General features: G+C 40.4%; 6 protein-coding genes across 13 annotated transcripts in view; 3 read left to right on the top strand and 3 right to left on the bottom strand.

Moving 5' to 3' along the window:
- Positions 1 to 1,791: 1,791 nt before the first annotated feature.
- LOC137290325 (uncharacterized) lies at positions 1,792 to 26,137 on the bottom strand. Of its 5 annotated transcripts, none has more exons than XM_067821174.1 (10): positions 26,008 to 26,137; positions 22,709 to 22,798; positions 21,851 to 22,234; positions 21,120 to 21,470; positions 12,555 to 12,602; positions 12,162 to 12,200; positions 11,258 to 11,395; positions 2,969 to 3,011; positions 2,780 to 2,832; positions 1,792 to 2,474 (listed from the first exon to the last, which is right to left on the bottom strand). In XM_067821174.1, the coding sequence occupies exons 1-10, from the start codon at positions 26,024 to 26,026 to the stop codon at positions 2,365 to 2,367; spliced, it is 1,275 nt and encodes a 424-aa protein (XP_067677275.1). In that variant the 5' UTR covers positions 26,027 to 26,137; the 3' UTR covers positions 1,792 to 2,364. The 5 variants fall into 5 exon arrangements, with proteins under 5 accessions (XP_067677275.1, XP_067677292.1, XP_067677266.1 ...); XM_067821191.1 differs by having other exon boundaries at positions 22,987 to 26,121; XM_067821165.1 differs by lacking the exon at positions 26,008 to 26,137 and adding an exon at positions 25,821 to 25,878.
- A 25,008-nt stretch (positions 26,138 to 51,145) lies between these two features.
- On the bottom strand, positions 51,146 to 87,160 carry LOC137271841 (uncharacterized). Its single transcript, XM_067804237.1, has 19 exons — positions 87,123 to 87,160; positions 86,049 to 86,419; positions 85,424 to 85,774; positions 85,237 to 85,284; positions 83,886 to 84,008; positions 83,372 to 83,411; positions 83,026 to 83,078; positions 82,671 to 82,784; positions 73,783 to 73,897; positions 69,837 to 69,895; positions 68,542 to 68,925; positions 67,768 to 68,118; positions 67,553 to 67,600; positions 67,059 to 67,409; positions 56,088 to 56,135; positions 54,892 to 55,014; positions 54,363 to 54,405; positions 54,032 to 54,084; positions 51,146 to 53,797 (listed from the first exon to the last, which is right to left on the bottom strand). The coding sequence occupies exons 1-19, from the start codon at positions 87,158 to 87,160 to the stop codon at positions 53,682 to 53,684; spliced, it is 2,829 nt and encodes a 942-aa protein (XP_067660338.1). The 3' UTR covers positions 51,146 to 53,681.
- A 16,651-nt stretch (positions 87,161 to 103,811) lies between these two features.
- On the top strand, positions 103,812 to 114,509 carry LOC137278437 (cylicin-1-like). Of its 3 annotated transcripts, none has more exons than XM_067810767.1 (10): positions 103,812 to 103,948; positions 105,404 to 105,488; positions 106,344 to 106,388; positions 106,973 to 107,095; positions 108,460 to 108,513; positions 109,779 to 109,809; positions 111,224 to 111,237; positions 111,684 to 111,782; positions 113,093 to 113,191; positions 113,934 to 114,509. In XM_067810767.1, the coding sequence occupies exons 2-10, from the start codon at positions 105,434 to 105,436 to the stop codon at positions 113,987 to 113,989; spliced, it is 576 nt and encodes a 191-aa protein (XP_067666868.1). In that variant the 5' UTR covers positions 103,812 to 103,948; positions 105,404 to 105,433; the 3' UTR covers positions 113,990 to 114,509. The 3 variants fall into 3 exon arrangements, with proteins under 3 accessions (XP_067666868.1, XP_067666876.1, XP_067666882.1); XM_067810775.1 differs by having other exon boundaries at positions 103,812 to 103,942; XM_067810781.1 differs by lacking the exon at positions 103,812 to 103,948 and adding an exon at positions 104,060 to 104,131.
- Positions 114,510 to 119,510: 5,001 nt separating this feature from the next.
- Positions 119,511 to 134,794, top strand: LOC137278465 (uncharacterized). 2 transcript variants are annotated; one of them, XM_067810815.1, is made up of 11 exons: positions 119,511 to 119,590; positions 123,574 to 123,682; positions 124,743 to 124,805; positions 125,896 to 125,934; positions 127,759 to 127,869; positions 129,090 to 129,111; positions 129,871 to 129,914; positions 130,639 to 130,728; positions 131,443 to 131,562; positions 131,958 to 132,062; positions 132,292 to 134,247. In XM_067810815.1, the coding sequence occupies exons 3-11, from the start codon at positions 124,754 to 124,756 to the stop codon at positions 132,303 to 132,305; spliced, it is 597 nt and encodes a 198-aa protein (XP_067666916.1). In that variant the 5' UTR covers positions 119,511 to 119,590; positions 123,574 to 123,682; positions 124,743 to 124,753; the 3' UTR covers positions 132,306 to 134,247. The 2 variants fall into 2 exon arrangements, with proteins under 2 accessions (XP_067666916.1, XP_067666908.1); XM_067810807.1 differs by having other exon boundaries at positions 119,514 to 119,590; positions 129,084 to 129,111; positions 132,292 to 134,794.
- LOC137278458 (uncharacterized) lies at positions 134,579 to 141,282 on the bottom strand. The gene is made up of 5 exons (XM_067810792.1): positions 141,189 to 141,282; positions 137,530 to 137,847; positions 136,978 to 137,322; positions 136,197 to 136,319; positions 134,579 to 135,239 (listed from the first exon to the last, which is right to left on the bottom strand). Exons 1-5 carry the CDS (start codon positions 141,280 to 141,282, stop codon positions 135,157 to 135,159), a joined length of 963 nt encoding a protein of 320 aa, XP_067666893.1. The 3' UTR covers positions 134,579 to 135,156.
- Positions 141,283 to 143,298: 2,016 nt separating this feature from the next.
- The window catches only part of LOC137271852 (uncharacterized), a 3,951-nt gene continuing 3,070 nt past the window's right edge, over positions 143,299 to 144,179 (top strand). The window contains exons 1-2 of the mRNA XM_067804247.1: positions 143,299 to 143,350; positions 143,813 to 144,148. Coding sequence (XP_067660348.1) covers positions 143,299 to 143,350; positions 143,813 to 144,148 — 388 coding nt within the window. The remainder of the gene's footprint in view (positions 143,351 to 143,812; positions 144,149 to 144,179) is intronic.

Below are 144,179 nucleotides of genomic sequence, written 5' to 3' on the forward strand. Positions count from 1 at the left end.
ACCGACTCACTCGGTTCCATCACACAACCACACAACATGCATTCCACATTTCGTCCAGACCTCATTCACATTATAGTAATTCAAACCGACTGACTCAAACGCTTAAAAAATATCACTTTCATATGGATTCCCAGTCACTCAAGCATCCCAGGAAAAGACATCGCAGACACAGCAGCTAAACTCGCAACATATCAACAACGTGAACTTTCACACATCCAAAACAGAAATCAAACAAGTCATTAAAACAACATACTAAATACAAACTTTCAACACAAGATCACCACACATAAATCAACATGCATGGTCACTTCTGTTAAAAAAGCACCAAGAAAAATGCCCACATGCTCAGACATTAAAAGCATTGACACGACCATAAATAGACTAATTACCAGCACTGCTAACCAAATTCACATACTTAACAAACAAACTAGACACCCAGGTGGATTATAATGCACACACTGCAATCCACAGGAAGACAATAACTACATATTCACACATTGCCACCCACAACGAGCAACTATTAAGCAATGACACAACAGCGTACCTACTACATATCACAATAATATCCATTACCTCTTAAACTCACACAATCCGCCCAATATCTGCAAAACCCTAGTGGCCTTTCTACAAAACACCAACCTACTGCAAAAAAAATAGAACTTCCCAAACAAATCTGTGCTACTCGTCTCACAATATGCTTATACATTTAGACCAGGCGATCAAATCTCAGTTATACATATACAATCTGTTTCCCACCAACACAAGCCTATACATTTAGAACTGCAACTCAGTTGCACTGGACCATGTCCGCGCACCCGTCTGTCACTAATGTAAACAAACAGTGGCAAGCTCCCTGGGTCACGGTCAAGGTCATTCACTTCAACCAGTTTGCTGCCAGCGCTATACTCACAGCCACGGTCCCTGAGGTTACACAACACCAAATGTTTTCCCACAGACTTCTATATTAACCTTATATTTGCACACAAAAATTATCAAGGATATCAACAGCCATTCCACGTACAGGTACAGTCTGGCCTTTAAACTACAATAAAACACAAATTCTGTCCAATTTGTGTGCCGATTTTTCACAGCACAGGAAGCGGAACACATGAACCTTCCATTCCGCAAAAAATGTCACCTACTTGAAAATTTCACTGCACACATATGCATAAGTCATGGTGATAAAAAATGACAGCACTGAATACTTAAAATTGTGGTCAGTTTTAATTACTGCATGGGTGTGCTTTTGAAACACATAAACTTCTTATACTATTACATCCAATCACAGCTGTCACAGGCCTCTGTCCCTTTGAGTTGTTGAGTCTTTGATTGGGGAGCATGTGATTCTGATTCAGTGTAGTAGAACCCTGACTCACTGCCTTCTTGTTCCCCACTCCTATCCGCCTGAATCCAACTTAACCCCATTTTCGTTCTTTATAAGTACCCTTATTCTATGCCCCACTATATTCTATACCTTTTTGGTTATATATCCCCAGTAGATGAGGTTGTGGGGTCGGATTCATATACATATAGTGGGATGTAAATAAATTGTTGTTTTCTGTAATCCTTCTTCTGTCGTTCTGTTTATTCGTTCCAAATACATTGTCATGGAGTGGTATGCCGATTGTACAGCTTTTCATGCTGTTGATCCCTTAATTGTCTGTTCTAAGTTTGATTGATTTGTGTGATGAAGTCTGAGTATTATATGCTTGTATTTAAAGATTTGTACATAATTTTGGTGAACGTGTGTAAAGTAATGTATATGAGATGAATAAAGGGAACCATTCTGACTTCGTTTTTATTGTTTATTTGTATTGTTAAAGCAGCATCAACTCTATTATTATGATAGTATATGGATGAACAACTTCTTTATTTGTCGTACGTATACCGAAGATACCAACACTGTTAGCAGTTGATGTACAAGGTAATGTAGAGATATAACGATAAGAAGTAGTGTTTCAACAACAGAACAGAGACGCCTTTTCAGCCATGAGGAAAATCGAAGGTGCATTAGTTCCTTACAAATGACGCCAGTCGTGTGTAGGATTATATCTGATTGGAGTCTTTGATCAGTTGATGGCAGATAAGCTGGTGATGTGCAGTACTCTCACTCACGGTTGAAGGATGTTTGAATGTCTTTTCGGATAATTCCTGATGTCTTTGGGTCTTGAATGAAAGAATTTTATCCTACTAGAATCTGTGTTCGGAGTTGTGACGGGTGTGCTCACGATTCAAATGGAGATAAGTTAGACGCTTAGCTATGAAGTTCTTCTGTTCGCTTTTGAGATGTTTGGAGGCTAGCATGTGATGTCTGAGCAAACGCGTAAAGGTTCGTTATTAGTTAGTGGTTACAGTCTCCTCGTTTCACACATTCTGGTATGTTCGTATCTTCTCATAAGTGTCGGGGACATCAGCAACGTCGCTCTGCAGGGCATCGTAGTCATTCCTGTCATCAGGTACTTCGTACTCATCGCCTGCACGTACAAGAAATGTGTGTATGAAGTGCGTTGACAATGTCCTTCAGACACACACTTCAGACCTGCCACAATCAATTACCATGGTATTGTGTAGTCATACAATCCTATTTGAATGATGTGAGGCTTAGAAATTGATAAACCTATGACTGGAAGAGGAAGCATGGTTTCGTGCCAACGGGAAACATTGACAAAATGTCAACAGAGTATTCAACAGTTAGTATTCGTCAGCCTAGCACCTAGCAGGGAGAACGAGGGAGAACGAGAAGCATTTATAGTGATAATGTACATTGACAAAATCTGACCTTGTGTTTGGATTCCAACAGGTGAGATCACAGTGGCATCGGCCTGTAAACGTCTGTGATGGAGAAAGGAGAACAATATCGTGGTGACTTTATGCTTAGGAACACGAGATAGTTTCAATTTACAATCTGAATATTTGTTACATGGTGATGAATGTTTGGAACTATTAAATCTTGAAAAGGTGAACCTACTTTGAGAATACTGGCATCTCTGCGCTACTGGTGTTCTTTGGTCCTGAAACAACCCAATATCAGATTAATGACAGAACAAATGAAATGACATACAGGGGCTGTTACACATGAAATGTCCCTACTTACTCCAAGCAACCAGCATTCCTTTCCTTCTTCCACCTCATTAAGTAGTTTATTGACTCGACTCTCTTGTCTGGACAGAGCTCATCACTTGTGGATTCTATACTCTTCCAAAAACGTAAGGGAACATGAACTTTGAAGTCTGGTAGAAAGAAAATCCATTGTGGAACGTTACAATGACATTCATCTTGTGTATGCAGCAGCATTTCACGTTATCACCGCACGCAAACACAATGCATGAGAAGCATGTGCACAACGTGGAAGCCTCCTACACGTGCATGGGATGTCATTATGAGTGAGTGAGTGAGTGAGTGAGTTAATATTTATCGTCACATCGGCAATATCTCAGCCATATCGTGACGAGAACATTTAATACTGAAATGAAATATATATATCTGTTATAAAACCTGTCAACAAGAGACAGTAAAACAACTAGAATATCACAGATGAGAATATAAAACTAGTAACTATACCTAAAACAATGTATCTATACAGGACAATACAAGATAAAAATGGGCTATAGATTGCTAACAACTGAAGGTAGATCACCATACTAGGGACCATGGGGACTTACAATACCTTTGCTACCTGCATGGACCCTAGTTGGATTTACATCATCCCCTCAGCTGGCAGCAATTTGGGAAATCTAGCCATGCAAATAAAAACACACTTATGCTACGATTAAAAACATGAAAGTTTGAATTTACTTTGAATGTTTGTGGACTTACGTACCCTCTCAGGGGACAATAGTTTTACAGTACTTCAACCCCCTTTGAGGATACAGCCACTAACAAGCACAGTTCTGAATTTAAACTTCCAATAATAAAATATCTATCTATTTACAATTCAGACAATAAATCTAATTCTTTTAAAAATGCAATGATTAAATGAGAGCTTGTGTTATTAAAAAGATCCTTCAGAGTTCGTGAATTAAAATACTGATCCCTTGTGATGGAATACTCGACACAGTCAAGCAGGATATGCTTGACTGTGATTCTTCCATCACAAGGGATACAAAACGGAGGATCCTCACCTTTAAGCAAATATTTATGTGTATATCTTGTGTGGCCAATACGACATCGTCGCATGATGACCTCCTCAAATCTGGACTGACAACCCAAGTAGGTGTAGCCAATATACGGTTTTATTTCATGTAATTTATTGATACCTACTTGAGTGTCCCACTTCTTCTGCATCAGATCACGGATATACGTTCTAATGCAAGCTTTGTAATCTGAATATGGAAGAAAAAGTGGTGTCACAGATTTGTTGAGTGCCGCCTTGGCAGCAAGATCGGCCATCACATTTCCAGAAATACCTACGTGACTGGGTAACCAACAAAAGACGATGTCGTATTGGCCAGTAGCAAGAGTATTATGCAATTCAAAAATTTCAATTAAAAGCGGATGTTTACAAGAAATGTTTTTAATAGCCTGAAGACAAGAAAGAGAGTCGGAATATATTATATACTGTTTACGTTTAGGGTGTCTTTGAATATATTTAAGAGCTGTTAATATGGCGTTAGCTTCTGCTGTAAAAATAGAACTATTATTTGGTAATCTAAAAGATATTGTTCTGGATCCAATGACAGTAGCACAAGCAACTGCTCCACCGTCCTTGGACCCATCTGTAAATAAGGATTTGTAATTGTTATATGTATGTTTCAATTGATTATATTCTTGTTTATACTGTAATTCATTAGTTTCTGATTTTTTAAATGTAGTTAATGTTAGGTCAACCTGTGGCCTAACCAACTGCCATGGGGGAGAGGAAAGAAGACGGGAAGGAGCTATATTGTTCAGCTCAATACCATCAGCAGCAATAAACGGCTTTATTCTGAGCCCAAGAGGTGGAACAAGAGAAGACTGTTTGCTATACAAATCCTCATAAAGGGGATTGAACACACAGTTATATGCATGGTTAGATTCGTTAGAGTATAGTTTTATGATATATTGTAAAGATAATTTGATACGGCGTTGTGCAAGAGATGGTTCATCGGCCTCAACGTAAAGACTGTCAATAGGTGAAGTTCTGAAGGACCCAAGACAAAGTCTTAGACCTTGGTGATGGACAGGATCAAGAAGTTTAAGATTGCTTTTGCAGGCTCCACCATAGACGATGGAGCCATAATCAAGTTTAGAACGAACGAGTGATCGATATAAATGGAGAAGGGTAGCTTGATCCCCTCCCCATTTTGAATTTGAAACCACTTTCAACAAGTCAAGAGCTTTCAGGCATTTACTTTTAAGTGATTTAATATGTGGTAAAAACGTTAAGTGTGAATCAAAGATTAGACCCAAGAACTTGGCTTCCTTCACAACTTTAATGGGCGTCCCATCTAGAGACAGTTCAGGGTCTTTATGTGGTTTGTATTTTCGACAAAAATGTATTCAGTTAGTTTTCGATTTAGAAAATTTAAAGCCGTTTTCAAGACACCATTTATTAATCCTGTTTAAACACAACTGCAATTGCCGTTCAATGGTATGCATATTTTTACCACGACAAGAAATATTAAAATCATCCACAAATAACGATCCATCAATTGAATCATTTAAAACTTTAGATAAACTGTTGATCTTGATGCTAAAAAGAGTGACTGACAAAATACTGCCTTGTGGAACACCCTGATCCTGATTGTAATGATCAGACAGGGTAGAGCCCACGCGGACCTGGAATTGTCTGTTATTTAAAAACTTGGCTATAAATTGAGGCAAACGACCTCGCAACCCGAAGTCATGTAAATCTCGTAAAATGCCATATTTCCAAGTAGTGTCATATGCTTTTTCAAGATCAAAAAAGATAGACACAGAGTGTTGTTTGTTAATCAGTGCGTTTTTTACAAATGATTCTAAACGCACTAAGTGATCGACAGTAGTTCTGTTTTTCCGGAAACCACATTGTATATCTGTGATAAGATTATTAGTTTCCAAGTACCAAACAAGTCGATTATTTATCATGCGTTCCATGGTCTTGTAAACACAGCTTGTTAATGAAATCGGACGATAATTGGATGGATCCGTATGATCACGTCCAGGTTTAGGTATTGGTACTACTATGGCGTCACGCCATGAGGGAGGAAAGTTACCCGATGTCCAAATATCATCAAAAATATTTAGGAGAGTTTCTAGGCAGGATTCTGGTAAGTGCTTCAGGAGTTGATAATGTATGTTATCAGCTCCAGTAGCAGTGTCATGAGCCTGATCAAGAGCAGTATGGAGTTCATGAATAGAAAACGTTTCATTATAATCTCCCCCATTATCAGAATTGAAATTAATAGTTTTCTTTTCTTGTTCTTTTTGATACTGCTGGAATATAGGTAAATAATTTGAAGAGGAAGAGTGTTTAGCAAGTGTTTCGCCCAGTTTATTTGCGATATCTGATTTATCAGTAAGTAATTGATCTCCATCTTTAAGATGATGGACAGTAGATTTAGTACCTTTACCTTTGATTTTCTGGACCATGTTCCATACCTTGGACATGGGTGTCCGAGAATTTATTTTAGATACATAATTTTGCCAAGATTGGCGTTTATTTTGTTTAAAAGTACGCCTTGCATTAGCATTTAAAATTTTAAATTTATTTAAATTATGCACCATAGGATGGCGACGGAAATAATGTTCTGCTTTTTTCCTTGCCTTCCTAGCTTGTTTGCACTCATCGTTGAACCATGGTTTTCTTATGTGTGGAACTACAGAGGACTTTGGTATACACTCATCAGCTATGGAATTCAGTTCATCCGAAAAGCATTTAATAGCATCGGGAGCGTCAATAAAACGTTCAGGTTTAAGTTTTTCAGCACACAGTGTTTCATATAAAGCCCAGTTAGTCTTTTTAAAATTTCGTCTTGATGATGGAGGAACATTGGATGGAGTTACAGCTTTTAACATAGTAGGAAAATGGTCACTTCCACAGAGGTCATCGTGGACTGACCATTCGAATTCATTTAGTAGTTCGGAAGTTGTCAGAGACAAGTCAAGAGCAGAATAGGTCCCTGTACCAGGATGTAAATACGTGCTGGAACCATCATTATAAATACACAAATCATTGTCAGAACAAAAGTCCTCCAACAATTTCCCTTTAGTGTTTGTAGTTACACTACCCCAGTGTGGGTTGTGCCCATTTAAATCTCCCATTATTATACAGGATTTCGGGAGCTGATCATATAGAGCTTGAAGATCAGTTTTAGCAAACGTCGAAGACGGAGAAATATAAAGAGAGCATAGCGTAAACGCTACATGTAACGTAATTCTCACTGCAACAGCCTGCATATTAGTATTAAGTGAAACAGGGCTTTGAATAACGTTTTGTTTGACTAGAATGGATGATCCGCCAGTGGCCCGATCACCCGGAGGTGCATAATAATGATATGTATTAAACTGACGAAAATTAAATGTATCTGTTTGTTTTAAATATGTCTCTTTGAGACATATCGCTGAAGGTGTAAAATCTTGGACTAATAGCTGTAATTCATGTAAATTAGTCCTCAATCCTCTGCAGTTCCACTGTACAATATTATTGGAATAAACTATCTTTTAGGGGGATTTATTGGGGATCTACCCCGCACTCTTTTGGAGGGCGACAATCTATGTGCCCTAGAATGGACATTTTCAGAAAAGTCCATTTCTTCAAGAGACCCATATTTATTGTACAATTGAATTTTATTTTGTGATCCTTTAGGAGCTCTGCCACTTTGTTGTTTTGAAGCATCAGGCTTTGGCTTCGGTTTACTTTTCACCGTTTGTTGACTCCCAGCTGTAGATTGAGACTTTGAGTGTGACTGAGATGCTGATTTGTGATCAGAAGACGTCTTTGAGGTATTAGGAAGTGATTCCTCAGTCTGTGATGATATAGCAGTGCACAAATGCTGTGGAGAGTCGCAATTGACCCAAGTCAAGGTAGTTTGACAGCCTGTGGTTGATGTTGTTTTAGAACTAGACCCCGATGATGTTTTTGCTACTGCAGCATAACTTTCTGTAAGTTCAGATCTCTTTACCAGTTTTTTGGCCTCAGAAAAGGGGATATTTTGTGTAAATTTTATTTTATTGATCTCCATTTGCTCTTTCCAAATTGGACACTGTTTAGAAAATGAAGAATGGTCGCCTGAGCAATTGGTGCATTTTTTATAATCCCTGTCACAATCTTCCGTTGTGTGTGTCTTCTCACCACAGTGAGCACACACAGCAGACAATGTGCACGTATTTACACCGTGTCCATATTTCTGGCATTTAAAACACCTGAGCGGGTTGGGGATGTAGGTGTCAACTTGTATGTTACAATAGCCTGCCTTCACTGATTTGGGAGCATTTGGGCATGAGAAAGTGAACAGATATGTATTTGTTTGGAACGTTTCATTGTTTCTTCGAGTAGAAAAGCGCTTGACATACAGCACACCTTGATCTTTCATTTCCGATCCTATGTCAATTTCGGACATATCAGCAAACAATCGATCTCGATCTCTGATGATACCTTTACTAGTGTTTAAGGTCTTGTGAGCAGAGACCGTGACCGGCATACCCACGAAAGATGTCATGTTCATCAAGTTGGTTGCTTGCTGCTTTTTCCCGCACTCAACTAGCAAAGCACCCGAACGTAAACGTCTTATATTTTTCACATCCCCAGCAATACCTTGAATACCCTTCGATACTGCAAAGGGGTTCAACTTTAAAGGTGTCTTGTCAGGAGTCTCAATGACAACGAAACGCGGCCAATACTCAATCGATACAGCCGGTCTATGGTCAACATCAACAGGGTCAATATCAAGTGGACGTTTGGTTTTTTTTGTTGGGGTTTCATACGCCATAGTTAGTATAATATGGTTCATCATCCGAGCTCCCCACCCACCACGGAGTATCACAAGGACAATGCTAGAGCAAGCGGGCCTCCAGCTTACAGCACCAAGGATACCCGGATGATATACTCCAGTAGAAGAATTATAAATAATTAATCCACCGGATTGGTCCATGAGCCACCGCCTTCTGGGCATAAGACTCTAGGCAAAATTCAGAACATAAAGATACATTTCAAAACCAGGAAAGTCGATGATTAATTTGGCCAAGACCAAAATTAAATATCCAAATCAAAATTGTGCAATGACATATATATATATATATATATATATATATATATATATATATATATATATATATATATATATATATATATAGTTCATGCACAGGGCTTGGCATGGCCAGCCGATTGGTTGAATCGGGCCAATTCAACCACCCGTCTAGGTGAAGTAAGGGCCGAAGTGGTGTGTTGGGCAAATGGAACGCAGTTAAAAGCCCAGCTGCCCTCAACCACCAGGATCCCGTCCTCCACCGACACGGGACGCAACCCACGGCAAACAGGTTGCCCAATTTAGTCGCCTCTTACGACAAGCAATGGGGTGCTGTGGACACATTCTGTCCCGGGTCCACACGGGAGAAGAGCACTTAGCGTTACCCAGCACCCTTCACGAAGAGGTGGCTCTTCATAGGTGCCAATGTCATTATGAATATTGACGTTTTTCAGGCAGGTGGATAAATCACTGTAGACCATTTTTCCGATAATTTTCTTACATCTGTGCATCACAGTTGTTAGTGTATGCTTCTAGTCGTTTACATTATTTGAATTTGCAATGCGGTATATGCAACATTGTTTGCACGTTTACGTACAGTTGGAATGTTGCAAACTGTCACTACTCAGCAAGCAATGGCCAACACCTTCAATGTTTCTAAGTCATTAGCAGACTTTGGAACAGATACCAGCAAATGCAAAATGTTGATGATCGACTCCGTTCAGGTCGTCCAACGTCATTAAAGAGTACAGGATCGTTTCATTTGTAACCAGGTTTTAAGGAATCGAACTCAAACGGAAAATCAAATTGCAACCAATCTGAATCAGGCTACTGGTGTTCGGGTTCCTGGTCACAAGATTACGAATCTCCTCCATGCAGCTCATTTGCATGCTCGACTGCCCTGTGTTGTACCCCCCTTGACTGATCGTCACATGGCTCAAAGACGACAGTGGTGTAGGACATTTAGATACTGCAGAAATCGTCGTTGGTCAACTGTCAAGTGTTCAGACGAGTCAAGATTTACCTTGAACTTCCTTGACAGGCGTGGTCGGGTCTTGCGAAGAAGAAATGAACGTCATGCTAACATCAACGTGAGACCACACGATCGCTTTGGAGGTGGGTCAGTAGTGGTACGAGGTGGTATCACTATGACGGACCGAACACCTCTTCATGTTGTGCAAGGAAGGGTCACAATACTACCGAGAGAACATATTGACACCCTCCGTTGGCCCCTTTGAGAGGCAGGTCGGTTCATCTTTCATGTTGATAATGCCCGTGCACACAGTGCACGCATCGCCAATTATCACCTCCAGCAACATAACAGCTATCGTTTGCTATGGCCAGCATTGAACCCTGACCTTTCTCACATCGTCTGGGACTTGATAGCGAGATGTGAACGTCAACGTTAGAGGAAACCGACTACGTTTGGTGAGCTCGGCCTTGTACTGCAGGATGACTCCCACAAAGGATTATCTGTAGACTCAAACGCAGTATGCGGCGTCGTCTGGATGAATGTCTGACTCTTCTGGGTCAAATCACACACTACTGACTGAAAATTGTAAATAGGAAATTTCATGTCATACTCCAATCACATAACAAGGGGGATAACTGAACGAACAGCTTTGCTTTGAATGAAATCCATGTGGTGATGCATTCTCATCCATTATTATTCTATCAACATTGATTCAATCCCATGTATCTCCCAATTTCGACAATCGTACATTGAAAGTACAGTTCCCCTACTTTTTTTTAAGAGTATGTAACTGTGGTCACAAGAACGCGTCACTGACGAATAACGCAGTTTATCGATAGTCAGGTTTTGAACGGACCAACTGTGATTGAAGTCAATGACCCAGGAGCCATCTCACAGACAAGAATGCAGGGCTTCAGTGAACTTCAGTAGTCAAAGCCTTTGATCAACAACTTGCTGTGGTCCTCATCACATGGACGACATTACTTATGCAGTGTTCCTTACCAACACTGCCATTCTCAACCAGACGTTCCCATAGTTTCAAAAGCATAAAGTTAAGATTCATGATAAACTTCGTTGTTGGATCGTCACATGTTATGTGAATTCACAGAGAGATTACGAATGTACCTCTTAAAGTACTTACCTGATATGCAGCCTACTAGTTTGTCCCTGAAGACGAAGGCCAAACCCAGACAGATGGCATCGACGACCAGCATCACACACACGCCTATAGCCAGTCCAACACCAAGAGAGGATTGCTGGTTCTCCTGAACACACGTCGCTGGCATTTGAAATATAAAATATATTTCTATTGCTACATGGTAGATTGTGTTTTGACAATACCTGGTTGTCAGCAATGAGATATTGTCTTATGTTTGCAAAGACAGATCCAGTTTTGCACTGTAGTTTCAGAAATTAAGTATTTAAACCAAGGGCAAGTGCCTGAAGACCTTCGCTTGCGTTTATTCAAGCTAAATATATTTCACCCTGGCCATGTCCGATCCCTTGTATACACTGTACGCTCCTTCTCTTATGATATTTGGAAATGTTTTTGTAGTATATTACTCAATCCCTTCCTGTTTCTATTATGAGGTCCTAGAATGAGTGATCGGTTCCTGTATCCCATTTGTATTATTCTGTCATGAGACTATCTAACACTGATCTTTGTCAGTGCTTCAGTCACTAGACTCCTACATGTCGGATTCATGTGCAATGTGTCCTTGTTAGGTATCCTGAAAGCGCACCAACCAAAGAAGTTTTGGTCGTTGAAGTGAATGCTGTCAAACGCAAACGAAACAAGATAGTCGATGATAGTCGAAGGTAAAGGTGACCTTATGCCTAGAGAATATCGGTAACGAGTACTAGCCACCGTTTGCAGAATAATTGCCCCTACCGCGGAGTGTCGATGTGAATGTGAAGACAATTAGGCCAGAATTAACTGTGTTTCTTTAGTACCATAGTACATCATTAAGAGGCCAGACATTTCTGAAATTTACCCTCGTAAAAGTAAATTAATTGATGCTTCCTTTCACCTATACCAAACTCACCACTTGCAGGCGGAGTTGTTGGTCGTGATGGTTGTTGACCTGAAGAAAATATGTAGCGGTTAGCAAGTTGTCCGGATTCTTTCCTTCTGTTGCTGTCCTACTAACATGAAAGCTCATGTGTATGGGTCTATTCCCGTTGTAATCATATCCTTCTTCTTTGACTGTTTGCCATCCTGATATTGAAAGTGGAAGTGTATTCAATCATGAATAACAAAAACATCACTATCTTTTGGGTCCACTAAGAAATGCTTGAATGCCACCAAAGAATGACAATGTGGTTTTTAGTCTGTAACGTGTAAGGTCGTGAACATGAAATATGTGCTAGTTTCTGTGTGACTCTGCCAGAGTGTTCACATACCTGCTGTTGCTTTCTTCCTATCATACAAAACTCACCACTTGTAAGCGTAGCTGAAGTAGACATTTTCCATGTTGGTTGTTGACCTGAAACAAAATAGATCAGATAGTGTGTGGACCTGATTTTTTCCTTAAGTTAATGCAGAATATCTAACTGGTCTAAATGACAATGTCGCAATAAATAAAAATCCTGACTATATACTTTAGCTTTTACCGGTCACATGTTTGAGTCAAGTACAATATACACTCACGTGCAAAAGAAACGTACCCACAACAAAAAACATTTTCATTTTTGTCCATGTGTCCATATATGGTTGGTATGAGGTGTTGTTGGGAGTACATCTCCGGAAGACATTAGCATTATTGGTTAAGGGCTTTCAGCGCCAAATTTCTGCTCGTGCACAAAAGTACCCATAATGAATCTGTATAATAAAACACGATCTGAACTGCTCTCTGTCATCACTTGTACCCGTCTCACAACAAAACATGACTCGATCAACACCAGAGTAAAGTATATGAGCACTTGGTATGCTGGGGAAAGGAGCCACGCTGCGCAAAACAAACAAATGGACGACTGCTTGAGTCAGCTTGGTAGGCTGGCGGTGATTTACAAGTACATGTTTGACGATGTATGACCTGATAAATTATGGCAAAATAAGAGCCTGCAGCATTTTCTGCTTGCATTCAAAGCAGCATGAATCCATCTGCACTTGGGTTCACAACATTTGCAAAGCTAAGCAAGATATTCTTCTGGAGAATTACTCCTAGAGACCATGAACAAACTTAACGAGCAATGTTCTTTAGATGGACAGTTACGCCTATACATTGATACACATTGTAGAACTATATGCGTACATATAATCTATAGTGCTGCTTACAGGATTGTAATATATTATTTGTTTATTGACATGAAACCTTGGACATACTTCATATGATTGCCGTTGGAGAGGGAACAAAATATATGGGGACATTTCTTTTAATGATTTAAACAGTGAAATGTCACCAACAACATAAACAATCTTGTTTCCATTGTAGTCTTCATCTGTGACAGAAAAACTCATCACCTGTATTCTGTCCAGGTGTACCTGTAGCTGGTCCTGTTTGTCCTAAGAAAAGACATAAAGCATATAGGAGGTAGTCGTGATCCTTTGTTTCTGTCGTTCTCTTGCTGACATGCATGGCCCATCCGGCTGACACATAGGTTCATGTGCACGTTACTAATAAGATAGAGGCCTAATTAAAAATAGGTCGACAAACGATGTATTTGACTAAGACATGAAGCTCTTCATGGGATAAGAATAGCTAAGGCTAAATAAAACAAGTAAAATGTTCTCGTGCATCCGCTCGTCACATTTGTGAAGACCACATTTTTTAAATAAAATAATTTTGACTTTACAGCGTCCCAATCATCAATTTGTCCACTGTAAGAATGTGTGTCTGTAACAACAAGTATGACTGAATCTACAGCTCATAAACGTGCTAAATTTTCCAAGCTGTATTTCTGAGAGAGAAAATAAAAATGTGCTCTTTTTTTCTATCAAGAATTGTTTAAAAAGTCCTAGCGCCCTCCTCACTTCTGAAACAAATGTGCCCGGGAAACATTTACATTTACTTTTATGCAGCCTAACAGGTTTTAATGACATTTTAATGATAAATTAGAGTGAGTGAGTGAGTGAGTGAGTTAATATTTAACGTCACGTCGGCAATATCTTAGCCGTATCGTGACGAACACTTGAATGAACACTTAAATGAAATATATGCATATTGTAAAAATCTGTCAACGAAGGACAGTTAAAATTAAAACTAGCATGAAAAGTTAAAAGTAAAATCACTAATATACTATTTAGACAATACAATATAAAAACAGGCTATAGATCGCCAACAACTGAAGGTAGATCACCATACTAAGGACCATGGGGACTTACAGTACCTTTGCTACCTGCATGGACCCTAGGTGGATTTACATCATCCCTTCAGCTGCTGGCGAGTGTACAAAATGCTAGCCAAAATTAAAACAACAAGAATACTACAATTAAAAACCTGGTAGATTAAAATTTACTGTGAATGTTTTTGGACTTACGTACCCTCTCAGGAGGACAATAATTTTACAATACTTCAACCTCCCTTGAGGGTACAGCCACTAACAATTCAAGTTACTAATATAAACTACCAATCATTAAAATACATCTATTTACAGCACATACTACTCATAATTCAACCAAAAAATCAATTTCCTTTAAAAAACCAATGATTAAAGGAGAATTAACAGTGTTAAAAAGATCCTTGACAGTTTTGACATTGAAATATTTATCCCTTGTGATGGAGAATTCAATACAGTCAAGCAGGATATGCTTGACCGTGATTCTCTCATCACAAGGGATACAAAACGGAGGATCCTCACATTTTAACAAGTATACATGAGTATATCTAGTATGGCCAATACGACATCGTCTTAAAATAACCTCTTCAAATCTGGACTGACAACCCAACTAGGTGTAACCAATATACGGTTTGATTTCATGCAATTTATTTATACCTACTTGGGTGTCCCACTTCTTCTGCATCAGATCACGGATGTAAGTTCTAACGCTAGCTTTGTAATCAATGTAAGGAATAAGCAGTGGTGTCACCGATTTGTTGAGTGCTGCCTTGGCAGCAAGATCGGCCATTGTGTTACCAGAAATGCCTACGTGGCTGGGTAACCAACAAAAGACGATGTCGTATTGGCCAGTCGCAAGATTATTATACAATTCAATTATTTCAATTAGTGGATGTTTTTCAAAAAGTGGATGTTTACAAGAAATATTTCGGAATAGATTATATACTGTTTATGTTTCGGGTGTCTTTTAATATATTTAACAGTTGTCAGTATGGCGTTAGCTTCAACTATAAAAATGGAGCTGTTACCTAGAATTCTAGAAGATATTGTTCTGGATCCAATGACCGTGGTACAAGCTACTGCACCACCGTCCTTGGAACCATCTGTAAATAAGGGTTTGTAATTGCTATATTTATGTTTTAATTGATTATATTCTTGCTTATATTGTAATTCATTAAAGGCCGGGCGGGACAACTTAGGAATGGCTAGCGAGTCCTAACTTGACATACAGAAGGGAGCAAGCTACAAAGACATATTTTATATCATTGGAAAGATCTCGAGGAGATGAACACGAAAAGTTCATTTGCCAGTGTGTTCACGTGTTAATAAGCTCACAAATTGGCTCTGAAAATGCATTTCTGCAGAAATTTCTGGCAGAACTGATGCATTGTTTATCATATCATCTGGTACGCTGGTCTTTACGGGCATGTTGATGAATTCAAATTATGGCTCACACGTCTTACATTGTTATTATATTGTATGTATGTAGTATATGTCCGGTTTCGTCTCTATTCGCCTTCAACCCATGTCGCATACAAAAACAATGTAGGCTTATTGGGATTAGAAAATGCAACCCGATACTGTTATATTAATCTTGCACGACGTGAATCCACTAAGAAGTTACAACTGAGTTATGATGAAACGGATGGGAACAATGCATAAGCCTTTTAAATTGTAAAAGCTATAATGAAATACGGTTAAATTCACACTGTAAAATTCTCGGTTGTCTGGTACTAATAGGCTTTAAACAGGGAAAACGACACCATTTAAAGAAAGTCTATATTAAATTATTTAACGATTGTGTTTAATCTTATTCAACTAAGATAATTCTAGTATCGAAACAAAAATATCAGATCCGTTGATCACGCTAAGTGCTTATTACTTGGAATAAACATGAAACTACCACTCATGCAGCAGTGTCATTACTTATACTCTCTAATTTTGTTAAATTAAGATAATTCTGGTAGTGAAATAAAAAATTTCTGCCAGAAATTTCTGCGGGAAAAAAATTTCTGCCAGAAATTTCTGCGGAAAAAAAATTCTGCCAGAAAGTTCTGCAGAAATGCATTTTCAGAGCCAATTTGTGAGCTTATTAACACGTGAACACACTGGCAAATGAACTTTTCGTGTTCATCTCCTCGAGATCTTTCCAACGATATAAAATATGTCTTTGTAGCTTGCTCCCTTCTGTATGTCAAGTCAGGACTCGCTAGCCATTCCTAAGTTGTCCCGCCCGGCCTTATTAGCTTCTGATTTTTTAAATGAAGTTAATGTTAGATCAACTTGTGGCCTAACCAACTGCCAAGGTGGAGAAGAAAGAAGACGGGAGGGAGCTATATTTTCCAGCTCAATGTCGGCCGAAGAAAGAAAGGGTTTAATTCTGTGCCCAAGAGAAGACCTCTTGTCGTATAAATTTTAATACAGTGGATTGAATACACAATTATATGCAGGATTAGATTCATTAGAATATAATTTAGTAATGTACTGTAAAGACAATTTTATGCGACGTTGAGTAAGAGATGGTTCATCGGCCTCAACGTAGAGATAGGTCAATAGGTGAAGTTCTGAACGACCCAAGACAAAGTCTTAGGCCTTGATGGTGGACAGAATCAAGAAGTTTAAGGTTGCTCTTGCAGGCTCCACAATATATGATGGAGCCATAATCGAGTTTCGAACGGACCAGTGATCGATATAGGTATAAGAGGGTAGTTTGATCCCCTCCCCACTTTCAACAAATCTAGTGCCTTCAGGCATTTAGCTTTAAGGGATTTAATGTGCGGTAAGAAGGTTAAATGAGAATCGAAAATTAAACCCAAGAACTTGGCCTCCTTTACAACTTTGATGGAAGCGCCATTTAAAGATAGTTAAGGGTCTTTATGCGGTTTATATTTTCTACAAAAGTGTATACAATTAGTTTTGGACTTAGAAAATTAAAAACCGTTTTCAAGACACCATGTATTTATCTTATTTAAACACAACTGTAATTGCCGTTCAATAGTATGCATATTTTTACCACGACAGGAAATATTAAAATCATCCACTTAAAGTGATCCATCAATTGAATCATTTAAAACCTTGGATAAACCGTTGATCTTAATACTAAATAAAGTGACGGACAAAATACTACCTTGAGGGACACCCTGATCCTGACTGTAATGATCAGACAAGGTTGAACCCACTCGGACTTGAAATTGCCTGTCTTTTAAAAACTCTGATATAAAAAGAGGCAAACGACCTCTTAACCCAAAGTCATGTAAATCCTTTAAAATGCCATGCTTCCAGGTGGTATCGTAAGCTTTCTCAAGATCAAAGAAGATCGATACAGCATGTTGTTTATTTACTATAGCATTTTTAACGAAGGATTCTAAACATACCAAATGATCAATGGTACTACGTTTTTTCCTAAAACTACACTGTATATTTGTGATCAGGTTATTGGTTTCAAGATACCAAGTTAATCTGTTATTCACCATATGTTCCATGGTTTTACAGACACAACTTGTTAAAGAGATTGGTCTGTAATTATACGGATCGCTATGATCCCGGCCAGGTTTTGGAATGGGGACTACAATGGCATTTCGCCAGGAAGCTGGGAAATTTCCCGATGTCCATATTGTATCAAAAATATTTAGCAACGTTTCGAGACATGATTCGGGCAAATGCTTCAATAGCTGATAGTGGATATCATCAGCCCCTGTTGCTGTATTATGAGCTTGCTCAAGGGCGCACTGTAGCTCATATAGTGAAAATAATTAATTGTAATCTTTACCGTTGTCTGAGTTAAAATTTAATCTTTTCTTCTCCTGCTGTTTCTGAAACTTTTGAAACTTTTGAGAGTTTCGCCAAATTTATTAGCAATGTAAGATTTATTAGTTAATAAATTATCACCATCCTTCAGATGGTGGACAGTAGATCTAGAACCCTTGCTGTATAGGATCTTCGCTATTCACGAAAACATCAGGTTTTAATTGTTCAGAACAAAGTGTGTTATATAATGACCAATCAGCCCCAGAGAAGTTACGCCTGGATAAGGCTGGATCATCCCCTGGGATAATGCCTTTAAGAATGGTGGGGAAATGATCACTACCGCATAGGTCATCATGGACCTCCCATTCAAATTCATTATATAAATTAGAATCAGCTAGAGATATATCCAGGGAAGAGTATGTTCCCGTAGTTGGACGTAAATAAGTGGCTGAATCATCATTAAAAATACATAAGTTATTATCGGATATGAATTCCTCGATGATTTTACCTTTAGTATTTGTGTTGACACTTCCCCAAAGTGGGTTGTGTCCGTTAAGATCACCCATGACGAGACATGGCTTCGGAAGTTGATCATATAGATTTTGAAGATCTGATTGTTGAATATTTGAAGAGAGAGGTATATACAAGCTGCACAGTGTCAGGGCCATATGTAAAGTGAGACGAACAGTAACAGTTTGTAAATTTGTATTTAGAGTGACAGGGCTATGAATGAACCAAATTAGAAGCGCCTCCAGTAGCTTTATCTCCCACGGGAGAAAAAGAATGATAATTACTATATTGTCTCAAATTAAAGTTCTCTGTATTTTTTTAGATATGTCTCTTGGAGACATAATGCTGACGGTTTAAGATCTTGTATGAGTAACTGTATTTCGTTTAAGTTACTATTTAGTCCTCTGCAATTCCACTGAATCAAGGGCTGAGGACTTTTCATCTCTTAGGCGGATTAATTGGAGATCTCGCTCGCCCATTACGTTTAGGCGACAAACTTGTTGTTCTCTGAGGGATGCTCTCTGAAACATCCATCCCTTCATTTGATCCAAATTTATTGTAAAGTTTGATGGGATCATCAGAACCTTTTGATGCTCTACTCGTTTCATTGTTTCGAGATGAGTCACTTTTATATCTGGATAAAGCATTTTTGCCTTTCTTGGAATGTGAATTTGGTGCTGAGCCATTCTGTACCCCTGTTTGTTGATTTGGGGTTACAGAAGCAGGAGACGATACAGGAATCTGTACAGCTGAAGAAGGCTCAGCAGTAGTTTGTGTGCATGAATCGGACATGCAGGAGGGTTCTGGATTAATGGAATGTATCCACATCAAATCTGTTTGGCAGCCAATAGAAGATGTTATCAATGCTGGTCTTGTAGTTACGGAGGCATAGGAACCATTAGGATCACAGGAAGGTACAAGTTTTCTAGCCTCATTGTAGGTAATGTTCTGAACAGTTTTGATTTTATTAATCTGCATCTCTCTTTTCCATATGGACACTCTTTTGACGAGGACGAATGCTCACCAGAACAGTTAACACATTTTTGAAGTTGCTATCGCAGTCCTCAGTAACATATGATTTCTCACCACAGTGGGCACAAGTAATAGTACGTTTGCATGAATTTACCCCATGACCAAACTTTTGGCACTTAAAACACCTCAGTGGGTTGGGTATATATTGTTCAACTGTAAGGCTACAATAACCTGCCTTGATAGTTTTGGGTGGAGATGGAGAGACGAAAGAAAACAGGTATGTGTTTGTGTTAAGTACGTCTGAATTTTGGCGCCGAGTGAAACGTTTCACATTTGTCACACCTTGAGCTTTTGACAAACTATGTCAAGCTCCGACATATAATCACGGTCCTTTACAGTGCCTTTGCTTGAATTAAGTGACCTGTGAACAGATACAGAAACAGGGAGACCAGCTAAGGAATCAGCAGACAGCAACTTGGTAGCTTGTTGTCTTTTGGCACATTCAGTGAAAAGTGATCCAGACCTCATACGTTTGATAGTCTTAACATCTCCTGCTATACCATACACTCCTTTCGAAATCGCAAACGGATTTAGTTTGATAGGTTGCTTGTCCGGAGATTCTAGAACCAGAAATCTCGGCTAGTACTCAACTTGTGTAAGAGGTATGCAACCTTCATTCGCACCATGATCATTGTCAAGTTGACGCTTTTTTTCAAGGGGGTTTCAAGAGCCATGTCGAAATATTAAAGATTCATCACCCCAGCTCCCCACCCACCACGGAGTATCATAAAGACAATGCTATATACAAGTGGATCTCCAACTTGCAGCACCAAGGATACTGGGATGATATACTCCAGCAGAAGGATTAAATAGATAATCAGTCTACCAGATTGGCCCATGAGCCACCGCCTTCTGGGCATACGACTCCAGGCAAAAACATACATAACATGATACATTTGAAATTATGGAATCCAAATAGTTTGGCCAAGCATGAAAAATCAAATCAGCATTTTCATAAAGTTTTGAGCATATCATAATTTCAGCTCAGGGCTTGGCGTGACCATCCGATTGATAGAACTGGGCCAGTTCTACCACCCGCCTAGGTGAAGTAAGGGCCGAAGTGGTGTGTTGAGCAAAAGGAGATAAAATGTACAGTCTCCTACTGCCCTCAACCACCAGACTACAGTCCTCCACCGACACGGGACGCAACCCACGGCAAACAGGTTGCCCAATTTGGCAATGGGGTGCTGTGGACACATTCTGCCCGGGTCCACACGGGAGAAGAGCACTTAGCGTTACCCAGCACCCACCACGAGGAGGTGGCTCTTCATGGGTGCCAACGATAAATTAGAGACATGTGTCCCCGTTATGCGTAAACCTTAATTTGTACCAGTTAAATGCAGTGTATAATCGAACAATCCCAACTGTGAAATCTTACCAATAACATAAACCTAACACATATCAACGGCGAAAAAGTAACAACTATTACATCTTACCAACAATGTAAACAGTCTTGTTTGCACCGTAGTTTGCACTGATGACAGAACACCTGAACTGTCTTCCATTGTCTAGTTTCGAGATTGAATGCACCAGTGTGGACGCCCCTGCATACTGACATTCTGTCGATGAAATAGGAGTGTCGTAGGTGATGTTTTGGTTATCGGGGTACCGTGTCCAGGAGCTGAACTCGTTGTCTGTCGATCGCCACTCCCATGTCCACAGCTTCTGGAGGCTGTCTTCATCAAACTGGTTCCCAATCCTACCTGTACATCTGAATGAGATGAGTTGACCATCGTCATACTTTACCCTGTCAGGACTGGGGAACATCTCTATCTGCTCTGGGTAAGCTGCAAGTAAGCATAGAGACATTGTATGTCAACACTCAGGTCAGTCAGCGTAGAAAAAACGCAATATTTCCAGTACGATTACAGTATTTAATTGGTCTGCATGAATGGCACCTGATAAGATTGTGTAAATGTTACACAGAACATTTACTCATACAAGCACATGCAACACGTGTGCAGAGAAGAACGGAGAAACACAAAAAACATAATGTAAATAAACAATTGAAACAGTTCAAATTTTGTGTGTGTTTGTGTTTTTGTGCGCGCACGTGCGTGTGTGCATGTGTGCGTGCGTGCGTGCGTGTGTGTATGTGTGTGTTTTATCTCAAGGTCACAAATCGTTTTAAAGTTTTAAAGTTTTAGTTAACATTATCATTACGCACTTCTGGCTGTGATGTTGGTAGTTGACTCATCACTTCCAGATGTGTCAGTCAAGTATAACGTTGTGCAGTAGTATGTAGAAGCAGCATCAGCACATCTCAGATCTGTCAGGAAGAACTGTATACTTCTTGCTGCTCCACTGATAGAACCTGAGGCTGTCATCCTCTGTTGTAGACTTGTGTCCACTACTTGTACTGACGAATCAGTGTTGGTCATTTCGAGTATTGCCTGCTTAGTGCCAGAAGCAGACTTCTTGCCAATCTGAATGTTAAACACTTGTGTTATCCCAGGTGCATCTGGCCTGCAGGTTACAATCAACTGAGGTGTTGGATTACTACCCCCGATTTTTATTTGGCTTGGTGATGTGGTCAGGCTTGCCCCAGTGGCTGGAAAATATTTTTTTACATCAGTTCAGTTTGAAATCCATGAAAATATGTCAGGGTAGAGGAACACTCCAATGTCACAGGTATCAAATATTCATGGCTCCTGTTCTCTAAACTACAGAGAAATGTACAGAATATAGAGTTAACTCGCGTATTTCAGTTACAGACCACACAAATGGAACATCTGACATTGGAGAGGCAGGATGTACAGGAATGAATATGTGAACAGAGGCAAAATATTTCATGATGCAAGTATGCCTTTTCTTTGTTCATGAAGGAGTTTAGAAACTGGACTCCATACTGGACCCTCATGATGCCAGTTCCAAACTTCCATGTTTGTTAGCCATATCTCATAAATGCATGTGTATATTCATTATACGTGGACGTTGATTCACAGGAATACAATCACAGTTCTACAATAAAAGGCTGTTATGTTTGAAAACTAAGTTTGTCTGGCAGCACAGGGTCTGTACTTACTTCCCGGAAGAAAGGTCATGAAGATCAGAAGACAAAAAAGATGACACGGGTTCATTGTTTCTGGTTTCTGAGAGATGGGACTTTCTGTTCCTGAAACATGTTAGGTACCTCTCTGTAGTACAAGATTCAGCTCAGATCAACCTTTAATTGTAGTTTATCATACGTACAAGTAGGCAATGTGTCTGTCCAGTCGCTGGTTGCATGCTAGAAGAATGTGTTGCAGTTATTACATATTGATGTACACATCTTTGGTTTCTAAGATATGCTCAATGACTTACGAAATGTAAAACGCCCGTTCTTCCAGTTTCCCCCGTATGACGTTGACAAACCATGTCAAAATAGAAAACATTTCCATTAAATATAAAATATTTCATGTGAAAGGTTTGAACTGGCGATAGGAGTATATAGCATATAACTAACCAAATCTTTAATTAAATGAATGAGTGATTTACAGGTTTAGTTTGAAGATTGGTACGGTGTATGAACTGACACAACAAAAATAAAATAAATTCTGGTAAACAACAAATTTCTGTTTTCAGTGAAAGCGGCTATGGTACATGGTTCCATCTGTACATAATATTTAGGTGTTGTGAAATTTTCATTTATGCTAAACTGATGCCAGACAGGTGCGCGTGTTGCTCACAATAAGATAATAGTACAACCGCGTAACTGTTGATATATTCACGACGCCATTTCAGTGGTAAAGCCATTCATTTTATGTTTTGCCTAAAAAGTGTTGAATTCTGACACAGAAGCCGAGATCTTGAGTGGAAATTAGGTTAGCTATATACTAATCAGCAAACCAGCGTCGTCTTTTTCCGACGTCACAAAATGCACAAAACATGCCATGACGTCAACTAAAATGTCGCATTATTTTATAAGTTATTGCATTACATTTGAAGATGTGCCTGTTACTCTCTTAATAATGATGCAAAAGTAATCAAAATACATCCACACAAACAAGAGAATATGGGAATCTAAGAACTACATTATGTGTCGGATAGGGACGTCCAAATCGCTATTACCTGCTTCTGATGTAGTACACTGGCATATTTTCTTACAAATTGTGAAACTACCAAAAGGTATCCTCTCACATTGGGGAAGTTTGTATTGGAATAGTTTGGTTCACTCTGAACAAAACATAACGAAAATATACTGTCCGAATCCACAGCAAAATCTCTCCATGTGATCGTAGTTACATTGACCTAGTGTAAAGCACAGCGGAGTTATGCCCCCTTATCTTTATACGCGCATGATCTCTCTATTGACGTTTGACGTCATAGACGAAAATTGATTTTTGACATTTATTTCAGGTCATTTTTGATGTTCTGCTTATGACGTTATGCATTAACACATATATTTCAATTTCTTATACACTTATGTCTATCAGATATCAAGCTGTATTTTCTTCGCTCACACATTCCTTAAAGATGACAAATTAAAAAAAAAACATCGTGCTGTTATTGGTGCACGAGAAAAAACGGAGACATTTGCCGTTTTTTAACGCACACAAAAGTTTTGGACAACATTTAGCAGCGTCTGTTTCTCAAACTCTCGAGGCAGTCACAGTTGTATTTATACCAAGGGACAGGAAATTAGATATTCTACATTTCTTTGTAATTTTATAGCCGTACGCAAATCCAGGACCGCGCGAGCGCAATTCTAGCACAACGTTCACTTTTCAAACCTTACGAAAATATTGGCTTGAAAAAAATCTCGGCATCCAGGGGGTTAAGCACGAAATTCATCTGGAGAGTTATTCTTAGAGGCCATGAACAAACTAAACGAGCAGTGTTCATTACATGGTACAGTTACAGTAATGAACCCAATACTTTCAAAGAAAGCAAATGTCGTTTCAGTTAGCGTCAAGACTGTAACGATATGTGATTAAATTTCGTTTCGTTACCAGTGACAGTTTTGGATATTAGGGAGCTGTCTTTTTTTCGTTCGTAAATTACGCGCAAAAACATAAAAAATTAACTTGAGTTATGAATATTAAAAACTTGATTTTACTGGACATTCAAGGACCAAGGATTTAGACATTAGCTACTGGCGTACAGGTATCACACAGAGGACAAGAGCAATTGCATTTATACACTGATACACACTGTAAAGTATATACACCGCCTACTGGACTAAAGTGAACATTTAGTGCTGATTATTGGATTGCAGTTAGCATCAGTGGACAAGATCAGTTACGTCTATTCGTAAAACCACACCGTGGAACTGTATACTTCAGCAACTGGCACTCAGGTAACACGTAGTGTTGATTACAGGAGAACTGTAGTTAGTGTCAGTGGACAAGACCGATTACGTCTATACATTGATACACACTGCAGAAATGTATAGTTCAGCCAGTGGCATTTAGGTAACACGCACTGTTGATTACAGTAGAACTGTAGTAGAACTGTCAGTGGACAAGAATAGCTACGTCTATACATTGACACTCAGTGTAGAACTGTTTACATCAGACACTGGTGTACATGTTGCAGGGCGTGGAGTCATCCCACAGATGACATCCTTACCTTGTCAGTTTGCTAGCGGGGTTGACCTCTTTTTCCACGGGACTCGGAAATTTTGTGGCCGTAACACGCAGTGCTGATTACAGCAGAACTGCAGTTAGTGTCAGTGGACAAGGATAGCTACGTTTATACATAGGTACACACTGTAGAACTGCATACCTCAGCCAATGGTGTACAGGCAACACGCAACAAAGGTAGAGGCCATCAAACAGCTTCTAACTGTCACTGATCTTCACAATTGTAGAAAACAATCGGTGGATAAACACTACCTTTATGTTCCTGAAGGTCCAATTTTGTACAGACACAGTGACGTGTCATTTCATCTATAAATACATATAAGTACAAAAGAAGTCATCTTTTCACTAGAACTGAGGATACTCACGTCACAACTGTTTACTCACAACTGTACGTGTCACCTTACCCAACATTAATCCTATCCTCCTAAATATACTTACTTGATGACTACATTCCCTGCTTGACATCAGTACACGGGTCTCTCACGAAATATAAAAAAAGTTGTTATCTATAAAGTTTGTTCAAAAATGCCATTCCACTACCTATAATGTCTACAATGTTTGAGAAAAACATACCCAAGGTAATGGTGTCACACATTCAGTGGGATGAATGTCTGCGAGTATCACAAAGTATATCATCCAACTGTGGAACGATGGTAAAGGTGTGTGTGGTGTTGATGCCAGTGATAATATAGATACTAATGCAAAGCATTGCCTCATTGTCTATCGCTACAATGACTGTTCAAAATGCACACACACATACCTGTGAACTCAACCGCCATTAGAAACCCGACCTGTATAGTGTACTTCCTTGTTGAATCACAGGTTATGAGACTGTGTGCATGAGAGGTGTATTCAACATAGGTCTGCAGTTCACTGTTAGGGTTTGACTGAAGTGACACCCTGGATCATACTGGGTCAGATAGATAAAGGAGAAGTAGGTCATGATTACATATAGGCGAACCTACTCATTGGAGCGGAAAAGGTTGCCATGACATTGCTGATTCGGTGTTAGGTATTGGACAATTAGGAACAGACAGTTGTACCTCTTGATTTACAAACAATATTAGTAGTAGCGCCGCACCACTGTCGCCAATACGTTTTATCAAGACGTAAGCAATGAGCAACCTTGCGACAACATGGAGAAAACGTTGTGTTTCAGCTGGGTAGCTTGCATCTGACTGGAGTGTGTGAGGGAATGCTGAGTAACAGTCAACGTCAGCAACATTTAATCTTTTCACAACAGCTTGCAAATCACTCAGCCTAAACAATGATCAAACAGTGACTAAAAGCAGAGAATAGAATCTGACACACGGACACATCGACATCTAACTAGTCAATCTTGTTTAGTCATCTCTTACATCCAGCATGGTTAATAGGGAGCATTTTCCGATCTTAAATCACCAGTTGGATTTTATCAAACGGAATCATGTACAGTAATCATATACGTTGTCCAACGCTGACATTGTGTTGGGATTTCGACAGGTGCGATTACTGCGGCCGAATGAGACAGGAAGTGTGTTAAGGCTACACATAAAGACATGGTGTAATTCTCTTAACAAAAAATAGTTATAATTTGTACATCGTCATAAATCTTTCACATTTCCGTGTGGCAATTCAAAAGCATAAACCGAAGAACGACAGACCTACTTGGATATTACTGTCACATTTGTATTTTTTGGCTCTTTAAAAAGTGACACATTTGAATACTATGAGCGATGTCGGGACTGTAAAAACTAAGCAGAAGGATGCCTACGGTGTAGCATACTCATTAGACCGGTGGCAAGGCGTATATGAAGTTGCCGCCATACACACACTACACGAAAGATTCCTCATTAGTGGCAATATGCAGGGTTAAAGAAATTACGTTTCAAGATGTCCTTGTCACGCAAATGTTGACCCTTGCCTGACCCGTCCCATCACCGCCCACTGAGTTACGTTCCACAGCCATGGAACAGCCTGGGAAGGCTGAAACTGCAGCTCGAATATGTTTCAGAATTCTTACATTATCATGGGATAGGTGGCCGGATTCAAGATGCCCAAACTGGTCTGAATGACAGTGGTAAACATCTGGAATGCCTCCTTGTCATGTGCCGTCAAGGTCACGTGGTTCACGACTGTTAGAATGTTGTCCTTCGGACCTTGGGGACTTCACATATGAATGAATGCATGAATGAATGCATGAATGAATGAATTTCCTCCAGAATTTACATTCGAAGATTTACAGTATCTCTGATGTTACTCAGAGCAAACACAGAATGTTAATGTATACAGGAATAGAAACATGAATGCTAATGTCACAAGCTGTGTAAGTAACTATTCCATAATATATCTACACAAACTGCCGGCTATTGCTGCTGCTGCACAGAAAAGAGAGGATTGTTCACGAGTGTTAGAATGTTGTTCTTGGTGACTCCATATATATTTTTAAACTTATCCTATCTCACGATTTGCACTTCTCTCTCTTGCTTCGACGCTGAGTGGAACGAATTAGAACTTTCCTGTAGGCCTCTCTTGTCCATATGCCCGTGTTCCCTAGGCTGCTCTCCTTACAGCACGGGTCCCTTAGCCCATGCAGAGCATGCAGCATGCTCCCCTATCTACCCACGTGACTACCTCAGAGAGATCATTCTTCTTCTTGTCGCACGACAGAGTGGACGTATCTTAGTTCTTGTATAGAGTTTGAGTTGTTTTGTATTATGAGGAAAACAGATCCTCCGAACAAGAAGCGTAAGTTTTGCGCTCAGTGTAAAACTATTTTTTCTACTTTGGACCCACACATGTCGTGTGTTGATTGTGTGGGTCAGTGTTCTTGGGAGAAATGTTGTGAGAAGTGTGCAGGTTTATCAACTGAAGATTTCAAGGCTTATAAGCGGGTTTGTGCTCGTAGGATTGCAGATAGAGCTAGGAATGCATCTGCTGACCAAGGCCCCATTCCTACCAAGAAACCACGCCTGGATCGTCCTACCCTCACCCCTCGTTGTTTGAAATCCCCGCTCTCCGAGGCGGTGGATGTTTTGGACGCTTCTTCAGATTCTTATCTTTCAGAAGATGTTCGGAAGCTTTTGGGGACGCATTCTTCACCTTGCTCAACGTCTCAGGCCGGCTCTAGGGTAGTTGTTATGGATAAACCTTTAGTATCTACTGTCTCCCCTGATCTGCGGTCTACTCTCTTGGTTTCTAGGGCCTCTGGTTCGTCTCAAAACGTGACAACAGTCGCTTCGGTTCACCGATCTGCATCACCTGCATTACCAAATAATTCCGTTTCTCCAAGTCATTCAAGGCGATCACGTTCGATTCATCGATCTGTTTCGTCGGAACGTTCAAGTTCTAGTAGGTCTAGATCGCCTGACAGATTTGTCTCGAATCCATCTCGTAGATCGACTGAGCGGTCATGTTCACCCCAGCAGAGTGGCGTTGGTCGTCACTGTGTTTCTATTGATCATATTAAAACACGTATTGATTCAAATGGTGGTATCGGCACTTCCTCCCGTTTGGATTCACGTCGCCAAACTGATTCACCAGGCCGAATCAATTCACCAGATCGAATCAATTCACCAGGCCGAATCAATTCACCACATCGAATCAGTTAACATGGTCGAATCAATTCACCAGGCCGAATCAATTCACCACATCGAATCAGTTCACATGGTCGAATCAATTCACCAGATAGAATCAATTCACATGGCCGTTTCAATTCACCATGTACAGGTTTGGGTGAACGGGTTGGTTCACCTTTCCGTGATGTTTCATATCGCCGAACCAGTTCAGTACACCGTTCGGCTTCACTTAATCATACTGAGGCAGTTTCTCGAACCACTTCTTCTAGACAAAGTGAGTCATGGAATCGAATTGATTCAAGTACACGAACTGGTTTGCTTCATCAATTTGATTTGTCAGCTCATCCCGATTCACTGGTGTATCTCATAAACCCTCATCCCGCTCTCCAAATAATTCGGATATTTCTACCCCAGAGGGTAGTTTTCATTTAGTAGAACCTTCGCATATACTTGCCTGGATTGTTGAAAAGCTTCAGCTGTCGGTGAGCAGATCTCCGGATGACCTTAATGTGTCTTGTGCTCTGAAGAATAGAGACCTATCGACCATTACCTTGCCACCACGACCGTGCATTCTGCAAATGAAAAGTTCATTAGATGATGCGTTTAAGAAATTGAAACGCGTGAATGATGGTTTGTCTTCACCCAAGTTTATGCCATCCATTGCTCACGGCCATGGGTTTTCTGTGTTGGCTTCGTCTCCATCAGTTGACGAGGATATTTCTACCCTATGTGGCAAACGCGCTGCTTCACCTTTCTTTGTGGAAGATAGGGAATTGGCACATATGGATATGACTATTCGTCGCACACTACCCTTTATCAATTGTGCTATTTCGGCAGTGGATGCTGTTGCTGTAGCTGTTGATCACGCATATACTGACCAAGATGCTTTTATCAGGGGGGCACCCGTGAAGAGCCACCTCCTCGTGGTGGGTGCTGGGTAACGCTAAGTGCTCTTCTCCCGTGTGGACCCGGGACAGAATGTGTCCACAGCACCCCATTGCTGGTCGTAAGAGGCGACCAAATTGGGCAACCTGTTGGCCGTGGGTTGCGCCCCTGTGTCGGTGGAGGAGGGGATCCTGGTGGTTGAGGGCACTGGAACAAGAACTAGGTGATCCTGTTGCCCAACACACCACTTCGGCCCCAACTTCACCTAGACGGGTGGTTGAATAGGCCCAATTCAATCAATCGGCTGGTCACGCCAAGCCCTGTGCTACATATTGTACTGTTGCACCAAAGTTTGAAATGTTTTAAAGTCTTTGCGAACTTTTGGACTCCGAATTTCAATACCTAAGTTAATGTCTGTTTTTGCCTAGAGTTGTATGCCAGAAGGCGGTGGCTCATGGGCCAATCTGGTGGAATCATTAATCTTTTAATTTTTCTACTGGAGTATATCATCCGGGTATCCTTGGTGCTGCAAGCTGGAGACCCGCTTGTTTTTAGCATTGTCCTTGTGATACTCCGTGGTGGGTGGGGAGCTCGGATGATGAAACTTATACACTTACTATGGAATACAAACCCCCCCTAAAACGAAACAAGCGTCAACTGGACAGTGATGATGATGATCGACGACCTTCAAACTCAAATGAATACTGGCCACGATTTCTCGTGATCGAGACACTTGACAAATCAGCTCTAAAACCCAATCCTTTTGCGATATCAAAAGGTGTGCATGGTATTGCTGGTGAAGTTTCTAACATAAAAAGGTTACGTACAGGCTCTCTACTCGTAGAATGTAGTAGAAAACAGCAGGCAACAAATTTGATGTCCACTGAGTTATTCGTTGGAATACCAGTATCAGTTACTCCGCATAGAACTTTGAACTCAAGTAAAGGCATCGTACGAGACCGGGACCAACTGTTTGCCGATATGAACGAACTGGACATTGCCTCGGAAATGAAGGACCAAGGAGTAACTTTTGTGAAACGATTTATGACCCGGAAAAATTCTGAAAGTAGACCAACAAATACCTACTTATTCCATTTTTCTTCGCCAATTGCTCCAACATCAATTAAAGCAGGATATTGCAATATCAACGTTGACATTTATATTCCAAACCCTCTGAGCTGTTTTAAATGTCAAAAGTATGGACATGGTGTCAATAGCTGCACAAATTCCATAACATGCGCTCACTGCGGTGAAAAAACTCACGTGAATGAAGATTGTGATAGTAACTTTAAAAAATGTACAAACTGCTCTGGCACTCATTCATCTATTTCTAAAGACTGTCCATTATGGAAACAACAGATGGAAATAAACAAAATTAAATTCACCAGAAATATTAGTTATACTGATGCTAAAAAGCTTGCTGTTCAGACCCCAGAACCAAATCAGTCACATGCCTCAGTTACTCGAGTATCCGCTGGAACGAGTCAAAAAGCAACTGCACCTATGTCCACCTTCTCCACATCATGCCAAACTGATTTGACATGGGGTGACACTGATACACCTGAGGTATACTCACCTCACCAGTCAACACAAACCATCGAATCACAATCAAAAACACCAGTCACAGTTGAAGTTCAATCTCGGTCAGTGTCAAAGGATAAATCATCATCACAGTCTACCCCAACACTCTCTATTGGAATTAATGGGAAACAGGTTTCAAAAACCAAAGTGAAACCAAACAATGATACTTGTAAGAAAGATCAGAGTGGCAGAGCCTCTAAAGGTGCAGAAGATAAGATCCAGATATACAATAGGTTTGGATCCCTTGAAGCCATGGACGTGTCCGAAAACATCCAGCACAGGGCACATAGTCTGTGACCCTCTCGAAAGTCAAGGGGTAGATCCCCAATAACCCCCCCAAAAAAATAGTTTCTTCGAACATTTTACAATGGAACTGCAGAGGCCTTAAAAATAATTTGCATGAGCTACATCTGTTAGACCAAGACTTTGAGCCGTCAGCAATCTGCTTACAAGAAACGCATCTGAAGCAGACAGATTCTTTAAACGTTCGTCAGTTCAGCGCATATCATTATTATTCTCCTGCTGATAATAGGGCCACTGGAGGGTCATCCATTCTTGTCAGAAATGGCGTTATACACAGTCATGTGAAACTCACAACAAACCTTCAGCCAGTTGCAGTACAACTTACGTTGAACATTACACTTACTCTGTGTTCATTGTACATTCCGCCATCATCAACTCTTATTCTGGCTGATCTCCAATCTCTCTATGATGAACTTCCCAAACCATGAGTACTCATGGGCGATCTGAATGGCCACAACCCGCTCTGGGGGAGTGCGACCACAAACACTAAAGGTAAAAATATTGAAGATTTTATTTCAAATAATAATATATGTATCTATAATGATGGTGCAGATACATATTTACTTCCTGGAACAGGAACATATTTAGCCCTTGACCTGTCAATAACTGACTCCAGCTTACTTAATGAATTTGAATGGTCAGTCCACGATGACCTTGAGGAAGTGACCATTTTCCTACTATACTTAAACGTGTGACCCCATCTGATACTTCTCCATTATCCAGATGGAATTTTAAAAAGGCTAACTGGCCTTTATATACCATACAATGTGCTGACAAACTTAAACCTGAACATTTTATTGACGTTCCTGATGCTATCAAGTGCTTTTCTGATGAACTAAATAACATTGCTGATGAGTGTATTCCAAAGTCCTCTGCAGTTCCACATATCCGAAAACCATGGTTCAACGATGACTGCAAACAATCTAGGAAGGCAAGGAAAAAAGCAGAACATTATTTCCGTCGCCATCCAATGGTGCATAACTTAAATAAATTTAAGATTTTAAGTGCTAAAGCCCGGCGTACTTTTAAACAGAACAAACGCCAATCTTGGCAAAATTATGTATCCAAAATAAATTCTCGGACACCTATGTCCAAGGTATGGAACATGGTCCAGAAAATAAAAGGTAAAGGTACTAAATCTACTGTCCATCATCTTAAACATGGAGATCAATTACTAACGGATAAATCAGATATTGCTAATAAACTGGGCGAAACCCTCGCTAAACATTCTTCCTCTTCTAATTATGTACCTAAATTCCAGCAGTATAAAAAGCAACAAGAAAAGAAAACTATTAACTTCCATTCAGATAATGGGGAAGATTATAATGAAGCTTTTTCTCTTCATGAACTCCATACCGCTCTTGATCAAGCCCATGATACTGCTACAGGAGCTGATAACATCCATTATCAACTCCTAAAACATTTACCAGAATCCTGCCTAGAAACTCTTCTAAATATTTTTGATGATATTTGGACATCGGGTAAGTTTCCTTCTTCATGGCGTGACGCCATAGTAGTACCAATACCTAAACCTGGACGTGATCATACTGATCCGTCCAATTATCGACCAATTTCATTAACTAGCTGTGTTTGTAAAACCATGGAACGCATGATAAATAATCGACTTGTTTGGTACTTGGAAACAAATAATCTTATCACAGATATACACTGTGGTTTCCGTAAAAATAGAAGTACTGTCGATCACTTAGTGCATTTAGAATCATTTGTGAAAAACGCACTAATAAAACAAAAAACACGCCGTCTCTATCTTTTTTGACCTTGAGAAGGCATATGACACTACCTGGAAATATGGCATTTTACGAGATTTACATGACTTTGGCTTGCGAGGTCGTTTGCCTGAATTTATAGCCAACTTTTTAAATGACAGACAATTCCAGGTCCGTGTGGGTTCTACCCTGTCTGATCATTACAATCAGGATCAGAGTGTTCCACAGGGCAGTATTTTGTCTGTCACTCTTTTTAGTATAAAGAAAAATAGTTTATCAAAAGTTTTAAACGATTCAATTGATGGATCGTTATTTGTGGATGATTTTAATATTTCTTGTCGTGGGAAAAATATGCATACCATTGAACGGCAACTGCAGCTTTGTTTAAGCAAAATAAATAAATGGTGTCTTGAAAACGGCTTTAAATTTTCTAAATCCAAAGCTAATTGTATACATTTTTGCAGAAAATATAAACCGCATAAGGACCCTGAACTATCTCTAGATGGCACTCCCATCAAAGTCGTAAAGGAGGCCAAGTTCTTGGGCCTAATCTTTGACTCCCATTTAACATTTCTGCCTCATATCAAGTCCCTTAAAACTAAATGCCTGAAGGCTCTTGACTTGTTGAAAGTTGTTTCCAACTCAAAGTGGGGAGGGGATCAAGCAACCCTCTTACACCTATATCGATCACTTGTCCGTTCGAAACTCGATTATGGCTCCATCGTATATGGTGGAGCCTGCAAAAGCAACCTTAAACATCTTGATTCTGTCCACCATCAAGGCTTAAGACTTTGTCTTGGGTCTTTCAGAACTTCACCTATAGATAGTCTCTACGTTGAGGCCGATGAACTGTCTCTTACTCAACGTCGTATAAAATTGTCTTTACAATACATTACTAAATTATATTCTAATGAATCTAACCCTGCCTATAATTGTGTGTTCAATCCCCTTTATGAGGATTTATACAATAAAAAGTCTTCTCTTGTTCCACCTCTTGGGCACAGAATTAAACCATTTATTTCTTCTGCCGGTATTGAGCTGGAAAGTATATCGCCTTCCCGTCTTCTTTCTTCTCCTCCTTGGCAATTGGTTAGGCCACAAGTTGACCTATCATTAACATCATTTAAAAAATCAGAAACTAATGAATTACAATATAAACAGGAATATCATCAATTAAAACATAACTATAGCAATTACAAACCCTTATTTACAGATGGGTCCAAGGATGGTGGCGCAGTGGCTTGTGCCACTGTCATTGGATCCAGAACAATATCTTCTAGATTACCAGATAATAGTTCTATTTTTACAGCAGAAGCTAACGCCATATTAACTGCTCTCAAATATATTCAAAGACACCCTAAACGTAAACAATATATAATCTATTCCGATTCTCTTTCTTGCCTTCAGGCTATTAAAAATATTTCTTGCAAACATCCACTTTTAATATAAATTATTGAATTGTATAATGATCTTGCTACTGGCCAATACGACATCGTCTTCTGTTGGTTACCCAACCATGTAGGCATTTCTGGTAACACATTGGCTGACCTTGCTGCTAAAGTAGCACTCAACAAATCTGTGACACCACTTCTTATTCCTTATAGTGATTACAAAGCCACCATTAGATCTTATATCCGTGATCTGATGCAAAAGACGTGGGACACCCAAGTGGGTATCAATAAATTACATGATATAAAACCTTACATTGTTTATACCCACTTGGGTTGTCAGTCCAGATTTGAAGAGGTTATTTTAAGACGATGTCGTATTGGCCACACTAGATTTACTCATGTGTACCTTTTGAAAGGGGAGGATCCTCCGTTTTGTATCCCTTGTGATGAGAGAGTCTGCTTGACTGTGTTGAATTCTCCATCACAAGGGATAAATTTTTCAATGTCAAAACTGTCAAGGACCTTTTTAACACTGTTAGTTGTCATTTAATCATTGTTTTTTTTTAAAGAAATTGATTTTTTGGTGGAATTTTGAAAATTATGCTGTGTAAATAGATGCATTTTAATGATTGGTAGTTTGAATTAGTAACTTGAATTGTTTGTGGCTGTACCCTCAAAGGGGGTTGAAGTATTGTAAAATTATTGTCCTCCTGAGAGGGTACGTAAGTCCACAAACATTCACAGTAAATTTAAGTCTACCAGGATTTTAATCGTAGTATTCATGTGATTTTAATTTCGGCTAACTTTTCGTACAATCGCCAGCAGCTGAAGGGATGGTGTAAATCCAACTAGGGACCATGCAGGTAGCAAAGGTACTGTAAGTCCCCATGGTTCCTAGTGTGGTGATCTACCTTCTGTTGTTGGCGATCTATAGTCTGCTTTTATACTGTATTGTCTAAATAGTGCTATTAGTTTTAACTTTCCATGCTAGTTTTAATTGAAATTGTGATATTCTAGTTGTTTTACTGTCCTTCGTTGACAGGTTTTTAAAATGTTTATATGCTCTTCTTCATTGTTGAAGATATGGCTGAGATATTGCCGATGTGACGTTAAATATTAACCCACTCACTCACTCACTCACTTCATCTCCACAGGCAGTTCACCATCAAGTTGCTAACGCAATTAGGGTGGCTCCTGAATTACGAGAAGTCGGAATTAATACCGACTCGGAGATTACAATTCATAGGGGCGATATTCGACATGCATCAGGGCATGTTATTTGTACCTCTGGACAGATGGGACAAGATTCAGCGCATTCTACCCCTAGCATTGAATTCACCCAGAACCCTCCGCCAATGGCAAGAGTTACTAGGGTTGTTAACGTCGGCACAAGCACTGACTTACAGGGGTCAACTACAACTTCGCCCTCTCCAAATGTTTTTGTGCCCATTCATCCGGAACGACAACCCCAGGGAGATGATTCGTCTTCCAGAGCAGCTACGGCCAGTTCCTCGTTGGTGGCTCAACGAACAGAATGTTTGCGCCGGAGTCTCTATGGCGCCATTCACACCGACTCTTCACCTGTTCGTCGACGCATCCCTCGAGGGTTGGGGTGCCCACTTTCTCCATCATCGAGTGGCCGGGCAGTAGTCATCCGCAGAAAAAGACCCTTCACATCAACGAGTTGGAATTCAGTGCGGTCATTCTAGCCATTCAACATTGGGCAACAGAACTCCAGTCGTCCCATCTACTGATTCAATCGGACAATTCAACAGTGGTATGGTACATCAACCATCAAGGCTCGACAGGGTCAGCAGCTCTGCTTCGGTGGACGTTTCGGTTTTACCACCTAATCGATTCTCTTCACATTGTGGCAAGAGCCCAACACATTTCCGGAGTGAGGAATGTCATAGCCGACGCCTTGTCTCGTCACAAACGGCCCTCACCAACAGAGTGGATGTTACTGCCTCTGATGTTTCAGTCAATGATCTACCCCATATCTCAACCAGAAGTAGATCTATTCGCCACTCGGTACAACCATCAGCTTCCGAGGTTCGTATCACCTATTCCGGATCCTCAGGCGTGGGACCCCGATGCGATAGCAATATCTTGGGAGGGACTGAACGCCTACGCGTTTCCTCCCCCGGCTCTACTTCCCAAGGTTGTTCAGAAGTTACTTACAACCAGCAAGATTCGTCTGCTCTTGGTTGCACCCTTTTGGCCAGCAAGAAATTGGTTCGTCGATCTAAAGCAATTAGCAGAACCGAATCCAGTACCGCTACCCACCCGCAACGACTTACTTCGTCATCCTCATTCAGACGTGTACCACGGGTCACCACAGACCCTGAATCTGCACGTATGGCGCATTTACAGAAATCTCTGAGAGCCAAGGGTTACTTTCAGAGAGTAGCTGCAGCTATAACTTCTGCACACAGGACTTCAACTCGATCATTGTATGACAATAAATGGAAGAAATTTGAACATTATTGTGGTATTAGGGGAATTATTTCTCCCATCACTGCATCACCTCAAGTCGTTGCAGAATTTCTACAGCATTTGCAAACTACGAGGAAGCTTAAAGGTCATTGTCAGCCTATTTGGCTGCCTTTAATTTGGTTCTTGCTACAACTACTGGAACAAAGGTGTCTACTACTCCCGAGCTCCAGTATCTGCTTCGCTCGTTCAGACTTGCTGACCAGTCCAGGAAGTTCAGACCTCCTGCATGGGATTTGTCAGTTGGCCTCCGTCATGTAGTGTCCACTGACTATGAACCATTACATGATAAGGAGTTTGAACATAACGTTCAAAACTTTCTTTTTAGTAGCATTGGCTACTGCGGCTCGTATTTCAGAGTTGCTTGCACTTGATGTGAATCGTGTGCAGTTTGAACGAAAACGGCATGGCAGAGTATTTGTGGGATTGCGTTGGGACTTTGTCGCAAAAAACCAGTTACCGGGACAACCAGATAGACGTTTTACTATCCCTCGTTTGTCAACGATTCTTGGGCCTGATGATGTGGAAGATTCATCTCTCTGCCCTGTCAGAGCTCTACGGATCTTCCTAGCTGCCTCCCAAGATCGCCGTCGTCTTCGTAAGAGGCTATTCATCCCCCTGTCATCTACATCCAAGGCTGAGGTTTCACGGACAACCTTATCTTTTTGGATGCGTGCTACTATACTGAGGGCGTATGCTTTTGCTGGACTGCCACCCCCAGAAGCATCCAATCCTCATTAGACCCGTGCGTTAGCGTCTACGATGCTACGAACAGCAACTGTTCCTTGACGTCCATCATGGAGGGTTGCTTTTGGCGCTCCGATACAGTGTTTTCTTCGCATTATCTGAGGGATTTGTCGGTCACTGATGTCCAAGGTCTTCACCAGTTCGGACCCCTTGTCTTGGCCCAGCAGCTGTCATCGGCCCGTCAACGCAGATGAGGAAGAGTGCGTTTATGCTTTCTTTCTCGTGTACATACTGAATAAAATTTTGAACTTTGTTTCTGAGTTTTGTTCTGAATTCTTCTGGGAATTGAACTCTTTACTCAATTTATTGGGTGATTGCTATCAGTGTCTATACGGATCTACAGTAGCTAGATCCTGTTTGTTCGATGTAGAAGAGTTCAACAATCTCGCTTGCTGACCTCTACTCCTCGGAACAATCACGTCAGTGTAGTGAGTCCTTCCCGATTTCCTTTACGGATTTCGTAGCGTTCATAGCTCCTAAGTTAATTGGCACACCTTTGTGGTCTTACTGTGGTAAGTAGTGGAAGCCATGTGGTGTTGTTTTGGTACTGAACGTTAAACTTGTGAGCTTTCCGATTCAGTTTCCTTTTCCCCTCTTTGTGATGGGGTCTGGGGGGCTGTCTCGAAGCAGGTACGGGCCCGATTACTAGTCATAAGACTTTAATTACGGGGTACTCTGATAAATCGCAACGAAGTGACATGACTCGCCTAGTTGCGTCTCCTTGCATTGCTCAGGAGTACCCACTCCTTGGGAGCGATGGCGTCTAGTAAGCCAAGGGGTTCAGGAGAACCCACCACTAGTATAGATTCTATGCTAGTTAGATGCGACCTCTCTTGTTCATTGCTACCTACGGTTGTCTTTAACCTATACAGTAATACTGTCAGTGCTTTGAGACATAGGGTAATCTGCTACCCGCCGTCCAACCGTGGGATACGTGCAAATCGTGAGATAGGATAAGTTTAAAAATTTGGAAATTTTAACTATAAATTGTATATTTATATACTTATCCTATCTCACACGATATATGCCCACCCAGCGTCCCCACTACACAGATTTAGACGTGGGCTCCAAGAAAGAATGATCTCTCTGAGGTAGTCACGTGGGTAGATAGGGGAGCATGCTGCATGCTCTGCATGGGCTAAGGGACCCGTCCTGTAAGGAGAGCAGCCTAGGGGACACGGGCATATGGACAAGAGAGGCCTACAGGAAAGTTCTAATTCGTTCCACTCAGCGTCGAAGCAAGAGAGAGAAGTGCAAATCGTGAGATAGGATAAGTATATAAATATACAATTTACAGTTAAAATTTCCAAGTTTCTGGTGTATCACTCAGCATCATTCAATACCAGACCTTGATGTATATTCCTGTAGTTTTGCCCTCAAACAGGACATTACCTGTTTCATTGCAATGACATCTGGCGTCCCAGACGTAAATAAAGCAATGATGAAGCCACTGAATACAGAGTGTAGGTGACCCGCAAGATGTGCAACAGTGTGTCAAATAACCAATCGCTGAATGAAATCATGGATGAAATACAATCTTAATGAAATAAAGGCATAAACGTTTTATCTCAACGTTTTATCTCAAGATCCTCTAAACATTATTGTGATATTGGGCCAAATGTTCCCATATTCTCTGTCTCTCTCCCCCTCATTGTTCTAAATATAATATGACAAACTGTGATATCATACTGGAAGTGTCAGTTGAAAATAGATTCATGGATTCATGTTTACCGAAATACATTTCTGCTCATGAAGTAAGGCATTTTAAACTTTATAATCTGTGCTTGCAATGAGGCATACCTATGGAAGTGAGAATATTTCTGTTTCCCCAGAGAACAGTGTATACAAGGATTCGTTAATCCAGACAACAGTTTTTGCCGGGTAAACGCGATTTCACTATATGCCTATTTAATTATACCATTTAATATGACAACCACGGGTGAGGGAGTCCATCTACAGCTGGTAACGGCATCCGCTGATAACACAATCACAACTCTGTAAATCCAATTACATAGAGTTCATAAATACTGGCGTGAATCAATTTCACATTGGCTATACCTCACAGAGCAAGGAAGACACAAAGCCTACCAAGGTAAGATTTCCATTGCTGCAACTGTTTGTTCTGGAGCGGATGAATGAGTGAATATGGTGTTACGCTGCTGATAACTCTATTCCAGTAATTCCAGAACAGAACCCGGCTCTTCAGCGCGACGTGCGAAGTTTGTTATGGAGGGCACGCGTACTCGGGAGTTCTGCAGTATTGCGTTTGTATGCTGAAGGGGCGGTGGAGTAGCTTATGGTTAAAGAGTTCAGTCGTCTCGCAAGACCCAGGTTGGATTGTATACAAAAATACAACGTGAGAAGGCACCCGTGGCGAGCCACCTCCTCGCCAAGAGCTCGTCTACACCCCCGTTGTGGACCCGGGGGTATATTTGGTCCACCAACCTGTTAGCCGTGGGTTGCGGCCCTGTGTCGGTGGAGGAGGGGTTCCTGGTGGTTGAGGGCAATAGGGGCCTGGAACCGTGTTCCTATTGCCTAACACACCACTTTGCCCCTGACTTCACCTAGACGGGTGGTAGAACGGGCCCGGTTCTATCAATCGGCTGGTCATGCCAAGCCCTGTGCATGGTGACTATGTTTGCACATTGTATTTGTTATTGGGTATTGGCGCTTTTGACATCTATTGCATAAATTATAGTTTATATCATACTGCCTAGAGTCTTATGCCAGAAGGCGGTGGCTCATGGGCCAATCTGGTGATGTTGACCTCTGAATAATGTATGTCTTCAATTTGTTGTCAAGGTCCGGACCAGTCTGGCATCAAATTGGTTGACAAAATACAGCTATTCAAGTCATATTCTCCGGAGTATAACACCCCTGTATCCCTGGTGTCAGGACCTTGGATACCCGGTGCTTATTGACACCGTCCTTGTTGACGCTCCATGGCGGGTGGGGAGCAGGGGTGCCGAACCAATCCTTTCACTATGTCTCAAAAGCTCACTGGTTCCAAGAGACGTCACTCAGATGCAAGTTCCTCAGATGATGACCATAACTCTACTGTAGATTCATGGGCTCGATTTCTTGTAATTGAAGCTGCGGACCATACTCCCTTAAAATTGAACCCGTTCGCCATTTCTAAGGCTATTAATGGATGTTGTGGTGAGGTTAACAATGTTACTCGCCTCCGTTCTGGATCTTTGCTTGTTGAATGTTCTAGAAAGCAGCAATATGTGAACCTTTTATCCATCAAACAATTTGCCAATGTTCCAGTGGTGGTTACTGTACACAAAACACTGAATTCCTGTCGTGGAATCGTCCGTGATCGCGCTCGTTGTCTCTCCGACATGAGTGAAGACGAGATTGTCACTGAAATGAAACATCAAGGGGTCACGGCTGTGAAACGTTTCACTAGAAAACAAAATGATTCTATCATTAAGACCCACACTTATCTTTTTACGTTTTCTCTTTCCAAACTCCCTACATGTGTTAAAGCTGGATACTTCAATATCGGAGTGGACGTATATGTCCCAAACCCACTCCGATGTTATAACTGCCAAAAGCCGAGCCAAGAACTGTCATCTCAATGTTACATGTTCTCGATGCAGTGGAGCTCATGAGAGTTCAGTGTGCACGAGTGAGTCTCTGAAGTGTGCTAACTGCAGTGGTGACCATCTTGCTTCCTCAAAATCATGTCCCCGTTTCGTACATGAAGCCCAAATTCTTAAATACAAGTGCACTAACAATGTGTCCTATAATGAAGCCAAAAAACTAGTGTCATCACAGTCTCCCTGTTCAGCCAGAACATATTCAGCCGCAGTCTCGACCCCAACTTCAACTAAAGTTTCAGTATCATGTCAAACCGACATTTCATGGGTTAAAGGACATCTTCCCCTTGAGGACTCTGATCTTCTTAATCACAGTGATTCACAAACATCAACATCAGCCTCTCAGACAGAAGTCCATCAGTCAAAAGCTTCGTCATCCAATGTTCAAAAGGACAATGATACAGTTCTGTGCACTGCGCATACAGGAAAAATTAAAAAACAATCAAAGAAGAAACACAGGTCCCTCCAAAACTTGGAGGTTCCACCGTCCATCAAACCTACTGAGGTTCATAACACCTTTGAACTTCTTCAGATGGAAACCACTCCTACATTGCCTAACCTGGCGAGTGGAACTCCATCTCGATCTCGATCTCCCATTGAACCGCCATGAGTATCTCAAATCATATCATTCAGTGGAACTGCAGAGGACTTCAGCAAAATTTCCATGAACTGCAGTTATTAGCACAAGATCAACATCCATCAGCAGTTTGTTTACAAGAGACATACCTTAAACATACAGATAAGTGTGATATTAGACGTTACAGTCCTTTTCATTCTTTTTCACCACCGGGCGATAAAGCTACCGGTGGCGCATCTGTTTTTGTGCGACGGGACGTCATTCACAGTCCTGTTCCTCTTAACACTAACTTGCAAGCTGTAGCAGTCCGTCTCACACTACACATTACCTTCACACTTTGTTCCTTGTACCTGCCCCCGTCTTCCAATATTCAGAAGCCTGATCTTCAAAACTTGTGAGGCACCCGTGGCGAGCCACCTCCTCGTGGTGGGTGCTGGGTAACGCGAACAGCTCGCCTGCACCCCCGTTGTGGACCCGGGGGCATATTTGGTCCACCAACCTGTTAGCCGTGGGTTGCGGCCCTGTGTCGGTGGAGGACGGGAGTCTGGGGGTTGAGGGCACTGGGGGCCTGTGACCGCGTTCCCTTTGCTCAACACACCCCTTCGACCCTTACTTCACCTAGACGGGAGGTTGAATGGGCCCGGTTCAACCAATCGGCTGGTCATGCTAAGCCCTGTACATGTAAATTTTACTGCATAAATTTTTAGAAACCATTTTGTCTTGTGTCAGTTGTCATGGCTTTGTGATGATATATCTATTTTACGATTAAATAACTCAAATTTCGTATCTTCGAGTCCTTTGTCCAGAAGGCAGTGGCTCATGGGCCAATCTGGTGGAATAATTACTTGCTGAATATTCTGCTTGAGTATATCATCCGGGTGTCCTTGGTGCTGCAGGCTGGAAACCCGCCTGCTCTTAGCATTGTCCTTGTGATACTCCGTGGGGGGTGGGGAGCTCGGATGACGAATTCATACTAACTTACCATGGAATACCAAACCCCAAACAAAAAAACGAAACGCCAACTCGACAATGATGATGATGAACAGCGACCAACCAAATCTATTGATTACTGGCCTCGTTTTCTGATCCTTGAGACTCTTGATAATACTCCTTTAAAGCTGAATCCATTTGCGATATCTAAAGGTATCCATGGAATAGCAGGAGATATTAAAGATGTGAAACGCTTGCGTTCAGGATGTTTATTACTTGAATGTAATAGAAAACAGCAAGCAACTAACCTGTTGTCCATTGAAACGTTTGTTGGAGTTCCGGTTAAGGTCTCTGCACATAGAACACTGAACACCAGTAAAGGTATTGTACGAGACCGAGATCGTCTATTTGCAGATATGACCGAGATTGACATTGCATCGGAAATGAAGGATCAAGGTGTGATGTATGTCAAAAGATTTTCCACTCGAAAAAACAATGAAAGTGTTCCAACTAACACATACCTGTTTTCTTTTTCTGCGCCAAATCCACCCAAATCAATCAGGGCAGGTTACTACAGCGTTACTGTTGATGCATACATCCCCATTCCTCTGAGATGTTTCAAATGCCAGAAGTTTGGACATGGTGTGAAGACTTGCACATTGTCTGTTACATGTGCTCACTGTGCTGAGACTACTCATGTAACAGAAGATTGTGCAAGTAGCTCCAAAAAATGTGCCAACTGCAGTGGAAATCATTCAGCATTTTCTAAGGATTGTCCCACTTGGAAAAAGCAGATGGAGATCAACAGGATTAAATACACTAATAATGTCAGTTTTGCTGAAGCCAAAACGTTGATACAGTCAAGGGATACTAATGAAACTTATGCCTCCATCGCCAGAAAGCCATCAGGAATGACCAACAATGAAAATACTTCTCAAGTCATTACCTTGTCACATGCCTGTCAAACAGATTTGACGTGGATAAACACAGACATTCCTAAAAATCTTTCTCCTGAGCAATCAACACAGACAGCAGATTTACTTCCTGATCAGCAGAACTTTTCTCAGCACCAATCTCCCGTTTCTCAACTTGGATCACAACCAGGGAAGAATGAGAAACAGACAGGTAAAACAAAGATCAAATCAAGATCTGACACTTCAAGACCAAATCGAGCTCCTAGAGGGTCAGACAAGATCAAACTATTTAATAAGTTTGGGTCACTAGAAGATATGGATGTGTCTGATAACATCCATCCTCGGGCACATAGCTTGTCGCCCTCTAAGAAGGTGCGGGGTAGATCCCCAATCAACCCACCATAGTTTTTTCCAAAATTATAATACATTGGTATAGTAGAGGATTAAGGACTAATCTTAATGAACTACAGCTATTAGTCCACGACTTTGCACCAGCAGCTTTCTGTTTACAGGAAACATACCTGAAACAGACAGATACTTTTAATTTACGTCAGTTTGATGCATACAATTATTTTTCCCCTTCGGGTGACAGGGCCACTGGAGGATCTTCAATCCTCGTTAAACAAGATGTTATCCATAGTTCTGTAGCTCTAACTAACCTCCAGGCCGTTGCAGTGAGACTTACTCTTCACGTTACTTTTACACTATGCTCTTTGTATATACCGCCTTCCTCAGCACTCCAACAGTCAGATCTGCAAGATCTCTTTGATCAACTCCCAAAGCCGTGTATCATAATGGGTGATCTCAATGGCCATAACCCGCTATGGGGTGGTACAAACACTAACTCAAAAGGTCAAATACTGGAAGATTTTATCTCCAATAATGACTTATGTTTATACAATGATGATTCAAGCACTTATCTGCACCCTGCAACCGGCACCTACTCTTCTCTAGATCTGTCTCTTTGCAGACTCTTCACTACTTAATGAGTTTGAGTGGTCAGTCCACAATGATCTCTGTGGAAGTGACCATTTCCCTACTATATTAAAATCTATAACTCCATCTGATGTTCCTCCATCATCAAGGCGGAATTTAAAAAAGGCTAACTGGGCTTTATATGAAACACTGTGTGCTGAAAACGTAAACCTGAACTTTTTATTGACGTTCCTGATGCTATTCAATGTTTTTTTCTGAGGAACTGAATTCCATAGCCGATGAGTGTATACCAAAGTCCTCTGCAGTTCCACACATAAGAAAACCATGGTTCAACGATGAATGCAAACAAGCTAGGAAGGCAAGGAAAAAAGCAGACCATTATTTCCGTCGCCATCCTATGGTGCATAGTTTAAATAAATTTAAGATTTTAAATGCTAAAGCCCGGCGTACTTTTAAACAGAACAAACGCCAATCTTGGCAAAATTATGTATCTAAAATAAATTCTCGGACACCTATGTCCAAGGTATGGAACATGGTCCCGAAAATTAAAGGTAAAGGTACTAAATCTACTGTCCATCATCTTAAACATGGAGATCAATTACTTACTGATAAGTCAGATATTGCGAATAAACTGGGTGAAACTCTCGCTAAACATTCTTCCTCTTCTAATTATTTGCCTGAATTCCAGTAGTATCAAGAACAACAAGAAATGAGAAATATTAATTTCAGCTCAGATAATGGGGAAGATTATAATGAAACTTTTTCTATTCATGAGCTCCATACTGCTCTTGAACAAGCTCATGATACTGCTACAGGAGCTGATAACATCCATTATCAACTCCTGAAGCACTTACCAGAATCCTGTTTAGAGACGCTCTGATCAATTTTTGATGATATTTGGACTTCCGGGAAACTTCCTTCTTCATGGCGTGATGCCATAGTAGTACCAATACCTAAACCTGGACGTGATCATACCGATCCATCCAATTATCGTCCGATTTCATTAACTAGCTGTGTTTGTAAGACCATGGAACGCATGATAAATAATCGACTTGTTTGGTACTTGGAAACAAATAACCTCATAACAGATATCCAATGTGGTTTCCGTAAAAACAGAAGTACTGTCGATCACTTAGTGCGTTTAGAATCATTTGTGAAAAGCGCGCTGATTAATAAACAACATGCTGTGTCTATCTTTTTTGATCTCAAGAAGGCATATGACACTACCTGGAAATATGGCATTTTGAGAGATTTACATGATTTCGGTTTGCGAGGTCGTTTGCCTGAATTCATGGGAAAATTTTTAAATAACAGACAATTTCAAGTCCGCGTGGGTTCTACCCTGTCTGATCATTACAATCAGGATCAGGGTGTTCCACAAGGCAGTATTTTGTCTGTCACTCTTTTTAGTATAAAGAAAAATAGTTTATCAAAAGTTTTAAACGATTCAATTGATGGATCGTTATTTGTGGATGATTTTAATATTTCTTGTCGAGGGAAAAATATGCATACTATTGAACGGCAACTGCAGCTGTGTTTGAACAAAATAGATAAATGGTGTCTTGAAAATGGCTTCAAATTTTCTAAATCAAAAACCAATACAAACCCCACAAAGACCCAGAACTATTTCTAAGTGGCAAGGTTGTCAAGGAGGCTAAGTTCTTGGGACTTATTTTTTATTCACATTTGACCTTTTTGCCCCATATTAAATCCCTTAAAACCAAATGCTTGAAGGCACTCGATTTATTAAAGGTTGTTTCTAATTCAGAATGGGGAGGGGATCAGACTACCCTCCTTCACTTGTATAGATCACTCATCCGCTCAAAACTTGATTATGGCTCAATCGTATATGGTGGAGCCTGTAAAAGCAACCTGAAACTATTAGATTCTGTCCACCACCAAGGTCTAAGACTTTGTATAGGTTCCTTCAGAACTTCACCTATTGACAGTCTCTACGTTGAGGCTGATGAACCATCTCTTGAGCAGCGCCGTATTAAGTTAGCTTTACAATACATTACTAAATTTTACTCTAATGAATCTAACCCTGCCTATAACTGTGTTTTCAATCCCCTTTACGAGGATTTATACAATAAAAAATCTTCTGTTGTTCCACCTCTAGGACACAGAATTAAGCCATTTTTTTCTTCGGCCGGCATTGGGCTGGAAAACATAGCTCCCTCCCGTCTTCTTTCTTCTCCTCCTGGGCAGTTGGTTAGGCCCGAAGTGGACCTAACATTAACCACATTGAAAAAATCAGAAACTAATGAATTACAATATAAACAAGAATATAATCAACTAAAACATAAATATAGCAATTATAAATCCTTATTTACAGATGGGTCCAAGGATGGTGGCGCAGTGGCTTGTGCCACTGTCATTGGATCCAGAACAATATCTTCTAGATTACCAGATAATAGCTCTATCTTTACAGCAGAAGCTAACGCCATACTAACAGCTCTTAAATACATACAGAGACACCCTAAACGTAAACAGTATATAATCTATTCAGACTCTCTGTCTTGCCTTCAGGCTATTAAAAATATTTCTTGTAAACATCCACTTTTACTAGAAATTATTGAATTGTATAATAATCTTGCCACTGGCCAGTGCGACATCGTCCTTTGTTGGTTACCTAGTGACGTTGGCATTTCTGGTAACACAATGGCAGCACTCAACAAATCTGTGACACCCCTTGTTATTCCATACTCAGATTATAAAGCTACAATAAGATCTTATATCCGTCACCTGATGCAAAAGAAGTGGGACACCCAGGTAGGTATAAATAAATTACATGAAATAAAACCTAATATCGGTTACACCTACTTGGGTTGTCAGTCCAAATTTGAGGAGGTTATTATGCGACGATGTCGCATTGGCCATACGAGGTATACTCACGATTATCTATTAAAAGGTGAAGATCCTCCGTTTTGTATCCCTTGTGATGAAAGAATCACAGTCAAGCATGTCCTGCTTGACTGTGTTGAATATTCCATCACAAGGGATAAATATTTTAATTCACGAACTTTGAAGGGTCTTTTTAATTCTGTTAGCTCTCATTTAATTATTGCATTTTTAAAAGAATTAGATTTGCTAAATGAATTGTAAATAGATAAATATTTTATGCTAGGAAATTTGAATAAGTAACTTAGAGTGTTAGTGGCTGTATCCTCGAGGGGGGTTAAAGCACTGTGAAATTATTGTCCTCCTGAGAGGGTACGTAAGTCCCAAAACATTTGAAGTCAAATTTGATCTTCCTTTGTTCTTAGCCGTAGTATTTCTGTCATTTTAATTTGTGGCTAATCCTGCATACAATCACCAGCAGCTGAGGGGATGATGTAAATCCAGCTAGGGACCATGCAGGTAGCAGAAGTACTGTAAGTCCCCATGGCCCCTAGTATGGTGATATACCTTCAGTTGTTGGTGATCTATATAGCCTGTTTTTATATTGTATTGTCTGAATAGGGATAATGATTTTAACTTTTCACGCTAGTTTTATTTCTTATTGTGATATTCTAGTTGTTTTATTGTCCTTCGTCGACAGGTTTTTTATGATATACATAGATTCTTTTTTTAAGAATGCTCTCGTCACGATATGGCTGCAACACTGCCGATGTGACGTTAAATATTAACTCACTCACTCACTCACTCACTCACAACGTGAGAATCTAATTCAGGTATCCCCCGCCATGATTTTGCTGGAATATGTAAACCCAAGTCACTCACCAAACGTATGCTATCTATTTGGAACGCAACAGTGCAGTGGTCTATTACGCTGGAGGCCCGGGTTCGATCCCTGTTGGAGGTACCGAGCACGATAGGTGCCCGAAAGGATGTGAATGTGAGAGTTTAGTTCATTGCGTACATAACAGGCAGCACGACTGTATGATCCCCAGGTAGTTGGAAACGGATCCGAAAATACATTTGTCCTTTGACCGTGGGTAGTAATGTTCCTAGCGCAGTGAGCTGGCAATGTTCTTGAATATGTGTGCCATAAAAGTAGACTATTACTGTTATTTGTGATCCATACTTTGTCAGAATTATGTCCATGTTTGTTGGTCTGATCAGTGTGGTTACTGGGTTCTACCCTAATCCCATCTTGTTCGCGTCCCTAACAAACACACCATAGTCTCCACCATGTCCATTTCGAATTTCATCGTTGCAGGTGACAGGATGAAGATCGCTGTTGTTGTGTGCCTGGTGGTGGTGGTGGTGAGCGCTGTCGCAGAGGGAGCATCTGTCTATAATAACGACGAAGCGGTGAGTGGAGATGCTAAACGAATCTGATCAAGTCAAGTAGATGTCATTCTATTTGTTACTGTTTACTCCTTTACTAAAACATAACTCTTACAATGAGCAGCAAAACTGGGATATAAGAGCTCAAGAATACTTCACCACGCATGTCGAATGGGTATGAGTAGCCTCCTGAAATAGTTTTGTTCATGTTTTTAATGCTAAACTGGTGTGTTTGATAATGATATTGATGTACGATATGAATCGTCCCTACTGATTTACTACAAATACAAATCCGAGAAATCCGTATTTCTCATGAATACGGCCAAAAGGTCATTGACTTTAAAGGATAGCCTACAGTCAGGATTGGCATTTAACTGTGAACTTAAAATCAAGTCAGGGGTCAAGGTCACAAGGTTATTGACGTTTAATTGTGTCTTGCAATTGAATAAGAACATTTACCTGAGACTGCGTAGAACGATGTTCAGCGTGTAAACAAAGCTTTGCTCCAATCTGCAACAATTCTCACCTGAAGTGATTGTCATTTTTCTTATAGTTGATATGGTCGAAACATCCGGGAATAGTACGTAAGTATACGCGTCTTGTCATGTTTGCAATGCATGTCCTTTTAACAGTGGAGGATGACATATAACCGGGTCATCCTTTTCATTTTTCTCCCTTAAAACTACTAGTTGATGACATTTGAGGAAAGCATTTTATCGCCGAAGAAAGATTTAACAAATACATCAAAATATTGCCCTATTGCACACTGAAATGCTTTGATTTTCCTATTGTTCAACATTGTCGAAACGATAAAAAACCCAAAAGCAGGTACAAACTGAGGTATTCGTGATGAATGCTAAAATCTTCGGGCACAGTTTCGTTTTCTACGTGTCGGTAGTTTGTGAACTATAGCTGAATTAGTTCAGGTTTTCTTCAATACTCCATTCACAAAGATCTAACCCGACATGGTGCACATACCTGGTCACTACTGATTCAACAAGGTATGGGTCGGTTTGCACACAAAACGAAACATCATGCCAGGTTTTATGCTTTTGCCCTGGCCAAACTTTGTCCAGTTTCATTTGATGATTATTACGATCACAACAAACAAACAACAGTCTCTTAATCTCCAAATTCTGCTTGATCTACTGGACCATATTAGACATCTGTGAGCTCAGACCTGCAGGAACTGAGATCAGTTCCAGCTGAGACATAGATCTGAGTGGTCTAACTTAGATTCACCTCAGCAATGCGGATTTTAAGGTCAGCTGAATTGCGTGTCCTCAGCGGAGTTCAAGTTCTCATACATGAACCTTGGGGAGTTCCACCTGAAAAAGAGCTGGGGGCAGCAGCCTTGACATAAATGAGCGGAGTTCAAGTTCAGGTATAAAGGAACTGACCTGTGTTACAGGTCAGATATACACACGTGTCTGCTCAGCGGCGTTCGAACTCACACTTCAAACACACTCACGTGAACTGTGGGATGCTCCATTTGAGCGATGCATGAGCTCGTCAGAGCTCAGAGATACCTGAACTGGGCGAACCCACAGCTCAGACATCCAGCTCACTTCCGTTCTTCAAGCTGACAAACACCTGAAACATACATGAACTGGACGAAATTGATATCAGATGCACGTGAGCAGAGTTGAGCACTCCTTTCTAGTGTCACATATATCTGCCTACAATTACACATTACACATTTTAGTTAGCTCCAGTTGTCATGTGAGAGTTTACAATTATCCATTACAGCTTAAGTACATACTGACTTGAAATATTATGAGCAGAGGTAAATTCATTCAAGTAATGTACAGATGGAAGATTTCATATCGTTGACTTTTAACGTGTCTGGCGTCTTTTTCAATTTAGGGTACCACTAAGTCCAGGCTTTCTAGAAGCGCTGAGACCACAGACGCAGAAATGTAACAACGTGGAGCAAACAAAACAATACATATCCAAGTGAGTACGTTGAAATGAGGACAAAAGTATAAATAACAGCTTTGTTGCATAACATAAGGTTAATGGAAAAAACAACGCGTGCACAGAGTGGAAGCTTGACATACAAGGTAGGAACACAATAAAACATACACAGGATTGTTACATCCAGGGCAAGTAATACTCAAGCGAGAACATAAAAGGACATGAAAATAGCTAAAATATATGCATAGGTTAGCGCGGTTTAACCTTTAGTGCTACACGTAGTAGCTTGACATAAAGATCAAAGCACTTCAGTACATACACTGGATAGTAGCTTGACATAGACATAAATCAGTACATGCAAAATACGGAATTGTAGCTTCACGTTTACGATAAGATTAAAACAATTCATAGATAGCTCAGTAGCTTCACGTACAGAATATGAATAAAACAAAATGCAGGGTTTCTTCTTAACAGCAAAACAAGAAAAGCAATGCATGCGGTGGCAGTAGATTGGCGTTCATGGTAAAATAAAACAATTGTTACCGCTTAACACATAAAAAGATAAAGGTTAAAACAACGCATTCATTAGCTACTTACAATTTAAGAACAAAATATAGTATACAACGCTAAACAGCCTCACGTACACAAACAAAATACTGGATACATTGGCAACATCCATTGTCGTGGAAGACTGGAGGAAAGAAATGTACACACACGTCACATGGTTGTCATCCAGGATAAGATAAAATGGAAACTGAAACAAATACACAGGGTGGTGCTGTGGCCTTCATATCCAGCTATATTCTGACATATAAGGTCTTTGAATTCTCTACCTGACAATATGAAAGACAAAATCAACCATGCCCCTTGAAAGATGATTTCAAAGGAATCCATGCTATGCCAAACAGATTGTCTGACCAAGGTAAAAGCATGCACCCATCCTGATAATCTTTATAATGTGTCTGAAACCAACAATCAAAAACCCAAAAAGTAACATGAGATAAAACTCACGATAGTATCAATTCCTAAAAGTACAAAGCATTTAACTTTTTCTATGATATGCTTGTCATACATTTCACGTTCCAGGTGTTCTTAGCAAAGACTGGCAGAAACTGATGGGTTAACTGACTGTCACACAACAAACACATCAGTTCAGGATAACAACCACCTATTTTCTTACATTTCATTTCTCCAGTTGTTTAAACCTATTAAAACATAGTTCAGAATCGCAAATGAATCACATTCTAAACGCCCCCAAAGATTAAATTCAATTATTGTACATTAGATATATAATATTTTGTATATCAACTTGCTACATATCGTTCGGTAATGTTTCTCGTTTGAAGTTTGCGTTTTTGAATAACATAGTCTGGAAGAATTAGTTGGTTTTTTTCTTTCGGTTGTTTGGGTTATTTTCAGATGATGTGTTCCGGACAAACCAGGATTTACTGTTATAGAACACTATCTGTAATGGACTGTGGTTTCCTGTGGTTTTTGGAGTGCCCCATATATCAACCATATTAATAACATTAATAGTCCGCTTATATGGCGGTCATATCCAGACATATCCCATGAAAACGCATGGATTGTTACGAAAGTGATCGTCATTTCTCATATGTGCTAACGATTGCGTCATGCCTTCCTTTACACAGGAAACATCAGAATACCAGAAATCATTGTTGGGACATTTATTGAAGTCCAGAAGTCATGGGAACAATTGTTGATTATACGACACAGGTTTTCATTTTCACCCGACAAACATGTGCAATATATCCTCAACATTGTCACTTCCTAATGTAGAAATCTTAAGGAAACGGATTAAAGTGTAATTTGTTTTAGAATATGATTGTTATTTATATACATGTACGTGAATCAGAGAAATATATTCTTGATCTGAAGAAGAGATCACAGTGCAGTGAGTGCTTATTGTGTATCATCTGACGTGTAACATGACTAAACATATAAGCAATTCATGATTATTGGTAAATAAGGAAACAAGTACAATGAACAAAAAGGAAGTGTATCTGTACACATTTTGTTAAAGCATGACTCAACGTGAAGATTACATATTTTAACGTTCTATACTTAGATATAGATTTTTTTCCCTTATTCTCCTATCCTTCTAGTTACGTAGATTGATGTTAGTGATGTATACCATTGAATTGTCTATTCCACACTCAATTATTGACAAAACACGGTGATGTAGATTTAGAACTGCCAAGTGCAGCTTTAAACAACAACGACGACAACCACACAACAACAAACCAGAGATCAAGAAGTTGATGTTCTGACGTTTTCACGTTAAACATCTGGCGTTAATTAATATGCTGTGGTGTGGCCTAGTGGTTAGGGCGGTTAGTCGTCACGCACACGAACCAGCCCATTCCTGGTGTCTCCCGACATCATATTGATGGAATATTGCCAAAAGTGGCGAAAAACTAAACTCACTCACTCACTCATTAATAGCTATCTGCATTAACGTCAACCGCTTGTCTCAAGAAACAGAACATAATGTAGGAATTCATGCTCAGTTGATGCAATTGAACTTTTCTTTTTCTGATAGTCTGATTTTATTTCAAATGTTCAATCAATGATTATAAAGGTGAATGTTGGTGGTACGTCATGACTGACTCCTCTTTCAGACATTCTGGTATGCTCGTGTCTTCTCATAAGTGTTCGGAACGTCAGCAACTTCTCTCTGTAGGACATCGTAGTCATTCCTGTTCTCTGGTACTTCGTTCTCATCACCGACACCTACACAGATACATACAGAAAATGTGTATTGCCCCTCTGACACATATTTGGAAGAAAAATAAATTGTTATGGACACTGAGTGAGTGAATCAGTCAGTGATACTGTTATTAACATTTCAGCCTACCACAGCGGCCTTAAAAAAATCTAGCCTAAACAACAGTAATGCTATCTTATGTCACCATTTAGGTATCCTCAATAGACAGTAAGTAAGCATATACACTGACAAACACTGACCTTGTGTTGGGATTCTGACAGGAGCGATCACTGTAGCTGGTGGAGTCTGCATGCTGTAATGGTTGGGAGAGAATATAGATATTTATAGATGCTTCAAAAGAGATGCACCTACCTGGACATTGCTAACGCCTCTATCACTTACACCTGATCATTTGTATTATTGTGTCCAGCTCATGTCTACATATTGCTTACATTTAAAATCAGATGCATAAAACATAAAATTTAAAAAGGTATTTTAATAGAAACTTTTAATTTCGGAAATTTCATAACTCATTGACATGTTTCGTAGTTATGAATGGCTCAAAGCAATAATTGTTAAAGATACACCTACTCGGACATTACTCTCGCATTTGTATTTCTGGTTTTCTTGACTCCTGTAAAAGTGAAAGATTTTATGAAAACCTAGAGCTACAAAAAAAACCCGAAAGTACGAATAAGTATGGCCTATGTTGACTGCCGTTTTCAAAGGTAGCCGTCATACACAGATTATAAAAAAGATTCAACATTATGTGGCTGGACGCAATGCAGTCCACACTCAGGAGGTAACCGCTAATGGCTGCTGCCTGTGCCTGCAGTTTCAAGTGCAGATGCATCCCCCGTGTATTGTATCATGATGCCACTGTGTTCAGAAACGAATGATCAGTGTGGGGTTAAACATCATCATATTCTGCTGCCTCAACTGCTATCAACTGTTCATTGGACCGAGTGTGCAGCTTATTTACCATTTTCAGGAGAGCATGCCAAAATGAGAACTTTGTAAATCCCCTATCGTGAAAGAATGATTCCATCCCTGCAGACTTTGGACTTAGTCATGGTTCATTTCTTGACGCACTCGGACTTGCAAGAAACTGTCGGCATACCTATACAATCTGCTATTTCGTCCCTGAAGTGGTACGCCACACACAGACAGATGACATCCACGACCACCATTACACAGACACCTACAGTCACTCCAACACCAATCGAGGATTCCTGGTTCTGTTCTGTGATTTAAACATTGTGCATTTATTAAAATGTGTAATAAACCAATTATGTTACACTGAATATGCAGTTTACCTTGCCTGTGTGCACAATAGCTAAGTTGCATTACGAATTTGAGTTTTTATCACATTAAGTCATAAGTTCGGAAATGATAACAATTCAGGAGATGCGCTCTATTTTGTATCTCTTTAACACGGTAAAAAGGAAGAACAACTGAGTTTGTTTCAGTGCAGCGTGAAATATAATTATCAGTCCGTCGGAGGAATGATGAAATGAATTTTGAACCCACAACGGACTAAATTCCTGAGCTTTAAGTAAACTACAATAGTCAATATATCGGTACATAAACACTCTCGCGTGAAAGAACTAAAGGATAATTTTAGATATTTGGACATGAACTGGTCGCATAAACTCTTTCCCTTCAATGTGACCTTGTTGAGAGTAACGCCTTAGAAGAGTGACGTCTAAAATTCCCTTTATAGACGACACTAAAACTAAAAGTGACCGAGGGATGGGAGACTGGGTACAGTTAAATGTGCACTGTTTACACTGAACTTTTCAATTTACTTTACACCCAGAAGTTCTGTGACATGTACCGTCCTTTCATATATAGACAGAGATGGGGATACAACGGGATGAAACTTCACACACACTTCTGATGGACATTACATGGAATAACCAAGTCAGTGACTTTAGTTTTATGTCGCTCTTAACAATATTCCAGCAAAGTCTGGATAACACCAGGAATGACCTTTTTATATCGTACAGGAATAAACAGACGTTTTCTGGTCGTACTAACCGAGGACAGCTGACAGAGATAATATCTTTAATATACAACGATCAGGAACAGCGTGGACACGACAAAAGAAAAAATGAGGGAAATACCATTTTCAGTTCTCATGTGTGTTGTCTCCTTTGACTGACATAAGTGATATGGTGACTGTCCCAGTATCACATGTGACGAAAACCGTGGCATCCATGCTATTAGTTTTGTGGTCAGGATCATGAAGTAAATTCCTTCTTAGATACATATGCAACTCTCCGTTGCTTTATTTTACATTTTGGTAACACTCACCGCGTGGGCACGTATCGGGCGGTGATGGCGTTGCTATCGGTGTTTGACCTGGAAAGGAGGTTGCAGCAGTTAGGACGTGTCCTGTTTTGTGTACTGATAACAAACATTATGTAAAATATGCATGTATCTGCATACCACAAGTAGTATAGGTAATAGGGGTTCTGGACCACTTTCAAGAAATGTCTCTACAAAGCCTTATTTACTAAATAAGGCTTTGGTTGGGCCATTAGCTCTTGCTACTATTACCCCTACTACAAAAAAGTTGGCGGTAATTACTGTGCCTTGGTAGGAGGTAATACTGTGCCGTACGGTACGATCAATAATTCTTCTCTTACAAATCCCCTACCCGGCCCATCCCTCAAGTAGTACAAGTTGGGTTCGTCGGCTTTTATATCCACTTTATCTATGTTGTAAGTTTTGACTGACCATATAGGATCGGTGGCTCGCTTACGACTATCGCCCTCGTGTTCCCCCGGCTGGTATAGATACCTCACTAGGGCCCTATCTGGTATTTGTTTCTCCTTCCCACGCAATGGAGCGGCCGACTCTGCAACTATTGATTTTAGTTTGATAGCGTCTGCCGGTTTCTTACTGGTGAGACGGGTGACTTCATGGTTGATTGCCGACACCACCTTGGGTAACCTCGTGACCCATTCAGTCGATCGTTTTCCAGGGGTGGCCATCTCCCTAGCATACTGATGGCCGAACAAGCGCTCAGCCAAAGTCCTATTAAATCTCTCAACTATGGCTTGGCTGCGATGGGCTCCGGCCGTGCCACGCCTGACCTTTGTATCGTGTTTGGCTAGCAGTTGTGACACGGCACCCATGAACTCCCGTCCGGGGTCAACTTGCAGCTCTGTTGGCCACGTCAGCGGGCTGCGTTTGTATATGCGTTCGAATCCTCTGGCTACCTGGGCCGAATCTTTCGTGGTCAAGGGTTCGGCTTCCTTGTAACGACTGGCTATGTCCACTACGGTTAAGGCATACTTGTACCTCTTGTCGTGGGGTAGGAACAGTAGGTCTGCCTGGTGAACGCTATTAGGTATGTTAATACCGAACCTCCTTCTAGGTACGTAGCGTGGTGCCGGCAAATAGATCTGCCACAGGGCTTGTTTTTCAAGCCACGCTTTGGCTTCCTCCGGGGGTACTCGCGCTATTTTAGCTAGCTTATCTACTGCGCTAGCTCCTTTCCAGTACCCACGCGGGCTGTAGTAAATAGCCTCAAATTTTTTCATGTCCATACGCGTATGTGTTTATCCCATCAATAGCTATCCAACGTTTCGTGTCCATAGGCGACAGGGACGTCTTGTTTATAGTCAGTCCGTATATCTTATGTCCATCACTTCTAAGTGTGTTCATTTTATGTCTAAAGGTACGGGTCTTGAACAGGGCTTCCTTGAATCTGGCGTGTTTGATGTGTTGTTTCACCACATACTTCTTAACCCCCTTAGCCTTCCGGATCTCACTATTGTCGGCTTTCAGTATGGAGTACATCTTAGGTCTCAAACCTATGTACTCGGCTATGGGCGTGCCAGCACACTCGTCCTTCATCTTACCTAGGACCTTTTTATTTACCGTACTGTGTAGGGTATGGGTCTTAGGGTAGTCGCTGGTGTCGTATAAATCAAGGTGTTTTTTCATGTCCTCGTACACGTCCTCGGTTCGAATCTCCATCAGCAGGGAATCCGTGTCAGTGTACAGCACTTCACACCTGTCGCCGTACTGTTTCTTGAGCTCGTTGTAGTAAAAGTCGTACATCAGGTGTTTGGATAAATCGAGGATGCTCATCCCCACGTAAACAGGCCGGTTGAATTTTATGTGGCTTTTCTTCATGTGTATGGCAACCAGGTCGTCTGTAAATATTTTATTACGGTTGAATGCCGGACTGGCTATCAATCTCCTGAGTTTGTCTTCCTCACTCGACCGAACCAGCTTCACGGTCACGCGTTTCCTCAGGTTCTCCATAGTCTTACCAAACACCGAGTTATTCATGAGCTTGTAGAGATTTTTCTCAAAATCACTGGTTGCTTTTTTTCGTAGGTCTGTGTTCATTCTGATGTAGGGCTCCATCCATGGGCTCTGGTCGAACATGAGCACCCTGTGTATTTTGGTCAGCCTCATACCCAACGACAGGTACAGCTGTAGGTTGCGATAGTGAACGATGTACTTGGTCTTATTCATTAAGTTAGGCACGAGTTTTTCAACGTCTGTCACACGACCACCTGACAAGTTATGTTGGTACTCAGACATCCAGTCTGTATTAACCCTCATACGTTCGGGGGCCAGGGGGTAGCTGTTGTGCGATGTGTGTAATTCCTTGGGATACTCTAAGTCAACTTCGAGGATATACCCTTTGTTCGAATCTGGTGCAACCTCTATAACATCAACGTGGGGTACCCATTCGAATCCCCCTGTAGGTAGATACTGGCTCATGGCCCAGCCGTACAGGTTGTTTGCGTCGAGGTAGAGAATGTGATTGGTTGGTTTGTTAGGATCATAACCTTTCACGTATTGATTATTTGCTTTAGCGTATCGTTTGGATGCCATGGAAATCCCACCTCGCAAGCCTTTCTCAATGAATAGGTGCATGTCGTAATCTGTGAGCAATTCCAAATTAACTCCGGTCTTTTTAAGCAAGGCGTCCCACGACAGACCTGGGCTGGTGTAATACCATGCGGGGTCGAGTTTATACTGCTTTAAACAGGTCCGCCTGAACGTTTCAAACACGTCGGCTAACAGCAGTACATCTGTCCTCAAGTACAGGTCGTGATAATCACCCAGGTTCTTACAACCCAGTTTATTCCATACGTTAGTCGCGTGCGAGTAATCATCTCGTGAGACGGACGCCTCATTCAGCTTGCTATAAAAGCAGTCAATAGGGGGTAGTCTGGTCTCGGTGAACTTGGCCCAACTATCCATGTACTCATAGGGGTACACACCCTTCCTCATAAGCAGGGGTCTAGTCTCAGCGTCTGTGTATCGATCGGTGATAGGGAAGGTATTGTTGGCCTTGACCAGACTGTCGAGTGACGACAGGAGGAACTGAAACGAGTCAATGAACCTAAGTCCGTTTAAGCTGAAGGAGATGTATCTCTCCATGTTGTTGGGGATGCACGTTATATTACCATCGATTTTCGCGATGGCCTGCATGATCAAGTGTGAGTCGTACCCTCTCAAGTTGTGAAAGACAACGGGGATGTTTATTGTCTTAGGGTTGATTTTAAGCTTGAGGTTGCACGCGTTGTGAGCGGCGCCTCTATACTTACCAGTTATGTGACAGTGATCTCTCACCGAATCACCGTTAAGTGGTGAGTCGCACACGTGACAGTTAGTGCTACTAGCGTGAGCTAGCCTGTCGGCTCGGGTCATACGCATGGGAGCGATTCTATACAATGCATTCCTAATAATTTTTTCTTCCTCCTGCAAACACTTTAGAAACCTTTCAGCCGCGTCAGGGCCCCTATACACTACCGGAGCTTTAGTTTCCCCGTCACAACGGGCGACAATGTATCCAAAACCGCAGGCCTTATGTTCCTGGGTTTTGTGGGTGAAGCTACCCCCACTAGGGGGTGTGGGGGATTCCCCAACCACTAAGGCTTCGAAGTCGGCGTATATAATATAAGGTACAGACATTTGGTTCTTGTGGTTACTGAATTTTAGGATATTTTCACCTTCCTTAGGCATTTCGACTCGTATGGCCGTCTGCCCCACACCTTGACAATCATCCCGGTGGGATTCTAATAAATCAGCTCGACTGAAACCGTGTAGACATCGTTCACAGAAGTGGGTCTTTCCTTTGTATGCTGATTGGTCATACAACAGCTTGCTAAAGTGTTTTATCCATGTGTACTGATACTTTTCACCTCGCTGGATCATGAATATATTGATAACTTGGCGATCCTTCACCGGGCTTACCCTGTGTACTATTGTTGTGTTACCTTCGTGCCCAAAGACATTTATAGCCAGATTATTCTGTTTTTCTACTTTAGTGATCTGGGATATGGGGGTGGGTTCATCTATACCATCCCAATTAAGCCCATCATCTTGGGGATAGCTAGAAAGCCTATCTGAATGAGTGCCAGCTGGAAATAAGGCTGACCTGATAGCTAACCTCAGGCAATCGTTTCCTCTATTCTTAACGTTTACTATGGCATGTTTGTTCCTATAGTAGGGAGGCAAGGCTAGGTATGACCCGCCTCTGAACGGCACGTAGTTAGCTATGTCTAGATAGACGTTATCGATTTTATCTACAGCCCACCCGGACCCCAAGTGTGTGTAGCGTTCTAGGTATTCTCGTATCTGCTGAAAACTATTATCGATTGATGCGTCAATGGTCTCTGCATGTGTGACGACCTCTTGTTGACCTCGGAAGTAAGGCTGAACATACTCAGTGGTACTCCCAACCTGCTTATCGAGCGACATTTTCACTGTGATCTGAAACTTGATACTTCCTAGGTTATTTAGTTCCTGGTTGACCTTTTCAGCTATCAGAGGCTTGATATCTATAATGTCTATGTTTCTATCAACGTGCATGCGCCAACCTCTCAAATAGTTGCCTACAGCGCGCTCAGTGCGCACGAACTGTAGGTCAATAGCTCTATTCTGTCGTAATAATTCTATAAGCTGTGGTTTTCTCATACGGGAATACCCGCCTAAACCCAAATCGTGTGCCTCGGCTTTCAGTTGTTTTACAGTGGGACGTGCTACGGGGGCATGTGATAACAATGCGGTTAACCCGGCTCTCCCCAGGTTTGAATAACCCGTGTATCCAAGCTGTTTTGCTTGAGCTTTTAATTGTTTTACCGTAGGAGGGGCTTCTAAACCTAGTAATCTCAACAATGCTGACTTCCGCATTCTAGAATACCCGATAACACCTCTCTGTTTTGCGACCCTCTTGAGCTCGCTTACAGTAGACATCGTGTTTACACCTAAGAGAACTAATGTCTAATTGGTTCACAGTAACCTTATTAAAAAATATTTCAATCCAGAAGAGGCCAAACTCGGGCAGCCGGGTCCAATTCTAGTAATTCTGTCAAATCGTCCCACGTACCTGGTAAAATATATAGTGTGGCTGTTTCAATCCAGCACTCGCCTTGGTTATAGTATTCACTTAGACTTGAAAAACGTTCTATATGGTATTGAGTCGCGATATCCCGCTCCCATTCGAAGGGGTGAGTATACTTAAAACCCTCTTTAATCCATACCACGTCCAATATTATCTTAAATCTGAAGCTTCCCCATAAAGCCAGTTCATATTTGAATATGTTTTTAACTAGAGATGCGATCACACTTTCCGCAGACATAGCTATACGTAGGTGTGTATAATCTCTAATTGGTTCACAGTAAGGGGAGGTAACTCTTAAGTGGCTATCTTGAGCAGTCGCCTACGTTCTTTTATGTAGCCTTTTTTATTCTCGTAGATGAGTTGATGTCTGACTACGTTCGCTCCGTGAGCTTTACATAGACAGTAGTGTCCTTTAACCCCGATACCACACACAGAACATGTGTAGTTAGGACTTCCCATATGGAAACAACAGAACCCCTGATTCCTGCATTTCCTACCACAGGCCTCGGTCTTCCCCATAAGTATGTATTCGCATCGATATGGAGCGGGTCTCATGTTTACTTATAAAGGTATTTTAGTTTAATTGCTTCGCAACCAACGCAGTAGCTGCTATACCCAACACTATGAAGCCCAGTTCACGATTCATTTGTCCCTTGGATGGTGTGTAGTACTGAGCGAGTGTGGGTTTATTGAGCGGTTCCAATTGTTTACCAGTTAGTAGATAGTATTCTTTCATTGCTTCATCGACATCGTAGAATGTTTTAATGGCATGGTTTTCACGCTTGAGCTGTTCATTAATAAAATCGATCCTCTGGAGGCGTTTTTTAACGTACTCGTCCTGTGCCTTTTGTAAGTTCTCAGTAGCGAGATCGTGCCGCTTCCTTTCTTCCTGTATTTCAGCCGCGTGATCATCTCGTAGTTTCGAGAAGAGGAAATTACTCCCGGAAAATGCCAGGGCATTCACTAACGCCCCACCGACCATCATAGCTATCGTGGCCATCCCTATATTTATTTCATTATATTATCAGGTATGATCCCTTGTTTTACTAGGATGTCTTTTGTGGCCATCGCCATACCAAGGTTCATTATGAGCATACCCATATCCTGCAGGTTGAAATCTAGCTTGATAGTTGGTTGTTTAAGCACCATTTTAGTCAACCGAGCGTACCCTACGGCTAGACTAGCGACCACTGTGGCGTGGTATGCGTCGTTGACGAACGTTTTCCCCTCAGACATTATGTATATGATATAAAATATTAAAATTATAACATGATATGCGGGTCTACCATGGGGGATACCCCCACACCCCCACTGTTGTTGGTGGGTGGTGGCTCACTGTGGGAGGGTACCCCCACGTATAACCACGAGATAGCCAAGGCAGCAGTTACACCTACAGCCAACAACAGTCGGGTTGGGTTGGTCACTTTATGTTGGTTACACCACCGTTTTTTACCGGCAGCTACTCTCTTAGGATTCTTCTGCCTGGTTACTGTTGAAGTGGTCTCCACCGTCACTGGTTCCTGTGAACTCACTGTTTGGGGTGTGGGGGGTACCACCACTGGGGTCTCCACCGTCACCTCGGGACTCACTGGTTCCGTCACCTCGGACATCTATACTATTATTATTATTTTTTCTCTCAAATTGACAATGTTTTGCTGTGATAATCGCCGCCGTCACTGGAGCCAACAACATACCATATTTGTGGTACAGCCCGCAGCTGATAGAGCTCACGGCGTGTTCGATAAAAGGGTCTTTCTCAAGGTCCTCCCACAGGTAAAGTCGGCGCTCTGGTGGAATGGGAAGGAAGTGTGATACAATACCGGTGTATATCTGGGTCATAGCCGATCCTATTGTTTTTGTCATTTCTGCTCCGAGCCGGGACTCGTATCTAGCGTACAGCTTATCGATTTCTTCGGCTGACATTTTGTGAATTTTATCCGGAGTGTAGTCTCCAAAGTAATGTTTGGCTTTGCCGCCAACAGCCAACGCCACCAGTTTCTCTCGCTTGTCATCAGTGGGGCCTGCGGGCGACAATTGTTCGAGTAATTCCTCACACTCCATCTTATAATATAACAAGTAAGATTTAGTTTTAACTATATAATACCCGATACAGGCAAAACACAGAGAAATGAAGGTTAAGTTGCACACGACAAATACTTCAAATATCATAGCTTTTGCTTAGCTTTGCTTAGCTTTGCTTAGCTTTGCTTAGCTTTGCTTAGCTTTAGCTTAGCTTTGCTTAGCTTTAGTATACTCTATATGCTACTGGTTGGTCGGTCTTTAGCACGAGCTTAGCGTGTTTAGTTTCAGCGAGCTGTTTCTTCACCCGTTCCCGTTCTAATTTACTCATCACATCGTTCTCTCTCAAACACTCCTCGAACGAATCCCTGTCCTTGCAGTGAAATAAGGCCACCCATCGCGTCTGCTCCCTGAGGTCTTTCAACACCGAGTTGAACTTCTGCGTTAGCACCCAGACGCTGTGATTTGCATGCCGGCCGGAGAAGGCCAGGTACGATAGCATGTCTCTCTTTTTTGTTATCTCACGATTAGCGCTGCAGTCGTCCAGTATAAACAGCGTCGGTTCCCCTTTAAATTTCTCGTGAAGAGCTTTCAACCAGTCCTGCAGGCGTGTTCCAGGGTCGATTTTGTGTACGTCCGGGTCCGTCATCACCCAAGGTCGCGCGTACGTTTTATTCATGCTCAGAGTAGGGCACATGATAACGATGTTATCGAACACATCCTTGTAATAACCCTCTAACATATCCAACACGAAAACGGTCTTCCCACAGCCAGTCTGCCCGCACACTATAGCGCAGTGTGGGTCAGTGGGTAACCCCAGGGGGGTGTGGGGGTCTTGTTTATTGTTGGGGGGTGTGGGGGGGTACCCCCCATCAGTAGATGGCTTGTACGAATCTCCCATTGTCTATATTAAGTTGCGCGTCCATAATAACGTACAGATATAATTTCAACTTACCAGCGGTTTGAGCCTTCTTAGTAATCTGGATGGTTATCCCTTCGCTGCCGTTATCTATACGGCGCCCGCTACCGTGCAGTTTATCATCATCCGTGGATCGCATGTCCAACCATAGGGCGTACTTGGTGGTCAGGTATTCACCGATCTGCACGGAGCCGAGGTCCAGGTCCTTTGTTATGTAGTCCCCCACTGGTAGCTTTTTTATCTCATCCCACTGCTGGTGTGGCCTCATACCATGACTGAACAGCTGGTTGGGCACGCCCTCGATGGTCACTTCCACCTTTTCAATCTCGGGGTTGAAAAACTTCTCGCTGTCCCTCCGGAATGGATCGTAATCCTCCACGGGGACGACCAGGATACCTTTCATCGATCGCGCCGGCACGTTCAGGTTGATATTCCACACAGTGTCGCTCTTATCTCGCACGACTGATCTATGCCTCAGTACGCGATCGTACAGGATAGCCATCTTCCCAGAATACTGGCTTCGAACCTGCCTGGCCAGCTCCGGGCTAGTGACCATGTCGAACTCCAGAGAGATGTTGTCTATGGCATAACTGGCCTCATCACCGTTCGGCGTACGCACTACTTTGCTATAGTCGTTAAACGTGAGCTCGTATTCTAGCCTATCACCCAGCGCGGCCTGGTAAAACGGCGCGTGTCCCGTGAGCAACTCGAAGTCGAGCGGCACGCAGAATCGATTCCCGTATGCTAGAGCGATAGCCTTTTCACCGTCCGATAGCTTGTCTTGCTGGTCTGTCGTGAAGACGTATCCTATGCGCGCCCGGGTTGATTTGCTGATACCCTGGTACACATCATTGACTCGTTCTCTCTCGCTTTTCCAGAGATCCTTGTAGCAGTGAAACACGTCGCTGTCGTCGATGATCTACCGGCAAACTCAACATTGTTCATCAAAGTCTACCTAGGGGAACCATCGGGGAATGATGTCGAGATCGTGAAGGGGATCAAACTCGGGTGGGTGAAACGACACCAGTTTCAAGTTTGCAACGTTTACGTGCGGGTGGGTGTCGACTCCAAGACCAGTCTGCAGGGGGTCAACGTGATCGTGGAAAACAAGATATCATTAATCAATATCTTCCTGCCTGACAACATACACTTCATGGGTATGAAGTTAACCCCTGAATTATTATCAGAAAACCAGTTGGAAATTATATCATAATAGTATAATAATGACCAGTCATCATCCCAACACTACGCTTAACGACCTGGGAGATACGGAGGGATTCGATCAGCCTGGTGAGGAAGATGAATTATACATCCTGCACTTCAAAGACAACGTGTACAGACGGGTGTCGTTATCAGATTTTAAAGAGCCTAAATGGCTGATCAACTTAACACTCGCCTCACCTTATATCACATTAAGCGAAGATGTATTGATCTCTAAGATTAGGAACAACGGTATCTGGCCCGGGGATTTCATTCCAGAGAGTAAATCATACATGATAACTGTTGGTATCGAAAAACATAAGTTAAAGTCTGTTGGAAAAAATAAATTAACATTTAGTAATAGTGGTTATAGCAGATATCTTCCTAGCATATCAACCCCTTTCACACTCATCATAGAAGTCTTATTGTATTCAGATGATGAAAACACCTCACGAGGACACCAAATTTTACCCGGGGTGTCAATACACTGGTATAAAGAACACCATGGTCAATATTGTCGTATTGTTATACAACAGGATACCACGGGTCCTATAAACCGCTTAATAAACCTCAGTGGGGTTTTTATTACAACAGGAAATTTTATTGGCCTCTCACCTATTACCCTGACTGATAGGATAGATCTTATAGACTTCAAATTCATTTATAGACTATTAACTGAAACCCAATTAAAATATCTTTCATAATATATATTATAGGATGGGTCTGTACCCAGTCGTAGAGGAAGTAGCGAAGACGCTAGAAACCGTAGATGGGTTCCGCTTGAGGCAGTTATGTGATGTGAAACGCCAACTAGAACAAGACCGTGACACGCGGAAAGCACTATGTAAAAAGTATAATAGAGCTTTCAATATCGTGGACGGGGCTGACACTACCCTTATGGCAACCAGCATGGGACTAGGGGCGGCAGGCGTTGGGTTGTTAACCACCATCGTGGCTGCACCTATAGTGCTAGGTATTGAAATAACAGCTGGGGTGGCAGGGTTGGCAGGGTTGGCGCTTAAGTTAGTATCACGCAGACTTAATCGTAAGGCATTGAAACACGACGAGATCAGGGTTCTGGCCGAAGCAAAGCTGAACACAGTGAGTGAGCGAATTTCCACGGCACTCTCTGACAGTAAGATCTCAGAAGAGGAGTTTCGTTCAATCCTATCTGAACTCAAAAAATATAACGGAATGAAACAAGATATTCGGTCCAAGTCTCGTAAGTCTGCTATCAGCGAGGACGAGAAAAAAAAGTACATAGAACAGGGGATACAAAAAGCCCAGCAAGCCTTTATTATGAACACCAAAGAGATCGTAGGCGGTTCACGTTAAACTGTTTCATCGATATAAACATGACATAGGGGCGATAGCCGTAAGCGAGCCACCGATCCTATATGGTCAGTCAAAACTTACAACATAGATAAAGTGGATATGAAAGCCGACGAACCTAACTTGTACTACTTGAGGGATGGGCCGGGTAGGGGATTTGTAAGAGAAGAATTATTGATCGTACCGTACGGCACAGTATTACCTCCTACCAAGGCACAGTAATTACCGCCAACTTTTTTATAGTAGGGGTAATAGTAGCAAGAGCTAATGGCCCAACCAAAGCCTTATTTAGTAAATAAGGCTTTGTAGAGACATTTCTTGAAAGTGGTCCAGAACCCCTATTACCTATACTACTCCACAATAGAGAACGTATCGATGCCACAAAAGTGTATCACTTACAAAACACTATCACTGTAGAAAAGGACTGAAATCTTACCAAGAACACAAACAGTCCTGTTTGCACTGTAGTCTGCACTTAAGACAGAACACCTGAACTGTCTTCCATTGTCTAGATTCGAGATTGTATGCACCAGTGTGGACGCCCCCGTATACTGACATTCTGTCGATAAAGTAGGCAGGTCGTAGGTGATGCTTTGGTCATCGGGGTACCGTGTCCAGGAGTTGAACTCGTTGTCTGTAGATCGCCACTCCCATGCCCATAGGTTCTGGAGGTTGTTCTCATCAAACAAGTTCCCAATCCTTCCGATACATCTGAATGAGATGAGCTGACCATCGTCATACTGGACCCTGACGGGACTGAGGAACATCTCTATCTGCTCTGGATAAGCTGTACGAAAGGATATGGAAATTGTATGTCAACACTGGGATCAGAACACTGACAATATTACAAGTACTATTACAATAGTTAATTCCTTCTTAGATACAAATGTAACTCTCCGTTGCTTTATTTTACATTTTGGTAACACTCACAGCGTGAGCACGTATTGGGCGGTGATGGCGTTGCTATCGGTGTTTGACCTGGAAAGGAGGTTGCAGCAGTTAGGACGTTTCCTGTTTTGTGTACTGATAACAAACATTATGTAAAATATGCATGTATCTGTATACCACAATAGAGAACGTATCGATGCCACAAAAGTGTATCACTTACAAAACACTATCACTGTAGAAAAGGACTGAAATCTTACCACGAACATAAACAGTCCTGTTTGCACTGTAGTCTGCACTTAAGACAGAACACCTGAACTGTCTTCCATTGTCTAGATTCGAGATTGTATGCACCAGTGTGGACGTCCCCGCATACTGACATTCTGTCGATAAAGTAGACAGGTCGTAGGTGATGCTTTGGTCATCGGGGTACCGTGTCCAGGGGTTGAACTCGTTGTCTGTAGATCGCCACTCCCATGCCCATAGGTTCTGGAGGTTGTTCTCATCAAACAAGTTCCCAATCCTTCCGATACATCTGAATGAGATGAGCTGACCATCGTCATACAGGAACCTGTCGGGACTGGGGAACATCTCTATCTGCTCTGGATAAGCTGTACGAAAGGATATGGAAATTGTATGTCAACACTGGGATCAACCGGCACAGAACACTGACAATATTACAAGTACTATTACAATATAAATGATTCACACGAGTGGAATTGATGCTATGATTTGTAATATGTGGAATTGTTTGCATAATATAGTAATATACAATTGATCTGCATGACTTGAACCTGATCAGATTGTTACACAGAACATAGACATGTACTTCTAGAAGCACATACAACACACGTGTGCAGATAAGACTTGAGAAACACAAAATAAAATAATTGAAACACGTCAAATATTTATTCTCTCTCTCTCTCTCTCTCTCTCTCGTACAGTGCATATCCACAATCTTTTATTTGCGTGTGTGTGTGGTCACCAAATGTTTTCTGCATCAGTTTTAGTTAACATTTATTATCATTACGCACTTCTGGCTGTGATGTTGGTAGTTGCCTCATCACTTCCAGTTGTGTCAGTCGAGTATAGCGTGATGCAGTAGTATGTAGAAGCAGCATCTGCACATCTCAGATCTGTCAGGATGAACTGTATTCTGCTCATTGCTCCACTGATAGAACCTGAGGTTGTCATCCTCTGTTGTAGACTTGTGTCCACTACTTGTACTGACGAATCAGTGTTGGTCATTCGGATTATTGCCTGCTTAGTGCCAGAAGAAGATTTCTTGCCAATCTCCATGTTAAACACTTGTGTTATCCCAGGTGCATCTGGCGTACAACTGACACTCAAATGAGATGTTGAGCTACTGCCCCCAATTGTTATTTGACTTGGTGATGTGATTAATCTTGCCCCCTTTACTGAAACACAAGGATGTGTCTTTACATCAATTCAATAAACATGTACCTTGGCTCAGCATTGTAACCATCTGGCATGAATACATTCATATACACCCGTATATGGCTGAAATATTTCCGATGTAACGTTAAACACTAACTCACTCGCTCACATCCTCAAACAAACACACGCGCACAGATACATATACAAATACACATACTGTGTAATACATATACAGACATACAGACAAGCACAAGAACGCACACACATACCGACGCCAACACACACATATTTAACACACACACGCAGAAAGATATATACATGTAGTTGAAACTGACAAAGAAGGACGCGTATTTACATCAATTCAATGATGATAATGAGTGATTATTCCACTTAGCAATCTGGAGTCTTCTGAGATTTCCGGTTAGAACAGTTATTTACTGATCCTCGTCAACCCATCGTAAGAGGCAACAAATATCGTTCGTTTTCCACTTGCGTAGATGTCCCTGCAGTTACTCACAGGATTGTCTCTCCCAGACTGGATTATTTACAATGTAATACGGATTCTCCAGTGACAAACGTTATATACATGTTCATGGTGCGTGTTTTTTTTAACTTCACAGATAATCTGTGGCTAAAATGAGTGACTCTGTAAATGCTTTGAGCACCATGTTTTGAGTTCAGATCTCACGAAATGAAAATCTGGAATTTCAGACGTAGGGTTTATAGTCTTGTTTTACGTACGTTGATTCACGTGAATGAATGTTTTCACTCAGATATTACAGCAGGAATAACTCCACTGCAGTCTCAGAATGTGTATACTAATACCACGCACTCCTGATGCTGGAATTTATTTGCTCTGACGAGTGTCCCGTGTTTGCATTCGTGTGTGTGCGTGTGTATGTGCCTGTGTGTGACGATAGTTTATACTTACTGCCTGAGAGAAAGGCCATGAAGATCAGCAGATGAAACGGATCACGTGAATACATGCTTCTTTTTCAACAGGTGCGAGCAGCTGTTCCTGGAACTTGTATGTCTTCATTTAGATGGGTATGGATATATTTTCAGATCAAACTTTACCCTTGACGTTTTCACAGTGACACTTAAACAAATTGTCGTATCAAACTATTGTATTTTAAACGAATTTGTGGCATAAATCAAACATGTACTCCCCATTGGTGTCGAATACAGTTCCCTGACCTTCTCAACATACATTTCACACAAAGTAATGACATGCACAAACAATGGGTACTGGAAGAGATTAGAATTAATCTATAGTAACACCTGCTAGTTGTAAGAAGTGACTAATGGGATTGGGTGGTCAGGCTCCCTGACGTGGTTGTAACATGTCATCGTATCCCAACTGCGTAGATCGATGCTCATGGTGATGCTCACTTGATTGTCTGGCCCAGGCTGGTATATAGGTGGGATATTACTCAGCACGGCGTAAAACTGAACTGTTACTTGCAAGAAGCAAGTCACGACAATATTAGTATTAGCGTTATTTGACAATGCATGTCAAATTACATTGAAAAATTACATTGAATGGTCATGCTCTTATTTTCAGAATTCTTGATTCAATGAACCAAACTGGAACACAACACACATACCTGTGCATGGTATCTCACCCACCATAAGCTGCACGACTTACTTCCTGGTTGGGTTCACATGCTGCAGTCTAATAGACAACCACTGGCGTGACACACAAATACGACACTCGTTCAAAGCAGTCAAGTTATGTTGACATGACATAAAACGGGACGCGCTCCCGTGAAGATATACTCAGTGAACGTAAGATATACAGTGACATTGCTAAAGAAATCGGGACAGGGAAATGTAATTTAATCTACCTTGTCGAAATTTCTGACCTTCTCTTTTCTTATTATATGCTTTATATTCGTTAGACTGAAATAACTAACCTGGTGTTTGTTCATTTTCCTGTTTATCAGGCTTTAGAAATTTTGAAAGAGATTCGCCATTAACCTTGCATAACAGGTTCTTCCGCTCTTTCCATTTAGCAATATTTGGCAAGGCAAAGCAAATTTGTCGCATGGAAAGGGTTATTTCACACATCGCTTAAAAATAGGCCATAGCGTTTCATGAAACATGCAGGTAGCGTTGTAAGTCCCCATGATCCTAGTATTGTCATCTACCTTCAGTTGTTGGTCCATAGTCCATTCTTACATGTTTTTGTCTAAAACAGTTATCTACTTTTGAAAACACATGTTGGCTAGTTTTAACTGTTAATGTGATACTCCAGTTATTTTTCATTCAGCCTGTCGATGACTGTTTTTTTATTACGTACATATATTATTTTTCTACAACATTTCTCATCACGATATGGCGGAAATATTGCCTAGGTTACGTTAAATTTTAACTCACTCACTCATTCACTCATAAAATGAAAATATTTGTGTTGATCAACAGATTGCCAACTTGATATTCGATTTTTCAAAATAACAGACACTTTTGTTGATTTACAAGTAACAAATGACTGAAAATACTGGTAGTCTATGCAGACATATTTTTCACGTTAAATCTGAAATGACTGACTATATATTGAAGTCTGAATGCATGGTTGTATCGGACAGCAATGATATCAGCGATACCTTTGAGTTGTTGCTAATAACCATAGTTTAATGTTCCCGATGATTTTAATGCCATGCCGAAGTGCGTATACTATGGACAGAAATTGATTAGTTTGTAGAAGCACCACAGCATAAAAATGAAATCATCCAGACTAACTGTTTAAAGTGGGGTAAACATTAGACACGTCCATTCACACAACACCACACATGCGCCTGTAAAATCGTTAGACTCGGAACATGTATCACGATTGTCGCCAAGATCAATAACACATGCCACACTTCCGTGAGCTTTCCCTCGGTACACGTAAACAACTCTGCTACATAGCTCTTAAGGTATTTTGAGACTAACGGTTGACGATAATAATGCTCAATACTTCCATCAGATGGGTACGGTAATTAGTTATAATTATTATTGTGTCAATCAGATTAGACAATAGTCATCAGAACATCATTCAGAATATGTAGCGGTACTTAGACTACAATGATCAGTGTGTCATTCAGGTGTGTAACGGTATTTAGACTGCAATGATGAGTGCATCACTCAGATGAGTAACGGTACCTAGACTATAATGAATGCTGCATCATTCAGATGTGTAACGGTAGTTAGACTGGTTTGATCAGTTTGTTTTAGACTGCAATGATCCGTGTGCAACAGTACTTGGACCACAATGATGAGCACGTCATTCATATGTGTAACGGTACATAGACTACAATGATCACAGCATCATTCAGATATGAAACTGTACATAGACTACAATGATGAGTGCATCGCTTAGATGTATAACGGCACTTAGACTACAATGATCAGAGCGTCATTTAGGTGTGCAACCGTACTTAGACTACAATAATCAGTGCCTTATTCAGATGTGTTGCGGCCCTTACATTACAATGATCAGTGCATCATTCACTAATGTAACGCTACTTAGACTCACTGATCAGTGCGTCATTCAGATGTGTAACGGTACTGAAACTGCTACGATCAGTACATCATTCAGATGTCTGACGGCACTTATATTGCAAGATCAGCGTGTCAGTCACACATATTGTGGTGGTCTGTCAATGGTTGAGTCTACTCCAAGAAAGCCAGGAATTGACACCATGATGTTCTGCCTGAGCAGCGAGTATAGGACTGGCAAAGAATAGTCAAGTCCCGATGACCAGCGCTTGCATGGAATGGTGATGGTCTTAGTGCTGTGTAACTTTACAGGTCTTTCGGGTGTTCTTGACTAACTGTTATAAATGTGTGAAAATGGTCCTTGTGATCGTTCGTTGAGTTCGTAAAACCTTCTTATTTCGTCTACGACTGTTATTAAATAAACATTTTGCACAGTACTGAGAAGGAAATTTGATTGTATGTTTGATTCAGTTCATTATTCCTCTATGTATTGATGTTAAAATCGTTTAATTTAGTTGATTCAGTTTCCTTCTTGACTCTATGGCACCCGTGAAGAGCCACCTCCTCGTGGTGGGTGCTGGGTAACGCCAAGTGCTCTTCTCCCGTGTGGACCCGGGGCAGAATGTGTCCACAGCACCCCATTGCTAGTCGTAAAAGGCGACCAAATTGGGCAACCTGTTGGCCGTGGGTTGCGTCCCGTGTCGGTGGAGGACGGGATCCTGGTGGTTGAGGGAAATTGGGCTATTAACTACGTTCCATTTGCCCAACACACCACTTCGGCCCTTACTTCACCTAGACGGGTGGTTGAACTGGCCCGGTTCAACCAATCGGCTGGTCATGCCAAGCCCTGTGCATAGATGTTATATGATTGCACAACCTTTTCACTTGGACTTTTTGAAAATATGGTCTTGGCACCCTTATTCATAGGAAAAATTTCACTTTGTGGTACGTTTTACATAGTCTTATGCCCAGAAGGCGGTGGCTCATGGGCCAATCTGGTGGAATGATTATACTTTTAATTTTTCTGCTGGAGTATATCATCCGGGTATCCTTGGTGCTGCAAGCTGGAGATCCGCTTGTTTATAGCATTGTCCTTGTGATACTCCGTGGTGGGTGGGGAGCTCGGATGATGAAACAATTATAAACTCACTATGGCTTACCAGACTCCCTCGAAAAACACCAAACGTCAACGTGATAATGACAATGAAGAGAATGAATCCACTGTAACAGAAAGTTGGCCACGTTTCGTTGTTCTTGACACTGTTGACAAGACTCCACTGAAGTTGAACCCTTTTATTATTTCTAAGGGTATATATGGCATTGCAGGCGACGTTAAGAACATCAAACGTTCGGGATCTCTACTGATAGAATGCAATCGAAAACAGCAGGCCTCCAACCTATTGTCAATGCAAACATTGGCTGGCATTCCTGTCTCAGTCACAGCCCATAGAACCTTGAACATAAGAGATAGAGACCGTTTGTTAGCTGACATGTCAGAACTGGACATTGCGTCTGAAATGAAAGATCAAGGTGTGACATATGTTAAACGATTTACTACCCGGAAAAACAATGAACTGATATCCACAAACACGTATCTTTTTTCATTCTCATCTCCAAGTCTCCCTCCAAGTCTGTTAAAGTGGGTTATTGTAACATCGCAGTTGCAGTATACATCCCAAATCCACTGAGGTGTTTTCGCTGCCAAAAATATGGTCATGGAGTTAATACCTGTACACAGCCAGTGACATGTGCTCATTGTAGTGAAACGTCTCATGTAACGGAAGACTGCACTAGCACTGTCAAAAAATGCACAAATTGTTCAGACACTCATTCATCTTTTTCCAAAGAATGTAAAATATGGCAAAGGCAAATGCAAATAAACAAAGTGAAATTCACTCAAAATGTTAGCTTTGCAGATGCTAAAAAGATTGTGGAATCAACACGACTTATGCATCGGTCATCAGATTACCTTCTGACACCATGACTAAAAAAGTATCCACTTCATCAAGTGTGACTCAAACAGACCTGACTTGGGTTAAAACTGATAATCCGAAACTTTTCACGCCTGAACAAACTACTCAGACTTCAGAAACAAATGTGAACGCCCGTGTGCCATCTACAGTTCAGGGATTGTCACAATCTACAGAACATACTCGATCTGAAACAAACTCAAAGTCTAAAAATACTGTCAAAACGAGAACAGGTAATGAGAAAAAGACTGACAGACCACCCAAGGGTTCAGAAAATCGTATACAATTATTCAATAAATATGGTTCACTCGAAGACATGGATGTGTCAGAAAACATCCACCACAGGGCACATAGCTTGTCGCCCTCCAGGAAAGTGAGGGGTAGATCCCCAATCAACCCACCTAAAAGATAATGTCTTCCAAACATATAGTACAATGGAACTGTAGAGGATTGAAGACTAATTATAATGAGTTACATCTGTTAGTCCAAGATCTGGCACCATCATCATTTTGTCTGCAGGAAACCCATCTGAAACAGACAGATACATTAAATTTACGTCAGTACGATGCATATCATTATTTCTCACCTTCGGGTGATAGGGCCTCTGGTGGATCTTCAATCCTTGTTAAGCAGAATGTTATCCACAGCCATGTACCACTTACAACTAATCTTCAAGCCGTTGCAGTGAGACTTACACTTCATGTTGTACTTACATTATGCTCACTGTATATTCCGCCTTCTTCAACACTTCACGTAACTGATCTCCAAGCTCTCTATGATCAACTTCCGAAACCATGCATTATAATGGGTGATCTTAATGGTCACAATCCACTCTGGGGTGGTACAAATACTAACACTTAAGGCAAAATACTGGAAGATTTTATCTCAAATAATGACTTGTGTATATACAATAATGATTCAAGCACTTATCTGCACCCTGCAACTGGCACCTACTCTTCTCTGGATCTGTCTCTTGTAGACCCTTCTCTACTAAATGAATTTGATTGGTCTGTTCACAACGATCTCTGTGGAAGTGATCATTTTCCAACGATATTATCTGCATCTTCTCCAACTGATTCTCCATCTTATACAAGATGGAATTTTTCCAAGGCCGATTGGTCCTCATTTCAAACTCAATGCACATCTCAACTAAGACCCGAATGTTTCAGTGATATTGCCGATCCTATTCAGGTATTTTCTGACGTTTTAAATGTAATTGCTGATGAGTGCATACCAAGATCCTCTACAACTCCACATGTACGAAAGCCATGGTTTACGACATACTGTAAAAGTGCTAGAAAAGCAACCCAACTGTCCATAACTTAAACAAATTTAAAATACTGAATGCAAAGGCGCGTCGTACCTTTAAACAAAACAAACGACAATCTTGGAGAAATTATGTCTCCAAACTTAATTCACGCACGCCAATGTCCAAAGTATGGAACATGGTTCAAAGAATTAAAGGCAAAGGTTCAAAATCTGCCGTTCACCATCTCAAAGATGGTGATAATCTAATTACCGACAAATGTCAAATTGCAAATAAAATTGGCGAAACTCTTGCCAAAAATTCTTCATCAGCAAATTTTGCAAAATACACTTTTGGATATATTTGACAAAATATGGACATCTGGAAACTTTCCTCCTTCATGGCGTAATGCCATTGTGGTCCCAATACCCAAACCTGGTAAGGATCCTACCGATCCTTCCAATTACAGACCGATATCTTTAACCAGCTGTGTCTGTAAAACCATGGAGCGAATGGTAAATAACAGATTGATTTGGTATCTGGAAACCAATAACCTCATTACAAATATTCAATGTGGTTTCCGGAAGAATAGAAGTACCATTGATCATCTGGTACGTTTAGAATCCTTCGTTAAAAATGCTATAGTCAATAAACAAGATGCTGTGTCGATTTTCTTTGATCTCGAGAAAGCTTATGACATGACATGGAAGCATGGTATTTTGAAGGATTTACATGACTTTGGGTTGAGAGGCCGTTTGCCTCTTTTTATATCACAGTTTTTAAAAGACAGACAATTTCAAGTCCGAGTGGGTTCTACCCTGTCTGACCATTATAATCAGGATCAGGGTGTTCCACAAGGCAGTATTTTGTCTGTCACTTTATTTAGTATTAAGATCAACAGCTTATCCGTTGTTTTAAACGATTCGATAGACGGAGCACTTTTTGTGGATGATTTTAACATTTCTTGTCGTGGTAAAAATATGCATACCATTGAACGGCAACTACAGTTGTGTTTAAATAAAATAAATAAATGGTGTCTTGAAAACGGCTTTAAATTTTCTAAATCAAAAGCTAATTGTATACATTGTTGTAGAAAATATAAGCCGCATAAGTACCCAGAATTATCTTTAAATGGCACCCCTATCAAAGGAGGCCAAGTTCCTGGGTTTAATTTTCGACTCTCATTTAACATTCTTACCGCATATTAAATCCCTTAAAGCTAAATGCCTGAAGGCACTAGATTTGTTAAAAGTTGTTTCAAATTCAAAGTGGGGAGGGGATCAAGCTACCCTCCTTCACTTATACAGATCATTAGTACGGTCTAAACTTGATTATGGCTTGATTATCATCGTATATGGTGGAGCCTGTAAAAGCAACCTGAAACTTCTGGATTCTATCCACCACCAAGGTCTAAGACTTTGTCTTGGGTCCTTCAGAACCTCACCTGTTGACAGCCTCTACGTTGAGGCTGACGAACCTTCTCTTACACAACGCCGTATTAAATTATTCTTACAATATATTACTAAATTACACTCTAATCAATCTAACCCTGCATATAACTGTGTGTTCAATCCACTGTATGAGGATTTGTACGACATGAAGTCTTCTCTTGTTCCACCTCTTGGGCTCAGAATTATACCCTTTCTTTCTTCAGCCGGCATTGAGCTGGAAAATATAGCTCCCTCCCGTCTTCTTTCTTCTCCTCCTTGGCAGATGGTTAGGCCACAAGTTGACCTAACATTAACTACATTTAGAAAATCAGAAACGAATGAATAACAGTATAAACAAGAATATAATCAATTGAAACATACATATAACAATTACAAATCCTTATTTACAGATGGGTCCAAGGACGGTGGAGCAGTGGCTTGTGCCACTGTCATTGGATCCAGAACAATATCGTCTAGATTGCCAAATAATAGCTCTATTTTTACAGCAGAAGCTAACGCCATACTAATGGCTCTCAAATACATACAAAAACACCCTAAACATAAACAATATATAATCTATTCCGACTCTCTTTCTTGCTTTCAGGCGATTAAAAATATTTCTTGTAAACATCCACTTTTAATAGAAATTATTGAACTGTACAATAATCTTGCTACTGGCCAGTGCGACATCGTCCTTTGTTGGTTACCTAGTCACGTTGGCATTTCTGGTAACACAATGGCCGATCTTGCTGCTAAGGCAGCACTCAACAAATCTGTGACACCACTTCTTATTCCATACTCAGATTATAAAGCTACAATAAGATCTTATATCCGTCATCTGATGCAGAAGAAGTGGGACACCCAAGTAGGTTTAAATAAATTACATGAAATAAAACCTTATATCGGTTATACTTACTTGGGATGTCAGTCCAGATTTGAGGAGGTCATTATGCGACGATGTCGCATTGGCCATACGAGGTATACTCACGGTTATCTATTAAAAGGTGAAGATCCTCCGTTTTGTATCCCTTGTGATGAAAGAATCACAGTCAGGCATGTCCTGCTTGACTGTGTTGAATATTCCATCACAAGGGATAAATATTTTAATTCACAAACTTTGAATGATCTTTTTAATTATGTTAGCTCTCATTTAATTATTTCATTTTTAAAAGAATTAGATTTGCTGAATGAATTGTAAATAGATAAATATTTTATGCTTGGAATTAGTAACTTAGAGTGTTAGTGGCTGTATCCTCGAGGGGGGTTAAAGCACTGTAAAATTATTGTCCTCCTGAGAGGGTACGTAAGTCCCAAAACATTTGAAGTTAAATTTGATCTTCCATCTTTTCTTAGCCGTAGTATTTCTGTCATTTTAATTTGTGGCTAATCTTGCATACAATCACCAGCAGCTGAGGGGATGATGTAAATCCAGCTAGGGACCATGCAGGTAGCAGAAGTACTGTAAGTCCCCATGGCCCCTAGTATGGTGATCTACCTTCAGTTGTTGGTGATCCATATAGCCTGTTTTTATATTGTATTGTATGAAAAGGGATATTAGTTTTAACTTTTCACGCTAGTTTTATTTCTTATTGTGATATTCTGGTTGTTTTACTGTCCGTCGTCGACAGATTTTTCTCATATACATAGATTCCTTTTATAAGAATGCTTTCGTCACGATATGGCTGCAATACTGCCGATGTGACGTTAAATATTAACTCACTCACTCACTCACTCACTCTTGACTCTATGAGTTAACACGGAGGTTGTCGGATATGTTACCGATATGTAACTGTCTGGTAAATCATTAACCGTTTCATGAGACGACAGCTGTATCTGCATGTAATTTTGTTGTTTAATTTCATTTCTATAACAATACGCATTCTAGCTGACAACATAACGACATAAGCAAGCATCTTTGTTTGCTTGTACCTATTTGCCATGGGACCATTACTTCTCCTTGATATCTTTTCCCCACGACCACCAATGCCTTTGTATAGTTTTCTTTATCTAGTCTTTATGATCTGCTCTCCACTGGTACAATCTGTTTGGTTCGTTTTATCGATTTCATGATCTACTGTCCACTGGACCAATTCTTTGTTTAGTTTTACAGTCTTCGTGATCTATTTTCCACTGGACCAATGCCTTTGTAGTTGCGTATATCTGTGAAGCCAATTTCTAGACTGAGAGAGTATTGGTGAATTATTGCAAAGGAGGCGTACAACTGTAGTCCCTCACTCATCCAGGTGAGACTCGCTCCCACGTTAAGCTGTCGCACGATGGTCTAAATCAAAGGTTTGAAAGAGACGCTAACACCAACTCACTCATTCACCCAACCACTTGATCTGTCCTAACCTCAGATTTTGTTTTCCAGCGGTAATGGAGCTAACTACACAATTGGTTGGAGCCGTTTTAGTCATAGTCTTGCTTTTTACAGGTGAGTGTTTAGGTCTGGTGTGATTCAAATTGAATAAAGCAACCGAAAAAGGAAACAGTTGATCTCAATTAACGATAATATTACAATGAGCTTACGAAGTATGCAATGAGTACCAAAACCCATTCATAGTAAAACAAAATCAGGGAAACAATATACAGCATGAAAGAATATTTTTATAGTGGACAGAGGATCTGTTTTGAGAAGATATCAATTGCATGAATGATGCTCATGATGTCAGTCACTGGATTGTCCAGATTCGATTGTCAACAGCAGCAGTAATATTGCTCAATTTGGTGTTAAACACTCTGAGTAAAAGTAACAGTCCTCTCATTTGGTCTTGGCGTACTGGTCGTAAGAGGCGCCTAACGGGTTGGGGATCAGACCAGTTGACTTGATTGACACATGTCATCGTATTCCAAATAAATGATTTAAATACGTAAAGTAATTTCGCACGAAAATTAAGTCATAAATTGTTTCCCTGACTGATGTGTAGAGTGGTAGAGTACATTTATAGTGGCCAGAAAATATGTGTGTTAATGTTATATCTGCTATCCGTGAGGATCCGGGCTGTGACTAATGTATTCAGGTGGTCAAACTTGGTAGACATATGTCTTCGTATGCGAGTTACGTGTATCGATGCTGATGATGTTGGATTTCATCTGGTTGGATAAACTATAGGTCTTTCAGTAAACGCAGGGAGGGTTAACATATCTGGCGCGTTTGGGGTTTCTTTTAATTTGGGGTACCGCTAATTCCAGGCTGTCTGGAGGCGCTCAGACCATAGACTAACTAACAGAAAAATAGCAACGTGGAGCAAAAAAAACAATACATATCCAAGTGAGTACAGTGAAAGAGGGCAAAAGTATAAACAACGCAATTACAGCTTTGCTGCATAACATAAGGTTAATGGCAAAACAAAGCGTGAACAGAATTGAAACTTGACATAGATGGTAGGAACAAAATAAAAAGGATTGTAGTTTGACAATACAAATACACACGAGAAATAGTCAAATGACAAAAAAAAATAGCTAAAACAGATGTATAGATTAGCGCGGTTTAACTTTAGTACTATGAGACAACTTCAGTACTTACACTGGATAGTAGCTTGACATAACGAATCAATCAGTATATGCAAGATATAGTGTAATAACTTCACGTTTACGATAAAATTAAAACATACGGGGTTTCTGAACAAAACAATGGTCAACACATAACATATAAAACGATAAAGAGTTAAAGCAAAGTTTCGTTGGCAGCCGCTCAACGTACAAGGTAAGAACAATGCATTGTTAACAGTCATTGTCGTGGAACATTGGAGGAAAGAAATGTACACACACGTCACATGGTTACCATGCAGGATAAGATAAATTGGATTATGAAATAAATACACAGGTTAGTGCCGGTGCCTTCATAACGAGTTATATTCTGACATATAAGGAATCCAGACCAAGCCAAACAGATTTTTTGACCAAGGTAAAACGAGCAAAGAGCCTAATAATGCTTATAATTTGTCTGAAACCAATAATCATCGTGGTGACAAATTAACAAAAATACGTAAAATGAGATAAAACTCGCAATTATATCGATTCCTTAAAACACAAGACCATTCTACTTTTATACGATATCCTTATCATTCATTTCAGTTTCGCCCGCGCCACCTATTTCCTGACATTTCATTCCTCCAATTATTTTAATCTAACTATAGTTTAGAATCGCAAATGCATCATATTCTAAATGCCTCCAAAGACTAAATTCTGCATCATATACTTGCATAATGATAAGGACGCCATAATATAGAACCCATTGTATTGATCTACCTATATTGATATCATATGTTTATGAATGACTATCAAATGACGATGACACCTGATGTTTAAAGTTTCCAAGCTGCATCCTGGAACACATACATGGCCACAAACACATACAAGGGCAAGTTAATTGGCCATCTGATAAACATACTTGTGAAAATGGTAAGATACAAAATAGGAAAGAGCATTTAACAAATTCATATAAACCCAAGGCACAAGTCAAAAAAGGGAATTGCATCTGGTAAGAGCCTAGGGCATACGCTGCATGTCAAATTAGCACTTGCCTTGGACATTATTTTTGACAGTGTGACGTCAAATTTTAAAACTCTGTTCCTTTACACAGGAAACATCAGAATACCGGAGATCATTGCTGGGACACTTATTGAAGTCCAGAAGTCATGGGGACAATTGTCGATTATACGACAAAGGTTTTCATTTTCAACCGACAAACATGTACAATATATCCTCAACATTGTCACGTCTTAACGTAGAAATCTTAAGGAAACTGATTCAAATATAATTTTATTTAGAATGTGATTGTTATTTATATATCACGTGAACGTGAATCAGAGAAATATATCCTTGATCTGAAGAAGAGGTCACAGTACAGTTGGCACTGTACATCTGTACACTGTATTGTGTATCATCTGACGTGTAACGTGTTAACATAACTAAACATACATACTTAATTTATAATTATTGGTAAATAAGTTACTAGTACAACGAACAAAAAGGAAGTGTATCTGTACACATTTTGTTGACGCATGACTCAAGTGAAGATTACACATTTTTACGTTCTATATTAAGATATAGATTTTTTCCCTTACACTCATATCCTTCTAGCTACGTAGATTGATGCTAGTTATGTATACCATTGAATTGTCTATCCCGCACTCAGTTATCGACAAAACATGGTGATGCAGATTTAGCGCTGCCGAGAGCAGCTTGAAACAACGACGACGACGATAACGACGCAACAACAAACCAGAGATCAAGAAGGCGATGTTCTGATGTTTTGATCTTAAACATCTGGATTTAATTAATCTCTACCAGAGCTGTGGGATAGTCTAGTGGTTAAGGCGTTCGGTCGTCACGAACACGAACTAGGTTCAATCCTGGCGCAATGTGTGAAGCCTATTTCTGGTGTGCCCGACATCGGAGAAAACTAAACTCACTCACTCATTAATATCTACCTGCTTTATGAAATCTTTCATCTGCGATCATTATGCATTAACGGTAACCGCTTGTCTCTAGAAACAGAGAGGAATTCATGTTCCGTTGACGCAATTGAACTTTTCTTTTTCTGATTGTCAGAGTTCATTTCAAATGTTAAAACTGCATCGACATTGATTATAAAGGTAAATGTTGATGGTTCGTCTTGACTGACTCCCCGTTTCACACATTCTGATATGTTCGTATCTTCTCATAAGTGTTCGGAACGTAAGCAACTTCTCTCTGTAGGACATCGTAGTCATTCCTGTTCTCTGGTACTTCGTACTCGTCACCGACACCTACACAGACACATACAGAAAGTTTGTATTACTACTCTGATACATCTTTGGAAGGAAAGCAAATTATTATGGAGAGTGAGTGAGTGACAGAGTGAGTGATTGATACTTTTAAGAACATTCCAGACTTTCACAACGGCCTCTAAAATAGCTAGTCTAAACATCAGCAATAATCTCTTATGTCACCATTTAGGTATTCTCAGTAGAAACGGGTAAGTAAGCATATACACTGACAAACACTGACCTTGTGTTGGGATTCCGACAGGAGCGGTCACTGTAGCTGCTGGATTCTGCATGCTGTAATGGTTGGGAGAGAATGCAGATGTTAATAGATGCTTCAAAAGAGTAAGTGTAGAGAGGTGCACCTACTTGGACATTGCTAACACCTTTGCCTATCACGTACACCTGATCATTTGTATTGGTGTGTCCAGCTGGTGTCCACATATTGCTTACATTTAAAATCAGCTGCATAAAACATAGAATTTAAAAAAGGTATTTCAAAAGAAACTTTTAATTTTCATTTCATAAATCATTCACACGTTACGTAGTTATGAATGTCTCAAAACATTAATTGTTAAAGATACACCTACTTGGACATTACTGGCATATCTGAATTTCTGGTTTTCTTGACTGAAAAAGTGAAAGACTTTATGAATACCTAGTGCAACAAAAATCGTACGAAGAAGTACGATGAAGCATGGGCTATGTGGCATACACACACTATAACAAAGAGTCAGCATTATTTGGCTGGATGGAATGTCCTCACTCAGGAGGTAACCGCTGCTTGTGCCTGCAGTTTCAAAGGCAGATGCACTCCCGTGTACAGTATCATGGTGCTACTGTGTCCAGATACGAATGATCCCTAATGATCCGTGGAGGATTAAACATCATCATATTCTGCTGTCACAACATGCTATCAACTGTTGAAATCATTGCAGCAAGTGTGCAGCTTATTTACCATTTTCAGGAGAGCATGTCAAAATGAGAACTTTGTAAATCTTCGATCCTGAAAGAATTATTCCATCCCTGCAGATTTTGAAGTTAATCATCTTTCATTTCTTGATGCACTCGGACTTGCAAGAAACTATCTTTGTGTCTACCCACCTATATAGTCTGCTAGTTTGTCCCTGAAGTGGTACGCCACACACAGGAAAACGACATCCACGACCACCATTACACAGACACCTACAGCCACTCCAACACCAATCGAGGATTCCTGGTTCTGTTCTGTGATTTTAAGCATTGTGTGTTCCTTAAAATGTGTAAATCCTTAACCATTTTTCACTGAATACGCAGTTTACCTTACCTGTGTGCACTGTAACTCAGTTGCATTACGAATTTGTGGTTTTATCAGATTAAAGTAGAAGTAAGGAAACGCTAACAATTCAGGGATGCGCTCTATTTTGTATCTCTTTAATACCAGGTGTTGAGTACATCATAACCGCGATGAAATAAAGAAATAAAATTATCTTTCTGTCGGAAGACTGATGAAATACACAGTCCCACAACCGCGGATCCTGCCATGTATAACTGACTAATTCGTGAGTTTCAAGTAAACTACAATATTCACTGACAGTATATCAGTACACAAACACTCTCTCGTGTAAGAACTAAAGGATAAGCACCTGGCCCTCACTGTAGATGTTTGGACATGAACTGGTCGCATAAACCCTTCAAAGCCACCCTGGTGAGAGTAACGCTTTAAAAGACTGACGTCTACAATTTGTCATTATAGACGTCACTAAAACTAAAAGTGATGGGAGGCGGGGTACAGTTCACTGTGCACTGTTGACACTGAACTCTCCGTTCAGTCTCCGCCCAGTCATAATTACTTCACTTTACACCCAGAAGTTCTGTGACATGTACCGTCCTTTCATACATAGATAGAGATGGGATACAACGGGATGATACATCACACACACTTCTGATGGACATTACATGGAATGACCAAGTGGGTGACTTTAGTTTTACGCCGCTTTTACCAATATCTTAGTAATGTCGATGACACCAGAAATGCCCTTAATACAATGTACGGGCTTAATAAGCAGACGTTTTCTGATCGAACTAACCAAAGACAACTGATAGAGATAATATATTTGTATATATATTTATATTAGCCCTGTCAGATGTCTTTGGAAACCTGTGACGTGTGTGTGTGTGTGTGTGTGTGTGTGTGTGTGTGTGTGTGTGTGTGTGTGTGTGTGTGTAGTAGTAGTAGTAGTAGAGTTGAGATCAGAATATTAATATATCCACGACAACAATAAGAAAACATCGTGGACACGACGCAGAAAGGAAATGAGAGAAATGCCATTTCATGGTGACTGTTTGAGTATCACATGTGAGGAAATGTGTTGCATCGATGCCATTAATTCGATAGTTAGGATAATGAAGTAAATCCCCTCTTAGATGCACATGTAACCCTCCGTTGCTTCATTTTACTTTTTGTAACACTCACCACATGAGCACGTATCGGGTGGTGATGGCGTTGCTATCGGTGTTTGATCTGGAAGGAAGATTGCAGCAGTTAGGACTTCTCCTTTTTTGTGTACTGATAGCAATAATGATGCATGTATCTGCACACCACAATTGCGAACGTATCATTGCCACAAAGGGTACCACTCAGAAAACAGTTGTGATCTTACCACGAATATAAACAGTCTTGTTTGCACTGTAGACTGCAGCTATGACAGAACACCTGAACTGTCTTCCATTGTCTAGATTCGAGATCGTATGCACCAGTGTGGACGCCCCTGTATACTGACATTCTACCGATGGCGTAGGACGGTCGTAGGTGATGTTTTGGTTGTTGGTATACCGTGTCCAGGAGCTGAACTCGTTGTCTATAGATCGCCACTCCCATGTCCACAGGTTCTGGAGGTTGTTCTCATCAAACTGATTCCCAATCCTTCCTGTACACCTGAATGAGATGAGCTGACCATCGTCATACTGGGTCCTGTCAGGAGTGGGGAACATCTCTATCTGCTCTGGATAAGCTGTAAGAAAGGATAAAGACACTGTATATCAACATTGGGGTAAATCGGAATAGAAGAACGATAATATTACCAGTAGGTTACAATATTATTAATACTTGATCTGCATTAAAAGAACCTGCTTACAAACATTGTGTGTGTTGTTTTTCAAGGTCACCACTCTTTCTCTCTGTCTGTGTGTGTGTATGTTCGTGTGAGTGTGCGTATGTGCGTGTGTCCATGCGTGTGTATGTGTGGTAACCAAATGTCAGTTTTAGTTACCATTATCATTACGCACTTCTGGCTGTGATGTTGGCAGTTGTCTCATCACTTCCAGATGTGTCAGTCAAGTATAACGTTGTGCAGTAGTATGTAGAAGCAGCATCATCACATCTCAGATCTGTCAGGACGAACTGTATACTGCCTGTTGCTCCACTGATAGACCCCGAGGCTGTCATCCGCTGTTGTAGACTTGTGTCCACTACTTGTACTAACGAATCAGTGTTGGACATTCGGATTATTGGCTGATTAGAGCCAGAAGAAGACTTCTTGCCAATCTCCAACGTAAGCACTTGTGTTATCCCAGGTGCATCTGGCCTGCAACTTACAGTCAACTGAGATGTTGGGCTACCGCCCCCGATTGTTATTTGACTTGGTGAGGAGGTCAAACTTATATATTTAACAAAAGACGTGTATTCACATCATTTCAATACAAATATCGACTGATTCATCATTGCAAGAATGTGCCGTGAATACTAACACACGCAAACACGCATATACACACACCTACACACCTACACACACCCACACACATACACGCTCACGCACACACACACACACGCACACACTGACGAAAATATGTACATGTAGGTGAAACTGAGAACTGACTGCATTTACATCAGTTCACTAAAGATAATAAGTGTTTTATTTCATGTGACATTCTGAAGAGTGATGATTCTGGTTAGAATTGTTCTTCAGTAGCCTATAGTATGGGACGACAAACGGGATCGAGTGGTCAACGTCACTGACCTGGTTGACTTATGCCATCGTATTCCAGTTACCTAAACAGCAACGTTTACAGTGCAATACTCTACTCACTGACACAATGTGGCAGCGATAAAAAATACACTCTTCATAAAAAGAAACGCAAACCCCAAAGAGTGTGTGGGTTCTGGTTGTATTCTAGGTATTCCTGACCTTGGACGGTCATTTGTCTAATTTGTTTGACGAAATCGATCCCACAATCGAGTTACTGTGCTGAGATGAACGTTGAAGATCATTGCCTCTCTTTACTTCACCAGCTTGCAATCGTCCAATTGCCTGATTTCGATCGGCAGCGTTGAGATGTCCCATTTTCGTGTACAGTACTTACAAAGATTCATTTGGTTCTTTAATGGTCACATGGAACATCATGACAATCCTGATTGATAAAACCGTTCAAAATCATGTTTTAGCGTTTGGTCAAGCATGATCTTCTAAAACATTCCAAAAACAATGTGTAACCCTAAAACATGTTTGCGTTTACATATGGGTTCAAATTTGTTCAATCATTTTTTAATTTCATTTCGCGTTTCCTTTTTTGAAGAGTGTATATTTTGTTACGATTAATAATTTACCGTGAAAACAACAACATAAGAAACCCCCCGTGAACCAGCAAAACAGAACAAAGACAAGTCATAAACGTTCAAATAATGTAACGAGAGCAAGGTATACAAAGTCACAAGTCAATTACACAATGCTGATTACAAATTCAATACAAATGAGACAAAATCTAAGGCAATGGGTCATAAAATATGTATCGTAGCAAACTCACCAAAGTCTTAGTGTGAGACAGAATATCTATGCAGAATGTAAACACAGTGAACTTTCTGACAGCGGTTAATGTAGGTTCAGGCGTTGACGGATGCAGATGATATAAACTCCAGAAATGTCCGTGTCGCAACACGGCGAAAAGCCTGTTTATATATATTTAGCCATTTCCCGAAAGTTCGGGCACAAACGAACATCGTCAACACTGTAGAATGCCCTAGAATAAGTCTCCCGGAAGTAAACACATAGAAAACTAGGAGCAGATAAATTCCGGAAAAGCAGAATCCTAAAAGTGTTGACCAGCTATAAAAACGAAATGTGACCCATCATAATTATTATTCACAACACTACTGTTGGACACATATTAGATGATCCTGCGCACTAAACGCATTTGTGACAAGAGAGGCGGTACCACGAATTGGGCGCGTACATTTGGCTGCTACAGATAGCTTGACGATTATGCACGTGCAATACATGCTAACCGTGACATGAAATCAACACCGCATATTCCTTCGAATAAGACTCCAATTTCAGGCATAACATACTGATATTCCACGTTAACCTTTAGTTGAGACGAAGACAAATAGATGATTGGGGCATTGACAAGCATTTTAGATATTCAACAATTCGTGAAATGGATCGGTGGTCCTAAACATATCTGCTCAGTATATTGTGTTGATTCAATTCGTAGGGATTGTACCTGTTCCCAAATCGAGTGTGCTATAACAATTCATGCGTGAAACGCACGGGGAAAATGAACTTCTCGATATTTATCAGACAACCTGTCTCATTCTTGTTTCAAGAGGATCGTTCTGTGGGGCGTTCCCAGGTATGCAAATTGGGGTCATTTGTCACGTTGTGGATCATCTTATATGTGCTTACCAGTGCATGTCGTGATCCAGTAATAATTATTACTTAATTAATAACTAAACATAATGAAAATACACACTCGTAACAATATACATGTACCATAACAATGGATCACCCTAGTGTCAAACGTTCCCCAAGACCATAGTTGCAATAACATATATCATATATTCATGGTCTGTGTCTTCTGAACGTCACACTGCAGTCTCTGAATGCGTATACTGGCCCCCACTTCAATTACTGAGCAAAAATGATGACAGAATTTATTTGTTCTAACGAGTGCATGTTTGCATACGGGTGACGATAGTTACGTTTATACTTACTTCCTGAGAGAAAGACCATGAAGATCAGCAAATGAAACGGATCACGTAAATACATGCTTCTTTTTCAACAGGTGCGAGCAGCTGTTCCTGAAACTTGTATGTCATCATTTAGATGGGAATGGATATATTTTCAGATCAAACTTTACCCTTGACGTTTTTACAGTGACACTTAAACAATTTGTCCTATCAAACTATTGTATTTTAAAAGAATCTGTGAGATAATTCAAACATGTACTGCCCATTGGTGTCGAATACAGTTCACTGACCTTCTCAACATTTCACACAAAGTAATGACATGCACAAACAATGGCCATCACTAAAATTGCTACTAGTAGAGATTAGAATTGATCTAAAGTAACACCTGCTAGTCGTAAGAAGTGACTAATGGGATTGGGTGATCAGGTTCCCTGACGTGGTTGTAACATGTCATCGTATCCCAATTGCGTAGATCGATGTTCACTTGATTGTCTGGCCCAGGCCGGTATATAGGTGGGATATTGCTCAGCACGGAGTAAAACTAAACTCAGTCACATAAACTGCCGTAATCAAAACTGAACTGTTACTTGCAAGAAGCAAGCCACGACAATACTAGTATTAGCGTTATTTGACAATGCATGTTGCTGACATACATTGAAAACTGTGTACGGGTCACACACGATAGTATGTACATACACAAACATAACATGTAGACACACTATTTCATTTATCAACACGACATGAGAATGGTAATGCTCTTATTTTCAGAATTCTTGATCCAATGAACCAAACTGGGACACAACACACATACCTGTGTATGGTATCTCCCCCGACATAAGCTGCACGACTTACTTCCTGGTTGGGTTCACAAGCTGCAGTCTAATGGACAAGCACTAGGTGACACACAAAAACGACACTGGGTCAAAGCAGTTAATCTATGTTGACATGACATATCTCGGGACGAACTCAGTGAAAGAGCGTAAGATATACAGTGACATTGTTAAAGCAATCGGGACAGGGCTATATAATTTAATCTACCTTGTCGAAATTGCTGACCTTCTTTCTTATTATATGCTTTATATTCGTTAGACTGAAATAACTAACCTGGCGTTTTTCATTTTCCTGTTTATCAGTCTTCAGGAATGTTGATCGAGATTCGCCAATGACCTCGCATAACGCATTATAGGTTCTTGTACTCTTTCTATTTGGCAGTATTTGGCAAGGCAAAGCAAATTTGTCGCGTGGAAAGGGTTATTTCTCACATCGCTTAAACACAGGCCATGAAAGCCTTTCATGAAATATGCAGGTAGCGTTGTAAGTCCCCATGATCCTAGTATTGTCATCTACCTTCAGTTGTTGGTCCATAGCCCATTCTTACATGTTTTTGTCTAAAATAGTTTCTACTTTTGAAAATACATACTGGGTCTTTTATTACTTGTATTTATTATGTATCTACAACATTTCTCATTGCGGGAAATAGTGCACAGGTGACGTTAAATTTTAACTCACTCGCTCACACTTTCATAAAATGAACATAGTGGTGTGTGTTGGATTATATTGTAACATAGGACACGGTATAACTGATTATGAAGTTGATGTCAAAAGTAAGGATCATTAAAGGTCAGGGTTAGAATGGGTCTTCAGCAGCCCATGCGTGTCGTAACGTGCGACTAACGGAAGGGCTCGCTGACTTGGTTGACACACGCAGTCGTATCCCAATTGCTCAGACTGGTGCTCATGCGGTTGATCACTGGATTGTCAACTTCATACTCGATTATTTATCGACCAACGCCGTATCTGGTATTTTACTGTGTGCGGCGATAAACAAAAACAATAACAAAATGACGATAGGCCGTGTTCCTAATTTTCAAAATAGCAGACACTTTACAAATAACACATGACTGAAAATACTGTCAGTCTATGCAGACGGAATTTTCACATTAATCTTCATCATATCTGAAATGATTGACTATATGTTCTACTCTGAATGCAAATAAGCATTGTATCGGACGGCAATGATGTCAGAGGTACCTTTGAATTGCTAATAACCATAGTTTAAAGTTCCCGATAGTTTTAATGCTATGCTGAAGTGCGTGTACTATGGGCTGAAATTGATTAGTTTATAGAAGCACCACAGTATAAAAATGACATCATCCAGCCTAACTGTTCAAAGTGGTGTAAACATCAGGTACGCCCATTCACACAACACCACACATGCGCCTGTAAAATCGCCTCGGAACAAGTATTACGATTGTCGCAAAGATCAACAACACATGCCACACTTCCGTAAGCTAGACCCCGGTACATGTAAACAACTACGCTAAACAGCCGTTAAGGTATTTTGAGACGAATAAGAATAACGAATAAGAATAATAATACTTAATACTTCCATCAGATGTGTAACGGTACTTAGACTGCAATGATCAGTGTGTCATTCAGATATGTATCGGTACTTAGACAACAATGATCATTACTTCATTGGTTCATTCAGATGTCTAAATTTACTCAGATTGCAAGATCAGTGTGTCAGTCACACATATTTTGGTGGTCTGTCAATTTTCGAGTCTACTCCAAGAAAGCCAGCAACTGACATCGTGAGCTTCGATCTGGCAAGGACCACTCAAATCATGAAACTTACCAATAACAACCGCATGCATGGAATGGTGAAGTACTTAGTCCTGTGTAACTTTACAGGTCTTGTGAATGTTCTTTTGTTTGACTAACTGGTCATAAAATGGTGCTTGTGATATTTCGGCTATGGAATACTGCAAGGGACATTCTCGCGATCTCGCATTCTCGCCATCTCAACCTTTTGGAAACAAGCTTAAAAAGCCAAAAGTGCGAGAATGCGAGATCGCGAGAAAGCGAGATTTGGCCAAAATCTCGCGTTCTCGCGATCTCGCATTCTCGTGTTTTTGGTACAGAGCACGTTTCTGTCAAAAGTCGATAACACGAGAATACGACATTTGTACATGCTGTCAAAACTCGCAATCTCGCAAACTCGACTTGTCAAATAAGGCCACAAAAACACGAAATCGCAAGAACACGAGAATGCGACATTTCCTTTTCTCGCGTTCTCGCGTTCTCGCGATCTCGCGTTTTAGGCGTTGGCGTTGCGCATGCGCATTATCCCGAGGTCAAGGCGCATGCGCATGTTAGTAGCGTTGTGGTCATGCTTCATTCACGCTTTTCACTGCCCAAGCAGCATTTAACAAATTTATGACAATGCTTGAAAATCCTTTGTAGTCTATGTAAGCCCGCTCCCGTTGTTATAATTTCTTATGTACTTCAAAATCCTGAACATGTTCGATATAATTTAATAAACGAAATAGTGAACATGGATGTCTATTATAAGCAGAAACACTAAAGTGTGCAGAAGCTGGAAAAAGGTTAACGTCAGTGAGTGATAAACTATTGGTTAAAGCCGCATCAATTCGCGACTATTCGCAGCTACACTGTCAGCTATAGAAATAATTACTGGCCTGCGAGTTTCTGCATGATGTAATTTCATGTAAAGCTAGCATTAGTCTGTCTCACAGTCCCTAAACACAATATTGTCCCTACTACCTAGCCCTCTGTGCAATGCTTAAGCCCTAAGTGAAGCAAGTATAGATTTCATCAGGTCAAGTTCAGGTCTGGTCTCCCTTGAACTCCTTTTCATTTTATACCAATCTATTTGTCACAATCAAAATTACAAAATACATTCACAGGCAAAGCCTTAGTCTAGGACAGTAGTTTGTAGCGTGCTGCTAAAATGTGCTTGTCTGGTGTTTATTCGACACCATATTAACTACTTTCGGCCCAAAATACTAATTTGTCTTCCGCTCCCACCTGACTACAAAACATCCTGACTTAGGCAGTTTTTTGTCTCCTGGCTCCAAGAAATAGAAATACATTTGTGTCGCTAATATTTGTGTTCCTGTAGCGGCCATGACACAGTAAGCCCAATGCTTTATTAAGGCAGACTACGGGTTATGAGTGACTTAACTGTTCCATATCGGGGTGGAAGAAGGCTATCTGTTATAACACAAATATACACAATACGCATAACATAGCATCACATCTAAGGAACTTGTCGTCTTAATCATCATCATCATCGTAAATGCATAATCATAATGCATAAAGGTGCAAGTACAGTGATTAAGCGCCGCAATATAGCACAGATGACTTACGTTATCACAGCTTTACAGTGATATACAAAACGAGAGTTAGCATAAATATTTATAATCATACATAGTATAATAATGAAATGGACTACAGATACTGTGTACAGAACCTGGGGGTAACACGAAAGATATTGTACAAAGAAACCTTTAACGTGTGAGTGACACGAGAGTGGGTCTGCATATCCAGCAACATCACAGTCAACGCATGCATTAAACGCATATATGTACAACACACTGGTCAGATGTAATCTGTGTCAAGTACATAAAATATACTTATCTTTGAAGATACAGACACTAGATAGCAAACAAGAACTACCAACCAGAATATTGAGTAAACAGAAAACAACTTAACCATAAATGATTCAAAATGATTCATACACGTTAAATGGTATACTGTATATTGACTTTTGTTTTGTTTACCATGAGCATATTTGTACCTACTTTGTGTATTGATTAATATTAGGGTTAAATTGACTATGTGTGTCACAATTAAAATGCCTAGCAACTAACCTTTGACTCTGACCTAACTGTGACACAGAATTGTAAATGAAACTAAAAGAAAAGAGGCAGCTGACAACTATTTGCAGCTGAAATAAATAAAGCATTCGTGCTCTACGAGACCACTATATTCTGATATAAGACAATATATGCCTTGACCTCGGGATAATGCGCATGCGCAACGTCAACGTCTAAAACGCGAGATCGCGAGATCGCGAGATCGCGAGAACGCGAGAACGCGAGAAAATGAAATGTCGCATTCTCGTGTTCCCGCGATTTCGTGTTTTTGTGGCCTTGTTTGACAAGTCGAGTTTGCGAGATTGCGAGTTTTGACAGCTTGTACAAATGTCGCATTCTCGTCTTATCGACTTTTGACAGAAACGCCTAAAAAGCCAAAAGTGCGAGAATGCGAGATCGCGAGAACGCGAGATTTGGCCAAAATCTCGCGTTCTCGCGATCTCGCAGTCTCGTGTTTTTGGTACAGAGCACGTTTCTGTCAAAAGTCGATAAGACGAGAATGCGACATTTGTACAAGCTGTCAAATATGGAATACTGTAAGGGACATTCTCGCGATCTCGCATTCTCGCGATCTCGACCTTTGGAAACAAACTTAAAATGTCAAAAGTGCGAGATGGCGACATTTGACAAATCCCGTCTTCCATGTTTTTTAGAAATTAATCAACCCCTCTGAGCTACCCGTGATCTCGGTTCAAGATGACTGTATACTAGGCAACTGGTAGAAAAGCGCGAGATTTCGAGATCGCGAGATTTGTCATGTGTCGAAGTCTCGTGTTCTCGCGTTCTCGTGTTTTTGAAAATGACTATCTAGAACAGTATGGGCAATTGGTACAAAAGCACGAGAACGCGACATTGCGAGATCGCGAGATTTGTCAAGTGTCGCAATCTCACGTTCTCGTGTTTTTGAAAATGACTATCTAGAACAGTATGGGCAATTGGTACAAAAGCACGAGAACGCGACATTGCGAGATCGCGAGATTTGTCAAGTGTCGCATTCTCGCGTTCTCGTGTTTTTGAAAATGACTATCTAGAACTTTATATGCAATTGGTACAAAAGCACGAGAACGCGAGAATGCGAGATCGCGAGATTTTTTCAAGTGTCGCAATCTCGCGTTCTCGTGTTCTAATGTTTTTGAAAACGGCTATCTAGAACTTTATATGCAATTGGTACAAAAGCACGAGAACGCGACATTGCGAGATCGCGAGATTTGTCAAGTGTCGCAATCTCGCGTTCTCGCGTTCTCGTGTCTTTGAAAATAGCTATCTAGAACTGTTTGGGCAATTGGTACAAAAGCACGAGAACGCGAGAATGAGAGATCGCGAGATTTGTCAAATGTCGCCATCTCGCACTTTTGACATTTTAAGTTTGTTTTCAAAGGTCGAGATCGCGAGAATGCGAGATCGCGAGAATGTCCCTTACAGTATTCCATACGGGAGGAATATTAAACCACGTTGTATTTTTTACTTTTTTTGTAGGCGAGCTGTTTTAGGTACCAGTATAAATTACTGTCGTACGATTCGATTCACATACATCGTGCATCTTCGATAGCGCTACGTTTGTGGAGTATTTCACCCAGCAAAGAAAGTATCATGTAATAGGGATGAATTAAGTGGTTGAATATTGTGTGCACAAATAAATAAATAATAGGCATATATTGTCTTATATCAGAATATAGTGGTCTCGTAGAGCACGAATGCTTTACGTATATTATGATGATGATGATTAAGACGACAAGTTCCTTAGATGTGATGCTATGTTATGCGTATTGTGTATATTTGTGTTATAACAGATAGCCTTCTTCCACCCCGATATGGAACAGTTAAGTCACTCATAACCCGTAGTCTGCCTTAATAAAGCATTGGGCTTACTGTGTCATGGCCGCTACAGGAACACAAATATTAGCGACACAAATGTATTTCTATTTCTTGGAGCCAGGAGACAAAAAACTGCCTAAGTCAGGATGTTTTGTAGTCAGGTGGGAGCGGAAGACAAATTAGTATTTTGGGCCGAAAGTAGTTAATATGGTGTCGAATAAACACCAGACAAGCACATTTTAGCAGCACGCTACAAACTACTGTCCTAGACTAAGGCTTTGCCTGTGAATGTATTTTGTAATTTTGATTGTGACAAATAGATTGGTATAAAATGAAAAGGAGTTCAAGGGAGACCAGACCTGAACTTGACCTGATGAAATCTCGCAATGTCGCGTTCTCGTGCTTTTGTACCAATTGCCCATACTGTTCTAGATAGTCATTTTCAAAAACACGAGAACGCGAGAACACGAGACTTCGACACATGACAAATCTCGCGATCTCGAAATCTCGCGCTTTTCTACCAGTTGCCTAGTATACAGTCATCTTGAACCGAGATCACGGGTTGCTCAGAGGGGTTGATTAATTTCTAAAAAACATGGAAGACGGGATTTGTCAAATGTCGCCATCTCGCACTTTTGACATTTTAAGTTTGTTTCCAAAGGTCGAGATCGCGAGAATGCGAGATCGCGAGAATGTCCCTTACAGTATTCCATATTTGACAGCTTGTACAAATGTCGCATTCTCGTCTTATCGACTTTTGACAGAAACGTGCTCTGTACCAAAAACACGAGACTGCGAGATCGCGAGAACGCGAGATTTTGGCCAAATCTCGCGTTCTCGCGATCTCGCATTCTCGCACTTTTGGCTTTTTAGGCGTTTCTGTCAAAAGTCGATAAGACGAGAATGCGACATTTGTACAAGCTGTCAAAACTCGCAATCTCGCAAACTCGACTTGTCAAACAAGGCCACAAAAACACGAAATCGCGGGAACACGAGAATGCGACATTTCATTTTCTCGCGTTCTCGCGTTCTCGCGATCTCGCGATCTCGCGATCTCGCGTTTTAGACGTTGACGTTGCGCATGCGCATTATCCCGAGGTCAAGGCATATATTGTCTTATATCAGAATATAGTGGTCTCGTAGAGCACGAATGCTTTATTTATTTCAGCTGCAAATAGTTGTCAGCTGCCTCTTTTCTTTTAGTTTCATTTACAATTCTGTGTCACAGTTAGGTCAGAGTCAAAGGTTAGTTGCTAGGCATTTTAATTGTGACACACATAGTCAATTTAACCCTAATATTAATCAATACACAAAGTAGGTACAAATATGCTCATGGTAAACAAAACAAAAGTCAATATACAGTATACCATTTAACGTGTATGAATCATTTTGAATCATTTATGGTTAAGTTGTTTTCTGTTTACTCAATATTCTGGTTGGTAGTTCTTGTTTGCTATCTAGTGTCTGTATCTTCAAAGATAAGTATATTTTATGTACTTGACACAGATTACATCTGACCAGTGTGTTGTACATATATGCGTTTAATGCATGCGTTGACTGTGATGTTGCTGGATATGCAGACCCACTCTCGTGTCACTCACACGTTAAAGGTTTCTTTGTACAATATCTTTCGTGTTACCCCCAGGTTCTGTACACAGTATCTGTAGTCCATTTCATTATTATACTATGTATGATTATAAATATTTATGCTAACTCTCGTTTTGTATATCACTGTAAAGCTGTGATAACGTAAGTCATCTGTGCTATATTGCGGCGCTTAATCACTGTACTTGCACCTTTATGCATTATGATTATGCATTTACGATGATGATGATGATTAAGACGACAAGTTCCTTAGATGTGATGCTATGTTATGCGTATTGTGTATATTTGTGTTATAACAGATAGCCTTCTTCCACCCCGATATGGAACAGTTAAGTCACTCATAACCCGTAGTCTGCCTTAATAAAGCATTGGGCTTACTGTGTCATGGCCGCTACAGGAACACAAATATTAGCGACACAAATGTATTTCTATTTCTTGGAGCCAGGAGACAAAAAACTGCCTAAGTCAGGATGTTTTGTAGTCAGGTGGGAGCGGAAGACAAATTAGTATTTTGGGCCGAAAGTAGTTAATATGGTGTCGAATAAACACCAGACAAGCACATTTTAGCAGCACGCTACAAACTACTGTCCTAGACTAAGGCTTTGCCTGTGAATGTATTTTGTAATTTTGATTGTGACAAATAGATTGGTATAAAATGAAAAGGAGTTCAAGGGAGACCAGACCTGAACTTGACCTGATGAAATCTATACTTGCTTCACTTAGGGCTTAAGCATTGCACAGAGGGCTAGGTAGTAGGGACAATATTGTGTTTAGGGACTGTGAGACAGACTAATGCTAGCTTTACATGAAATTACATCATGCAGAAACTCGCAGGCCAGTAATTATTTCTATAGCTGACAGTGTAGCTGCGAATAGTCGCGAATTGATGCGGCTTTAACCAATAGTTTATCACTCACTGACGTTAACCTTTTTCCAGCTTCTGCACACTTTAGTGTTTCTGCTTATAATAGACATCCATGTTCACTATTTCGTTTATTAAATTATATCGAACATGTTCAGGATTTTGAAGTACATAAGAAATTATAACAACGGGAGCGGGCTTACATAGACTACAAAGGATTTTCAAGCATTGTCATAAATTTGTTAAATGCTGCTTGGGCAGTGAAAAGCGTGAATGAAGCATGACCACAACGCTACTAACATGCGCATGCGCCTTGACCTCGGGATAATGCGCATGCGCAACGCCAACGTCTAAAACGCGAGATCGCGAGAACGCGAAAACGCGAGAAAAGGAAATGTCGCATTCTCGTGTTCTTGCGATTTCGTGTTTTTGTGGCCTTATTTGACAAGTCGAGTTTGCGAGATTGCGAGATTTGACAGCATGTACAAATGTCGTATTCTCGTGTTATCGACTTTTGACAGAAACGTGCTCTGTACCAAAAACACGAGACTGCGAGATCGCGAGAACGCGAGATTTTGGTCTCGCATTCTCGCACTTTTGGCTTTTTAGGCTTGTTTCCAAAGGTCGAGATCGCGAGAATGCGAGATCGCGAGAATGTCCCTTACAGCATTCCATATTCGGCTGTTGAGTTCATAAAACTTTCTTAACTGGGCAACGATTGTTATCAACTGAACATTTGCACAGTACTGAGAAGGAAATTTGAATGTATGCTTGATTTAGTTCATTATTTAGTTACGTATTTACATTAAAATCATTTATATCATTAGTTTAATCAGTTTCCTTGTTGACTTTGTGACAACACGGAGGTGGTCGGATGTGTTACTTATGTGCAACGGTCTGGTAAATCATTAACCGTTTCATGAGACAACACTGCCCCTGCAGGTAATTGTGCTCTTTAATGTTATCCTTATACCCATGTGCATTCTAGCTGACAACATAACGACACAAGCAGGCATCTTCGCTTGTTTTTACCTATTTTCCATGGGAGCATGACTTCTCTTTGAGAGCTGTTTACCACGAACCAGTACCTTTCTTTAGTTTTCTAGATCTAGTCTTTATGATCCACTTTCCACTGGTTCAATCCATTTCGTTTGTTTCCTAGTCTTTTATGATCTACTTTCCACTGGACCAAGGTTTTGTTTAGTTTTATAGTCTTTGTGATCTATTTTCCACTGGACCAGGGCCTTTGTAGTAGGATAGATCTGATTATAGGGAATTGTAGGAAAATTGCAAAGTAGGCGTACAACTGTATGCTCTCACTCATTAAGGTAAGACTAGTTCCTACGTTTAGCCGTCGGACGATGATCTAAATCAAAGGTTTGAAAGAGGTGTCAAACCCAACTCACTCACTCGCTCACTTATCCATTTAATTTGTCCTAACCTCAGATTGTGTTTTCTAGTGGTGATGGAGCTCTCATTTGATTTGTCCCAACCTCAGGTTTTGTTTTGCATCAGTGATGGAGTTTTCACTTCATTTGTTCTAACCTCAGATTTTGTTTTCCAGCGTTGATGGAGCTCTCACTTAATTTGATGGAGTTCTCACTTCATTTGTCCTAACCTCAATTTTGTTTTCCAGCGTTGATGGAGCTCTCACTTAATTTGTCCTGACCGCAGATTTTGTTTTCCAGCGTTGATGGAGCTAACTACACAATTGATTGGAGCCGTTTTAGTCATAATCGGACTTTTTTCAGGTGAGTGAGGTCTGGTGTGAAGTTGAAGAGAGTAACCCCCAAAAGAAGCAGTTGATTTCAATTAAAGATGATATTTGGTAGAATGAGCTTACGAAACATGCAATGAGTTCCAAACATCCATCCAGAGTAAAACAAAATCAGGGAAACAATAAACACCATGAAAGTATATATTTATAGTGTACAGAGGATCTGTTTTGAGAAGATCTCAATTGCATGAATGATGCTTATGATGTCAGTCACCGGATTGTCCAGAATCGATTGTCAACAGCAGCAGGAATATTACTCAATTTGGTGTTAAACAGTCTCGGGAAAGGTTTTGCGGTGTTCCACGGGGTGGAATAATTGTTAAACTCAGCAATATTACAGGTATCTGGAGGCGGTCTGTAAATAATCGGGTCTGAACCAGACAATCCAGTGATCGAACCTGACCATCCGATCCCGTTAATCGCCTCTTAAGACAAGCATAGTCACCTTTTACGGCAAGCATGGGTTGTTGAAGGCCCATTCTACCCCGGGACCTTCACGCGTCTATTTCTTTAGAGCGCCTGAAGATGTTACAGTGACAATGATATATAAGATCAATAAACCCACTCGGAGATGTCTCGCTCTGCAAGTGTGGTTTCGAACCCCAATCCCCCATCCTATACAAAAAAAAAAAAACAAACAAACAAACAAATAAAAGGATTATTTTTCAGGTACAACACTAGTATATATAGTGTCTGGCCTTGAGGGCGGCGTTCTCGTTGTCATCATCATCATCATCATGTACTTCTTCGTAACTATTCGACGGAAACGACGACATAGCTTTTCAGGTAACATCCCAAACTGGAGAACATGTCACTCTCATGCGTTAAACATTCTCTGTCATCATGGTTGGGTACACATTGATACACATTTACATTGATCACTGCTTGGGATTCGAACCCCGTGTGTGCCTGCAGAACACTTTAATCATTAAATTACCCCAACACCTGTGTAGCCTAAAGTAGCATGAGGGAGAAATATGAAAGACTCTGCTATTGATATGTAAAAATAGGCCGTATGATGCACGTGAAAATGTGGTCTTGTCGTAAGAGGCGACAAAGTGGATCGGGAGGTGAGACTCGCTGACTTGGTTGCCATATGTCACTGTATCCCAATTGCGTAGATCGCTGTTCATGCTGTTTTGAACACGGGTCCTGACGCCATTATCCACAGAGAACCGCCATATAGCTGGAATATTGCTGACGTTTCACTCACTGGGTGGTCTGGTATTAATTAAAGAGGACGGATACGCTGATGATTTCCAATCAAACCTTGAACAACACGACACCTTTATTCTAACATACACTAATTTGGGGAACATATCTAACCACAGGATCACCACTGAATACTCTCCGTGACCCAGAATCCTCACCAGGAAATATCTACAGCGTGGTGGAACCTTCCAGACCACCTCTGCACAAGACTAACAGTAATTCGTTCCCGATCTACAGTGAAATATCTCCGTCTGCCTCAATGAGAAATGCTCAAAGTCAGATGAATGCAAGCAGATGCTCCTCCCTCCCCACCGATGCCACAGGGTACATAGACATGACGTCTAACAACGTCACCACGTCCGTTGACGCCACCAACCAACAGGTTTATAGTGACGTCAGGCGAGAGGAAGCGCTGGTTGAAAACAGTCGCACACAAACCGTTCAAAACAGTGAGCAGGAATACCTGAATGGAGCGTTTGAGGACGAGGATTAGACTGAAACACTAGATGACTAGTCCTCTGAAACTATCTCTAGCAGTGTCAGAGCTATGTTTATCAACATAGACAGAGATTCAGAGATAATAAACAGAACGAGACAATGGTTTTCTTCATGTTTGAAAGATACTCATCACAAGGGACTCATTACATATATGTCCATGAAATAATCGTAATTATGTAACCATGTATAAATGAAGTGTTAAACTTCAGAGAAATGTCAGTCTTGTTTATTCGACATTGGGGAAATTGCAGTACCAGGTATAGGTTTGGTTGGTTTGTTGTTTAATCCAGTGATCAACATAATGAGCATCAATCTACGGAATTGAGATACGATGACATGTGTCAACAGAGTCAAATCCTGTCCACACGATCCCGCTAGTCCCCTCTCACGACAAGCATGGGTTGCCGAAGTCCAGTTCTAACTAGGATCTTCACGAGTCGCTCGTTATAGGAATAAATCGCTGGCGATCAGTTGTGAGCTGGAGGATGTATACATATCCTGTTGGTTGAGTAAAGTAGACAGGTGCCGTTGGTTGGGGAATGTAGGCAGGTGCCGTTGGTTGGGGGATGTAGACGGATGCTGTTGGTTGGGGAATGTAGACTGGTACTGTTGGTTGATGAATGTAGGCTAGTGATCATGATTGGGGAATGTAGACTGGGGCTAGACTGATGTTGTTGATTGCGGAATGTAGACTGGTCTTGTTGGTTGGGGAATGTAGTCGGGTCCTGTTGGTTGAGGAATGTACACTGGTCTTGTTGGTTGGGGAATGTAGTGGGGTCCAACAAGGCACCCTTGATTTCCTTAAGGCACTTAACCCCTAACATCCTAAATATGCTTCCACTGGTTGTCAGGTATACTGTCAAAATCTGAAAGAATATCCCTTCCATTACGCTATAAGGAAGTTAACCGTTCATTGACAACCATTAACCTTTATGCCCAAACACATGCTTATACAAAGAGTTGTGACATGAATCCTTTTACAACCAAAACACTACAATAAATCACCTGGACAAGGCGTTATTCAGTGTACTTCCTCTTTCAATCACGACTCCTTTCAACTTCCGTGATAGAACGGACCTTCAGTCATGTATACTTGTAATAAATCAGACCGTTTGACAATATAGTTTTACGCCGCATTTATCAATATTACAACATTACGACGCCGCGGTATGTGCTTTACATATTCCACGCAACTAAGGAACTGAACCCGGTGTGACGAGCAAACGCTTTAACCACCAGCCTATTGCACCACTAAGAAGCAAACAACTGGTGAGATGTTGCATAAATCCTATATTTGGTCCAAACTGTGTAGGTCAATCTTCATGATGTCAACCACCGGCTTCTATGGCACTGACTTGAATATTTACACATCTCGGTCATATAGCTGGAAGATACAAACGCCGTTTCTAAAGTAAATATGTCCTGAGTAATGGTTCTTTTCTCCTGTGTGCGATAACACAACAATGGGAAGTTCGAAACTGAATCCTTCTCAACAGCGGAACCGCGTCTATAATGAATAAGTGTTTTTATTACTATTTTCCATTGTGAAGCCAATCGTCGATACTGTTGAAATGAGTTTGAGCAGGCTCCTGAAACCCGTGCTTTTCATACTGGCCATGGATGGGAGATTTCCCCAGCACCACGTGTTTGACCGCACATAATTTACGGGTCAGGGGATGGGATGAGGACTGAGGACACCTATTGGATAGGTGGTTGATGATGAGTATAAGAGGGGTGGAGTGATGGGTGATGGGGTACGGGATGTCACCCATCTGGTTCTGGGTAGAAAGGGGGATCAGTACATGCACCAAACGTGTGGTCCTTGATGTTTGCATACAGCGTGGGAAAGGGTCGTCTTACTTTGTACTTACTTGTAGGGTGTTAAATACAGAAAGATCACTGTGATAACTTATCTGTCCAGGCTTTCTTCTAATGCCGAAGGTCCAACTTCGAATTCCAGTATGTGTTCATTTTGTAGGGACCAATAATGATGGCCCCGATGTGCTACTTACGGACTATTACTAAAAGCTGCGAACCGCTAGAAAAGCTAGATCTACCCTCCAGTTTAGTTGCTTACTCCCTCTAACAGTCCGAAAAGCGATGTAAAACTAAGTCACTCACTCATTCCCACAAGGTAGCATAACATGACACACAGCTGAACGTAGTCGTCAGTGATAAAACAAAAGGGTCTATCACAATATTTGGTGATTGTGTCCAGAAGGGGTGTAAGGTTGTAACGGTTGTGCAGGTGCGGGGTGTATGGGTGTCGGTTGGCGGAGATGTATTAGGAGAATCGTTAACTCTGCATATTGCACATGTAAATAAGTCGCCCAAGTCTATTAGGCACCTTCTGTCTCAAACACAGTTCTAACCACAAACAACCTTACCCCCCTCAGAATATAATGTCTGGTCCTAAATTGACATGATGCGTCACTACTAGCTACTTCCGGGTTTAAGGAGTCACATATAAATGACACGTGTCAAGTACTTGAAATGAGCACCAGTGTCAAGCATGCTTCACCTCAACACACTTGCTATTCACATTTCAGAAATTTCAAATCCGTGTCTATTAAAAGTCCCGAAACATTTTCCTACACGAGAAACCATAACACACCGTGTCCCAGGACTACGCACACATTGTTCACCCTCCCGGCACAAACACCAGTTGATAGTCATGGCCCTTTATCAATCACTTTGCGTTAGACAGTGTTGGGTATAACTTCCTGCCTTCACGGCTGTACATTTCATGAACGTCCGACCTACAGCGTAAGTGTGAGTTTGTTTTAACACCTTGTATATATCAGTTGTGGTGTATTTGGCAGTGTACCGTTCGCCTTGCGTAATCTGGCTGTAGAAACATGTTAACGCGTCGCGAGAGATCAGTCACTGCTGTGAAATAACTTGCTACACTACTGTGACTACCGTCGAGACACGTCTCTATCTCATGTATATCATGTACGTTCCCATGGTCTGTTGTGGGGTGATCTATCTTCATTTGTTGGCATTGTATAGCCCGTGTTTATATTGTATTGTCATCTGTAGTTAAACTGTTTTAGATTAAATTACTAGTTTAAAAATTAATCTTTGATAATCTAGATACATTAGAGTCCTTTGTTGACAGGTATTCATAATTAATCATTTATCACTATGCATAACAAGTAATTGTTCTTGCCACAAAATGGCTGAAATATCGCAGATGTGACGATAAATTTTAACTTACTCGTTTATGAATTTAGGGGAAGGCTGTCTTCAATGTACCTCTGATTGTGTGTGATTGATCCCCGGGCAGAATAGATCTCGTGTACTCTTTCGTTGAGCGGTGGGGTAGCCTAGTAGTTAAAGCGTTCTCTCGTTGTGCAGAAGATCTTGATTCAATGTATAATATATATGAAACGAGGGATGAATTAAACATTTATCAAAGGGGATCAAGTAACCGGTATGTAAGTGCAGATGTTCATGATAAGACACATCCCGTTTTGCAAGGATATAGATAGACGCACAACTGTAATGAGACTATAGTTACTGCCCTAGTTAAATCAGTGATTATATATGACTGCATTACTGCCCTAGACAAATGACTGTATATATGTGACTACATTTACTGTCCTAGTCAAGTAACTATTTATATGACAAAACTAACTGCCCTAGTCACACGACTGTATTATATAGCTGCCAATTTATACTCTTAAAAAAGTAGGGGATCTTCATTTCTTTATTTACGATTAGATATATTTATGAGATTTATCGGAGTCAATCAATGTTGATATGATATTACTGAATGTTCTGAGAGTGCACTTCCTTACAACAATAATTATTTGGAACGTAGTCGCTTTTGAAAGATGATTGGTGTATGGCATGTAATTTTCATGTATACGATTTTCATGTTTAAACAAACGGCTGGAAACAAACACTAATAAATGTGTGATGCAAGATGAGTGTCAAAATTAATGATCTAAGTGATTTCTCGACCTTCTTGAAAAAACGTCAAAATCAACAATGGGACCCCATGCACGTGTATGGGGCTACTGCGTTGTGCACGTGTATATGATGCGTTGTGTTCAGGGTTGGTAATAGAGGGAAATGGTTGTGCGTTCATAAGGTGTCTGTTCTTGAAACGTTTGTTAACGTTTATACTTCTTATCAAAATTGAAAGTTCATTATGCCCTACTTTTCAAGAGTATATATAATCTTTTTCTGTGACATAAGTACAGACATTTTTCATTTCAGACCAGATGTCTAAGACCAATGTGATCAGTGATGAAGAGCTCTTCAGATCTGGTATTTGTCTACAGCCAGTTCCTGGTGCTGACAGGTTGGTTCAAGATCAGAGATACGTAAAGTAAAGATTGTAGTTACATAAATGTGATCGGTGATCAGCATGTATGTGTATGTATGTATGTATGTATGTATGTATGTATGTATGTATGTATGTATGTGTGTGTGTGTGTGTACGTACGTACGTATGTATGTATGTATGTATGTATGTATTTGTATGTATTTGTATGTATTTGTATGTATTTGTATGTATTTGTATATTATGAATGTGGATATAGATCATACATATCACGTATATGGTGACGTGTGGTCCTGTGTATAAAGCTCATCCCACAAGTTGAGCAACGATGGTCGCGGAGAATCTTTGGATGCATGATCGTGTGTGCAAGCTTGACTCCTGAGAGTCTCTAGAACTTTGACCCTGCCCCACAACGAAGCACCTATGATACAAGTGGTCTCATTTTAGGAAAGTGGGTTTCTTTAAAAGTTGCTTCTGTTCACTCAGCAGAAAATGGGTACCCGGTTAAATAAGCCGTGGGATTATTGACCCTCTAGCACCTAACAGGCGTCTTGGGTTAATGGTGTTATGACCAAATTAGGTCCTCTGAGCAGGACATCTAACCTGTATAGGGTTATAATTGTTCTAATTATTATTATTCAAAATTGGAAGAAGGAGAGGGGTTCAGCAAAATTATCACATAAAATACAACATAAAATAGCCCCCTGAAAATATAAATGATATTTACAAACGCTAGTTAGCCCCCATATGTATTTTTGTTGTTGCCATGTTATATGCTAAGAACAGTGTCCGGAATGTGTAAACGCACATATATATGTAGATATGATGACATTCTATAACAACATTAACCCATCAAAACATCTTTCCTTTCAGTTTCAGGTTTACCTGCATACGGCCGAGGGAGTGACGTGACATCTGGTGAGTTACGCTTACACAAACGGACTAACTGTAATCATTAACATACAACGTGACATTCGGCTTACAAATGTGTGTCGCTGGCCAATCTGGGTATTAATAATAGCAACAGCGGAAGTAGTAGTAGTAGTAGTAGTAGTAGTAGTAATAGGAGGAGGAGGGGGAGAAGGAGGAGGGGGAGGAGGGGGAGGAGGAACAGCAGCAGTAGTAGTAGTTGTTGTAGTTGTCCTAGTCGTACTATGTTATTCACCAAATACCCAGCAAATACCAAACAAAATGTAAACTTAGTCACATCCTGTGTATCGGCTTGTTGGTTTGTCAGTTAGCCCTAAACACCACACTCAGCAATATTGCAGCTATAAGGAGGCGATCTGTAAATAATCGGATCTGGACCAGACAATCCAGTGGTCAACCTCATGAGCATCTATGTAAGTAATTGGGACATGTGTCAGCCATGTCAACCAAGACTCTCCGATCCGGTTAGTCGCCTCTCACGACAAGCATGGCTTACAAGACGAGTACTAACCTGGATCTTCACGGGTAACATCCTGTGTATTAAAGCGTAAATACCCCTTTAAATGTTACAGAAAGCTTTGCCTCTCACCAGTCCAAGTTAATCCAGACCGTGACATTGAGTATCATTGCCCTGACAGTCATCATTGTCCCCCTGGTGCTGTGTGCCAAAGGCAGGAAAAAAGAAGCGAATGATGGTAAGTACAAATACAACAATGAATGAATGAATACTTGCCCGGATAGTAGTGAGCAACGCCCCCTTTTGGATTGCTTAATCTCCTCAATGCTGAGGCAGGCACTGCAAACAAATCGCGTAGTAAACTAGCGTCCAAAAGAAACGCCACCAAATATTTTTCTGGTCTAAAACAAAATATGGTAACGTTAAGTGTTTTATTGTAAATCTCAATCATTCAGTAACAGTACATAATGGATAACAAGAAGAAAAACGAAGTAGAGCGTGATCTTTTATCACATGAAGGACTCTGCGGTGCATTATCCAGTGTTCGATCACCAATGCAGAAACGATTGGGAACTTTTACAACTTTCTGGGCAGCACATTTTGTTCAATACCGTGTGTTACCATCTCTAGCAGTGATGCTGGCCCGAAATTGACGTCGACCTGATCTTCTTGATTAGGTATTCGACACCTTTCCTTTAGCAGAGCAGCTTCCAAAGCGTTCCTCGTCAATGACTGATTTGGTGGTTTCCGAATACGACGTCCTCGTTATTCCCAAAGGTGCTCAAATGGGGACAGATCTTGAAGAGCTTGCCAAAGAAAAGGCACCAATATTCACTCTTCGCCAGTTTCGCTGCTGCCAGTGTGGCACAATCCTGGTCCATCTCAGCCTGGCGCGTCGATCTTGGCTCGTCAACGTCATGCACTTGAATGGTCGATTGGCACAGGGACCATGAATGCGGAGTCGTCAGGCCACAGACTGACTGGATGTCCAATGCTGTTGACGCTTGATGACGTCACAGTGACGTATCGGTTCCTCAAGTGAGATACCCGTAAATACCGGTGTCCTTGCTGGGTAGTGACCTTCGGTCTACCACTCTTTGGTCTGTCTGCAGTACTACCAGTCTGTCGTATGACAAGTCTTCCGATGGTGGATTACCAGCATCCCATGGTCCTAGCCACTTGCGCTTGTGCCTGTTCCATCTGTAACATACCGGTGTAACATACTGGTGTTAAACAAGGCATGGTCCTTGTTTTCAATCGATTAAAATGATGAAAGAGAATAAACTTGCTGTAAGCATTTATTGTGGTTCAAGGTACGAAATATCCACAAGTGTTGTACTATTGTTTTGATCATGTGTTAAAGGTAAAGGGGGACTTTCTGTACTATTGTTTTGATCATGTTTGAAGCACAAGAGGTCTGTGTTGTACTGTTGGTTTGATCATGTGTTGGGCATAACACGACTCTGCTGTACTATTGTTTTGGTCATGTTTTGCGCATAACACGAATGTGCTGTACTATTGTTTGGTCATATATTAGTGTTTTGATCATGTTTAAATGGTACAACTGGTGAACGTTGTACCTCTGATTTGGTTATGTTACAGGGGTACAGGACGTCTATGCAGTTCCGAACAAAAAAGCAAAGAAAAAATCCAAATGTAAGTGTATATTTCCTAACACCAACAAAGAGCAAAGTCACAAGTTTCTAGGGAATTTATTATACTCCAATCAGCTTTGATACATATGTGCTAAATGCCGAACCTGACATGTATGTATCTCAACCCTGTCCTAATTCGAGGATTTAGTATCAGAAAACCTCATATTCGAAGATAGTTTGATTCGATTTCATTAATTTTATTTCACGTGATTTAAGCGGATTTGATATGACTTCTTACGGTTTATTTGAATTTGATATGACTTCACATGATTTAATGGGAATTTATATGACTTTATATGATTTGTTATCTTACCTCACACATAAATGTCCTTTTCTGATTGGCTGAGCGTTCTTCTATTATTTTAAATTACCCCGCTCACAAGCGACGTAAATTGCGATGTACCCCGCTGCCAATAGCAACTCATACAGTACTTCGCGCTTCGTTATCTCAAATAACATTGAAACACGCATGATTCACGGAAATTACCGATGTTTTCCGAATGCAAATCGATGGACAGGAGATAACTCTGAATGTGTTTTTCTTGTGTCGTCCGCAATATCTAGCGATGCCTACGAAAGCATCTGACTCGCATTCCAATAAATACATTTTGACAAAACGTTGAAATGTGAATATTAAGAGGGTTACACAGCGGCGACTTTACTAAGACAATTTGATTCACACAGGTTGGCTGAAGTGCACTATCCGAAGTGCATAATTCAAACACTTCAAACTTAACCTTGAGGTGTTTACTAAGATAATATGTTGTTCACTGGTCCCTCGGGGACCATGGGTTGATGTATCCTCGATGTTTGTTTATGTTCGGGCTCAGGGAACATAAACAAACATGGATGATTCAACCCGCACCACCCTCCTATAACATTACTTGATGTGACTTCCCTGCATTTAATTGGAATCGATATTACTTCGTTTGGTTTAATTGGATTGGGTATGGCTTCACATGGTTTAATTGGATTTATTATGACTTTTCTTGGTTTAACTGGGTTTGATCTGACGTTTATTTGATCTGCATTTCACTGATTTCAAATTGACTATTTATTACGGTTTCATAGACCTTTGTGAGTGATCATGGGTTTAGAAATATCCAAACAGCATCTAGTCGAGGGACTCGTATAAAACGAGAAAAGGATTAACAGATTATTTGGATTCGAACACGACCCACTAGATTCATCAGACGTAATGAGTTCTGTGTAAATGTAGGACACGGCGAGTTCGTATGTGAGCCTCATATACATTGTTCATTCCAGGTGACGAAAAAGCAGAGGTCAAGGTTAAGAAGTAAGTAGATGTCAAGCATGAAAGGGTGTGTAGGTGAAAACATGTATATATGTGTGGCAGTGCATGATATGTGACAGTCACTATGTATGTGGTGAATATATATTTGGCAATCAGTGTATACCTGACAGGCTGTATGTCACAAGGGTATATCTGAGCGTCAGTTTATTTGTGATTGTGAGGGTATATATGACTGTATCCGGCGATCATTGTTTATGTATCAAGTTGTATATTTAGCAGTTAATGTGTACGTGGCAGAAGAAGCGTTAAGGCACCAGAGTGAATGTATGTGACAGACATCGTGTTTGCGACAGTGTTCATCCGGTGTCGTACCGGGATGGCTAAAATATATTTTTCAGTCCCGTGAAGGCTCAAATGTAAATTTCGGTTTTCCCAGGGGAGCTTATTGACGGAGTACCGCCGAAGCAAAAGATGCGGTGTTAGGAAGCATAAACCATGTCAATCGTAGATTTCTTTTCAAAACATTATTATAATCCTTTTCGCTTGTTCTGAACTTTATATAAGTGGCTTCTCCGCTTGTTTTGAAAAACATTGGAGGAAGCTTCATGAGTAAGGACATTGTCATAATCTTCTTCGCATTTTAAATGTATTTAATTAGAAATAATAAAAAAAAACATGTTGCAATGCAACTGGCGAGAGCCTATTCAGGAAAATGCCTTACATGAACTTTGATTCCCGACTCCAAACCCTGATGGACAATATTGTAAACAGCATCATCGGGGACATCGCCTACACAGACCACGTGTCCGAACTTCTTAAACTTTTAAATTCAAAGACAGTGAATGTGATACCACGGATAATGACGACGTGTAAAGACTTTATATATATTTTCATATGAATCACTGAAATGTTTATTTACGTCTCATTTGTGTACATAAAATCGTTCGGGTTTTTTTTGTTTTTGTTTTTTTATTTAAAACAAATAAGTATATATAATGTCTTTACTTGCCATTTTTATGTGTGCTCAAATTACAGAGCGTCCGTGTTAATCCTGATTTCTTTGTAATTTGTCAGAGTCTCAGAGTGCACTGTGTTCATTCAGCCATAACACTGCATTGGAAGTACCGCGAAGGCGACGCTCATTGAACTGAGAAGCGTCACGATTTTAGCCTTCCCGATCACGAACCGACAGTCATCGTACTGACACTGTTTATCCGACAGTCAGCGTATGTGACAGTGTTTATCTGTCAGCGTGCATTTGCGGCTGCGTTTATCCATCAGTACAGCATTTATCTGTATGTGAAAACCAATGAAAACCAATGAAAGCCAATATTGAAGGTTCCAAAGATATTAGTCTCTTGCGATACTCTGCTTATGACGTGTTTCAAGTTGAAATACGTCTATGTGTCCATGACCTAATCTTGGGTTATACTGACCATTGTCTGTTATGTTTCAGGGCAGGAGATGATGGTAAGACGTAGGGTAAAACCGCAATGTCGTATTCTAACCATCCGTTCTTAAAGAGTAATTGCCGTGGATGTTGAAGCGATTTCAAAGTGAGTAGAAACCCATTGAAACAAAGTCTTTTTCCACTGTGATCACAAATGTTCAGTGCTGACAAACAAATGAACGTAATGCAAGGAACATTGGAGTAATGATCACAAGATCATGTCTCCACAAAGGCCCTCAGCTCACACACCTAAACATTTAAATATTATTCAACCCAAACATGCACAATAGAAGACTCTAAATGGAACAGTAAATTATAATATGTTCCGATACTATGCTCTCTTAACTAATCGATTTACCCAACGCGATTGGTTACCTTTTCACCGAAAATATCACATCACTTTTCACTGAAAATAATAAAGAAGTCAATCACCCATAAAGACTTGTCATTTCTGTGGCATGTCTAGTGATGCAGGTGAACGCTCTGTATACCGAATACAAGGAAAGTAAACAAGTATCCAGAAAGGGTCAGAAACCAAAGAAAAAGAAACAAAAGAAGACAGAAGGTAAGGTATATTTCAGTGTCATTAAGTTTCATCATAACTTTTTTTCACGTTTTTAACAGAGTCTGGTTTACGAACTGACCATACGAAGGGGAGTTGATGGGCTGTAATACGAAAGCCTTTAGTATTTGTGTGAGGACGTCTCTTTCGATTTTGTGTCAGCTCCCAGAATTATTTTGTTAAGAATATTCAGGAAAACCATCACTTAACCCTTCTCGTTTTATCCCATGGCCGAGAATGCTTCCGCTTCTATATCATAGGAACGAATGAGAGCTTTAAGCTGAATTTATACACATGTATATCCCTCAGGTTCTGTGAATACTTTTCCCAAACACGTTTTCATCACGTAATTACTAATTAATGTTTTCGGTCATTATTAATTGTTACCCGCGTTATGTACATACATCGGCCCGACAGGCCCGGTACATTGGTAAAGGTCGTGTGTTCTACATCCAAACAGTCGAGATACCTAGTTGACTGTAAGTTCCTGTTACATGAAAATCTTCTCCACTTGTAAGAAGAAGAATAACTCTCTGAAATTAAACCATCTTATTTTTTAGGCACGACTCATAAATCCTCTAAACCTTTGAATTTTTATTTTATAAAATGACGAATACTTCAGCTTGGATGATAATGATGATGACTGTCAGTAACGTAAGACCTTAGAATAATTATTATATTTTAGTAGCAAGTAAACCCAAAGGCTCTTTGCCCTTGCGTGTTGGGCCCATATACGTAGAAATAGTAAGATTCAGAGGCATACAAGGTAAGGGTTAAGTTTGAGGGTCCACACTATTCCAGTGTGTACATTACATAAAAAATAATGTTACCGAGACTTTTGTACACATCAAAGTCCATCCACTGTTATAACTACTGATGCTTGTGGCACACGTGACCTCATTTTAGGCAAGGGAGTTGTTCATGAAGTGCCTGTCTTCACTCAGCAGGTGGAATAGGTCACTGTTAACAGACAGCTTGGGTTATCCCAAGTAATAATGCGTTAGTGCTGTGAGCATACACAAAAGAAAGTATTATTATTATTCAATAACTGGGACGAAAGGGTAACTTTGTGTTCGTTCGTCACACTGAAGACCAAGGGTCGACTACACATAATGGTACAATGTGGGAAGCCCATTTCTGGTGCACCCCTCCCTGATATTGCCCTAATATTGGTAAAGGCGGCGGGGAATCAGGCCCGGGCCTTCGGCTTGACGAGCAAACGCTTTAATCACTAGGGTACCACACCGCCCCGTGACAAAAATGAATATTCGGATCTACAAGGGTTTAATATTTCAAATTAACTTCCATTTAAGCTGTGTACGAAAACGTCGAACAGAATACTGGCAATACTACCGGAGGAATACAAGACGTATATGCAAAACCGAACAAGAAAGCAAAGAAAAACCCAAAACGTAAGTTATACTCTTTTCATGTATGAAAACCAGAAGTTGGTAGTGAGTGTCACAGGTATCACGATACCCAGTTCTGCTATCTGATAAGAATCCAGCCTCGATCTCCTTGATAAACCCAATCATAGCAAATGGTTATGATTTCAAATACAAATTTGGTTATGTTGCTGTGTATTTCACAGGAAAACAGGCAGGCCTATGATAAACATTGTATTTAGGAGGCATGCCAGAAACCGACCATAACCGTTGTATAAGATGGCATGAGTCTCAAGCCTGCATCACTGTTTTGTCTCACAACTAGATACACCAAGACATACCCTTGAATACTAATTTAAGGTGACTTACTCATCACCACCTGCAGGGCGTTGAATGCAAACACGTTAGCGTCATCGTTGGTTTCTGTAATCTTGCAATCAAACTGCTCAATTTCCGATTATACGACTGCGAAGAATATGGATGGACTGATTCCAGATGACACTGTTTGTACAATACTTTGTGTTACACCAATACTCCTAAAACTGCAATACTAAAGAACATGCTTAAACGTACATGCTTTTACTCCTTGGCTTTCTTTTGCGGAAAAGCAGAGGAACGCTTGGTAGTTGAATTGTTAAGTTTATATCTTTGCAGGTTTGGATGGCATTTGAGACGTCCTCTGAGAACATAGTTGGTATTGTCAAAGATAAAGATTAGAATTCTCCATTTGTTCTTCTGTACCCTATTAATTAACACCATTGAACTTCAGGAAAACAAGAACATCGGACTGAGCAGACATATGAAAACGTGGACATCGGAAAATGACCAAATGAGTGTTCTGTGTGCGACACGAGCTTGGAATTTGCACGGATATGATCATCTTGTCACAAACCTTTGCTTTTGGCTTCATACACACATCGACTACGTCAGTGAATCAAGTCTTTAATAGACAGTATCATAGTATTTGTGCCTTATACACGAACCAGTATTCGGAGATATGGATGATGACATATTACCTCTTGGACTGTGCTACAGTTCTGTTTTACAAGTCAACCCTGCTTAATACAGATATCACCATATCACCACGAAAGAAGAGGCTCAAGGGATCAGGTGATCAGGCTTGGTGCTCAAATGTCATAGCCTCCCAACTGCACAGATCAATGTTCATGATGTTGGTCACTGGACATTTTGGTCCAGGCTCGATTATTTACAGACCACCGCCATATAGCTAGAATATTGCTGACTGAGGCGTTAAACAGCAATTCGTAAAATATGAAAGTAAGTGTTATCTGAAGTATGTATTGATAATGTCCCCACGTATGTGACATTTCGAGTAAAACATTTAGACTACCAGATGTGTTTCCTGTCTACCTGATCTGTAGCTTTATGCTTTTGAATTGAATTATGTATTTGACACACATGATAATCTGGCCGAGAGGTGTAACACAAGGTGCACGTTTATCAGTTATCTAATATCATTTAAAAACCATCGAACGGCCAGTTCAGTTTCACTGCTGTATTCAATTGCAGGGAAAAAAGGAAGATATTTCCTTCCTCATATATTTCCTATTTAGATGTATGCAAAAATATTCAGAGGCACAAAATACTGCTTCTCTTGTTGTTTTACATTTAACCTTTGAGTTATATTCGGGGTGGTTCCACAATCAAATAGCGACAAGACGTTTAAATGAATGAGAGAGTGAATATGATTTTACGCCGCTTTCACCAATATTCCAGCAATATGACGGCTGGTGACACCCAAAAATGGCCTCACATATTGCCTCCCGGATCTTCAGAGTGAAGAGCCAACGCTTTGGTCTACCCGACTGCCCGAAAAGCGAGTGAGTGAGTGAGTGACTTGAGATTAACATTTCTTTGGACTTTGGACTCCAGGGGAAAGCCATCCGTGATATAGATAGGCCTGCTGTAGCGTATTGCTTGATGCAATCTACGAGCTAGGATATGCACATGGGAACACTATCACGCGAGACTCGAACCCTCAATCACATTTTTTCTAGTTGGTCATTGAACGCAGCTCTGTACAGCAAATTGGACGTGTGAACCACAAGGCCTCCTGGACATGGTGGGCGAGCTGTCTAAGGCGCCAGTGATCTAGTGAACTTGTAGTGCCGGGATCGAACTCACACGTGGTAGGGTGTAAAATGAGAACCGCAATAACCTGGTGCACCTTGTGGCTGCACGAGTTGTATGTATCAAGGGAGTTTAGATTAACAATACGATGTGCCCTTGAGATTGAGGTCCTATGATCGAGGGTAAAAACGAGGCCTCAGGAGTTATTTATTATTATATGCTAGACAAGCAGAGCTAATTTTCACACTGTACCCGCCACTGACAAAACAGACGTTTCAAGCAAGTTACTCTTTTGAATTATGCCACACTTTACTTTTACAGATGAAGTATGCATTTGTATTGGCCTTGCACTTGTTTTTGATTGGGTTAAAGGATACGCATAAATTTAGCGAAAGCCTGGCCTCATCGAGATTTGATAGTGATTCATAAACACATGTCTCTGTTGAGAAGCACATGTCTCAAATGATTGTCTAAACCACTCCAGGCAAATGTTATTCACAGTCACAGTAAGGAGACTTAACACTTTGCATAGACACTGTAGTCAGGTAACTCGCTGTCAAGACAATGCAAGAAAGGCTGCCGATGACGATATTTCACACTCTGTCAAGACAATCGAAGCATTACTCTTTGTCAACACACTGTAGTCCGGCGTGACTTTTTGCCAAAACTCTTTGTAAGGTCAAGTAATCCAGGAAGGTGAATGCCGGCGAAGACACTACAAACTCTGTCAAGACACTGTGAGTCTACCCAAACATCTGGAATCCCTCTTAGTATACGTGAATGTATACTGCTCCATTTGGGTCCAATGTGTGAAGTCTGTTTCTTGTGTCCCCAGCCGTGAGATTGCCGGACCTCGTTCCTCAAAGCGGTCGTAGAGCTACGACAGTCGTAAGTCTATGTTAAAGTATGGGAGTTACGATCAACTTACCGCTACGATTGCGTTGAGGAACAGGGCCCAAGACTAGGCTGAGACGTAAAGCCTTAGTCGCTCATTTATTATGTGACAACATAACGAGTCAGAAGTTATGTCGTAACTACGACGTGAAGGAACCGAAAGTACATGACAGCTACATTGCTGTGCAAATCGTTATGCATATGTAACATCGTAATTACGACTTAACAGATTTCCTCGGGAATTACATGGAGGTCCACCATTAAATACTCGGGAGGAATACGAAACTTGAGAAGTCTTATGCTTGTTTTGTATCTGGTCTAAAGTACTGTTCTGTTCGAAACACTGGATAGTTGGTTTGTAGTTTGACGCAGTAGTCAGGAATATTCCAGCTATAAGGCAGCGCTTGTAAATCGAACTTGTACCGGATAATCAATATCATGAGCATATATCTACGCAGTTGGGTTACGATGACATGTGCCAACCACGTCAGCTAGTCTGACCACCCGATCCTATTAGCCGCGTCCAAAGACAAGCATGAGTTGGTGAAGACCAGTTCTATCCTGGATCTTCACGGGTGTCTTGCTTGAAAGAAGAAGCAGGAGGCATATTTTATGCGAACAATTGACAGAGACGAAACTAAAATATAATGTGTTTATAGTATTGTCCGGGACACATTTAAACCAGTGTTAGAAATAGATTAATTTATTAGTGGTGCTAATGATCCAAAAATGTCATTAGCCCTTCAGACACCATATTGGTCCGAATAATACAAGATAATGTACAGACAATACGTTCTGTCATCTGTTTATCTATGAGCCATGGCATCTTTACTGTATCGCATATTCGTTTTAGTTTGGCATGGAAACCATTTGATAACATCCATGCATGAATAAATGGAAGGCGATGCTTTCTGTTTGGAATTTTTTGTCGGTTAACATAAGATAGAAACTTTTCCATTCTGAGTATCTACCGACTTCTCTCAAACAATCTATAACTGATGGTAATAATTGAATGATTTCTGCTATATCATTCTCAATATCTTGGGCAACATCCATTTCATAAGTTCGAGTTCGCTATCTACTCATCCGAAAGCTTTGGTGTCTTTGTCCATCACTAATTTCTTTACCATTAAAGACCGTATTTATCTGTGATTCTGTACCGCCACTAGTACATGTTTCGGTCCGCTCCCGGATTCATCTGAGAGCGTCTCACTTTCACATGCACAGCGCATGATGTGCATATTATCGGGTGAAGGAACTACTTTTGTCCGTTGTTTCGAATTTATATAGGACCAACTTGGAGACTTTTGGTCACATATGTTTCTGCCCGCTCCCGGATTCATCTGAGAGCGTCTCACTTTCACATGCACAGCGCATGATGTGCTTATTATCGGGTGAAGGAACTACCTTTGTCCGTTGTTTCGAATTTATATAGGACCAACTTGGAGACTTTTGGTCACATATTGCAATTTGCCCGTCAATGGCGACAAACACGCAACTCAAATTTTCACTTCATTTTCTGGATGGGTGTTACGAAAATGGATAATGTCGTCAATTAGGTGACTTTTTTTACATCAAAGTCGAGACACATGTACTTCATGGGGCTATAAGACCAAAAAGGGCAAATTGTGTCAAAAAAATCAATGCTAGCAAACCCTATCAAGCAAAACAATTTGCCACTTGCAAACGTGTGTCTCCACGTGTAGCAAGCCGTAGCCTCTCAAATAGGAAATTCGCCTGTAACTTCACTAATTGAGTGAAATTATCCACATCCCTTTACACACATACGGAATAGTTACCACCTCGAATCCCCACTGGTTTGTAAAATGTCTGTTGCTTTGACAATTAAAATCACACATTATTTCCATTTGATGTCAAAACATGCCAAATAACATCGAAATTTTACACTCTTCTTATAACGTTTGGTGCGAGTTTCAGATCAAGTTATTACCTAATTATTAATCTATCAAAATACGATAAATCTGACAAAAAATGCATATAATTTGACTTTACTTACACTTTGTGCGTGTAAGGACACATGGTAAAAAGTAGTTTCATCCGTAGCGAGCCTTTGCTCTGTCCTTACCAAGCCGTAACGGCCACTAGCAAACATCTTTTCGCTGGTGCGTATTATAGGGTGTGACCTATCTATGTGCCAAGTTTGGTGAAGAAATATTGAACGGTTTTAAAGATCTGCCACTGTATAGACAAATGTGAACAGACGGAGTACATTTTGGTACCCTCCAAAAACGCGTTATCTTCATATTACATTATCATGAGGACTTCAGTCATCATCAGGGGAAGAATCTTTAACATAATAATTGTCTGCATCTGAGATCATTATCATAACCGCTGTCATTTCTGCGGTTTCACGCAAACAATATTTTAATAAGTGCCTTAAAACAGTAAAACGTATTTAAAAAATCAATCTTGAAATGATTCACGATTGTAATGAATATTTCACGCGAAAAGGTCAGTCTCTGGCTCTTCAGAACACACCAATGACGTTACTGCTTTCGATTTAAATCCTTGTAATAACGTGCATTTACTATTTGTTTATTTTTTTAGGGCGATGTTGTCGCTAAAATCAGCAGCCAGGATTCAGGAAACATAAGCAGCTCCTAAATTATCACTATCAATGCGGACCAGCTTCGGTAACTTTTGACAGGGCCGCGCAAAGGTCAACTAGCATTTTGCTAGCGGGTAAGCAGTTATGATTACACGATGCCATTTAGAAAGTGGTCAAATGCAACATATGTCATTTTTTGGATTTCACTTTCTCTGTAAAGTACAAATTCTAGTACTTTTGTGGGGGGGGGGGGTTGAGTCCCATCCGGGATTCGAACCGGAAGTGGAAGTCGCGGTGGCTGAGCGGGTTAGGCGGCTGACTTTGTGTGCTGGCGATTAGGTGCCTGACTCTGAGGGTGCGGGTTCGAATCCCGGATGAGCCTCAACCCAAAAGAAGTACTAGAATATGTACTTTACTGAGAAAGTAAAATCCCAAATATGACATATGTTTCGGGTAAGCAGTTGTTTCGACAACCGATTTGAACAACACTGATCGTTATACAACTTCGGAAACGCGCGATTACCATGACAACTACGTATACCAGGAAGCCCATTCTTCAATAACACTATAACCGTCAAATTTCAATACATTAAATCTGCTTCAATAGGTCAGCTGAATCAAAATGAGCTTAATTTCCTTGTGTCCAGATACTGGGCGATTCAACGTGACACATTCATATTGTTCATTGTATTGGTTTTCGTGTTTTCACTTTCCTTGTGCATGCGATCAGTGCTGTCAACAAAACCTGATTTCGGAATGAGGAAAATCGACTCCATATATCAACAAAACGATAGACAAATCTAGCCTCTGTGCTAATACACACGTTTGTAACTGCCCATGGCTTACCTTGTGTTTAGCTGTTCCATTTTATGGTGAGTATGAATTGTCCGTTTTGAACACCGTTTTGGCCCTACTGATTACTGATGCGTGTTGCCTGCGTCACAAGATTCTGGTGTTAGAGGTTTTGCTGGTTTCACTAATTTAAGGAACTTAAATTTAAGGAATGTTTGTGATGTTTGAGGTATTTCTGGCTTTACAGGTATTGGAGAGATCAGATGTGTCTGAAATTTCAGACGCTTGTTTGTTTTGTTTATTGTTTAACACCGCACTCAGCAATGTTCCAGCCATATGGTGGCGGCCTGTAAATAATCGAGTCTGGACCAGACAATCCAGTGATCAAAAGCATGAGCGCAGTTGGGACACGATGTCATGTGTCAGCCAGGTCAGACTAACCGATCGTATTAGTCGTCCGTTACTAGAAGCATGAGTTGCCGAAGATCAATACTAACCCGGATCTTCACTGGTAGGAGATACAACTAGACCCTGCACAGTTATGTTCTGGTCGTTATAAGTGTACTTTACTCTCAGTCAGGGAAACAGTTTGTGACGTCTTATTCTTCTTGTGAATTTACTGTGTTTTTAGTTATGGTGGATTTTTCCTTAAGTTATCTTTCCTTAAGTTATCAACGCGAAGAAATATTCAACTGAACGTTCCTCGGTTATATTTGGTCATTTTGTGTGATTGTGAAATCGATTCATTATATTTCAAATGCATTGTTGCCTTCAATAAAAATACTTAAGTAACAATTGACTCCAATTTTTCGTAGATCCAACCTCAACTCAAGAAAAACAAAAACTATGCAATTAGAAACAGCATGAATAGGAAACCTTCAGATGCTTATATGATCTGTAAATGGTGAATGTAAACAATAATCTCTCTGGTTCACGGTAATGAATATAATGAACCAACCTTCGTTCAGTAAAACTACGTAGACAGAATTGCCAAAAGTGAGACGGGAAGTGATATATCACTTGATTACCCAATCATGGCTAATTGTCGGCCAGTATGTATACATATTTTTCCGTGTATAAAACACTGCCTTTCAAGAGAATGAAATACACTCATGCAGTTTCAGTTGAACTTGAACACACTTGCATACATTGGAACATTGTCTATACCCACCATACCGCTAAGTACATATTCTCCTTGTAACAACTCTTTGAATCAGCTGCTTGATAACGGTGTTAGTACCTACAACGAAACGTCTCACTCATTGAAATAAAGAAGTTGCCTATCCATGGAACTTGGTTTTCTGTACCTATACAACTTCTGAAATGCCTCTTTCGGATATATTTTCAATATTTGTGACTTCAGAATCATATTTCAGAGATGGAAGGGAGTCACTATGAAAGACTGCACGTACTAAATCAAAAACGTTCCACTTTTGTGTATACACCCATTAAGCAACGCTTTATCTTATGTGTACATTCTGTTTTTGAAAATACAAAAAATAACTAGAATAAGTTCGTAAAACAATTATGCGTGAAAACAACAGACGGAAATATATTGAGGTAATTAGCAGTTGTATTCTAAAATGAGGTAGTTGTTGAGTTGGGCTTTACGTCACATAGGGAGTATTCCAGCCATGTAGTAACGAGCCAAGTCTGATCTTATACACATTTTAATTTTAGTGTCCAAAAGAGTTTAAGGTTTGAAAACATATATACTCTTTAAAAAAAACGGAATATGTCATAGCACCAATATTAAAATGAACTAAGTTCATCAATCAATCGGTATCAATTTGACAACGTAAAGAGCGGCAACGCATACTCAAATGTGTTATAATGCAAGAGCGGTTATTATTGTAGTAAAGCCAGAGGCGCTAGTGTAGCATCAGCTTGTAATGTTGTGTATTATTCACAGGAAGTACACTATCTTGTACGTATCTCTTCGGCTATGTAAAGAACAAAAACATTATGTGTCATTTACGTGGTGTAAAGCATTTTTAGCTATTGTGCGTGTCGATAGATAGATAGATAGATAGACAGATAGATAGATAGATAGATAGATAGATAGATAGATAGATAGATGCGTCCCCCAACTACATGTTTCTAAGTTGTGAGGACTATTCTCATGGTGATGGGCTTTCACCCAAAGGGTTAACGCCTATGATCTTCGTCGCGGTGCCAACGTGGGGGTGAGACACTGTAACACAAGTGAAATATTCATCCTAGCACAGTAAAACCTAACTCACCCACCCAATCTAGACTGTCCTGCTACTCTGTCTCACAATCCGTGAACCACATTATTTCCCCAGCATTCCTTTCAGTACTAAAACTCTAAAAAAGCAAGTGTAGATTTTTGCTGGTTGAGTTTCCTATCACACGATTACACGATGCCATTTAGAAAGTGGTCAAATGTAACATATGTCATATTTGTTATTACAGCCGATTATTCCCGGATGAGTCTCAACCAAATAGTAACAGAATTTGTACTTTACTGAGTAAGTGTAATCCCAAATATGGAATATGTTACATTTGACCACCTTTTAAATGGTATTGTGTAATCGTAGCTTTCGGTCGTTTGAGCCGTGCCAATTATCAGAGGGGTACATAAATATCCGACTGCCAAGTGTCAGACTTCCATCGCGGAAGACGGATCTTCAGTCGCGGTTGCTGAGCAGGTTAGGCGGGTTAGGCTGACTTTGTGTGCTGGCGATTAGTTCCTGACTCTGAGAGTGCGAGTTCGAATCAACCCCAAAAAGTACTAGAATTTGTATTTTGTACTAATTTGTACTAAGAAAGTGTATCCCAATATGACATGTTCCAATCACACTTTATTTCAAGTTGTCAATTTTTTGTCACTATCAAAGGTATATACATTTGGTAGGAATTATATAGAAAGAACCATAAAACTATGGTCAAGATTCTTCAAACAAGGGTGTTTACTTCCAGGTTCTGAAATTAAAGATCGATACAAAGTATCAATTTGCACTTACTATAACAAACTGTTATAATGAAATTTCACCCCATCAATCAGTTCACAATACCTGACATTGTCATGAAATGACTACTCCCTAGGTACACGCATCTTTGACAAAGTCTTTCAAACCTCCTGATCTAATCATCTAATATCATTAAGCCTTAGTCTACCATACTACATATACACTAAACGTCAAAAGAAACGTCACCCTCCCTCCCTAATGACGGAGGTACCTATCTTCAGCTGGCACTGTAATGCGTGGACGTCCAGTTCTTGGTCTGTCAACGGTGACCTCGGACGTCAGTAGCTCTGAATAAGTCTCATAACCCTGATACGGTAGCATTCAAGGCGTTTTCAACAGCATTGTATGTCACCCCCATCGGGACCATCTCAACGACCCATTCTCTCACTTTAGCTATTACACGTGGCATATTTCTCGTAAATCATGTCATGCATTCTAGTCTCTCTTTATACCCTCTAGAGTCAGTCTGCACCTTAAATGGATGGAAACACTGCCTGAATATTGATACGTTTTGATGACCGATATTGCTATGTGTTTAGATGTTCCGAATCACTTTTTCACAATATCAAAGTCACGTTTGACTTGTTTTCATTCATGCAAATCAGCAGAAAATGTGTTACAAGACTGATATCATAGAAATGATTCTCTTACAATTTTGTACCCGCTACAACAGTTGTTTCTTGTTTTAATAGTTGAAAAATGATGACTTTAAGTGGTTCATCTTTGTCTCAAAGCTTAATAGTATTTCAACCTTTCTTTCGGATAGCTAAATCACTCTTATTGTGTATTTCGGCATGGTCGAAAATAGGACAATTTAATTCCCCTGAAAAAGGTGCATTTCACCTAAATCTGAATGCTTTTGGTAATATTTACTGGTGATTTGCACAAAGCTGCTATTTGCCTTCCTTGTAAACTAATATCTTCTAACATGTATTTGATAGTTTGTCAGTTATTCATAAAGGTAGGAGGGTAACATTTCTTTGGTGTTTGTGATTGTGTGCTGATATCAAGTGTGTTTCGTTGCCTTTAAAGAGAAATATTGTGATCAATAACTGTTCTATTTATTGCAGTGCGGAGTCAGATTAAATGAATTATGGCATTTTCCTTGGTAACTGGGGCTTGGTAAAACATTCAGGAGAGGGCCTTTCCCAGTGTTGTGTTAGAGTTCACGGGAACCCGGTAAGTCTCAGGATCGTTGTCAATGAAACGTCCTTCCATTAAGCCCTTTCTGTTCAGCAAAAGCCCAAATGAAATATAGGGCCGCCTCCTATTCTCGCGGGTTTCCTGTTCTCGCGGTAAACACTTTTTCTGCCGATGCGTGATACTTAGCGGTTGTTTACATCACTGACCGGTAACGAGGAAGTGGCCCAAGTCTGTGAATTATCAAAATTTTCCAAGGTAACGAATATTCGTGAGTTTTCAACAACTCGAAAATATCGCAACTTTTCCCTACCCTTTCCGACAGGATTCCTCCTCATTACAACTAATAACGTTACTTTATATATGCGATATACACCTGATGGATGAAGCAGTTGATAGATGCAGATGTTAGAGGGGAAATATCTTCATTTAAAACAGCAAGCATGCATACGAAAAGAAGTGTTTGTATTATTTTTTCAACCGATATCCGTAAGTACCGCGAGAATAGGAGACGTCAGTTTACGTCTGTGCATTTGTCAATCATTCATTGACCCGTGGAGATCCGAGGTAGCATCGGTCTTCAGTATCCCAAGCTGGTCGTAAACGGGGTCTAACGGGATCAAGTGGTCAAGCTTGCTGACATGTCATCGTATACCAGTTGCGTAGATCAATACTTAAGCTGTTGATCACCGTATTTTCCGGTCCAGATGCGATTATTAACGGACTGGGAGATGGAAGCGGCACTAAACGGTTAACACCAGCCAACCTTCCAACCTCTCCCTCTCCGGTGCATGTTGAGTAAATCAAGTTGTGTCTCTTCACAGACTTCGAAACCGTGACAAAGTAGAACAGGTTATTGAGGTGTTTAATGATAATAACTAACCACTCTTTCTTCCTTCCTTCGGGTGTGTTTGTTGTTTTATGCGCTGGGACAACAAGGTGTTTAATGAAAGTGATTAACCACCGTTTCTCCAAGAGTGTCTGACGCGTGTCTCTTAACAAACCTAGTCGATGTAAAAGTGGTTAGTTATAAACTGATGCTAACTTTCTTAACTATCAATTATGGTTTATACTATGATAAGTAATTTGTGTATCACAGAAAACAGCGTCATGAACGATACAACGACCCCTGAAATGACAACAAGTGCACAGCCCTCTTCAGGTTGGTACAAGTGAGAGAATGAGTGAAAGAGTGAATGAGTGAATGAGTGAGCTATTTGGTTCTTTGCGCCAAAATGGAATCTACCTCAATACTGGCTATTCTCTTGCACTGACATCTATACAGGTATAAAGATTACATTTGAATCGTCACAGAAACAACCACGCTCTCTAAGTCTACGTCCAATGGTAACCGATATATTTTTGTCAGTACAAATGATGTGCTGAACTGGACGATGTGAATTCTGCATACCCAAGGCAAATGTTGGAATGTTCACCAGAACGTGCTTATACCGCCGGGCCTCTAATAAGCATTGTTTCGCAAATGTATTCTTCCTTGGTCTAAAAATAATATATTTAGGAATGGTCCCTTCAGTCATAACTTTCTGTCATCCTGTATTTAAAAATACAGGGTGTCGGTGTTTTATAAGGGCCGGGTCTCTAATGAACGCCGGGTCTGGAGGTCCGTTGAAAAATAAGCGCCGGAGGCATAATGAGGGGTGAGGTTTTGTCAGTGGCGAACCAACAGCTCTGAATCTTGTAATGGTAAATGTAGTCGGTTTCTAGTTGGTTTCATCCTGATGGGTGACTGACAATCATTGACGTACCAAGATCTCTTAATAATTATAACCCGGACCTTGCTTTCATTCCAAAAGGGTGTATTCATTCTGTATTAACCTTGAACCGTTTATCCAGGCATTTCTGTATGTTCCCTTTTTAAACAGAATCCATAACAGTGTACATTTACGACGCTGTACAAATTGCGGGAATGGATGAGATACTGGCTTACCATTTTCGCAATTTTGCCCTTTGCCCGTGGAATCTGAATGAATACACCCAGGGCCTCTGAAGATCCGGGTTAGAATTATTATGAGATCTTGGTACGTCAATGATTGTCCGTCACCCATCAGAAAGAAACCGACTGCAGTCCATTTGAGCTTACCATTTTCGCAATTTTGCCCTTTGCCTGCCGAACGTGTATGAAGACTAGTCATTGTCTTGCTTTAACAGTTCAAGTATAAAGATTATACTTGACTGAAACCAACGTCAGAGTATTATTCTACTATCGATGTTTTCTTTATTTTTATTTCCAGATTCAACAACGTTCGGGAACACCACGGAAACTGCCACCGGTAACCTTGGTAGCCATTAGATGTAAATTAGTAAAGATGATGCCCTGAATTGGACGATGAGAATCATACGTTTCGAGGGCAAATATTGGAAGTTTGACTAGGAACTACTAATATAATTTTCTTGTGGCAGGCCCAACTGTAGATACGAGTGAAAATAGGTGACACTTAGTCAATGACCTATAACGAGTTTTTAATACTGGGTGAAAAGGGTGAGTTTAACGTCGTGTGTACGAATATTTCGGTCATATGACGACGCGCACGCATGTGTATGTGTGACTGCTTGTACCTGCCCCGAATCAAACTGCCTTTACACTGCTATATCAATGAGATACCATGCCGCAGTTAAGCATAAATACCCCGCTCATGACTTTGAGCAAACCCGTCCTTGTTGTACCCATTATTGCCGACCTCAAAGCAGCGAACAACAATTACCGTATTGTAACGTCTTTTGGTATTACGCGGCAGGGGATCGAACCCGCTACCTTCCGTTATCCTGGCGGACGCTCTAACCACAACGCCATTTAGAGTGGTTAAATCATATACAGACACATCCGAATTGTCACGCCTTAGCGGTCTCAGGATCCCATCACCGTACCTCCAAATCCAAATGTATCCAAATTACACTTCATTTATTTATCATTGTAACATACCTCATATATACACACAACCGGGGCAGTGGGGTAGCCTCGTGGTTAAAGCTTTCCCTCGTCAAGACGAATCTCCGGAATCGATTTCCGAAGTGAGCAGAACATGTCAAGGCCATTTCTGGCGTCCCCCGTCACGATATTGCAGGATTATTGCTGAAAGCGGCTTAAAACCATATTATTACCCATTCACTCACTAACGACCATCTCTCGCTGTAAACTGTAAATGAATATGTCCTCATATAAAAGGTTCATTAAAAATAATCTCAATAATATTCACGTGTTGATTTCGCTTTACCCGTGTAATAGGCACAATAAACTCAGCAAGAGTTGTATACTACCAAGGAAGTGGAGATTGAAACACGATGTGCTGTTGAGACTGACATCCAGTGATCGAGGGAAAAAGTACCAGCGCCTTGAGTATGCACTAGTGCGTGGATATGTGCGATATATAAATATCCTATATCCTAAATGTATCATTAATCCATAACGTATTAAGGAAAGTAGACATTTGAATCTAATCTGACATATGCAGGTAACCTTTCCGCAAGACCAAGGAAAGAGAAACACAGTCTCGATATGTCAATGACCATGTTTGTCATTAGTTAGTCAGTAATTTGTGTGTGTTCATGACATTTTGCATGTGAAGTAATCGTTACGATTGATGGACAGTAAAGACATTTGTGTAATTTAAAGGCATAAACATATTGTGAGCTGGTGATATTGTGAATCACCACCTCATATCTATGACAAAAGAATGTCCTACAGATTGCCGGTGGGAGATGACGACCCATGAGTTAGTGAATGTGTTAGGCTTTACGCCGATTTAGCAATATTCCAGCACTATTACGGGAGTGGGCTCCAGAAATGGGTTTCACACATGGTACCCATGTGGGGAATAGAACCCGTGTCTTCGGCGTGACGAGCGAACATCTTAACCACTAGACTAACCCACAGCCCTGACGGCCCATTATATATGTTTCTGTTGTGAATGTACGAACTCAGCAATGAAAACTATATATACCTATAATTATTATTAAAAATAGTGCCATTTCTAGTGCATGAACACAAAGTGACGGCGAACCATATTTCACCATAATCCATAATTTTCTTTAAATCCACTTTGAACTCTACATTTCGGTTTAATGGGCTTTATATGTAAACGTTTTATATTCACCAGCCCCCAATGTCATCATCATCACCGGTTCAGTCTGCACCATGCTCGTCGTCGTCAGCTGCATCACCCTGCTTGTGTACTGTGTAAGGACTTGGGGCAAGTCGGGGAATGGATGTAAGTAGTAGTTCTGTTTCAAATGACTGTTGTCAAGTAAACTAGCGGCCGAAAGAAAGTTATCACTTTTAAAGTAATTAACACCGATTTCAAAATAGAAATAAGACGTACATGATATTTACGATAGCAATTAGATATATTAGACAGAAAAAAATCCAATAATTTAATTAATTTGAAAATGCATTTGCCATAATTTATTAAGAAGGGATGAACAGGTGAAAGTTCATCCAAAAAGTGAATAATGTCACAAAATGAGACAGGGGTCCTCAACAGCGAGCCTGGGCATCCATACACGCCAACATACATCGTCTCATTGACGTCGTCAGTCAGCGCATGACGTCAGAGTCTGTTCAATTACCTGTCGGTTCACTGCTGGTGATACACGCTGTCTCAGCTGATGACCAAGATGGTATCAACAGTATTCAGTGGGGTTCATGTCTGGAGAACGTGCTGGCCAAGGCAATGTGTTGACGTGAACTTAGTGGCGGCGTGAGGCCTTATGCTGACAAGCTGCCAACTCCTCTTGGCTATTGCCAAATAATGGAGTGTACTTAAGGTCTCACCAGTTCATACCTTGGCATTCAGATTCATCCAGCCACGTTGTTCTCTGGCCACGCTTTCCATCCCATAAAATCCTCCATGCAACACATGAGGGGCCAAGGAGATTCCATGGAAGGGACCTTAGTACACCAGCAATGACATGTCGTCGACGGTATTAGCATGCATTCGGACCCCACTTTTAAGTCTTTTACGTTTTGACAAATTCACGTTTCATGCTAAGTTTTCAGACAGCTGAGGTGATAACAGTACCATGTTGCGTTTTGGTGAATGTTTTCTTCTGTACCAGGGTTTTTTTCTGTAAACGTGATAACATTCTTTTGTCCGTTGGTTTAATATTGCTCTATAATACTTCTTGTTGTTTTCTGAAGGTAATTAAAGTGTAAAAGTGACATATGTTAACTGAGGCAGTTATCTGCAAATCGATTCATAGGTGCAATGTATATATGTCAACCTATTTCCCCGTCATTTACTGAGAACTGCAAACATATATACTGATTGCCGGAGTGTTTCTATTTCCAGTAATGTTATCTGGAGAACATTCGATATACTCTTGCACTGATTTTCAATACTGTTATCCTGAGGTATTGTATACACACGAACCTATTTTCGGCAGTGTTGTCCACTTCATATTACACACAAGCACCTTTTCCAAGTTTCAGATGAAGACAGAGACAGGCTAACGTAAGTATTCAATCTTTAGCCTTAACTTGTAGCGAGTGAGTGAGTGAGTAAAGTTTTACGCCACTTTTAGCAATATTCCACAATATCACGTCCGTCAGAGGACACCTCATATGACTTTCACACATTGTAGCCATGTGGGGAATCGAATCTGGATCTTAGGCGTGACGAGCCGTTGCTTTAACCACTAGGCTACCCATCCGCTCCCTTAACTGAAGTACAACGATACATTGGCATAAAATTATATGAAGCTGTTTTGATGTTTGAACCTAAATATTCATCAATATATAACCGTAGTGATGTTTAGAGTATTGGTCAAGACATACCATATTCCAACTTGTGTCTTCCCTAAACTGGGGGCAGTGGAATGGCTTAGTGGCTAAAACGTTCGCTCGTCACGCCGAAGACCCGGGTTGGATTTCCTGCATGTGTGAAGCCCATTTCAGATGTCCACTGCTATGACATTGCTGGAGTAGGCGTACAAAGCGGCGTAAAACTAAGTTACTTCACTTACACACTCTTCCCAGTTGTCAAAAGACAGAGCGGTATCTGACAATTGCAATCAGAGAGCGACATGGTAGTTATACATACGTAAATTGTATGCATGGACATAGATAAGAAACAGAACGCCTTACTGGTATATATAAGTATATACCCGTTAAGTTTGGAGTAAAATAATGCAGGCGTGTGGCTATCGTTGTTAAAACATATGTCATGGAACTTTTATCAGATAAACTCTTACGCACTATTTACTCTGTTTAGCAGCCTCCAAGAGAATGCCGATTTCGTTCTATCAAGACACACCGGTAAGTGCAACATCGCTTACTGTTCCACCTTACCAGTTTCTTGAGGCGGTGGGATAGCCTGGTGATAAGAGCGTTCGCTCGTCACGCCGAAGACCCATGTTCGACTCCCCACATGGGTACAATGTGTGAAACCCATTTCTGGTGTCCCGGGCAGTGATATTATTGGAATATTGCTACAAACGGCGTAAAGCCACACTCACTCACTAACAAACCAGTCTCTAAACCAGAAATATATTGATCACTGGATTGTTTTGTCCAAACTCGATTATTTACAGACTTCCTCCATATTGCTGGAAAACTGCAACTTGCAACAAACAAACGTTAACATATTTCAGACAAGGCTGATCCATGGACGGTATACGTGTACCTTGTATCTTGTATATCTTGACTGATATTGAAACGTAAAATCTGTAAATCTGTTTTGGTACTTGCATCGTCACTTCGGCACCGAGCAATGCATGGACCCTCATGGTTTTCTCACACTCAGTTCAGTGTTGGGGTAGCCCGGTGGTGAAAGCGTTTGCTCGTCACGCTGAATATCAGGGTTCGATTCCTCCACATGGATACATTGTGTGAAGCCCATTTCTGGTGTCCCCCGCCGTGATATTGCTTGAACATTGCCAAAAGCGGCGTAAAACCACACTCACTCACTCGTTCAGTGATGAATGGAATACTATACTCTAATGTCGTATATATAAATTGTGTTATTCTTCTCTACATTCAGTGATGGTGGACAAGGCTTGTCATGTCGTTATGGAGGGTGAAACTCCTTTATGCCGACTAGAGAGTACATCGAGAGCATCGAGAGGACCAGGTATTGAACATTTAACTATATCAAACGCGTTCATACACTACAGTCTACAAACTATGGGAAAAGGCCTACGTTTTTTAATTGGCAGCAGTTGGCACCCTTAAGATACATGGTCTAGGCATATAACAAGTACCTTGAATATATATTTTCAAAAGCGAGCTCAAATGACAAAGATTTTATGTTCAATGTCATTTTCCCGATGACGAAATACATATAGAAATACCCGTGAAGGTCCCGGAGTAGAATAGGCCTTCAGCAACCCATGCTTGCCATAAAAGGCGACTCAGCTTGTCGTAAGAGGCGACTAACAGGATCGGGTGGTCAGGCTCGCTGACTTGGTTGACACATGTCATCGGTTCCCAATTGTGCAGATCGATGTTCATATTGTTGATCACTGGATTGTCTGGTCCAGACTCGATTATTTACAGACCGCCGCCATATAGCTGGAATATTGCTGAGTGCGGCGTAAAACTAAACTCACTCACTCACTCACATATCGAACTACCAAAGAAACTCAGAAATACTCAGACATACAGAAGTAAGTATACATCTAGTGTTTGGACCTATTTTCCAGAAAACAAGTGTACGTAAAAGCTACTCGTACAGGTGTACAATGCATGAAATGTTTTGGAAAAAACACAAGCAATGCTTGTTTCTGAAGATAAGATATACTGCTTTATGTTGAATTTAAGTCAACTGATTATTTGCCGATTTTAGATGGGTACATCATGGCATACCAGAACGATCCAGGATCCGCAGCAGTCTACCTAGAATCCACCGCAAACACTGACTCTCTATATGCCCAACCTGCGATACTGAACAGATCTGGACAACAAAGTACGTGTTTATATAGACCACTTCTTCAATCATGTAGAATATCACCATTAATTTGTTAGTTTCGTTTTGTGATGAGCATTACACTCACGTTGCACAGTAAACTAAGGTCATCACGAACTCAAATGGACCACACAACCGCAGTTCGTAAGTTTGTTATATCTGTCTGTTCGTTATACGCGGTTCGATTCCGCACATGGGTGCAAAGTGTGAAGCCCATTTCTGATGTTAGTGCTTTACTGATGTTCTTTTTTCTTTTGTATAGTTCAAAACGTGCATGTGCAATTTGTGTCATACTGTTATGCCAAAACCTCGTAAACGGGAGATCTCAATGGAAGAGGAAAATGTAATGGTGTCAAAGAACTACTGAATGTTTATGCAACTATTTTCGTCGGTAGACGCTACTCCCGCTAAGAGCAGTGCAAGACATAGTGCCACACCCTCGAAGACAGACATTGATGCCTTGTACGCTAAACCAATCAAGAAGAAACACAGACAGCAGAGTATGTATTCAGAGTCCACTTCCCAAATACCCTTATTTATGGCTCCCGCCAACCTGTGTTTTTTTTCAAATTTGTCTGAAACCGGCAACAAAGTGGAATAATTTTCAAAAACGTAAAGACAAATATATCCATTTTCTTAAAGGAAAGAACCATGTCCTTTTGTAATTTCATATAAAATTTGTTAACATTGACTTTGCTCACATGAGATTTTTTTTATATTTTTATATAGAGCCAGCAGCATAACAAGAGATGTCACAGAAATACGACAAATACTCTGAGCTTGTTTCGGACAGCAGAGCTGTTTACACTTTGTGGAAACTGTGTTGATAGACCCTCGAGACTGATTCTACTCTTCCCTTCCCGCAACACACACACACGCTCATGCATGCACATGCAGAAAGTTCACGTTCACACAGAAAATATGCATACATGTGCATGTACACACAGAGAACATGTAAGCAAGCACAGAACATACACGCATACTCACTCACACTCTGAATATATCCACACACACAGGCACACAGAGACCATGTACTCACACACTCGCACATACATAAAGAGAACATACATACTGAAACCATGCATACATGCTCGCGTACACAAATACACACACGTATACACTGAGAGAATATATACACAGACAGAAAGTATACACACACACGCACACAGAGAAGATGTACACACACACTCGCACACACAGAAAGAGAACATATACACACAGAAACCATGCACACGTGCACACACATGTACGTGCACAAGCACACACACTCATACACTGAAAGAATATGTACACAGAGAAAATACTCAATGAACACGCGCGCAAATACGGAAAACATGTAGACACGGGGAACATGCATACAAAAACACTGACAAATGCACATGCCATCATATTGTATATAACATTGAATTAACATGTGCCTACAGAATGCGTATGTGGACACACGCTCATAAGGACGATACACTTTCCTTTGCTTGGAATGTAAATATTCTGTACTAAAACGATTACTTTTGTTAAAACAATGTCTGCATCCTTTAGTATTGTATGAGATTCATCCATGTGACTTCTTTACTTCAAACATTCCCCAAACCACACAGAAACGATTTTGTCTGAAAAGGTTGCACTGCTACTTTGTGCATCGTTTGATGAGGGCATTTCAAGGCGTTTCAACCAGTATTCATTGTCAATCCAGTCGTAAGTAAACACACAGTTCTCCCGAATTCAGTCCCCTTACCACATAGCAACGCGTGATGCAACCAATGAGACGTCACTCGTTTGTTTTGTTTTTTTTCTTTTCTGCAACACACATTAAGAGGGAAAAAAACTCTTGATAGGTTCTTGACCAAAGCTAAGCTTCAGTTAGAAGTGAAAGAATGGACTGACTTCTATTTCAGGGAGAACAAGCACATGGTGTTAGATATTCGCTTATATATTTTTTTTCATTGAAAATTTTGCTATTGTAAGACATCACAGTACGGAAGCTTTGGATATACGTTAGGCAACTTACCCTTAGAGATTTATCCAATGACTGTAACAGCTGTCGTACGCACGAAGGCCTTGCATCAAACTCACTTGCAAACTGTTACAGTTTGGTGGTATCTCGATGAAGGCATTTTAACGAATTTCAAAAAATGGTTAATACCATGTAGCTGTAAATATGTAAACAGAGGTCATTCAAAATTCACAATTCACGTGAAACAGTGCAGTGGGTGTGCTATTCTGTAAACTGCGGAATTTCTGCCACGTATACAACAGAAGCTATTTTGTTGAAACTTCACACTTTCAACGTTAAGTAAAGGAAGTGGGTGCATTTTACCAAAGACCAATTTCGCATCTTTGGACGCATCATTCATTTATTGTCTTGTAAATATCGACTTTTTTCTTTTTACTTCGATAAATATTTCCTGAATCATATTTCTATTACTTTGTCAAAATTTTCCTATTTTGAAAATGCATTTGAAATAACAAAAAAGTATTTGACATGATCAAAAAATGATGAAAGCAACAAGAGAAAATGTGAAATGAGGGGGAAAATGAGCAAAATGGTATAAAGTAGAAAGTTGCATTTTAAATAATTCGTTGTGCCAAAGTTGCACTATTGTTATTTCGTACAACTTGTCCATTGATGCACCTTATGTTACCAAGAATCTTAAGGGTTTCATGACTCAAGTTAAAATCTTCTTTGATTGAACCGAATATTGTCTTTTGGTCTTGTGGTGTATATATGCCAGTGTGTGTTTGTACGTCGCCGGTTGTGTTTGCAACCATGGTGATTCCATCTGCAAATGCTACAACGAAATGTTCACAGGACATGGGTGCAACTGAAATACGTTTCAGAAACATGACGAATAACAACGGAATAAGTATAGGTCGTTTGTTTGCACAGAATGTGCATTAAATGGATGAGTCAATAACTTATATTAATTCTGATATATAACCAGGTTCACATGTTATTGTCTCTACGTTATTAAAGTACACAGTCAATTCAATGATACAAAGAGAAAAAAAATGAAAAACGTTTAATTTCTTTGAGATTTTAATGTTTCATGAAACCATGCATGATTGCTTGTACAGAGCAAACAGTAACAAACACTACATTTTTAACTTAACTAAATCTTTAATGTTCCGTTTGTGCGTGTGAGAGAGTATCGTCTTGTAATCTGGATATGTTTTATATATATAATATAATAATTATAATTTCTGGATGCGAATAAACACTGCATTTTCAAGGGAATTCTTACAACTCATTTAACATTTAACATCATCGAAATTTAACATAATCAAACTTTAACATTTAACATTTACCTATGCAATCTCTCTTTTTAAAAGGCATCCGAATATTAATTTCAGAAATTTGATGCCATCTAAAAAGTAACGCTACTTTTTTCTGCTGTGTAATACTGACACTAAGACTACTACAACCACGTGTCGTCGTGTCCTTGCTAGGATCAAAGATGATTTTTAGATTTTTTTCAAAGTAAGATAAGACCCGTGTTATTGTATTGTGAATCATTTCGAGTCGGGGGACTTCTCAATCTCTTTTAAATGTTTAATCTTCGCATAGACACGACAGCCTGTGACTGTAGAGACAACTGTCTACACAGCGTCAACGTCCTGCTGCACAGCTTCGTTGATGTAAAAGTGGTTTGTTTCTTCCGACTGCATGATGGCTGCACGTTCTGGAACAAACATTGCCTTTCGCATCAGTTATGTATTCTACTTAACATAAACATAAACATAAACATAAACAAACACAAGCAAAGAAACACATGTTATCTAAAACAAATATTATATCCTGGTTCACCTTATTACATTCCAGACATAAACATAAATATAAACAAACACAACAAAGATACACATTCTGTCGAAAACAAATATTATATCCTGGTTCACCTTCTTAAATTACATACATAAACATTAATATAAACAAACACAAACAAAGATACACATTCTGTCGAAAACAAATATTATATCCTGGTTCACCTTCTTACATTACATACATAAACATAAACATACACTTACACACAAACACATATACTTTCACTTACAAACAAAAACACAGTAGTACCAAGCACTTGAACACTTTCACATTCAGACACTCACAACCAAAACAAACAGTCACATAAATATACATTTCTGCTTTTTATGAAACGAATAATTCCCTCATCATCACTTTCTCCATGTATTTTACTGTCCCGAACATATACATACATGATACATATTCTACAAGAAACAAATGATGCTTGCCACCTCACCTTCGTCATATGTTGTGGCACGCACTCGCACACACAGGAGTACATATGCAGCCACGCAACACAGAACCATGTACACACAGACATACACAAATATACTCTGCACACAGAGATACATATATCCCGTGTTTTACATAATAAGTATCGATTTACGCTATTGGTATACGATGAAATGTGTCAGTCAAGTCAGAGAGCCTACAACACGCGATCCCGTTAGTCGCCTTTTATACCAAACATGTGATGCCGAAAACCAATTCTAACCCAGGTCTTTACGGTTAAGCACTCCAACAAAGTGAGAGAGTGAGTGAGTGAGTGTGGTCTTCGACGTGGCAAGCCAACGTCACCCCCAGCACACACAGCACGTATTTATAGATAGATAAGTACCTTCCTTCTGTTTGTGTCTCCTTTTTGTCCACATGATGATGATGACGGTGATGATGACAATGGCTACTGCAGTACCACACAGTGACCCAGCCACCACATAAAAGTGTTGCACATCAGGGGCTTCTGTGGGTGTACAAACATCATCCTGAGACCATCACAGTCACGTAGAATGTTCTACTAATACATCTTAAAATAGTTTCTTTGGTAGCTAGGGATGGAGAACAATGCAATGCATAGCTTGAAACGTGAGCTGTCAGCGACGTATCTGCTATTTATGTATCCACTACATCTCCAGGCCTCGGGAAACTTTTTCTAACCCCAGAATTCATTGCAACGGTCCTCATTATCTTACATACTCCGCTCTCGATTTTCACACTCCGATTCGTTTCTCGTCAATTTTCAAAGCTGAAATTCCCTTGTGCTCTTACCCTGTAAGTAACACGACGTGTTGTTGATATCTACATCCGTTGATATCTACAACACTGACGCTGACTTTTAATATACATTGTTATTGATCCCTTGGCGCTGCTAATGAAATTCAAGGGCATTCTGATCGGTCCGTTAGAATGTGTAGTGAATAAAACAAGATGTTGAAAGTCACTGGCGGATAATTTAAGATGAATAACACAGGCTGTTGAAAATCATTGGCGGATAATTAAGATCTCGAGAACTACCGAATTGGAGTCAGATGTTAGCGTAGGTTTACAGTAGTGCAGTTGCAGATACTGAGTATTGTCACCATAACTGAGTTTCAAAAGAGTATCCTGTTTAATTTTTGTACCTTTGCCATGTTCTTCCATTGTCTTGTTTCCACCTGGGAGACTTGAGTTCAACTTTGCTGACGAGGTTTGTTCTGGTCTGGTCGCGAAGGTTGACCTAAGTGGACCTGTATATGGATTTGTCTGTTTTGCTGTAGTTGTTGATTTGCTTGTTGTTGTCGACGAAGAAACGCCATGTCTACCTGTAGACGTTGCCATGCTTGACGATGAAGATGACGACGTAGAGGTCGTTGGGATGGTAGATGTTGGTCCGGAGGTCGAAATATGTGTGGTCGGCAATGATGATGATGATGATGATGATGATGATGATGAAGATGATGACTGCACAGATACTGAAGAATTCACACCTGTAAAATGCATTCAAATATGCATGGATTTAATTTCTGTTTGGCCAAATTCTGCGAAAGTATGTACAGACACCATAGATGTGTACGCTCATAAATGTAGCCTGTATTTGTTTGTTTTAGATAAAAAAAACAACTATAACTTTACATTAAAAAAGGTTATGGGAAAACATTTGGTGTTGTGGTATCTGTTAGCAACTGAACACTCACGTATAGTGATGTTGTTGCTTCTTTCCTCTACTTCGCACCACCACACAGATCCGTTGTCTATGTCGGAGTCAGTCGTGAGGGTAACGTTGTGTTGCCTGCCGTGGCAACTGACACTGACCCGTCCCGACAGGTACTCGTAAAACAGTTCCTTGTTCAGTATGGACGCATTGCTCACGGATGAACAAGAAGGGTTTGTGGCGAAGATGGGGTCGCCATTTCGAAACCAGTAGTTTTGCTCTTCCTCCGAGATGTTGCAGGTCAGAGTGAGGGGCTCCCCGTCTGTGGCTACCGAAGGGACGCTGGTCAGCTCAATAGAACCTGGAAATATGTGCATATAAAATACGTGTCTATAATGTGAGTGAGTGTGGATTGCGACATTTTAAATATAATCGAGCAATATCATGGCTGGGGACACAAATGGGCTTCACATCTGTGTTCGCGAAGTTTTTACAAAATAAAATCATAAATATGTAGTTCAAAATTTATTGTTTTTTTTATGTGTTTAAGGTGCTTTTTTGAAAGTTAATTAGATCAGAATCGGTTTGTGCAAAACACGTGAGCAAAATATTGTTTGCGTTTTCTTCGCGTGAACAACGCAGGTTTCTGCGTTGGCGCGAACGCTGGCTTTACATATTGTGCTCATGTGAGGAATCAATTCAATTCTTTATTGTTTGTGCGCACTTTGAGCATGCCCCTTAGTGGCATGGAGTATTGCGCAGTGTAAGTACCCTCATTATTTATTATTAATTATTGTATGAAAGGCCATAGGCCCATATACAAAAAGGAATACATCTTAACAATGGCATATATGATCAGCTTTCTAACTAATCAGTTCTTTTCTTAACAAAAATGCATTGTGTTGTTTTGCCAGTTCTTTGCATGCAAGTATGGAAGACAATAGTTGAGCATTGATTTGAGTCGTGGCAGATACTTGTTTCTTAGTTTTCATACCCAGGAGAAATAAACATAAAATGGAATTTGTCTTCAATAATATAACATAATATAACAGAATGGACATAATCGCTAGGTTCTCTTCACAGATACATACCTTCCACTGTTAATTAAACATCACTAGGGCCTAATCTAAAACGTATAAAAGCACAGAGAACATCTCAGTAGCGAAGGTGAGGAAGATAATGCTCTGGCTCGATACGACTTAAATTGTTGATATGAATCATATTCTAGAACTTTCATTAATAGTTGATTGCCATTCCTACATAAGCACATCAATAGCCCGCATACGAAACTGACTAATAATTCTATTCACATTGCCAGTTGCCTGTGATAACCAAATACAACCAAAGCCATATCGAACTAGTAAGGTGCGAATATGAGATGTCCACTGATTCTTTCCAAGATTATCAAGATGTAGAAGCATATTGAAGGCTTTTTTCGGTAAACGATGTTCAGACAAAAGATGATATATACAAGGGGAACCTCCCAAATTCACCATAAACCATAGTATTTGGTGTTGACAAACCAACATTTAGAAACGCTTTACAGGCAGGCAAATGCATTTTTTCTATGGTATAATAATCTTTGAAACCCAATATTTCAGATCCATACTGTAACATCGGTTGTATCTCAGAGTGAAATTGTTTAAAATTAAGTTAATAGTCGGTGGAATAACAACAAAGAGAAGTTGTAATCGAGCTTTCTTTGCTCTCTTCGCGAGGTTACAATGTAAGTACAGACTTATTCACATTCAGCGTATGGGCGAACAATATGCCAAGGTATCTGTAATAATTCACAACATTCATACGTTTATCTTTAAGAAAAAACACTTGTCACTGGCCGACAAAGGACAACCTCTACGGACAATACAACAATCGAAACCGGATCTTCGGCGAGACGAGCGAACGCCTTAGAGACTAGGTTACTCCACCGCCCATTGTCCATACCGAACCTGTTACTAGCGAATAGATGGACTCAGCGTGCTGTTATGTGTATTCCATAGTACGGTAGACGGTTATAACGAACTAAAATTACTGATCTTTCCCAGTTTACTATATGTAATACCCATAGTAAAACTTTATACCCAATTTACTGTATGTAAGACCTATAGTAGAACTTTAGTTCTAGTTTACTGTATGCAATACCTTTAGTAGAACTTTAGTCGCAGTTTACTGTATGTACGACCTATAGTAGAACTGTAGTCCCACTTTACTGTATGTAATACCTATAGTAGAACTTTAGTCCCACTTTACTGTATGTAATACCTATAGTAGAACTTTAATTCCACTTTACTGTATGTAATACCTATAGTAGAATTTTAGTCGCAGATTACTATATGCAATACCTATAGTAGAACTTTAGTCCCACTTTACTGTATGTAATACCTATAGTAGAACTTTAGTCCCACTTTACTGTATGTAATACCCATAGCAGAACTTTAGACCCATTTTACTGTATGTAAGACCTATAGTAGAACTTTAGTTCCTGTTTACTGTATGTAATACTTATAGTAGAATTTTAGTCGCAGTTTACTGTATGTAATACCTACAGTAGAACTTTAGACCCAGTTTACTGTATGTAATACCCATAGCAGAACTTTAGACCCATTTCACTGTATGTAATACCTATAGTAGAACTTTAGTTCCAGTTTACTGTATGTAATACCTACAGTAGAATTTTAGTCGCAGTTTACTGTATGCAATACCTATAGTAGAACTTTAGTCCCACGTTACTGTATGCAATACCTATAGTAGAACTTTAGTCGCAGTTTACTGCATGTAATACCTATAGTAGAACTTTAGTCACTGTTTACTGTATGTAATACCTATAGTATTATATAGTATTAATGCCCAGCGACTGATCACGATTACAATGTGATTCCAGATTATTTGTGCCTGGTTTGCTGTGTAACGCTGCACTGCAGTATACGAGGCTACACCTCAGTATTACTTGAATGTGAATCATTTATGATTCCATCTCATGATTAGTCAAAACAGACACGAAAAAACACGGATGACATACATACACAGGGTAACACAAAGAATTGAGGTAAAACATACTGACACATACATGCACAAGCGCCATACACAAATATTTGACATGCTACACACAGAAATACGCACAGATTTGATATATTTACAACAGAGACATGCATGCACACTGATTCGACCTGCCTGGAGAGAAAAGAATACGACATACGTACAGACACACGTACACACAGATTTACATACAGCGACAAGCAAACGTGTGTAGTACAAATACAGACATGTATTCATACAGATTTGACATAATCCAGTTACATACATACTTGGCGTATATACTGAGATGCCTACACGCTTATTTGATGCACATGCAGACAAACATTCACATAGATTTCACAAACATACAGTGACAAGCACACATATTTGAGATACAATGTACACGCATACACAGAGCTTTGACAAAATGTGGAGTTAAACACATATTTGACGTATAAACATAAAATATTTGACACGCGAGTAGTGAGGAACATATTTGACGTACAGACAAACATATTTGATATACGAGTAGTGCGAAACACATCTGCCGTTCATACAGACATACATACACACAAAGATGTTACATACACATGGCTATGAAGAAACAATCGAATAAAAGTGTTACCCTCAAAGCCAAACAATTCAAAGCTCACACACCAAGCTAGAAAAGTTTTACAAGTTACTTACAAAAACACAGGAGGTGAAAATCCAAGACTAACAGTAAGAACAGGGCATACTGTAAGCTGAAAGCATTCATTGTTAAACAGTAAATGTGTTTCATCAACCTGAAACCAGGACACTTTTGAAATCTGGAACACCAAGATAGATACGTAGCTATGTTGTTTGATCGCGATTAACACACCGCACCAGGTTTTTCAGATGTTGATGGTACATGTTGTTGATGACACGGCGAATGCAAAAACACTTTTCTTAATCTATAGCAATGGTTTTGTTTAAACTTACAAGGTCATTAAATAGAATATGTTTATTGATGGGTGGTGGGGTAGCCTATTATTTCGTCACGCGGAAGACACGGGTTCAATTCCCCACGTATGCACAATGTGTGAAACCCATTTCTCCGTGATATTGACGGAATGTTGCTAGATGCGGCGTAAAACCTTACTCACTAACTGCAGTCAGTATGTAGGACGTCTTAATGCAACAAGACGCAGCGCACGACTACATCCAAAGTGACTCAGTAGCGTGGGTGTGACTACCCTCTTCGGTTCGTGAGTGAGTGAGTGAGTGTGTGAGTGACTGAGTGAGTGAGTGAGTGAGTGTTTATGTTTTCTGCATAGGTTGTATTGGGTATTTGTGTCGAACAAATTAAATTGACAGGTGAGGAAAATTCCTGGTGTTCCCGCCGTGATTCTGCCGGAATATTGGTGAAGGCGGTGTAAAACCATGCTCACTCACTAATATGTAAAAATAATCATAACATCACTAGCAAATAGTGACGTTAACAATTGCCAGGCCGGGGTACTAATTTGGTGGTGGCAAGAATTACATTGGGCTGAAACACTCTCCCCAAACTTTATTTCCATTTATCGCCGTTGTAGCATACGTTCAACCGTTGTAAAACAGTGAACGAGAGGTTCAGAGAAACTACAAAAGAGAAACGAAATACCTTCTGAGTAAACAATATAACTGAACCTAATAAAGTACAAATATTCAAAATCCCCTTTCAAAATAAGCAATTACGTCTAATATTTTTTCTGGTATCTCGTTTGGACATGGAAGCAAGATAAATTGAAGAAGTTACTCACATCAGTGTTTTAACATGACTCGTGTGTTTCGCTCGCAACATGGAGACCTTCTGACTGCCTGAGCCCATGTGCTTCTGATCATATGATCAGATTGCCAGGATGTTAATTGTTATACATTTGAAAACGTTTAGTCAGCAACCTGGATTCGAACCTACAACACTCGTGTTTCCAAATGGTTAATGTAATAATTCCGTGAACAATCCTTTACACCACAGGCAGTTGCACAGCTATGTTGACAATTTTATATATCAAAATAAACCTTTACTTCTTTACTTAAAATCAAGTAGAGGCTAAATTCAGTGTTCTGCACGTACAAATTTTATTTCTAACTTAGGAAGCCGAATATATCCTACATAGACTTTTCTGGAATGTATGAGACGTTGCCGAGGAATGAGTTCACAAAGCGCAAGCGTTCTGTATTTGATATTAATCAATGCGGCGTAACGAAAAATGTGACCAAATAATGTGAATGTGTAAACGCACTTCTCAGTTGAATGACAGATTCAAGATTAATGTTTGCCCAGTGTTCCCAGACTTACATAACACTGAACAGCGATAATACGTTGTGTCCCGCGTAACTTCTGTAAATATTATTTTCATTCATTTAGCATGTAAAAGTTAAAGTAACGTCAAGATACTGGAGTTCACCTTCGTACGGATGACACATCGCAAGGTGTATATGTTTGATAACGTCTTTGCAATCAGAATCCGTCAACACTTGACACAAATTCATGTAGCGTTCATAGAAATCGACACAAATCATCACGGCATATGTTTACACAGGCAAGCGTAGGCGCATGACAAACATGATCATACAAATTTGCCGTATAACAAGCTTCTCTGAAAAAGAAGCAAAATGTTATTATTGCTACTGATGTAGATCGAGCAACGAGTGCCTTTGGGATATATCCTGAAGGAGTGTGCACTGGTCTCCTGAAACGAAATGTTTTCCGGATGTACATAGATTTGTCTGAAACATGGTGTCAAGCAAGGAGCCTGTGTAGGTCCCTGTAGTTCACTAAATACCCACCATGTCTGTTGCATTACTAACTGTATGGGGTGCATTGATTTTTCTCACAAAAGGTAAGCGTACAATTAATTTAGATGTAGCCTTTGGAGACCGTTTGATATTCAAAGGGGCGATGACCCTTTTTCACAAATACTGAGAATGTTTATTAGCGTGTTGAAAGTCATTTCATACTTTATGCTGGACGTCATGGATAAACGTATTGTACACAACATTTATATCGAATACAAAACACCAGTGTTTTGAAGCAGTGTGCGAACAAATGTTACGTCGCAACAAATGAGTTAACCGACCCATTGGCACATTAAACGGTTAAGTAGCTAGTAGAGTTTATGGTTTTACAGTTGAGAGTGTACGTCAGATCTTAGTAAATGCTATCGTTTCGGTAAAGGTTTTGTTTGTTTGATTTTTGTTACTTGAAAAAACAGGCGTCTGATTTAAAGTCATATCCTCATTATACAAGTCCTATATGCTCATAATTAACAGAACTAGAAATATCTGTTTATATCCTTTTCAAGCTGATAGACCTCTGTTGACTACTGACCCTTTAAGGGTTGAGGAACATTCGACAGTGACTTTGATCTGCACGACGACAGAAAAGTATATATGGTATATCAACTGGAAAAGGAACGCCAAAGATATCTTTGGGATGGGCCCAGATACAGGTTTGGCAAAAACAAATGATGACTTTGAAAACTTGAAGGATCGAATCGTGTACAGCATAAACCCAGGGAAACAGTACAATGTGACCTTGGCTTCTGTGACAGAAGCGGATCATGGATCATCTTGGACCTGTAGGGTCAGAGGCGAAGACAGTAACTCGGTCATCTTGGTGGTTGGAGATCTGCCTTTGGGTAATGTACTTACACTGTCTTACTAGGTTTG

Source organism: Haliotis asinina, chromosome 1 (genome assembly GCF_037392515.1).
Source record: "Haliotis asinina isolate JCU_RB_2024 chromosome 1, JCU_Hal_asi_v2, whole genome shotgun sequence".
In the NCBI taxonomy this organism is placed as follows: Eukaryota; Metazoa; Mollusca; class Gastropoda; order Lepetellida; family Haliotidae; genus Haliotis; species Haliotis asinina.

Bases quoted from the DNA above. Each gene is read 5' to 3' on its own strand.
- LOC137290325 (XM_067821165.1), bottom strand. From the start codon at position 25,842: ATGTGTGACACCATTACCTTGG. The intron at 12,603-21,119 runs GTAAGATGTAAT...ATTTTGTTTCAG, and splicing joins CAAGACTGTTTACATTGTTG to GTCAACAACCAACATGGAAA. The intron at 2,833-2,968 runs GTAGGTTCACCT...TCTCCATCACAG, and splicing joins GAGATGCCAGTATTCTCAAA to ACGTTTACAGGCCGATGCCA.
- LOC137278465 (XM_067810807.1), top strand. From the start codon at position 124,754: ATGAACGATACAACGACCCCTGAAATGACAACAAGTGCACAGCCCTCT. The intron at 125,935-127,758 runs GTAACCTTGGTA...TATATTCACCAG, and splicing joins CACCACGGAAACTGCCACCG to CCCCCAATGTCATCATCATC. The intron at 129,915-130,638 runs GTAAGTGCAACA...CTCTACATTCAG, and splicing joins CGTTCTATCAAGACACACCG to TGATGGTGGACAAGGCTTGT.
- LOC137271841 (XM_067804237.1), bottom strand. From the start codon at position 87,160: ATGTTCCATGTGACCATTAAAGAACCAAATGAATCTTT. The intron at 85,775-86,048 runs GTGCGTAATGAT...CCTTTCTTACAG, and splicing joins TGCCAACATCACAGCCAGAA to CTTATCCAGAGCAGATAGAG. The intron at 56,136-67,058 runs GTAAGATTTCAG...CCTCCTTTCCAG, and splicing joins CAGGACTGTTTGTGTTCTTG to GTCAAACACCGATAGCAACG.
- LOC137278458 (XM_067810792.1), bottom strand. From the start codon at position 141,282: ATGAAACACATTTACTGTTTAACAATGAATGCTTTCAGCTTACAGTAT. The intron at 137,323-137,529 runs GTGAGTGTTCAG...TGCATTTTACAG, and splicing joins AAGCAACAACATCACTATAC to GTGTGAATTCTTCAGTATCT. The intron at 135,240-136,196 runs GTACTTATCTAT...TGTTTGTTCCAG, and splicing joins GAGACACAAACAGAAGGAAG to AACGTGCAGCCATCATGCAG.
- LOC137278437 (XM_067810767.1), top strand. From the start codon at position 105,434: ATGAAGAGCTCTTCAGATCTGGTATTTGTCTACAGCCAGTTCCTGGTG. The intron at 106,389-106,972 runs GTGAGTTACGCT...TAAATGTTACAG, and splicing joins AGGGAGTGACGTGACATCTG to AAAGCTTTGCCTCTCACCAG. The intron at 107,096-108,459 runs GTAAGTACAAAT...GTTATGTTACAG, and splicing joins GAAAAAAGAAGCGAATGATG to GGGTACAGGACGTCTATGCA.